The sequence below is a fragment of the Chelon labrosus genome (genome assembly GCF_963514085.1).
Source record: "Chelon labrosus genome assembly, chromosome: 4".
In the NCBI taxonomy this organism is placed as follows: Eukaryota; Metazoa; Chordata; class Actinopteri; order Mugiliformes; family Mugilidae; genus Chelon; species Chelon labrosus.
Genome location: NC_140340.1, coordinates 26,176,381 through 26,320,559, shown reverse-complemented (window position 1 = coordinate 26,320,559; position 144,179 = coordinate 26,176,381). Strand labels below are relative to the sequence as shown.

Below are 144,179 nucleotides of genomic sequence, written 5' to 3'. Positions count from 1 at the left end.
CATGAGTGCTGACAGTATATGTGTATCGAGATCCACTTTACCAAAAAGCTAAGTTTCCAGCATGTAAATATATATCCGTTTGCTTTCCCTCCCCTGTCGACTGTCCTTTCCCCATATCTCCGAGCGGCATGTGCTTAAAGGCTTTGTCAACAGATGTGGACAGGGTCACTAGGTGTGTAGACTTTGCGAGCAGGGTGCCCACTCGTCTGATTTTAATGGGCAGCATATGGAGGTGGTGAGTGATGAGTGGGACTCGGCCGGTGACAGGTGCTGAGTCGTCTGTTGCGCTGACCCCCGCCACACGCCGGACCAAACCAGAGGACACCTTCATTCAGCAGGTCTGACCCTAACAGACACGCAAAAAAACACACACGAGAACACACACAAATAGGTAGGGTTGCTATCGCATTCATTGGCTTCAAACCGACAGAAAAGCATTCTCACTCTCACGCCTGCGTTAATAGAAACACATGGAGAACATTCAGTACTTGCTGTATAGGTGGTATCTTTTTTTGTTATTGCGCTGAAAAGTTCTAGAAGCAGTGCATAAAGTTTGAGTGTGACCTCAGATGCAGACGGGGAACATCTAACACAGACCAACACATGCATTTACACCTTCCGGACAGATTTAGAGCTTTGAGAAAGAAGGTGACTGTAGAGGAAAGCAGAGAGCACATAATCTTCTATCCTGCCTGAGCACAGTTACATTAGAGCCAGTCTCATCAGGAGGACACCTGCAAAAAAAATTGCAGTCATTTGTTTGACACTATGTGAGCGCTGGAAGGACACCATACTTGACTGTTTTTAACTGATCCAGTATTGTATTTTAGTACATGCTAAACTACTCCGTTTCACAAGAACGCGGTGAAACTTGCAGCTTTCGTGACATCCCAGCTTTTTTTCACGGTTTATAAAACAGGTTTTGTTTTGGAGAGGTGTGTCTTCACGTCGAAGGAGCATTTTTCCACTTTTGAGTAAAACATAATCTTTTCAACAAAGTATGAAATCAAAGCACCATCTGTATTAAATGGCTGTTAAATAATCACAAGCAGAACGAGGCAAATTGTTCTAAAATTGTCGCTATGAAAGTTTTCATAGAGCTGTGAAAACAAGTCCATGTGTTGCAAGTCAATACCTCTATTCTGCGGGAGATGATTTTGCCTGGTAATTGGGTTTTTTGATGTGGTGACCTTGCAACTTCCTCCTTTCCCTCCTCTCCTTCTCCTCCTTCCCTGTGATTCAGAGATGGGAGATGCAGTTTGACGCAGGGCCCAGAAGATGTAGCTGGATTCTATGGCAACTGGCGCCTGCAATAAGGTCGCATAGGAGGTGTTTAATTAGTGGGCCACAGCCGTCCCTGCGGAGGAGCTTTTTATTACCTCAATATGTCATAGAGTGCATCATCCAGCAGCCACACGCGGACATGTGCACAGGCATGTGCACACACACAAAAACAGAAAAGTGGTGAGAGGATAGGAGGACGTGAAAACATAGAAATGTGAATGAAACAAACAGAACGAGAAAAGAGGAAGAGCGTGAAAAAGACATACACCAAGTGAAGGGTCAGCGAAAAAAAAACATCAGCCCCAAAAACTGGCAAGAGCGGGGAAAGGACAAACAGAAAGTAGGAGAGTGAGAAAGGCGGCCGCTGTGGTGAGGCTGCGTTGTCGCCCAGCAGAGAATTCATTCCTCTCATTACTAGCTTGCTGAGATTTTTTTTTAGGTGCTTAGCCAGCTTATTGCTGGGTCACTTTGGCCAGCAGAAACTGAGTGGCATCTGTTCAGTCCTGACTGTATGTGCGCCACCGAGCCAGTTGGATGTATCAGTTTACCGGGGGGCGTGGGGCGCCAGGGCCATTAACACATGCCAGCCCTGTGAATGGCTACGCTGCCACGACACGCGTGCCAGTACATCATTAACCGAGGCAGAGGATGAGTGTGAGGCAGGAGCGCACATGCAGAAGTGTTGTTTGCTTTGGAAATGGGTCTCTGATAGCTGTTTGCACATGAGTCGGATCTTTTTTTTTTTTATGTTGAAGAAACACAGCGGGCGGAGTGTAGATAGTCAAATTAAACTGAGACATGAAAGCGTGGAGCATTCATTAAGAGGCCACGGATAAATGCCTGGTCAGTTTGATGTGCTTTAACATCAACGTGCTCGTCCTTTTTGCTCTTTGCTCTCATGACACCTCACATAACTAGAAATATTAATGTGCACATCTGGGCCTCACCCGCCTCCTCCCCAACGTGTTTCAGTCGCAGTGAGCTTTAAGTGGATTCCTCAGCCTGCAATCAAACGAAGCCCTTAGAGGAGAGTCCTGCCAGGGGTCTTAGAGACAGATGAGTGTGGATATGGATGAGAGTGAACTCCTGCCTGCCAACTTGTGTGTCTTTGTCTTTTTCTCTACACTTAAGTTCATTAAAACTGTGCTCCGTTGTCCCGTTATTAACAGGAATGCACCCTTACCTCTCCCCCGGTGACCTTTTCCGCTGGCTGTAGCAGCGGGGTGTTAAACTGTGGGCTACTTTGTGTGTGGCCCACATTGGAGCTGGGTGATTGATTACATTTTTATAAGAGCAATGTAGAACCTGAGCCAGTAATTGGCACGGTGCTTTGTGTTTTTTCTTTCTTTTTTTTCTCCTTATTATTATTTCTACTCCTCAGCGTGCTTGATCTATGTTCCCTCTCACTCACATGGCGGATGATTTAAGAAAGCAATTTTGAAGCCACTGCTGGGGAGTCCGAGTGTGTAAAAAGCAGAGGCAGAGATAGAGGCGCGTTCGCCAGGAGAGGTCAGTGTTGCTCCATTGATGAAGGAGGACAGCTTCGCCCCGTCTCCGTCTCCGGCTTCTGTCAGTTTTCTCTCATTCTGTTCTCTCGGCCTCACTTTGTCTCATTCATCTCACTCGGTGCCTCGTGCTTTAGAACTGGCTACACATAATCAAAACCGCGGCATTCATAAAGTATCTTCTTTCCACAAACTCCCACAAGCCGAACACTGAACAGCAATCATTTGACTCCACTGGATCTAATGGCTCTGCCAACAAAGCAACCTTGTAGGGGAGAAATTAATAGAGTTGTGTGTGAGAGATACTAACAGGGTATTGACACAGATTAAGACACACACATGGGAGGGAAGAGATTAAAATTCCACCATCAAAGGATCCGTCCCATCCTCTATTGATTGGCGAGTGTGTTGTTGTCAACGTTTAGATTTGATTACCGTGGACACGCAGGGCTGAGGCTGAAACACAAGGCCGGTAATGGCCGCAATGCCGCTTCGTGCATATCAAATATAGCACGAATCCTGCCGGAGTAATTAATATCGCAACTGTGGTTATGAATTTCCTGGCATAAACGACCAATCGGATTTGCATGGCTTGCACGGTGGTAATTAAGATGAAGCATCAGGGAGAACGTTACATGAATGTTTCTGCTAATCCTCCCCTCTGTGTTCCTTTTTCCCTCCCAGGACTGCTACTTTAGTCACAGTTTTCTTAAATGTTTACGGGGAGAACGAGGTGTTGACATTTCGCCTTTTCATTGTCATGCAGCTCAGAGGAGACACATTGGGGGTAATTTCACAGCTGTAACGCAGGCCACGCCGAGTTATTTGCTGCAGTCGTACTTATTCTTCCTCAGAAAAAAAAAGGCCTTCAGCTGTAAGTTGCCACAAAATGCTTTTCACGTGTTGCAGTTGCGTTTGGTTGGCTTGGAGTGACGTGTGCCTTACTGATCTTCTTTTCTTTTAAACCACCTCGGTCCCATCATACACTGGATTGTGTTTCCCATGTGCTATTGGACAAAACCTCTGGGGCTTTCATGGCGGTTTCTCCAAAATCATCCCATCAAAAAGCTGTCAGAGCAGTTTGAGATCAGCAACCTGTCATCGGGCGCAGGCAGATACTGACCTTGTGGTGGGTAAGCCACACCATGCGCTGCTATTTTGGGCCCAACGTATGCAGATGTGATGATTATCGGGCCACATTAACGGACGCGATTAGGAGTGCCTCAGCTCATATGTAAAACATGTGCAAGGCAGAGCTTAGCCAGCTTTGAAATGTTATTTTTCATGGCAATGCAAGTGATGCAGGCAGAAATCCCAGGGTATAATATTGCAAAAACTTATGTGTATTCTTTTATAAATTGAACTGTAATTCTGACTTTAAAAGCAAGAGTTTAGTTCTGTGATGTTACACTAAGCTGTCTGCACAGCCACACACTTACGGGGGTAAGTGAAAAAGCTCATCTGTGTACAGTAAGTTTCTGTAATTTAGGTGAATAGACCCTTTAAAAGTGCTGAATTGATGTCTCTTTTTTGCTGCATGAAAAAAAATGGCCTCCTGGGTTGGACACCTCTGAAGAGATCAAGTGCCCCTGATGTCCTGAAACCATAATTGGCCCGCATCATCCCCTGCATAATCCTACTCTAAAGCCATATTTAAAAATCACACATAAAATATTATATCGTGGTGAGCGAGTGTGTGTGTCTGAGCGAGAGAGAGCGAGAGAGAGCGAGAGAGAGCGCGTGCGTGGATTTCCCATGGTGAGTTTGTGTACGTGCCCGGCGGTGGGACGATGCGTCTTTGTCCTTCCTCCGCTCCCCCTGCAGATGAGATGACTGATTCTGGAGTGTGGGGGCTCTTCCCTCACTCCATGTCATTTCCAGGCCAGCGGGCCCCCGGGGACCCTCCTCGACGTTCGCTACCCAGCAGCCCCCAGAGCCCTCCGGGCCTATGACACACATAACACATTGGCTCTGTCACCGCCACAGCTTATTTTAGAGCGGCCTCCTTGGCTGCCGGGAGAACTTTAACTTTATGTAAATCATATTAATAAATTTGCAGGAGTTAGGGGAGGAGGGCGAGGAGGAGGAGGATGGGAGGGGGGTCGCTCTGAGGATTTCAGCACACGTGCCAGCGCCAGAAGGTGAGCGGGACAGTGACAGTAAGTCAGCAGATGAAGGAGGAGGAAAGATGGCATAGAGCATGGTCCAGTGCGTAGGTGCAAGAAATAAAGAGTGAAAGAAGGTTAGAATGAAAATAATTTTAGGCAACCTGCAGGTGGGCAGTTTTATGGCTGATTATTTTGCAGGCGAGATTCAAAGCCAAGTCGATAGATGACGGATACAATATGTTGGCTGTAGTAGCTTAAACTGAAATGGTGCAAAATGACAAAATGTTGTATTAGAATATACACCTGATTCTTGCCAGTGAGCCGGGCTAATTCATGGATCACATCCAAATACCTGTAAGTGTGCGTTTGCATGTTCCTATTAATCCTTTGATGGGACAGCCTTCAGTTGGCTGTGGAAAGCCACCACGGCAACAGGGTTTCTATTTGTTCAATTGAGCCCCCGCTGCTGGCTTCTAATGGGCCTTTCCACTGAGCTCATTTTCTCTATTTCATCTAACACCTGCCTCCCTGTCACAGAGATGGAGAGAGCACGAGAGAGAGACAGAGACGTCTCCCGGTAGAGGGTGCCTCCTCATCTTCTCCCACTGAATAATGGACACGCGTAAACAAAGAAAAAGTACAGGTGGAATGCAAATCAATAAGACGTTTTCTAATCATTTAAATAATTATTTTTGTTGTTTTCCATGCTACTGCTGGGGACCGTGCATATGTCTTACAAGTCATATTTATCAGAGGGGAGAGACAAACACCACACACCATCGAAACGGCATCGAGACATGAGAAGCGAGAGAGGCGTGTTGATGTGACGGTGTTTGGCTGAAGTCAGGCTGAACACGGCTCAGGAGGGCACTCTGAGCCATTGATTGTTGCGAAGGAGATGCTAATGCAATCGATGCGACGCACTGATGAGCACGTTTGCAGGAAGTGAAGCCCATCATCTTCCTCTGTCACCTCGCCTGTCGTCCACATCGGGGGATCAGAGTCGGAAGATGGCGAGGGAAAATGTGGTGGAATGGATAGCTCTCAGCTTTTCCTCTGACAGACATTCAACTCTTATTTACTCACCATGACAAAAATGAACATGCGAACACAGGATGTTGTACGTGTATACAATACTACAGTATGACATAGTGTATATGAGCCAAGAAGGAAACTGGCTTATGGCTCGGTTTCAATGTCACATGTCTATTCATTTCTGCATAGACATGATTATTAGTGGGTCCTGTAACCGTTAATATTCTTCACGTTGTTGCACTTTTATTAAAGGATGGCATATTCTGCATTTTTCTCTCTTAAAAAGGTCCCCACAGCCGCAGCGTTCTCTCGATACATTTTTACTTCCCACTCCATCTGTTGTATTCAGACCAAAGCACATTTATTTTCTTTCCCTCCCAAATTGAAAACGTTTAAAAAAGATAAATAAATGCATAAAAATCCCACTACATGAAAACAGCGGGATGCTTTGATTTTCAGCCAGTTTATCACAGTGGTACATATGTATTCATTAGTCGCAAATGAACACATATTTCCTCTACTGAGTTTTTAAAGAGGTATGGAGGCAGGCAGGCGGTCTGTGATGATACTGTGATATGAATCAGAAGGACGAACCTTTTGAAACTTAAACAGGGACTGTGCCAGGGAAGCATTCTGGCTGCAATTACTATTATATTTAAGTTGAGCCGACTAAAAGAACAACCGCTTCTACCATGCATGTTGCATCCTGACAGCCAGGTAACAAACTCTTTGCAGCCTGGTGCCAGTATGCGGCCCTGTAGTGCTGGGGCCCTGAATTAGGTGTAACATTTGTCTAATTCTGTTTCAGGAAAACTAAAAACTTTTGTCTATTAGAAATGAATAAAATGTAGCTATCCATAAAAAAACAAAACAAAAAAAACAAACACATTAAAAAAATGAATGTATGAAGTGACAAATATGTGCATGTATGAGAGGAAGTCACTGCATGGTTTATTTCTACAAGACCAGGCAATGTATATAGAGTAAAAATAAAACCAGTTGTTTTTCATCTTTTCGAACCACCGATACGTGAAGAAATTTTTTCCCTATTATTTTTCTGTTTCAGGGCTAATCTGTCCCTTTCTCTTACAGTATGCTCTGTTACCGTACTAACTCAGCGTGCTGCTCCGTAGATACATGCACACACACACACAGATGCTCTCCAGTGTGTGGCTCTTAATTACAGGCAGCCTTTGGCGGGACAGGAGTGACGGCAGGCAGAGCGAGGAGGCGTTGGGGTGTGTGTGCGCACCCAGAGGGTCACTGCCACAGCGCTCTCACAGTTTACTGGCGACCACAGAAGAATACTGATCGCATTTTACACTCTGGAGGCTTACCACGGGGTGAGAGAGAGAGAGACAGAGAAAATGGAGCCGCCAATAAAATTAATTAGCCTCTGTCAGCTTTACAGTCCCGTTTAGGCCGCTGATATTCCAATGACAACTGTGTTTGGAAGTGTTTTTTACGTCGCTGTAAAAACTGAACATCGCTTTCAATGGGGAACTTATTTTTTTTTTAGGTTTCTTGGCTTCCAGGCATGAGCATCCGTTTAATTTGGATACACTCGTGTTGTGGTTTACCTTATTTTCCCTCACACCACAGAGGGAAGAAGTGTGTTTATTCCCTGGCAGTAGCAAGCAGTCTCTCAGCCCATGTGTTGATTACAGGCCCCAGCACACATACATATGTTCCCTGTCTGTCTGGCTCAACAAGATACAGGCTGGTTACATGCTTTACTAATCATTCCAACAACACATGCTCTCCAGGGACGCAAGCCAAACTCCGTAATTCAGCACACTCTTGTCAACATATAACGGTATCAACAGCCTTAGAAATATGATAGTAACAGGAGAGGAGGACAAACACTGCAGTCTGGCGCTTGCCATCTTCTCCTGCCTCGGCGAAGACACGAGGCGCGTGTGTTAGTCAGTCATTGTGAAGCGCTGCAACAGTTATTTTCACCGCTTCTTGGTCTGCGTATGTTTTCAGATTCATCTCTTGGAAGACGGGTCCGTTAAAGATATTCAGTTCATACCAAGACAAAGAAAAAGAAGCAATATTCTCACAACTGGAAATCTGAAATGTGTCATTGATTACCAAACGGCAAATCAGTGATCCAATTAATTCTCCCTCATTAATCTGATCAAGTGTTAAGTGCATAAAAGATCATATGAACTGTACTTTAAGCTTTTTATTTTCATTTTATAAAGCTATGTTGGAGTCCTGATACGTGGTACAGACGTTTTTTTGTTTTGTTTTTTGGTACTGACATTTTCTCTTTTCATGATTTTTGTAGTATTTTATGTTTACTATAATTTATTCCTTTTTGAAAAATGGTCTGACAATATGTATAAATTGTGTGAGCACAGCTAACCGTCTTGCTCTTCATCATTCCTGCTCAAGTGCACAAATCCTTTAGTGGTACTTTTCTCATTTTTTTTTAAACCTTGCACTATTTAGGCTTATCAGCACAACAGGGAGGGATTATGTGGTGAAGGATGAAGTCTCTCAGACCTAGGAATAGTTTTAGGCTATGAATAAAACTAATGATAGTCTAATATAATATAAGATAATCCCTCTGGGTTGAGAGCATCACTCGGCCTGATAGGAAATATAGCTGAATTGCTATTGTTGGACCGCAGGATCTTCACACTTATTGACTTCTCTTACTATTTGGAAATATATGTGATACGAGTGAGAATATGCAGAAACGGAGGCTCTTCACGAGTATAAAATTTGTTCTCTGTGTAAAGCTCTTTGTCTCTTTGGCATAAACCTGGAGGAGCACAGCATTCGATCATCTTCACCCTGTCAGCGCAAAGACAAAGAGCTGCCTTCGAGCAAGCAGAGCTGGTCATAGGTGAGACACTCACACACACAAATATGTACACACGGACACGGACCCATGCGCTGTGACACACACCCACTCCCACACGCACACACGGACGCCGCTAGAGGCCAGGCTGGCTGGAGGAGGAGCTGGCTGGAGTGCCCTTGGCTTGATCTTCAGGCCGCTGTTAATGGACACAGAGGCTACACGCCACGCTCACACACTTTCAGCATGCCCCGCCATTCACTAACCTTTGTCGTTCCTCTGACGCCCCCACCTAGGGGCTCCTGCTGTCGTGTCACACTGCTCTGGAATCAACCTGAGTCTCCTGCTGGGCAGCTGGGGAGTGTGGATTGGAGTTAGGGTTGTGAGTGGCGGAGGAAGAGAGGACACCACCATTGGACAAACAGCTGGTGGTTATCAATTGTGTGTATCATTCCACTGCTCCCCCTTTCATTTGTTTATTCAATCAGTCTGTCTCTTTCCAAGGGTGGAATAGAAACCTGCAGGACGGAGGGGAAAAAGCACACACACAGCCTTCTCCTCAAGTGACCCAGTGGCTTGTTTGTTTGTTCAGGCTGCATAATTCATAAAGCCTGCTGGGGGGAGGTCATGTGATCACATGCTACCCACTGGTGGCAGGTTGAATGACCAACACAGAGCAGTGGAGGGGTAATGGAGAGGGAGCCGTGGTACTGGTGGTGTTAGGTCCAGGTGTGAGAAAGGCCGCCTGCCACACCTCACACTCCTTGACATGTTTTCTTCTGCCTCATTCCCCCCCAAACCGCTGATGGGGATTCTCACTGTCTTGCCTGCGAAGTCTTCTGGGAAATGTGTGTTTTATTTTTTACACCGTTTTTCTGTCTCACTTCACCTGAGAGTGAGATGTTCTTCTTACTCTTAGTACGTGCAGCTTCTTTCAGTATTTACCGCTGCATGCAGTATGGACAAAACTGGGACATCCAACACTACGGCATCACAATAGTGCAGCTCAAACTTTGACGTGCCAGCAAACATCCACCCAACTTTGAACATTCAAAGACTGCACCACATTTGTTACCTCACGGACACACCAAGACGGCACTCATGTTGTCATCTGTCATTAATCTTAATTTGCTGCCGGCTTATTGGTGCTCTCTCTGCAGCTCAGTCACGTGAGGTATCCTCCAGTGTAGATAATTGTGGGTCAGTATAGCCAGAACAGATTGCTGGCTAACACACTGTAAAATGCCACCCGGAATAGTAGGACATCCTGGCAGTTCTGGCATACTGCATGAGACATGCTATGTATTGGGACTTACTAAACATTATAGTAGCGTGGGTTTCAAATGAGACACCTAGACCTCCGCAAGACATGTCAATGGTGTTGCCGACTATAAAGTTTTATTACACTTGTGTATAGGACATAATGTGCACTGGTTTGTCACACAGAGACATCTCTGAAGTCTTCTTTGGAAACAGTTTGGAAAGGGCAGACACGTTTGCAGATAATTGGATGAACCATCCATCACCATATGACGGTAGTAGAAATCCACAGTGTCCAAGAGTAGACAGAACAAGCTGCACATTGAGAAGTTTTGAAAGCAAGTCAGTGTAGCTAGCTATGTAATTAACATGTCTTGCCGTAAGGACAATTTGGACATAAAAGATTTTTTGGATCATTACCACACCTAAAACACACTCATAATTCCTGACAGGATGTTGACTGGTCTCCAACCCCGTGGATCAGGCACAAACGCATGACTCAAAGACTAAAGTCTAAAACCATTGTTTGTAAAGGTTTTGATTGATTGAAATCATGTTTTTATGTACAGGCTTGAAATGAATCATATGTCAAGGCTCCCATGCTTAGTTTTATTTTGTCTTTGTTATGTAAATACTTGGTACAGTGATCAATGTGCTGTGTTGGAAAAAGTGTCCATGGTTTTCCACACTCAACATGAGCAAGACAAAGTCAAAAAAACAACTTACTGGCTTAAGAACTGAGACCAACTGTGGACCCTGGAATGGCAAACCGGTGAAACTGTGAGCTATCAACATACATGTATTAATACAATGAATTAATGTATTAATCCAAAGACCCATAAAGTAATTATGCATAATGTTGATTACCTTATATTGGATTTATCGAAAATCTGGAAGAAAAAGTGCTCCTGCATTTATGTTGCTGGTTCTAACTGTGAGAACAATGACTACAAATCTGACAAATATAAAACAAATAAATAAAATAAATATAGGTAATAATAATGTGTTTGATATTATTAACAGCAGGTGTCAGAAGTGAGTACATATTTGTACTGCGGTGGGTACACTGTGAGAGACACTGAACGTTAATTGACAAGGCAACTTCTAGAAATGCTTCTTGAATGGTGTGTGTATTTAAATAACTTATTAAAAATGACAATCATCATGTCTGTTAATACCAGATTTCTCTGCATTTCATTCAGAGTGCAGCCAGAATCTCTGCAGTTGTGTTTCCATGCTGGGACCACAGCGCTGCCCAACTGTGCTGCAGAGATATGAGTTGAGGTCTTGGGAAGCGTCTCCTGAAGGGGATTTTTTTTTGTTTTGGGGAGCGGGGGATTACTGACTGCTCAATAAACCCCTGCTCCGAGTAAAGCAGTGGGCAGCTTGAGGAGAGGAGCAGAGTCCGGATTAATTGGTGAGAGCTCTCACTGGGTGTCCGCGCTGGTCTTTTTGGCTTTTCCAAGATTTTCTTCCCCCCTCACTTCTTGTCACTACCCCTCAGTATTTCCTTTTTGCTGTGTTTATTGTTTTTGCAATCTCACATGTCCTGTCATTTCTCTGCTTTTTCAGAGTCTGTCTGCTTCCTCAGCTTTGAGAGGTCTGTCTCTGCTGATCCTGACCTGTGTCAAAGTCTGTTGTGCTTCAGGGGGGATGCATGTGTAGTCCTGTGTTGCCATCTCTATCTTCATTTACAAATTTAGCAACTGGAAATATAATATAGTTCAAACTATAAAAGAAAGAAAAATGTGCTGGTTTGAATTTCTACTCCTGTATGCATAAGGTTCACCTATATCTGTCAGCGAATGGATATACGGTAAGCTGTGTGTGTGTGTGTGCGTATTGTACATATTCACCTCCTTCTTTCCTTGCAGCGGTAATTCCTGGCCGAAGAGGAGCCTGTCCAGAGCCGTGGGACTTGCCCTCTGCACCCTCCTCCTGTTCCTGCTTTGATTTCCAATATGTCCTCCCATCTCCACAGATGGATGCAGAGGAAACATTTTCTCGGCCGACGTGGCTAGCGAGGCCCCTGGGCCCCCGAAGCTGATAGGGAGCAGAAATTGGAGAGTAATGTAATAGAATATTTGATTGGGCTCTGATGGGCAGGACACTGGGAAGTCAGCCATAGTAATGTGTATGGGCTTGGCAGGTAAGGTGCATTTGTTTCGTCTTCCTCCCTCTCTACTCCTCCTGTTTCTCATCTTGGTCTTGCTGCAGGTCCTGATATAATATTTACTACTTGGGCATTGCAGGCCACAGGCCAGAGAAAACATGAGCACTGGGCTTCCTGCATGCTTGGTAAGAGTTTAAAGGGCAGTGTTTTTTTTTTTTTTCTTCTGGCATTTCAAAAACCACATACTCAGAAGCACAAGATGATCTGCTCTGATCTGAGCTGCAGTCATTAGCACTACATCCAAGGCTGAATATAACCACATCACTAACTCCCCCAGAGACCTCCATCCTGAAATGACCGAATTTATTCTGTTGCAGATACAAATACGTTTACTGACTGGTAAGAGCTGTTTCAATTGCATTAATAATTGCCCAAGTGTCCCACGCCTACCTGAACTCTACGCTCCACCTCTTTGACAATGTTTGGATTAGTTCGGAGTCAGGATCCTCCAGGACGGCCAGAGCCTCCACAGTGAGCTTCAGAAAGCTCTTTAGGGAACGTATTAGTGCTGTTGCAGAGGCACCACCCATCTTTATATACAATCCATGTCCACTAATCACACAGCTATTGCATCGGAGGCTGGTCCTGGATGCTACAGCGTTGCAGGGTCTGTCCTGCTGTTTGATGGATTTGAAGTAGATAGTGAAAACTCCACTCGATAGCGTTCCTAAGATATTGTTACATTTTTTGTAAAGATTTTATTTAACTGTAAAAGGGTTTTCTTTTAAGGGACAAAGTAAAACATATTGCTTAAAGTATAACTTCTACCTCTCTGACTGAGACAGGTGCCCAAAACCCCTTCAATCAGCAGCGGTAGATGTGGCTAATCATATCTCTCTGAAACAACCAGACGTTGTTAGCTCTCAGGTGGGTACCTGTTAATTGCCAGGTGCAACTTTGCCCACCTGGTAAGCTGCCATGGGACACAGAGAAGGCTGAAATGAGAGTGGAAGGGAATGAGGGATGTTTAAATGGAACAAACAGATGGGACTGGCACAGAGAAGCGTGGTCAAGCAAACCTGATGACTCATCTGAAAATCACAGTACGATGCTCCTAATTCCATTGTTAAGTCACTGTCTTGTCTTCACTCCTCGCTGAGTTTGGCTTTCGATTCTTCCCCCCTGTAAACATCCTTATTTTGTAGCTCTGCCATCCTGGGCTACTGTGGTGATTGTCATTATGCTGCCTCAGCAGTGCGGTGCCCTGAAGAGAGGAGCAATCACGCTGGTGGAGGATTTTAAATTTCACACCCGTGCTGTGGAGGGGAATGGGACATTGGGGGCTTTAGACAAGGTGCTAATTGAGGAGACAATACACCACCCATGTGTGTTCCACGGCAAGCATTCATGTAAATAGCTGATGCAGGGCCTTCGAACGAGGTTGTGAAGGGAGGCGTTGGCTCGGTACTTTCCTCGCCTGCAACGGTGCAGAGAGAATCTGAATAAGACCCCAGATATGCTTTAAAATTGGTCTTAATTGCGCTTGAATGTGGAAAACAGCCAGCTTACTGTGATTTCATGTCTGTGTGGGTGTAATACGCCACGGCCTTCCAAAGGCGCAATTATTTTTCATTGCACAGGCGTTTCAAGCTTCGATTTTCCACTGCTTTAAAGCACAGAGCAGCACGGGCAGTTTAAACAGTGAGACCTGCCAAGGGTTGGGCGTTGGATGGCGAAGGGCCCAGTTCCAACGTCCGCCTGACGATTGGGGCTGTCAGATACGCTGGTCAGGGGAAATCAGAGCAAAGCTGAAGACTACTCCTCCAGTCATCAATCACCTGCCTGTAGCCAGCGTGGGAGCCAATCCGCCCAGGCCTCGGGCCAGAGGATTCATCAGAGGGGACAATGCCTGACATCCAGAAAAATGAGCTCAACCCTCCACATGTCAGGGCAAATCAGAGCCCAATGTCACCGGCTTGCTCGGCGTGAGAGGTCTACATTTGAAAGGGATAAAAGAGAGACAGAAAATGTGCATCCATACAGTATCTTCTTCTCTCTCAGTTTACGTTTTGACAGCTGGCCCCACACGCTCCCATGCCATTCCTAAAGCAAGCAACTGAACATGTGCATATGTGTGTGCCTGTCTCTCACTCAGACCTCCACCACTCTCACCCACTCATCCAGGTTGAGGAGATGAAGGGGAAAGTCATCAGGCTGAAAATGATTAATGCTCCTTTTTGTCCATCTTGGCATCTGGAGCACATCTGCCCCTCAGGGACCAGGACAGATATGGTACCTGCTTCAGGGATTAAGCTGCCCTTTGCCCCCTCTCCTGAGAATGCAGGTAAAGGATCCATCTCTGTAGCCGGCACATTGCCTCCTCAAAACCACCCCCAGGGTAACGCAGTCTGGGCCCACCTTGGAGCTCAGCACATTAGGCTGAGATGATATTTATGATGTGGAAATGGTCTGCTATTTATTCAGCGTACAGAGGATGTGGAGATGATTCATCGTAGTCCCTGAGACCCCCCCCGCTATTTTTTTCACAAATCTTTTTCTATTCAGATCTTGTCTCCTCCTCTCTATCTTATTCATTGGCTCATCTGTCAGGATTTCCCTTCTCCATTTTTTGAAATGTCCCCTCTGCTCTTAAAATTCTCCAGATTTATTTTATTTGGACTGACTGAGCTGACTCACAGGTGGTCTCGTGACTAAAGAAAAAAAAAACACCCTGGCTGCCTTATTTTGAAAAAGTGAAAGTAAAAAATTCAATATTCAATTCAGTTGTATTTATAAAATGCCCCCCAAAAAAATCACAACCTGAAACCCCAAGCATTTAGATGACGGTGGCAAAGAAAAAGTCCCTTTTAACAACCCTGAGCACAGGCCATCTCACATGGGGGGACCCATCTGCTTGAGAACGGCTGGGTAGAGTGACAGAAAAAAATAAGGAGGTGGAGAGAAAGGAGGAGGGGAAAAGAAGAGAGAACCAAGCGGATACATTTATACATGCAAATGGATAAAGCATACATACAGCACATTTACATGACACATATAATAATAAATGCATTAATTGTAGAGCTTCTGACATCAGAGAATAATATCTGCAGCACTGCTCTTGTCGATAAATAACACATAGTTTCCCAAAGCTGGAAAAATTATGGTGGAGACTTCCAAATAAAGAAGACTCATGAGGTAGGTATCTGCACAAACAATCCACATTCTGAATTAGACTTTTTATTATTATTCTAAAATCATAAAAAAAATGTCCGGGGGCGTGTCCAGTGAAACAACTCAAAAATCATTATTTCCCACAGTAAAGGTTTAAAAGAAAATATAACACAGAGAGAAGAATCGTGCTCTGAATTTTGAGAAAAGTTTCCCGGTTGAGTTGCTGTGTTAATTATGGCATTACACTTAATGAATTCCAATTAACTGCTAGGCCTTAGTGAGTTTCAGTGAGTTCACAGCAGGTCAGCAGAACATGCAAAAGTGTGAAAAAAAAAAAAAAAAGTACTACAGGAAAGCAGAAGGTCAAGATATATATACATATATAAATAAATCTAAATGTCCTCAAGTAATTAATGAATATTTGTTATCGTTTCAGAGGAGATCTTTTGAAAGGTATTCAAAGCAAAGAAAAGTAGAGGAACTAAATTAAAATGACTGAAAAAAGTAACAACCAAAGCACCATATCACACGGGTTTTACCAGGAAATATATATAAAAAAAAATGATTAGTTAAAATCAAGTGTTACCATATTTTTTGTCCAGATGAAGAAAAATAAGCCTCTCCTTTGAGTTTGTTTTAAATATGTTATCGTTACTTCTTTGTTTCAGCAGGCAGGCTATTGAATTTTTGAAAATCATTGCACGATAAAGGCTCATGCTACATTATAAACCAATGAGATGTCAGTCAAGAAGAGAAATGAGCCCTGAGTTTTCTAGTTAATGTCTTTCCATGCTGCATGAAGTCACCATTCACTGATTTCAAGGAAGTCTCCTTATGGAGTTTATATCATCATAGGTCATATTTTGAACGCAGCCACCAGAGTATTCATGGCTATAGATAGGTTTGTTTTTAAATGATAAAAATACATAGAAACATAATGCAAAAGCCAAAGGCAGCAGGACACACGGGACACCAATAACACATCGATACTCCCAATACCACATCATGGGATCTGTGACCACTTTGGAGAGTAGTTTTTAGTCTGTCTGACACACACACACACACACACACACACACACACACACACACACACAACCCAGGAGGCTAAGAGAAAAGAGAAATGCCGAGGGGAGGAGTGTGCGCGAGTGTGACAGTGGATCAATAGTTGTGTTTGTGGCGGCACTCCCACAGGAGAGGAGCAGTATATGAAAAGCCACTGCTGATGGCTGAAGGTCCTCTCAGAACATTCCCTGTGTGTTTAGCCCAGAGCCAAGGTTAACCCCAGCCACAAAGACGCCACAAAACCCCATCCTGCCTCCCCGGGGCTACATACACTCACACAGGCGAGGGCCCACAGGAGCCTTTCTTCTTTTGCCGTGCGCGTGTGACAGAAAGCGTGTATGTGCGCGCCTCGTGGCAACAAAACGGTGGATCCCCAAATATGGTGACAGCCGCGGGTCTGGACGGAGGCTGCTGCTACACTGCGTGCCACCGTTAATGTGTTTTAGTACAACATCGATCTGTAATTAAATTAAAGATGACATTGTGCTTCATGATATTCGTGCAGAGAGCGATTACACAACATGACAGCTACATTAGCACGTTTCCGTACAGGGTTAATACTCCTGTTGTGAATAGAGTAATGAATTTCATTGAAGGCATACTGTAATTGCGAGCCAAAGCAGAGTTAACCTCAGTGATTTATCCAGACTTAATTTCCATCTTAACACCTCTTTATTGCTTTTACTAGCATTAAACGGCCCCTCAGAGAGAGAGGCAATAACCGTGGGGCCATAACACTGCTAAATCACACATTTAAAGTAGTACAATGTGTATGTGGAAGTTTCGTGGCACCCAGGGTGACTGGGAAACCACACAAATAAATGTTACATCGCTTTTTCTGGTCAAAGCATAATATGAGCAGGGGGGAAAAAAGTTCCTCTCCTAAGGCTCATTTTCCTCCCAAATTATATCTTTCTCACCAGATTTTCCACAGACAAAGGATTGGCATTGTTGTTGATTACAGAGATGGAAGGAAATAGGAAGCTTGTCATGCTCTCTGCAGTAATGATAGGATACTCTGTCAAGCGGCTCTCAAGGTGTCTACAATCCTTCTCCTCAGCCGTCCTCCTCCCCGTCGCAGGCCGTAACTAGCTGCGATGAGCCTCGACAGGCCGTCATCGCCACAGAGGACTGATGGAATACTAATTAGCGTGCCACCACTTGAATTATTCATGCATCTTAATTAGGGGAGAGATTTCCCATTAGGCTTTTAGATGTGACTGAAGAGTTTGGCTCCTATTTTGTGGGAGAGCTGGCGTGTATGTAAATAGATGAGCGCACGCACAAGCATGGGCCGCGGCGTTCCGTGGCATGCTTTACGTACGTGTGCAAAATGACGATGGCCAGCCACCCGAAACTTCAAATGAATGTAAAGGAAAAAAGCATTTAAGATGATAAAGAGTTTACAGCTATGTAGAGATTTATTTTAAAACTATGGCTTTTGTAAAGCTGGGCAAAAATCGCCACAACTTTTCCGCCTGTGAAGTGCATGAATAATAAATAACAGCTGCTTCTCTGCAAGGCTGCACAGAAAACACACACGTCCTGCTGCCCTGCTATAGGGTTCACCAATTAACTAATGTGCTACTGCTAAGGCTGCAGAGAGGGGCAACCAGTGCATGGTATTCCGGTCCGTCTCTGCGCTTTTCTTTTGTGCTGAGGCACCAAGCCGGCTCGAGCCAAAGCCACATCCATCTGCTGCAGTTTAGCAGGGAAATTAGGCACTCAATGTAGCATATTTGTTTAAGTAATTGGAAAGTAATTAATAACCTGAAAATATAATAATGTGCTCAGCAGCAGCTCTTCCTCTGCAAACCATTCAGGGGGAATGTAGTGGCTGCTGCCAAGTGTGTGTGTGTGTGTGTGTGTGTGTGTGTGTGTGTGTGTCTTGTCAGCATATTACAGTGCAGCTGCTTTATGCACATTGAGGAGTGAGATAAATAGGAATGACAGCAGAAGAAGGGAACGAGGGGAGAAATCAAACGTGGATTCATCGGTGAAGAGCTGACGAGGTGCTCTACGAGGCGTCACATGCCTGGGTGCTCATTGGCCGCCCGTTTTGGCTGCAGACACTGCGGCTCTGGCTCCCATAACCGCACAGCAAGGACGGCGGTGAAATCGGAGCCCAAGGATTAGGCCGACATCAAACCGGGCCTCTAATTACGCTGTTCGGTGATTGGTTTTTATAAATATTTGATGAAATGTCATCTGCTGCTCTGAGGCGGCGGTGGGAGGGCGAGAAAAAGGGCTCGGCTTTCACGCTTTCACACTTCCACACACACATTTTTCTCAAACGCAGAAGTTCACTAAATGCTGTATGGCTGATCATTTCTGTATTTTTTTTAGTCTTCATAATCAAAGTCTGACCTAGTCTAGTATCAGCGGATGGTTAACATCTAAAGCTGCAGGGTTACTTTACAAAAAGTGCACGGGGAATTAACCACAAGGTACACATGCACTGATCAGTCGCAACATTAAAACCACTGACAGGAGATGTCAATGACATTGACACAGATACACACACAGAAAAACAGTTTAGGAACAACTCGAAAAACATGAAGAACAGCACAAGGTGTTGACCTGGCCTCCAAATTCACTAGATCCCAAACTGATCAAGTATCTGTGGGATGATCCACAGAGGCCCCTCACTTCAACCCATAGGACCCAAAGGCCCCCACTAACAACATACTGTTACCAGACACCCTCAGAAGGCCCATTTCCATTCTCACAGTGGGAATCTCTAAACATCAGACATGCACGGTTCACTCCAATCAAATCACCAATCACCAAGTACGTAGATTTAGGCACTGCCGATGAGGCGACGGCTGGAGCCACCACACTTCCTGGAGAGCTTCAAAACCCTCTCCAGGAGTCCTACGGGTGACATCACAGAGGATTTGTAGATCTTTAAATACAGCAAGTGGCACATCCAAACACTATGTATGCCAGCGGATAGGTGTTGAAGAGTGCTGTGTTTGTGACTGTTCTAAGGCTTTTACTATTGTCGATGATCAGAGCAGCCATGTTGGATTTTGAGGTCAGAGAGGGAGAGGTTCAAGTCAGCTCACCAAGCACCCTAATAAGAACACATCTAATTATTCACGCTGCCGTCCCATCAGCCAGTCATTCGGCACCCATGCAGAGCATAATAATCACGCAGATATAACTTGAGAGGTTTAGATAAAATTCACATTAAAAAGAGGATGTAGGAAAAAAATGTGATCCCAGAGACTTTGACCGTAGCATGATTGTTGGTGCCAGACAGGCTATTTCTGAAACTGCAGCTCTCCTGGTATTTTCACTGTAACAGTCTCTGGAGTGGTGCGAAAAACAAACACACACACACACAAAAAAAAAACATCCAGTGTGAAGCATTTCTGAAAATGGAAACGCCTTGTTGATGAGACAGCCCGGAGGAGAATGGACTGACTGGAGCTGGCCAAAAAAAAAAAAAAAAAGATAACTCCAACAACTACTCTTTACACCTGTGGTGAGCAGAATAGCAGTGCAGACAGAACCGAATGCTGAGTTGGATGGGCTACGGCGGCAGAAGACCATGACAGGCCCAACTCACATCAGAGAAGTGGTGAAAGTGGTGTCATGAATCAGTTTCTGCTGAGGCTGCAGATGGTGGGCTCAGGAATTGAACAGCATGAATCCATGGACCCAACCTGCCTCGTGTAAACAGTCCAGGTTGCTGCTGGTGGTGTAATGGAGTGGGAGAATGTTTTCCAGTAAATCATGGTTCAAATTTCCCCTCTTATTAGAGTACTGTCGCTGACTACATTCACCCTTTTACAGTCAAAATCTTTTACTGGCTACTTCCAGCGTGATAACAGTCCCTGTCACAAGGCAAAAGTTGTTTCTCAAAACTGGTTTCTAGAACATGAATGACAATGAGCTTGGTGGACTTCAGTGTCCACTGCAGTTACCTGACACCTGAATCCAACAGAATATATTTGGGATGTATTTTAATGTGAGATTTACTGCATAAATGTGTATCTGAAAAAACTGAATCCATTAAAATTAATAACTTAGGTTTCTATAAAAGTAAACTGCTGGCCCAGTATTAACACGTTGTTCCTATTAAAGAGAGTAAATGTGAAAAGATGAACTCTGGAACAGACAAAAAATAAATAAATAAATAAATAAATGCTACAGCGTTAAAATCAGAAATCGTTTCTGCTGTCTTTCCTCTGGTTTAATGACATGTGAGAACTTATTTTTTTTCCCCATTGCATAAATCTACATAAACACCCTCTCCTTCAAATAGATGCTCTCCCTCTTCCTCCCTTTGTCTTCCACACACACACACACACACACACACCTCTACCCGAGTGGCCGCCTGAGCAGCTGCTGTGCGCGGCTCTTCGCTGACTGCGTTATTGAACTCGCCGCGGAGTTTGCCAGGTGCCCTTGAAAGTGTGCATCAAGGGCGATGGATCCAGGTGGAGGAAGACAGGAGGGATCTCCCAGCTCACTGCCGCCGCTTTGTAGCTCCACCAAGACGGCAAATTGACAGCTGTTTCACTGCTTAAGAGGGACATTTTGAAAATTCTGTTTTCCTGCTCTCGGCTGAAACCCAGTGAAATGACTCATGAAGAACAGTGGGTGATGCAGACATGTTGATCCATTGCTGCGTGGTTCGGATGTCTACTATAGTCACTGATGCCGGCTTGGTCTGTCAATGAGGATAGTTATGGTTTAGTCTGCATTTGTTACTCCTCTATAAAATCACAATCCACTCTCTCAGGATTAACATGGGATTGCAAATAGTAAATCTGCTGCCAACATCAACATGAATGAAGTTGTAAAATAAACCTCACCTTACTGCTGCTAGTCTATCACAGGATGTCATGGGTGAGAACGAGTGACCATCAAATGTTTCTGTCCAATCAAAGAGTTAAAAGTGTTTCTGCAATACGACTGAATAGCAAAACATCTGGAACGCACTGGTTTTTTTTTCTCTCTCCCTTAAATCATTTGCACCTTCTTCACTCTCTGTGTGTTTTTTTGCATGCCCAGTTTCTCCCTCTCTTCGGGCTCCTTGTGCCTTCATTCGCTCTCTGACAATATAAAAATAGCATGTTTTCAAAACCTAGCCGTGCACAGAGCATTAGACAAACTAACTCAACGCTGCTAATCACAGCAGCAGGGGGTTAACGGCCTGATGTTATGTGAATTATGGGGAGAAGAGCTAACTAAAAGCTGTGAAAGCCAAACAGTATGTGACAAAAAAAAAGAAAAGAAGCGCTCATAAATAACTACTTACTTTACAGTCTGTCCTTCCTTTGACAGGTTACTATTTTAGATTTAGATCTTACCATATGTGTTTCCATTCAGTTCTGATGCACGCTCTGCTCCATGAAAGCTTCTCCTGCAGTGTTTACAGTCTGCCTGCAGCCTCGGCATGAAGGGCGCGTGTTTTCTGAGCCCCGTGTAGCGGGAGTGGGCGGTGGATTGGCTGTCTGGTGTTGACACGGTGCGCGGAGGTGCAATGTTCCGGTGGAAAACAAAATTAACTATCTGAGATTTTAGCTGAAGAAACTGAGAAAGGCTGACCTGTTGTAAAGGTGTTACACAATGTGAGCAGCGTTTAGGAATGCCTCTACTGCAGCTGTGGTTAATCATATGCAATAGAGAAGTTTGTCTTCAGGGAGTTTGGTAGCCTCATCCTGACCTAAGTATGTCTGAAAACTATTATTAAAAATAAAGACAAATAAGACTAAACATGGTAAACACTGAGATTTGATGTGACACAAGAAACAAACAATGGTCACCTTCGAGGAAGTCCTGTGTTTGACCCATTCATCCACCACAACCTCCTCCTTCCATGGACTTGTACCTCACCTGACGTCCTTAAACCTTACTGATAGAAGAATACCTTTCCTGAGGGAAAACTTCTCATCATACTATTGTTTTCACTCATGCATGCAAACACGCTAGAGTAGACAACTTTACAGGTATTGCAACAGTAACTACCGCGAAAAAGTGACGACACAGTTGCTAAGAAATCACTGCTGCAAAAATGCACGATGTACAAACACAAACATGTGATAATCCTATGTGTTCAGCTTAAACTTATTTGGAAGCGAGGAGATAAAATGAGCATCTTTATTGTTGGACTGTTGTCGCTATCTTAAATCTAAAGGCCTACGTTGGTATTTTAACGATGAAGTGATTGCCTACAGCTAGCAGCTACAGTACATTCTAACATTTTAACTTTATCCTCACCAGGGTGCATACTCATACCTGTGATTCTCTTCAGCGTGAACTTCCTTCCAAAAACCTCCACCAGCATGCAGGATCCTCTGACCCGGTGTGAAATTCTAATCCCCCACATTGATCCAGGCAAGATCATCGATGGCAGCAGAGCAGATAAATATGTATACTTTGTTATAAAGCCATACCCCAGGGCTCCAGTGAAGGCTACCGACACAGAACAGGTAAGACAGTCTCACAGAGAGTGAGCAGTCTCATACCGAAGAAATATGTGTGCGTAGGGATAGACGAGTGTCTGTTTATACTGACCTTGGTGGCTTTTTGGCTTGATGCGCTTACACACACACACACACACACACACGTCTGAAGAGAGACGGACAGAGATATGACCCTCTGCAAACACAGTGAGTCTGCACATACAAAAAGAAAATATATTTCCATGTGTCTGTGCCACATGACCTTGTCGGCCTACCAGAGCTCATTACAGAGCTCAGCAAGCGGAATCGGCGGCAATGAAAAGCAGACATGACCCTCAGATTGTTGGAGCCAACATGAAAGCACTCAGCTATCAGGCAGAGAGAGAGGGGGAGGAGAGGACGAGGGTGGTACTGTAAGAACCAGCTAACGGAGCTGTCCGCAGACTCCAACGAGAACTGTACCGGTTTGCATAATTTAAGGTTAATGAGGAAACAACAGCAGATGAAATCTCCCCCCGTTTTATCCCGCCCGGCTTTGCTCTACCGGGGCGCTTTTCATTAAAAAGGCATCAGAAGCAGTGCTTTAATGATCTGTGAACTCATCAAAGTTTTACCTCATTTAATATTACATCACGTAGACGAGCGCGAGGGTGTATTTCCTTTTCAAAGAGGTGCTCGGTCTTATTTAGCGGCGGATCAGTGGGGCAAACGCGCAGTAATGTTTCCAGCCAATATTCTAATGTTTCATCCACTAGAGCTCACATGCTGTGAGATTACATACATACATTAACACAGATAAGTTTCCTCTAATGAGTTGATGGCAGGAGATAAATATAAGCGGGCCCTCTATGGAAGAGATGTTAAAGGTTAAAAGCAGAGCACAGAGTGGTCATTAATACAGCTGAAATACAACATATTACGTAAACTAACAATGCAAATGAGGCCAGCATAGAAAGAAACCATCATGTGCATTGCTGGTAATTTACCAAATAGCAACAACATGATGGTGTGTGTGTATGTGTACTAAAATACACACAACCTTGGCTGTTAATGAGCGTTTCGGAGGCAGAGGCAGCCTTTGGCCCTCTATCTCTCAGTTATCCTTACTGAGGTAATTGAAGAGAGGGACACATCGTTCTTCTCTCCCACAGCCACGCCCCCCCCCCCCAACCCCCATCCACCACCACCCCCACGTGCCTAATCACACCCCCATTTGCATGGAGAGCACCGGGAATCAGCCTCAATAACGCCGCACTGCCTTGAAAGATGAGTTTTTAATCTGGGAGCGGAGATGAGTTTCTGACCCGCACCTGTTTGTTTCCGTGGTTTCTTTTTCCTGTCGCACAAAAGTGACCCGCGGGTAAATTTGCAGAGGCAGGATAGCTGCTCGCCTCCCTAAGTACTGTCATTGTGCATTTATTAATATCCCCCATATCTGACATGGCGGAGAAAATGGTTCTCGGTGATAAAGGGCACTTGTCGTGGTGGGTGAGGCTGCCTAACAGGCAATCAGATGGGCTGACAGCGAGTGTCAGCCGGTGGGAGTGTGCGCCTGTTTTGTGTGCCGGCAATGAAGAGTGCTGCAGTCTTTGGGAGAGGGGCGGGTATTTATACTTCTCCCATTGCCCTCTATTGACCCGTGTAATGGAGAATTTTACAAGGGGAAGTGTTTGAAATATCCTTTGGATGTAGGTAATGTGTTCATCTAAAGTGGTCCCTGCTTTCATTCCTATCCTCTTACTCTCTCTTTCTCTCACTCTCATTGTTAGAGACAATTGCTATGTGCATATATATACCAAAGGCAATATCCTAACCATTTCCTTTTTCCTTCTTTTTTTGGCTAATTGGTTGATTGATGACTGGAAGTTAATGTGGCTTAACTGGCATCGAGTGCTGTAAATACACTCAGTTTTGTGGATGGTTGAGTTTAAAAGAAAGCCGAATGAAATCCTCGTCCACATGCAAAGCTATTTGCGCATTGACTACGCATCTCCACGTCCTCCCAATGGACCCACCGAGGCTAGATTTCTGGGGATGCGGGCGACGCCATCTTGCCAGTTTGAAGCCTGAGTATGCGCAGTACTATCCAAGAGTGGAGCCACATTATCGGACGTCTTCAGCTTGATGCTATTTCTGCATGGTCACATTTTGTAGATTATTATTATAATGCGAGCATGATGCTTACCAAGCCTTGAGATAGACTGGTGACCTGTAAACCCAGCCTCTTCCCCAGCGATAGCTGGGACAGCCCCCCCCAAAGACCCAGGAGAGCAGGGGTATCAAAGATATGGCCCACGGGCCAACGACTGCCCGCCAGATGGTCCATTCTGGCCCTGCGTGCAGACATAGAAGAAATTAACTGCTATTTCTAATTTATTCACTGTCTTGGTTAGAGTAGCAGACAGAACACAACACAACAGCAGACAGCAATGTGCTAAATTTGCACTTATGTTCCTTAAGAAATTTCATGTTGTTTTGTAAAAGGATAGTTGATCAAATTTAAACATTTTCATAATGTACTTGTACTTCTTTGCACTAAAACAATGGGACATTTTTGGAGTTGCTCTCCATCTGTTATGTTACTGGTTGAGATCAAATAGGGCTGGATGTGGCACCTGAACTAAAATGAGTTTGACAACCCTGCCCGAGAGGAAAAAATGAATGATGTTTACCAGATGATTTACCAGGTGATTTGTCACCCTTCAAACACTTATTGTAAACACTTATTACAGTTTTCTGTCCGGATAAACCCATGGACTTTCTGGATCATTCTGTAGCTCACGAGCAAGACTTGATCCCAAACCGCTCCAGTGAGTCCACGAACCAGCCAAGAGAAGAAGAACAGGGAGGTCGAGCTGTACGCTGAAAGCTCCCGCTAATGAATGCGTTCTACAGTGTAAACACGCCGAGGCTGTGTGCTCATCAAACCTCACTGCAGGTAAACAAAAGTAGGACAAAGTTTACAATTAGTCAAGGTATTCAGCTCCTGCAAATTGCCGCCTCATGATTTAGATACTGCAGGCCAAGATGTGCTAAGCTAACACCGGCTTGCCTTTTTTTTTGGGAAGAGCAATTCACTTGCAGCCCCGAATACAAACAGTCCTTGAAGCATATTTCGCTACACAAACAGCGCTTCTACCCACAGAGGACAAACACCAGACACACAAACACACACAAATATGCATACATTTGATGTTTTTGTAGATTCGGACACACATCTACAGTACGTCAGTAAAAACAAGCGCAAATACAACCCCTATGATTACCCAGAGCTTCAAAATGCATACCTTAGCGCGCATGCTAAACTTCATCCCCTGGTTTACTGTGTCTGTTTAGAGCTGGATGTGTGAGAGTACTTCAGCGAGGCAGCAGCCTTCATCTTGCCATTGCTGCTTTTCTTCTTATTGTTGCCAAAATCACAGGTGACAGGCCACTTTTCCCCATGGCCCGGCACAAACCCCCACCCCTCCTCTCGGCTCACGCTGCAGGCAGAGCCATTTGACGGCGATAGCACCCGACACGCACAGGTTTCATATATTCAGCCCGAGTATGAGACGACAGCGGCGGAGAAGGAGGCAGTGGAAAGCTACCGTTATCGCTATTAACTGTCAAAGTCACCTTCACCCCGAGGCACAGCCCACGCCACACACACACACACACACACGACAAACATATTGATATGCCAGAACCAAGCACGAAGATGAAGTTGAAGGATCAAGTCTTCTGGAGTGGGTGCATGCCATTTTGAAGAGCTGGGATCAGAACCAGTCGAGTGTTTACCAGCGTACACACACATTCTTTAGCCATCGGAGGAGAATAAACACAACTCACAGGCAACAAAAACCTCTCAGAATTTCTGCAAAGTGATGTCATCACTGTCGGCCCCCTCAGAATTGCATCCCACCTTTATTTTTACCCAGCAGACGGCCTCAAAGCGCGGCACTGTGGGACGGCGGAGCGCTTGAGCGTGTCACTCGAACACCTGCCGAGCACTCCACCAGGATAACTTGGGAGCCTAATTATCATGCAATTTGAAGCAGCATTCTGTTGCCTGTGCCACCGTTTTAATTAGGGGGCGTCGGCTTTCAGAGGTCACACCAAATGAGCTTTTAACTACTGTCGTTCCAGGAGTGGATTTCTTTTCCACCCCGAAAGGCCGCTCTCCTGATGCAGCCTTGCAGACGACAGGATCGCGGGCAGCTTGCCAGAAATTATGAAACTGGAGTTCATCAGGCAGATGGGTGCCAAGAAACAAATATATATACCTATATGTCGATGTTTTTTGTCATCTAAGAAAGGTTGCCTATTCTGAGGATAATGTGAAATTAATAATATTAGCATCTCCTGGAGTGGAGGATTCACAGAGAGGGACAAGAAAAAGCTGGACAAACTATTAAAGGAGGCCAGCTCTGTCCTGGGCTGTCTCCCGGACTCAGTGGAGCAGGTGGGTGAGAGGAGGATGTTGACCAAACCATCAAACATTAAGAACAACCCCTCTCACCCCCTGTACAAGACCTTAAGAAGCTCCTTTAGCCAGAGACTGCTGCACAAACAGTCATAAGAGGAGCTCTTCAGCAGACAGACTCTTCAACATCAGCATTTGTTAGAAGTTGGGAAGGGCACCGTGCACTTTAATTCACTTTACTTAAGTCTTTTAGAATTTTAACTGAGTCTTTAAGTCTGTACAGATCTCAGAGAGAAATGCAGTTTCATTCAGTCTGCATAGCGGTTGTATGGATGTCAAAATGACAATAAAGCTTGATTTGACTGATTTGAACTACTGGAGTTTCCTCCAGATATGTCATCCGGACAATACATCAGTCTATACCTCAGGTAACGTACTTATTTATCAATGTATCACTTCACTCTGAGTAATTTTGGTCTTTTCTCAAGAGCAATACACATGTGTCAGGTGTGTTTCCTACTCATCATGTTATGTCTGTCAAATATCGGTCTTTAAGAGCAAAATTTAGTATACTCACTAAACTGTATTTATTTAACTTTGTTGGTTTCTTATCAAACTGTGGTTAGTTACTCATTTAAGCTTGATGCAGCAACTGTAAATAGTTTTTTGTGTCCTTAATATGTAACAGCTATATTTCCCCTCAGGCATCAATAAAGTCTTTTCTTATCTCAAGTAGGAATGAAGGAAGGAAGGAAGGAAGAATGACGGTGACGATTTTAAAAATGTAGGAAGTGATGTGTGGATGAAAGAATGAAAGAAGGAGGGAAGGGAGAGAGAGACTAGATGATGTATGGCTGAGACTGAAGGAATACTGTCATGGCCGTTCTCTCTCCTATTCCTTGTGTTTCTGGTGTTTTCCTTCCATCATGACTCTTCTCTGTTGTTTTGTCTCTGTGAGTGTCTATCCCAGTCTACCTCCTGGTTCTTCCCCTATTCCATGACAATCTCTTGTTTTCGGCCCGTCTGCTCCCGCGATCAATAACGTTTGAGCATCTCTTTTAGTTTATAGTGCAAAGTCTGAACACACAAGTTCAGCTCAAGAAGATTCTGGGGATGTTGCCATCCTCCTTTCCAAACTCTTTTATAATCTAGCATTATTAGTCTAGCATCAGTATTAAGGGCTAATACTTATTATTTGCTCATTAGCATTAGCAATACTATGCTCGTCTATCTTTTGTTTTGCCTTTGGGAGTGTCTATCCAATCTGCTCCAATCCACTCATCAAGCTCTGCACTATATCTACCCCCATCTTTCATCCACTCGCCGCCAGTTTGTTGAGTCAAACCATGATGCAACTTCAGCTCGACCGTCAAGATTTGTCTTTCACCTTTCACGTTTCGTAATCTGTTTTTTCTCTAGGATCGTCATCAGTCTCCTCTACTGCCAGACCCTCAGCCCAGCCCAGCACCACTCTGCTTTCTCCCGTCCTGCTTCACACCTGCCTTCACCTTGCCTGTCTGTCACAACCAACCCTTGAACACTCATCCATCTTCTGTAACTGCTTGTCCTGTGAAGGGTCGTGGGTGGGGGTGGAGCCTACCCCAGCTGTCATTGGACGAGAGGCCAATTTAGAATCACCAATTAACCTAACGAGCATATCTTGGGACAGTGGGAGGAAGCCGGCCTACCTGGAGAGAACCCACGCAGACACTGGGAGAACCGCTGTACCGCCCAACCCTTGAACAACCTTACCCTTGTGAAAAATAAAGAATTAAGAAAGCAGAAGGATATGCAGAACAAATATGGACAATGGACAAACAACAGAAAAGGGCAAAAAAATAAAATAAAAAAGGAAACACTGAAGAAAATATAGAGGATAGAAGGAAGGGAGTAATCATACTAGATTATAAAATTGTTTGGAAAGGAGGATGGCAGGAAGTTGATAGAAGATAAAAAGACAAGGGGGGCAAATAAAGGTTTGATTAAGAGATGGAGAGGAAAAGATGATGGGAACACTCAGCACCGACTCCAGGGGAAACAGAATCTTCTTGAGCCAAACTTGTGTGTTCAAACTTTGCACTATAAACTAAAAGAGATGCTCAAACGTTATTGATCGCGGGAGCAGATGGGCAGAAAACAAGAGATTGTCATGGAAAAGGGGAAGAATCAGGAGGTGTGTTGCTTATTTTAACTTTTTAAGTCTGCCTCCCATTCGCTCAATTTCCCGAGACAGCCAAGGTAATTTAAATCGATTCTAAGTCCTTCAATTACAGACACACTGACAACAGTTTGGAGAGAAGGAAATGGATTTTTCTGCTCGTGTGCGAGCCAAGGCCAAATCTGAGGACCTCAACGTTAAGGAAGCGCACCAACTCGGCTCCTCGCGCACGTTTGACGATTTACTCTCCATCTCCCTGTGTTGCTTTTCCTCCGTAAAACCTGTCAAGGGCTATTTTTTATGATTTCAGAGAGACGGTAAGACGATAACAGCTGTAGAGAGGTGAGGCCGTAAATGAGAAAACAATGTTTCTGTATTTGTTTGATCCCGCGGAGAACGACGTGTTCGCGTTTTTTGAAACTTATTCATAAACAGGCGGTCACGCTGCTTACAGGGATGGATATATCAATATATTGATGCACAAATGCAGCGCAGAATATCCACACACGCGCACAGGCTCGTGGTCCTTATCTGTCCACTCCCTGCTCGACAGATGCACAGGTAGAAAATTGTGAATATTGAGCAACCTCTTGTCCCTGAAAGATGGAGTACAATAGCCAGAGGCAATTCATACCACTATTGCTTTTTTATGAACTAATATGTTCATAGTTGTTGCTTCCAAATTACCCAATAAATATCCAATACTTCCTTGGAGACAGCCTTGACCCTGTTGTCTGAAAGCATGCTTTTCACAAGCCCCCAACACGCTTAAACACTGAAAGCAGGCTCACAAAGTGGCAATTACCGTTCTGACATCAATTCAGAGCCACATAAAAAACCTGCCGTGTTTTGAGAAAGCAAAATGAACAATTACAGAGACAAAAAAAAAAAAGGGAGCCACCAGGAGTGAAAAATAAAACTCCCGCGGCATAATAATTCAGCTTAATTAAAGGAGCAGCCCATCCAGAGGGTCATTTAGAACAACACCCTCCCCCCCGGCCTGCTCTGTCACGTCCGGAGGTATTAGCCGAGTTAAAAGCAGCGGGGCTGCGTGATAGAAGTCTTCAGGCTGACCTCCAAAGCTTCTTCCCCCCTCATCTATATTTATATGAAGGAGCGGCACTAATTTTGCCCAGTAAATCAGTGTGCACATTTCGTTGTGACCTCCAGCTTGACACTGAATTAAACAATATCAGGGCCCGAGAAGCCCGCTTTAACAAGCCTTAAATTCCTCCGTCCAATCCATCAGTGGGGATATTTCTGACACACAGAGGGAAGAGCATGAAATAAGGCAATTATTGAACCCTTCAGCCCATTTTTACGGCTTGGCTGGCTGGCACAGCCCAGCTCTGAGCTGCAGACCTCTGGGTTTGTGTCTCGAGATGACTCTTAGCGATAGGGACGCTAAAGATTAATAAACTGCAAATACATTTAAGCAGTTAGCAAACAATTCCCCCTAATATCACCCTGTAAAAACACAACATGTCACTTCTACTGTAACTATACGGAAAACTAGGATGTGTGGCGACTGCTGCATGTACCACAGGGCCCTTCTGGAGTCCTTCTGACTTTGTCCAGTAAGAAAACAAGTTGCCAGCGTTGGAGAGACGAGCTCCAGTCTGAGACTCGACTTTCTCTGAGTGTTCCTCTCTGGTGCATACAGGAAGAAAAAAAAAAAGTGTGCGTGTGTGTGTCTTCCATGGAGGTGGCAGTCGATCCTGTGAGTCTGGGCGTCCTCTCAGATTGCCTGACAGATAATCCATCACACAGTCAGTGTGTCTGACAGGAAGAGGTCTCAGTCAACTCTGTCTCTCTGAACCACTCACACAGGGCCTATGAAGGACATTCGCTCCTTTCAAGTCTCTCCTGGGGAAACACACACTTGAGTTTCATAAGAAGACCGAAAGTTGGTGATTTGAGGAGTTTGTGTGCGCATCTGCAGAAGAACAACAGAAAAACATTTGAAACATATACTATAAATGATTTGCTGTGTAGCTTATTTTTGCAGATTGCTCATACACTCATACATGAATGAGTTCTTAGTGAAAACTAATATAACATATAATAATCACTTCATTAATTAAAAAGTTTCAAAGTTAGTTAACATTATGAATATGTTGTTGAAGAGTATTTAAATATTCCTACTTGGCTCATTAAATCAAACTAAAATTAAACTTGACATTTTCATTTTACAGCTCAACAGCTTTTTCATTTTATAATGCATGGCAGTATATAATAATCATTATCTCCTTTAAAGCTTGGAGTTGCCTTTTATTCCATCATACAACGATATCGATTCCCCTGGTAGAAAATTAACTGGCAGTTATTTTGAGAATCAGCTCTTTCATGTCATGTTTCAAGCACAACATGTAAAAACATCTGAATGTTCCAGCTTGTTAAGTGTGAGGACTGGCTGCGTTTTTGTGCTCGGCAAAATATTTAATACAGCGAAATTCAGATTAAAGCTGTAGAAAAACAAGACATTTAAAGAATGGAAGGATATCAGAAAACTGAACACTGACAAATCATGGAGTGAAGGATTTACTGAGAAAACACCACACCACGGTGTGCACTGGTGCCTCACATCAAGAAGGTTCCAGGTTCGAATCCAGGCTGAGTGGGCCTTTCTGTGTAGAGTTTACATGTTCTCCCTGTGTCTGCGTGGGTTCTCTCCGGGTACTCCGGTTTCCTCCCACTGTCCAAAGACATGCTCTTTAAAAGATTCCAAATTGTCTGTAGTGTGTCTGTCTATCTGTGTTAGCCCTCCGATGGACCCCGCCTCATGCCCGATGACAACTGGGACCCCCCGTGACCCTTCACAGGACAAGCGGTTACAGAAAATGAATAAGTTCTTTAGTTGTAGTTGTGAAGTTTGTGTCTGATTGAGATCTCGTCGTAATTTGATCACTTACCTGCAACAGTAAGTGATCAAATTAGTGGATGATTTTGTAATTGATTAGCCTTTTTTATTTGAAGCTTAAAGCTTTTGAAATGTGAGCATTTAGTTAAGTTTTTTTTATTAGTTTTTACTATATACACCATACAACACAGAAGAATAAACTGGCCTGCAAAAAGCACATAATCATTTGGCTGAAGCTGGACTGTGTTGTGGCTCCAAGGCACAGGATTGTTCAAACTGCTGAGTGTCTACTATCCCCGCAGACATCACATTCATCCTGCAAAGTTACATCCTCCACAAATACCACAGAGAGTGGCCAGAAGTGTTTCCGTGTCCTTCTCACTTTCCATGAGCTATGAGGTGAACAAATACAAGGACGTCATTTTAAAACTTTCGTCTTTAATCTCTGAAATCATACACACAGTTTTCACACTGTCTTCCAGATATACTGATAACATACATCCACGATTGCTTAAAAAAAAGGTAAGTACAATTCTTCTTCAATTTATTTATTTTTTGATTACTTTTCTCAGAACATCTGTATGAAACTATACAGATGATTATAGTGTATCGCAGCACTTTAAAGTAAGACATGATTCACAGAGTGGGTACATCATCTGCCTCTGTAGAGACAAACATAAGGCTTTCTCTAAGAGATATGATGTTAACAGCTCACTGTAAATCGGTTTTAGCTACACCAGCTGCCCCTGACTGGCTTCACAGCTTACCGACGTATTTCTGTCGTATCGTGCATTTAACGCACTTCACACCAAGGCTGGACGTGAAAATGGAAAACATCTCTCGGAGTTAATCTTCCATACGAACGCTGGGCAGAGAGAAAACTAGGGGTGGGTTTAGCCTTATAAAATGGAATGCACAGAGTGTTGGGTCTTCATCCGAGCTCTGGCAGAGGTCACGAGAGCTGATGCTTCATGTTGGCTTTCATGAAAATGTGAGCTATTTTTTCCCCAATTAGGATTAATGACAAAAATGATTTAAGAATTTAAAGGCAGCTAATTTGCACTGCACAGAAGAAATGGGAGAAAAGGATTCTGTATGATGTGGTGGTTACACACCAGCTCAGGGATTTTTTTTATATGGCAATGAAAGTAAAAAAAAAAATGTAGGATGGGGTTAAACAAAAAAAGTAAAGGCCTTTGAACTTCTGGATTTGAGGTCTGGATTTGTAATGAAAGGCTGTGACGTACAGCGTGGCACAGATGGGCGGTCAGACTGTGGTGAGGTCACAAAGTCTGCTATTTCTTGATGGCGGCCACGGCTTTCTTGGCGGCGTCATCCAGGTCGTCGGCTGCTGTGATGGGCAGGCCGCTCTCCGTCAGAATCCTCTTCGCCTCGTGGACGTTGGTCCCTGACAAGACACGGGAAAACACCGTCAAGACAGGAGACAACGAGAATTACAAAAAGGCCGTAACAAGGTTGAAACTGGTCTGCCATCTGCACCGATGTTACAAACCACACTGTGTGAAAGACACAGGGTTCCTCTGGAGGAATCAATCCACACAGACAGATGGATGAAGTTATGGGTCAGCGGTGGCACATTCAACTGTTGATCCGAGAGCGGCTTTGACTGGGAGCGACGGGCAAAAGGGCAATTTGTGTGTGCTCCCCTGGCTGTGGCGAGGTCAGGGGTAGCAGGTGCTGGGTGATGCGGTTGTACCCACGGTCCTGGTAGACCCACAAAGAAGAGAGAGAGAGAGAGAGAGAGAGAGAGAGAGAGAGAGAGAGAGAGAGAGAGAGAGAGAGAGAGAGAGAGAGAGACATCCTGCACAGCCCTGAGGCTCTACACGATGAACCGGCTGCCTCCCAGCGCTGCGCAGACCTCTGCCAAACACAAGCCTGACAAGCCTGACAAGCCTGTCACAACACAGGACAGGGGGCGCCGCAGTGGACGGAAGGACTCGCAGGGGTGGAGAGGACGAGTGTGGAGAGACGGAGCGAATGAGAAAGAGAGAGAGGGCAAGAGAGCAAAAGGTCATATGAAGCAGAATCGCCCCCACACTGCTAAAACAACTAAAGCCAGCTGCTTACGTGGCATTTACTGAAGTTGCACACAAAAAAAGAAACACAATCTGCCTGATCTGGTATCAGAAATCCTCTAATCTATCTGTTATGCTGACTCATTATTAATATTTTCCTTTCTAACTTCACTTTTTACAGTTTTTTACTCAGGTTTTTTCAGAATTTCTCCATCTGTGTGCTGCTACCCCAAGGATCAATAGCTTATCTTAACTTATTTCCAATAGCTGCAGTCTATACCACTGGCTCCTGATTTTATATTGTTAATATGCTAATATTTATACATGTACCATAACACTGCAACAGTTAGACTTGTGTGAAGGCTGATTATTTTTAAAAAAAAAATAAGCATTTCATGAGGGTAAGCCTAATCTTTAAAACTGAACCTATTTTGGACCTTGTGGTCGGACACAACAAGACATTTGTGAACTCTGATAAGTAGTGACGTTTATTTTCTAGACACTTTACAGATATCTGTATTTATCAATACGGGCCGAGCCGATTTAAAAAGGTGTGCCGTCATCACAGCTTCTCCGAACGTGTGGCGTTAAATGAGTGGAGGCGAGTGTGTGTGCGCGCTCAGACGCTTACATTCTGACCTTAGCTCTCCTGGCTGCCGTGTAATTAAGACTGCGCGATATGTGAATTCTCCGGAGGCCTGGCCACCCTGATCAATAGACCTTTCATGAGGAATTCTATTACCAGCGCCACTTAACGCCTAATATTTCATCTCTTTTGTCCAGCTGTACAATAAGTCATCTCTGCAGGCACACACTCCAAACAATCAATTGTGCAATGCAATTAATTAGAATAAGAGCAGGAAGAGACCTTGCTTTGGCACATAAACAGGGGATAGTGTGTCTGAAGTCATTCTCTCATTAAAGAGGAGAGGATAGTCAGTTTGTGTGCGTGTGTGTGGGTGTGTGTGTGTGTCGATTGGTGATGCTGTCAATCACAATGGGAAGAGTGGGGCAGTTCCTTTAAAATCAACAGGCTGATCCATACCGTTACACTGACAGGCTTATCTGTCAGATGATTAAAACAAATCTGAAACGACGCAAGATAAAACTGAAGCAGGCAGAGCGTCCATATGCGCCCGTGGCAAATACATAATGCAGCACGTATTCTGAAAAGACAAATAAGCCTATGGAATATTGGAATGAAATGAAGTAAACAACACATGCATTTTGGCTGCTTTATTTCCAAGCCATAAATATTCATCAGCAGCAACGGCGTGTGCGGCATTGCTTAGACGGTGCCTGCATCTGTGGTACCTGCGTTATCCATGTAATGTGTGAGGGTGGAATCACACGTCTGTGGGAGTGACAAAGGAGAGATGTGCATGTATGTGGGTGTTTTTGGACGTGTGTGTGTGTGTGTGTGTGTGTGTGTGTGTGTGTGTGTGTGTGTGTGTGTGTGTGTTAGAGAGAGCTGACTGCAGTTCTGTGAGCTGTAGGGAGCACTGATGGCTCACAGCAGCAGCAGGGACTGAACCCGGCTGCATATGGCATCACTAAGTGTGTGAGAAGTGTCTCTGTGGGTGGGTGTGTGTGTGTGTGTGTGCGTAAGTATGCTAAGTATATGAACGTGTGTGTTCACCTGCAGCCACTAGGTGCTGCCAGAGACCTACTCACAGTCTGGACAGGGACCTACAGTAGACACACACACACACACACGCACACACACACACACAGTCTATCTATCTATCTATCTATCTATCTATCTATCTATCTATCTATCTATCTATCCATCTATCCATCTATCTATCTATCTATCTATCTATCTATCTATCTATCCATCCATCCATCCATCCATCCATCCATCCATCCATCCATCCATTTGTCTGTATATCATAGCAGAATTATACACTGTTTCCAGAGTTTCAAGAGTTCATTTATCAGTTCCAGCGACTTGTTAATTACTGCTAAAAGTGAAATGTCTGTATTGTAAAACACTTGCTGCTCTGAACTTTGTTTTCGAACAAGGAGCTGCTGGAAATTCAACCCTGTCACGGACCAACAGACTAGCCGACAGCCCAGCTGAAAAACAGCAAAACGCCAAAAGGGCCGAGCGGCACCGCCTGATGTATCGCCACCTCACAACACACTTCTATCGGCTCTGCGCACCAATTAGCTAGTTTACTTGTGACTATTGTGAAAACGTCACTTTAATCTGCGAGTCAATTACAGGCCAGCATGTTTCAACAGGATAAAAAGGTTTGGGGCTGAGCCAAAAGACTTCTGTTGATGCTGCAGATCTTTAAATTGTGACTAATTCGGTCTTAACAAGCCGTGTTTAGTGAGGCTGACATCTGATGAGACGCGGGCTGCTGAAGTCTCAGACATATGGAGAACATTTATAGTTGTAATGCCTCCCTATGTCAAGGACATGAGAGAGAATGAGCTCTAGTACGAGGTAAAGACAAGGAGAAAAATAGATGTCCAGAAACATTTAACGTCCATCAGGATTCTCCTTCATCATCGTCACCAAAAACTGACACAAGACTAGTCAGAGGATATAACAGTAATTTTAAATAAGAACAGAGTATGCATTATGATGAATTCGCCGACAGATGAATTCACAGGCATAACATTATGACCACCTATTATATTTATAATATTATGCCTAATATTGTGTAGGTCTTCCTTGTGCCTCCAAAACAGTTGTGTCTCATCAGGGAATGGACATGGGTCTTCTGAGGGTGTCCTGTGGCAACACAATGTTGTTAGTGGGGGCCTTTGGGTCCTATGGGTTGAGGGGAGGGGCCTCTGTGGATCATTTGGAGGCCAGGTCAACACCTTGTGCCGTTTTTCACGTTTTTTGAGTTGTACCTAAAGAATTTTTGTGTGTGTGCCTGTGTCAGGCTGCATCCTGCTGGGGATGGGCTGTGGTGAGTCTTAAATCCTCAGTTACGTCACATAACTGGTGTAAAAACATCTTTCTGTCACTGAATGTCATCATGCCGGTTCTGCCTTGGACCGTTAATCCTCATAATAATCAGCACTAAACAGTGAGTTTTCCCTTCGTGGCCAAAAAAAACCAAAAAACTGATGAGCCCCGTGCCTGCATGTCAAACATCAAATGCCTCTCATTTGAACACGGAGCAGGGTACTCCTCAACGGTGCAGATGCTTCTTCCTTTGATGTGCTAGCCAGCCATTAATCAGAGCGTTCATGCTTCGTTCGTGGTCTAGACTGTTGTCTAAGAAAAAACACACCATGGCCGAGTATATCAGATCGGAAACGCATCTAAGACACCAACGGCTTCATCTGGTCAATTACGTGTTCATCCATGTTGACTCTCACAAACAGCCTTACTGTGTTAACAAACAGCATCCGTGTGTTCTGCATGTCTGGGGAACGTGTGCAGCATTTGTTCTCACCACCTGATCAATTCTCGTCAGACTCCTTGTGAAGACAGGGTAAATGTTTCACTTCAAAGACATCTGAAAGTCTGGCCTGCTCAAATATTAGTTCATATTTCTATGAACTGAATGTGTGTGCACATGTCCATCTGCTGAGGTTTATGTATGCAGCAGATGGCTTTAAGGGCTGAACAAGCCGTCTAAACCTTACTACAGGACATCTCTTTTTAATTAAATGGGAGGTAAAATTTAAGCAGAAAGCAGCCTCCACTCTTTGACAGACATTTGGGGAATGGCTCAGCAAATCAATAGGCTGGGGAACAGAGTTAAGCGATTGCAGTCACCTTTTTCCCAGCACCCTGAGGACTATTTAAGAGGATTTTTTATTTTTTTTCTCCACAGCGGCAGACAACATCCTCTCGGAGAAATACAATATGTCTATGTTCACACTGTAGCCAAAGAGGGCAGTATAGCACTTCCTCAGGTATGTGTTCCTATCCATACCTTGGATTTGTGTGCACCTGCATGTGTGTTCTACGCTTGCATGAATTTGCAGTGGTTGAACATAAGCACTGATGCTGAATCTAACGAGCAGTCTGTTTAAGTTGGAATCTCAATCAGCCCACATCAAATGCCTCATACACCCTTTACCAACTAATAAAATCCTATCAGCATCTAGACCACACAGCTCCTCTGCTCCACATGCGGGAATACATAACTCTCCACCAGTGCAATCAACCCTGGCCTTTTAAAAGAGCATTTCCAATTAAAAGTGTGCCTGTTAATCCATTCTGATCCTGTTGAAGAGCGCTGGGCCGTTCTCACTGCCCTGCAGTCAGCCTAGCAAGCTGAGCTGATTGATTCTGAACCAATCCTCTCCACAAGACTGCAGCCCAGGATGTAATGACCCACGACTAAAGCTTGAATTAGGCCGGGGCTAAGAAAAACCTGGTTGGACCCTCCACCAGTAGTGACCTTCTGGTCTGTTTGTTAGTCAGGCTGAATCAAATTGCTCAGTATAAGAATGTCTGGTGACTAAATAAGGATCTATTTTGATTGCCAGTCTTGTCACTTGTGTGTCAAGCTGTGTGCTCAATCAAACTAAACACTGCTTTTGGAGGTAATATCACATATGTGCAGGAACTGTATCTTCTTCTTTAGGTGAAAGGTCAGAAAAAGACAGTAAACACTAAACTTTTTACTCTATTTTGCTCTGAATAGTCCATGTCCACACTCTGCTACAGTTCCTCTATACACAGTTGGGTTCTAGAAAAAGCTTACGTGCCCTGACCTACAAACCATATTAGCAGAGTGTGTGCAGATGTACAGCACAGAGTGCTACGGGCTAACACACATACACACACCTGCTCTATGCTCTGGACACACCACTCAGCAGGATCTTGACAATTAAGCTAAACACCAACTGGCCCCATGCCTCTGTGAGTCACTGCAGCCATCCCACACACACACAACTGAACAGGTTTCATTAGCATATACAGGTGAAAGGTGAGCCAATCAGTGGTGTCTCTACTGTTACTCTGGCTGGCGCTAATGTCAGGTGCGGCAGAATGTGACATGTATGAGAAATGCAGTGCTGCTTTTACCGGGACTCTAGGCCACAATGAAGATGGAGGGCTGTTGACAGTACAGTAGTAACAACACAATGGCTCCAACATTTAAAACAAGCTGGGGGAAATTTTACCTTTAAAATTGTCAAAATATTCAGGAAATGATACAACAAGCTATTTTATCAGTCGTCTGTGGTATGCAGAACTTGAAGATATCTGGCTTTTGACGCTAAAGTTTTCTTAAAAAAAGGTAAAAATGCAAAAAAATAAATAAAATGAATAGCATTTAATGAATGAGGTGCTCTCATGTATGGAATGTCAAGGCAGACATCTATTAATCAACGTAAGCGACAAGTGACAGAGGTGTGAACTTGCATATTGCAGCTTTAAGCCCCGTGTCATTATCGAGCATCATGAAATCCTCATTAAGGTCAAGTGCTTCCATTATGGCCTAGATGCAGATCATCAGTGTGTGTATCTGAGGGCGCTGATGCACAGTGTGTATTGTGCGAGTGGCAGAGTCAGCTGGGACCGGCCTACTAAAAGGGTCAAAGAAGTGAAACACAAATTTCTTTGTGTGTGTGCATGAGGTGGTTTACCTTCAAGCCTGACCACGAGCGGCACCTTCAGCTCCAGCTCTCGACAGGCTTTGGTGATTCCGTTGGCAATGATGGCACAATTGACGATTCCCCCAAAGATGTTTACCAGTATGGCTTCCACCTGTAGCAGGGGAAATAAAAGGGAATGATTAAAAAAAAAAAACAAGCCAAAGAAATAACAAGGAGATTATGAAAAGTAAGAGGCTCTGATTAAACTGAGCCCGGAGATGTGTTTGGAAGTCATGCTGTGAAAAGATGCACATTTGTAAGGTTGATTCCAATTATTGGCAGATCCTTTGCACCATCCTCATACTGAGAAGTACACGAGCTGTAAAACACACTCAGAGCAAAAACAACTGTTGCCCCAGAACAGTAGAGCAGACTCATTGCCAGTGTTGTGGACAGTAGGTTATAAGCCCTGAGGCTAAGCACCAGAAGAAATACACCAGTGTCACAGTGGAGCAATATATTGTTTGAAGCTAAAAGGGCAAAAGCAGAAAAAAAGACAGCATAGTGAGGCAAAATAATAAAGCAATATTTCAATGGGAAGTAGTGGCATGACAAACAGCAGCAGGTGTACACCAGATTGGTTTTCAAACCTCAGTGGCTGAGCTGTTCGTCATGTTAAGTCTTTAAAACTGATAAGACATGTTGCATAATGTACCAAGCACACACAGTGGCCAGCAAAGGAAAAAGAGAATCCCCCGCTTCCTAGAGGCCTCTAAGTTGATTTGGACTGATCTACAAATAGTAGGCCGTCCTCTGCTGACGCATTTCCCAGAGTTTTGAACACACTGTCTCATCTGAGTCAAAATTTCTTTGGAGAAGACATGTTCAATTTTCTTACGAAATGAGCACGTATCTGATATCACTAAGAAGCAAGGCAGCTAGTGTGTGTGTGTGTGTGTGTGTGTGTGTGTGTTTGTGTGTGCGTGCGATTACACTAGCAATCGAGCACTTGGTAATTACCCTGGCTAGCTCAGTGGTAAAGTAGACTGAGAGCACACAGGATTAATCCTCCATGTTTGTTTATAATCACTGCTAATCTGTTAGCGCCGATTTGGATGAGCAGCTTGTGGGGGTGTGTGTTCGCGCGCTTGCCTGTTGTGGACGTGTACGTTTTCAGTGTGGGGTAATGATGTTTACAGGGAGAGAAGATCAAGGACTTGGATAGCTATCAGAGCGACAGCCACGGCATTGTCCTCTACATGCTATCCAAATGAGCATCTCCTTATCAACAGCACAAAGTGACACAAGACCCAGAGAGAGCTCCAAAGCAAACACAGACGGAGCTGGTACCACGGAGACTCCACAGAGACTCTGGTCCGCACAGAGAACTCTGTTTCATGCTGATCACGCAGGGATGTGACCAGAAATGCAGGAAAGAAGGCGGAGAAGCAGACAAACTGTAGCTTTCATTGAAAAATAAAAAAAAGACTCAGATGTTCCAAAGGATGACAGAGAACATCAAATGAATCACTGCCTCCAGATTACATAAGTAATAACACATAATGAGGTGTTCCAATTTGCCAAAATAATGGAAGAGGTCAGGGCAAAGAATGGCAGTCCATTTTTTTCTATAATACTGGAGTGCATTATTTCCCTTAAAAGATGGACACTTAGCAAAAAAACAAAAAAAAAATCTCTCTCTCTCTATATATATATATATATATATATATATATATACACACACACACACACACACACACACACACGGTATACATCTATAAACATCTATACACGGTATACAGGTATACATCTATACGCGGTATACATCTATATGCGGTATACGTGGTATACATCTATATGCGGTATACGTGGTATACATCTATACGCGGTATACATTTATACGCGGTATACATCTATACGCGGTATACAGGTATACGTGGTATACATCTATACACGGTATACATTTATACGCGGTATACGCGGTATACATCTATACGCGGTATACAGGTATACGTGGTATACATCTATACACGGTATACAGGTATACGCGGTATACATCTATATGCGGTATACGTGGTACACAGGTATACGCGGTATACATCTATACACGGTATACAGGTATACACGGTATAGCGGTATAGGCGGTATACGCGGTATACAGTGGTCCCTCGTTTATCGCGGGAGTTACGTTCTAAAAATAACCCACAATAGGCGAAATCCGCGAAGTAGTCAGCTTTATTTTTTACAATGATTATAAATGTTTTAAGGTTGCAAAACCCCTCACTTCACACTTTATACACTTTTCTCAATAACTTGCAAACATACCGCACTTCAGTCACACTGCCAGCGATCAAAGATACTGTATATGTAAATTTGGCAAGCTGAACGCATTCTGTACTGTACAAGAGACACCGTACGAGGAGATTGATTGACAATGGTCTACAGTCCCTTAGCCAATCAGGACGCAAAAGACGACACGCGGGCTCTCCCTTAGCCAATCAGGACGCAGAAAACAATGCGCTGTAAAAAAAAAAAAAAAAAAGCATGCAAAATTGCACTAAAAAAATCCGCGAAACTGCAAGGCCGCGAAAGGTGAACGCGTTATAGCGAGGGACTACTGTACATCTATACAGGTATACGCGGTATACACGGTATACAGGTATACACGATATACATCTATACACGTATGTATGTATATACACATATATATATATATATATATATGTGTATATACATACACACACACACACCAGGTGCTAGGTGTGATGATTTCAAATGATCTATTTTATAAGCTTTCACCGGAACCAGTTTAAACCAGGTTAGGCTCATTTCATTAGAGAGCTGCTATAGTGTGCGCCAGTAGTTACGTATGATATTTGTTCTGTGCTCAGAGTAATAACTGCCACTTGTCCAAAATGATGTTTAAAATGTCTGAACGTAACTCAATCACTGTATAAGCATTGTTAATATGAAAGTCGTTATTTAGGAAATTCTTTATATTATGGTAAAAAAAATAACATTGCGTTGCAGTGTATCTTGCAACTGTATATTTTATGTTAGCGTTTTAAAGGGACTCTTCATTTAGAAATTTAATTAATCTCTAAAACTTTGTTTGAAGTTGCGCATCACTTCTAACTCCAGACTCTATGTCGTAGCCTATGCTGTCACCTCTCCAGAAATGTCGCTATGCATCGCAGACAACAATGGCTGCGATTGGTCCAAAATGCAGTTCCTTGTTCACGTGTTTCAGCGGCTACACACCATCTGCTCAGATGTCTTCAGTGAATTGATGAACCACACTTATGAACTTCAACTCCCACATGAGTTGCTAAGTTGCGCTCACTATTGTGTGACCTACAGAATGAAAATAAATACAGCTGAGCTGACTACTCGCAGCCCGTCATTTTAGTTTAATTACAGAACAATGCCCACTCACCAGCGCACAGGTATAAACCAAGCTTTAGCAAATTCAAAGCGACAGATGCCACCATATCCTCTCTTATTCTTTCGCATGCGTCCAGCAAGACAAAAACCTGAGGGAATCCATGTTGTTCATCAATGTCTCTCGGACTGATGCTGCAGCATTGGCAGGAATCTGCTTTTCAGTTTCTGCATGACCTATGAATATCTTAAACGGGAGTTACCAGGTTCACAAACAGATATTTACAAGCCATTAGTTAAGGATGTCCCGCTACCAGTGTATCCCACCCAAAACTCTGCTTGGGTACTCACAAAACAGCTCTGAAGCATTTACACCCGATACCACTTGACAGCAACAAAAAGTGAAAAGAAGGTGGTACGCTGCAGCGGGTGCATGTTAACGTTTCCATGTCAAATTTATTTTGGTTCAGATAAGTGTTACAGATGGGGTGGCAGTCAGGTGTTAAACAGCTGGACATTTAAAAAAAAAATTCCATAGCCTGCTCCTGCCTGGTAGACATTCACAGGCAGCTCAAGCAGTAGCTCTGAGAATGTTTGTGGACTGGGTATCGGCGAGTATATATGCTCTATATTCTATATTCTGCCTTACGGCACGTGTGAGTGCGCGCAGGTGGGGTGCACAGCAGAGGCAACACTGCACACAAATTTGTATGAAGTAATTTTTCCTTTTAACGATACCTACAGATTACATATAACATACATTAACAATGGTACTTGATTTTGAACAGAAATCTCTATATTAATCTTTAGCATGACACCAGCAATCTGCAATAAATGAACGGCTTCACACTGCTGTGCGCACAGACTTTTAATCAAAGTTACACTTAACTGAAAACACTGGAGATAAAGAGTGATTGCAGTTGTACATTTGTGTTATGCAGGTATCTTCTGGCAATGGTAGCACATGTAAAGTGTAGTGAATAAACCACGGAATGGACTTAATATGACCGTGATGTTAGAGTGTTCCTCGTGTTTGACAATATACTCTATATAATAGACCAATTTATGTGCTGAGAGTTATTTGCATTAAGTGGAATGTGCAAAATAGGGGTTTGGGAGGAGGAAAACATCACATTATGTATTTTAGCTGTTTGGTGTCTCTCGTCTCTGTGACTTACAAACACTATCTGTATTGCCACTGGGGGGCAGCAGAGATTTAGACGCCTTTCACAGCTCACTGGAGAAGGCTCTATTCTCACCCTATCTGCAGCCCATTTTTCAACTCTGTCTCTATTGGGACAAACCATATTTCTTCCATTCATGCGTCTCCTATTGACACCGGTGTATATTAATGATACATGGGACATGATTTATGCTGCTTGACGCACAAGTAAATGCAGTTTACAGAAATATGGATGTGGTGAGGACTGAGTTGCCCTTTGCTGCAAGTTTGTTTTATTTATTTTTTTTCCCCGTTTTAGTTTACAAGAAAGTATACGCCCTATTGAACACTATTCTACCTGTGCTAAGAGACAACTGTAAAGGTTTTCTGCCTATTTCAAGCAGCGGTTACAGATCCAGAGCTTTAACAACAACGAACAACCACACTATCAGTTGTGGTTAAATACAGCGTTGCGTGCCCAGAGGGACACTGCCTTAAACTAAAACATTCAGGCACAATGTTCAAGAAGAAGAAAGGCAAACATGTGTGCATCTTAGTCGTTTTCTGTATCACAATCTCTCCTGAAAGTCCTGTATATGTATGCTGCGGTCAAGCACAATGTTCCTTTGCAGTAGACTGAACTCTAGATGTAAAATATTCCGCTTCATTTTAGCAGGGTAAGGATCCATATGGCGTTACAATGCCACAATAATGAACAGGGCAAAAGAATGGGAGCCAAATTCAGGGTCAATCCGCTTGGCTTGATGCCCTCTCCAATCAAAAGTCTAACACTTCTCCGCTCCGTTCAGGCGCTCAGCGTCTCAGACATTCAGCTTTAAGGTATGAAATAGCACTGCACACTTCAATCTGTCGAAAATCTTCAACATCGCACTCTGTAGCATTTTACCTCCTGTTACAGAAGTACAGTCTCCTTCCTTTAAGGCATTCATTTCAGGTGAGCTAAGTTGGCAGCGGGGTGGATTTCTTTCATCAGAGCTCAGCATAAAGGCATCAGGAATAATGTGCCAGCTCAGTCTTTTTAAGGGATCTTTGTGTGTTCTTTCAGACAGTGTTACAGCCTGAGCTAGTGCCTTCTACCTGGGAGCCGGTGAAATGATTCAAATTTTAGAAAATGGGATCATTGCTGCCGGCATGCCGATACCCTGCCAAGGCTCTTTTTTTGCGTCAAAGTCAGAAAAAGGGCCTTCACAGGAGAAACAGGCTTTTCTGCCTGCTATTATACGGCCCACTAACTGCATTTAGGACAAGAAAGAAATGTAACCCAGACAATTTGAAATGCCCACGTGGACCTTTATTGTACTCCTCATGTCTGTGTGCTTTCATGAAACGTGTAGTGGATACATTTTTCACAAAATACGCCTGTGTCATTATATTGGACACAGGCATGTCTTTTAATATAGCATATTATAAATAAATGGTCATCTGCAGTGACGGAAATATAAAGACAATACGGGAAAACAATAACACATTTATAGAAAGTCTTCATCCTCCCTTCCATAGACTGATGAGTAGCAAACAAACATCATGTACTTTTCTCCTCCAAATTTCAACCCACGGGAAATAAAGGCATTGTATTCCTTCTCATTCAGCGGGGCTCCTTGTTACGAGTTGTGCATGTGTTGCTGAATTATCACTCAAATACACATTTTCATGCCCGTACCCCTGTTAAGCGCTGCTAATCTCTCTGCAGGAAAGAAAAGGGAAAGAATCTTGCTTTCTTTGTTACCAGCAAGCAGATAGGCGTAGAAAAAGGCAGGGCTGGAGATGGGTGTGTGTCTCTCTGTGGCCTATTAAGGACTATTGTTCTGCCTTATCTACTGGAGACAGCCAGTACCGTCACCGCCTGCTCTGGCAGGCCTTGTTTATTTGTTTTCGATCTGCTGGGGGCCCAGAGCTCGGTCCTGGGGCCACAGGTTAACATGCATGTCTTCCAAATCAAGCCAAGCCTGCTGGCTCTAATCACACATCTTGGTGTTACTAGACACCAGTATGGAAGGAACGATTATTCTGTTTCTCTTCATGTTTACCTTATTACCTTAGATGGTCAATGGGTTATTAAGGATTTCTGAACATATCTTTAGTTCGGACTCACGTCGCATCCAAAAAAGAAAATGCTGAGTATAGCTACCCAGAATTTACCCAACTGAGGTGATCCAAAAGGGAGGTGAGAAACTGATGGATTACCAAATTCAAAACGGTTTTCCCTGCACGAAGGAACAATTGTATAAAATATCTCTCAGGTTTCAATATAAATGACAAAAATGAAAAATAAAACATTGTCTGCTGTCTACATAAACAATATAGCATCCAGACAAAGCCAAGACTTTCTCAGAATAATTTCATTCACTGAAATTGCTCCTACAATGGTACTATAATTGGAGCTGATGTCAGAAGCATGTTATGGTTGTATAGACAAAGAAAATGGTATTCCTTGTGTAGAAAGAAGATCTAATAACCAATGTAAGAAAAATTTCCATATGGCAGTCTTTCATGCAACCATTAATACCTTGAGCATCAATTCTGTCAAGCTGAGGATCTATTTTGCCTCTGTAGATATATTCTGAGAGAGGATACAGAACAAGAAAGGGGGAGTGACACAAAGAGAGACAGAGGGAAGAGAGGGTCTTGAAGTCAGAGAGTGAGGTGAAGTGAAACAGATGGAAGAAGAGAGATGGAGAAGAAAAGAGACGCAGAGAAGTGATGGGAAGTGGTGCAGGCCCTGGCTTCTATTGAAGGCTTGGATTGGCCCTGGCAAGGAGGGATAAGAGGGAAATAATTATCCGGCCTGCTGAAGCATGACAGCCCCTTCTTGGGACTGCAGAGAGACAGACAGAGCATTATGTCAAAGATTGGCCATGTCACTGGCAGAGACACCTTTTGACAGACAGTGGTGTCTGAAGTTTCACTGGACGGTAAAACCTCCCGCAACAGGCAGCTGGATACCTGTCTGATTGATCCACAGTGGACATGAGTTTTCATCTGGAGGACATAAAGACGGTATTACAAAACCCTAGTCTATCTGATCCCATTTTTGTGCCAGTGGAATTGAATGCCTTTGCTTTGAATTGATGTTTTTTGAAATATGTTAATCACAATTCTGAAGAAAGCCAGACAATTTGCTTTGGGCATATTATCCTAATTCTCTTTTCAGACAATATGTATCTTCATTGTAATCATCTCAGAGTCTTTTTGCATCTGCCTCTGAAAGTGTACTTTATGAGAACTCCAACCACCGGCAGGCCAAGAGTAGAAACCAATCAAAGCAAAGATGGCTCTGCTTTCAGCCATAAGAGGTCTGCAGGAAGGCGTGGGTGGTTGAGAAAAGAGGAGGGGAAATGAGAAAAGGTAAGGTCCGTTTGGCAGAACTCATGCTACCAGAAAATGGACCCTGGAGATGGCCTTTACTTTGCCATGTCCTGTGTGTGAGCAGTAGGACAAAGGACTGGGACCTTTCGCTTGTGGGTGTGTATATCCAACCCTTCTGACCTTAACCTCTGTCACAGTATTTTTCCAGTGCGTTTCAATCATTGTACACTGGGGTTCTGTGGAAGGCAAGTGAGGCTTATTTATATAGAGCAACTCATACACAATGAATCAATCTTCTTTACAGGCTTACTAAAACAAGAGATCATTGCATTCTCAGATACGTACAAGATGTCAAGCGGGTGGTGAGTTTTAAGCTCCCAAATTTCTGGCAACAAAGAAAACAACTATTTTTAGCATGATTGAACCAATTGGGATCAAGTCTGTTCCAGTCTGGGCCAGTTGGTGTTGACAGTGGAGAGAAATCATACAGCATGTGGCGTTTAATGATTGTAATCATTTGCCTTCTGATCCAGTCACTGCCAAGCATTCCCATTAAAATTAATTTAAACGCCTCTGACAGGTGTGAGTGGCACAAACAATACTAATTAAACAAAAACGGCCTAATATGGCAGACAAACAGAAAAATACTGCAATGTGTCGTGACTGAGAGGATTATTTTATAGTTCTTCCATTTTATTCCTCCCTTCATGTTTTGTTTTGGATTTTTTTTTTCTCTGAAAATGCCAGATAAATGAGAAAGGAAGCTGTGATACATCTCATTTTCAGTTTTTTGTCTTCCAACAGTTTCTATTCTCATGAGACCAGAGTTGGGGGGTGCCACCGTGTGATTCTCACTCTATTTACTGTGTAAGTCAATAAGTCAGTATATCTGATCATATTAACAAAAAAATAAATAAAAATCTGTGAATGACGGCTAGGAATATCTCTAATATCTTTAGACTTTTCCTGTTGTATGGAGGCCAATTTGAATGATATGAAAATGCCATGCTTTAGATACACCATAGGCAAGCATAGTCTTATGCCTCGTCTTGTGTTTAACTGATTGGCTCAATATCCATGCTATGCTATGAGTGCAGTACTTACATCTTACTCTCAGCGGTTTGGAGTTCCATGTTCTTATGGTATGTCCCACTTCAGTACAGACACAACAAATACAAACAAAGCCCCTGTTTGCACCTGGCATTAAAATGTGTACTGGGAATCGGAATCTAAGGCCATGTTCAGGTCTTGCATTAACATCCGACCACATGCTTCTCCAGTCAGCACGTGAAATCTGATCTCCGTTTTGTACTCTGTATGCAAATAAATGCTGACATCATATGGGGCAGAGTAGAATAATGTAATATTGTTATCGCCAATGGATCTTTGTATCAGAACCACAAACAGCTGTTCGCATATTTCTTTTTTATCTCTGCCAAGACGTAAGTTCCCTTTGTTCTGCACAAAGCACAGATTATATCTGAACGGTGAAAGCATCTATGGAGACCGTAATTTCACCACTGTTTGGAAGCAGTGACAGAAAAATCACAGCGGTAAAAAGACACCGGGAACTTTTAAGAAAATAGTAACATAATACGAACAAAAGAGTAATAATATATTCACGTAGCTCCTTATAGATCAACAAGATTGCACTAATAATTAACCATACACCAATGACAGGATCACACACAGCGTACTCATATTAAACCATTTAATTTGTTAATTCTTGTTTTGATTTGTTCATTGTTTAGTCAATAGCTACAAGGACACAACATTCATCTCATTACTAACAAACGTACATAGATTACGTGTGTCCCATACCACCTCCAAATGTGGTCGCCAAACGGATCACTCAAATGCATCATCAGTGCTTTCTGGGTGAGTTCACACCTTTACTTTAAGCTGCTCATTTTGGATTCCCCTGAATGAATGTCAATGGAAGGTCTGAGCAGAGCCTAAAAACATGCATAAAAACACCCAAGACGCACTGAGATCAGATAAAAACCACATTTGGAACGGGTCTGGGTTCTGTTTGACCTCCTTCTTTTAGCAGTGTGAACACAATGCGTACCTCATCGTCTCATTCACTTTGATCTTCAACACAACACTGAAAGCGTTGTCTGTTGATTATCAAACAGAGCTTTTAATAGCTGTTGTAGCTGTTAAGAAACTACACTAGTAAATACATCTAAACAAGAATAAATCAAATAAAATTATTGAATATAAATAGTACATATAAATATTAGCATGGGGTTCGATGAATAGCCATGTGTTCATGTTGACGTACATTATACACATTAACCATGCTGCGTTATGGAGATATCCATATATGGTTAAGGAAGCACAATATGACGCCATAAGGCTGTGTGAAGGGAAGGACTATAATCTCTCCATTTGTGTTCAGATCACACAAGACAGATTAATGTGAGGGTTTAATAGGGTTGAACTAGTTAGATGAAGAATTAAAGAGAGTTAGAGGTGATGCACTAACTCAGCATTTAAGCGAGTGTTGGCCATTAAATGAGGCCAGCAAACCTTACTCATTCTACAACAGCACAACCCCTTTGAAGCTAAGCGTGACGCTGACCTGCATCAGAAACCAAGGATTGTTCAGATGAGCTGTCCACTTGTCCTTATTCTAAGTCATGAGAAATCCAAGCACTCGCTGTGTGCTCATTCAGTGGTCAATATGCCTCGACAGAGTTTTTAAGCCACCCTTACCTCCCCAGATTTTTCATGTGCAGGACACTTGTGTGTTCGTTTGTAAACCACAAGCAACTAATCAGACATGACATGGTGAGGAGGAAAAAAGTTCACTGTGGAAGAAGTTCCAACGTACTGTGAAGACATCTAGTCATCATTTACATAGTACTATTCATTGACAAAAGATGAGCTTTCATCTTGGCACAGTGTGAATTTAAGACCAAGCTTTTGTCGCCTCAAGCCAAATGGAATATGTTAGTGAAGATTTCGTTGGTAAATCAGTAAATCTGAGCCATACCGCTGCCTTCCAGTCTCAGTTCCTGTGTTTTATTTTTATACTTCAGAAAAACACCAGTAGTTAGTATGTATAATACTGTAGTACTAATAATGTACATATTTCATAAATATAAATTTTTTCCGCCTTTACTGTCAGCGTGAAACTGTGCGAGTACTTGTGTTTTTGTAACGCACTTTCCTCAAAGGCTGGAAGGCGTCTCTGAAGGTCAGCTCTACAAAATACACTTTGCCAGACTGCACACTTCCCTTTGTCATGGAGATGGATGCAGGGTGTGCACAGTATTGGCTTGGAGGAACAGTAGGAACACACTTTTTTGAAGAGGGATATGAAGGGCCTGTTAAGGGCCTGTTACTTGGAAAGCGGTGGATAGTTCAAATGAACCAGGTGCTGAGCATGCTTTCAGTGTGCTACTCGCTGCTTGTGTTCACATTCTTTTATCTCACCAACAAATCCCTTTAAAGAACTTCTCACGGAGTCTCACTGATGGATTGCCAGAGTACTTTAAGCAACATCTTAAAGAAATAAACACTGCTGGGCAGAAAAATATGAAAACTGTTTGTTTCCTTCCTGTCCCATTAAAGGTGGCCTGTAAAACTGTAAAGCACTATACGAAACCTTAAACCAAAACTAATGGTGTAGGCTTGACTTCTGAACGCAGGGGGCACAGTAAACTTGGAAATCTGTAAAGAACACATTATGATCAAACTAATTATTGTGCTTTTCAAAATGATAAATAGAAAAACAATCTATTTAAAATGTTGTATTTTTAGTTGATGCTCTATTAGTGTAATTAAATTACATTAACACTAGTTTTACTGGAAGATGCTTTGCTTGCAAGAATACAGTCCTTTACTGGTATATTCCATCATTAATGGTATATTGCCTTTATAGGATGAAGTAACTATAAAACAAAATGTACATTACATTATCTCAATAATTTAATCTATATAAGTCGTTTATTTTAGTACAGATGAGTGTTTTTTTTTTTGTTTTTTTTTTAGTAATACAGACATAAAGCCTATTGCTGCACCCACATGGTCAGTGAAGTGAAGGCAATCCAGATTAATGTATAAATATTTTTAACGACTCCTGAGGGTTTCAAAGTGGCTTTTTAAGAGATATCTTATTTAGTTTTTAGTAACCATTTAGTAGTAAACAGAAACTGTAAAACTTAAGGGTTTAGAAACTGAAGGAAATGAGATTGCATCTTAGATAGCTGTTAAAAGAAGATTGGGTAGATAGATGTGTAGGGAAATTAAACCAGAGGCACAATGACTGATGAATTCCAAGGTCACTACAATTTAACCAATAGCTTATTAAAAAAAAAAATAATTGTATTTGAAATGTTTGATTAAAACTATATTCCATGATCTCGGTGTGCGATTTTGACATTTTATGGGACAGTTTTCTGAATTTTTAGCATAATGTAGAATTTCTTTTTTATCTTATTGAAGGTTACATGGAAGGAAGGAAGGAAGGAAGGAAACTGGACGCGAGAAGGAAAGAAAACAGATACAAAAAGGAAAGAGAACTGATACAAGGCAACCGAGAGATGCCATGCATGACGCAGAGGAGAGAGACCAACCTCTGTGGTGGACGGGAGGTTTGTCAGATGTCAGTGAGGGATGTAGAACTCGTCTCCCGCTGCTCACCTCAGGGTATCAGAATGCCCCTGAACCCACACACATTTACTGTACACTCTCCAACACACACACACACACACACACACACACACACACTGTAAACCTATCAGAGAGCACAGACACTAAGACGTACGGACAAACTATTTTGCTGTGAATTGGACTCAACAATTGGAGCCACTGCAGGGCAGGCATATTATTCATCCCTGGAGGGTGTCATGTCACCGCTGACAGGCAGACATAAATATTCCTCAACCCTTTCACCAAGGGTTAATGGCTGTCCATCAGGCAGCAATGACACACAGAGGATTGCGCATGTCTCGAGTAGACACACACAGCATAAGCACTTTAACTGGAATAGCAAGGTCACTTACGGAGATAGGGAAAAACATGGGAGGACAAATGGCCACACGAGGCATGCACGAATACTCAGCACACAGATTAATATACAACACCAACCACCCACACGAAATACATACAACTTTGAGTGCAGCCCACACAGATTTGTGTGGTTACTTTGTTGCCAAGACAAACTACAGACTTACCTAAGAAGTTGCTCAGTACTGTGCTCAGAGCAAGAATTATTGTATTAAACTGAAGAAATGCATAATAGTTGAGGAATGGCATGCATAATCACCTCAGAGACCGAGTACAACAAACCAGCAGCTGAATATAAAAGAGCCAACATTTCCCACTTTGTTCCTAATGCTGCACGGCCAATCAAAATTAATTTATTCTAATGTATGCACACAGAAGGTCAATTATCCAAATGATTCCAGTTCAGATCGCACCTGATCTTGGGAGCCAATGAGCCATCGAAAGGGCAGATGGGTGTGCTTTGCAAGGCAAATCATCGCCCCAACCCTCCTTTATTGTCACCTCCCCACCATTTACATGTCTAAATGCGTAGGCCATCCGCTCACCTTTACTGAAGTGCACTCCACTAATGGGTAAACAACTTAACATTTAACTGGTGCAGAAGGAGTCAGGCCACAGAACAGGATACTATACGTATACTGTAGGAAAACAGAACTGTAAACAGTTGCTACCTCAAGTGGGTCTGACCAAAGGACTTCCTGGTGATTCTATTTAACTTAGCACAAGGCTGATGTTTAAAAGTAATACCAACAAAGTCAAATAGAGAGAAATGATTACAAGAAAAACATTTATGAAAAGCTGCAGTTTTCAGGTCATAGCCTGATTTTCTAGTAATAATTTAGATTTAGATTCAACTTTAGTGTTATTACACGTTTAAGTAAGAGGCAACAAAATGTAGTTAGTGTCTAAGCAGTTAATAATATTGACCATTTTGTGACAATACAACGATCTACTGGGAAACTTTTGGACCTGCCACAGCCACAAACACGGTTTAGGAACAACTCACTAAACATGAAGAACAGCACAAGGTGTTGACCTGGCCTCCAAATTCACTAGATCCCAAACTGATCCAGTATCTGTGGGATGATCCACAGAGGCTCCTCCCCTCAATCCATAGGACCCAAAGGCCCCCACTAACAACATTCTGTTGCTGCCAGACACCACAGGACACCCTCAGAAGGACCATGTCCATTCTCTGATGAGTCACAACTGTTTTGGAGGCACATATGGATTTACATATGGACATAAATTAAATCAAAACAGACAGTGTTCCAGTGTATACAATGATATATACACAGGAAAATATTTAACTATGTGAAAGTGGGGGGCGCTAGTGAGCACCGCATGGATCAGACGCTTCCTTGAGAGGCTCCTGAACACCCTCGCTAAAATTATATTTAAAATTAACATTTGCATCACATTAGTTTAACCATGAGCAACTCCAGCAGATCTCATCATAGGGGGAAAACTATTAACCCAAAAGTACCCACCAAAAAGGACAACGAAGCTACTTTCACCGCTGAAGAAGGCGACGAAGCTAACATCCGCACTGAGCTAACAACAGGTGCTACCACCACGACCAACGCGGCCCCAAATCAACAACCCACGCTAGCCAGCATCCTGGCGGCTATCGGAGAGGTGAAGGACGACATGACCACCAGATTCAACACCCTTGACTCAAAGTTACACCTCCTCCAGACCTCCCTGGCTGACCATGCAACGCGTATCGCCGACCTAGAAGGGTCGGCTACCGATCATGAGGCTCGCATCTCAGCCTTGGAACAGCGCTGCCAGGAGCTGATGGATGCCAACAAAGCCACGAAACGTAAGCTGATTGACCTCGAGAGCCGCTCAAGACGCTCAAACATTAAAATCACCGGCTTACCCGAAAATGTGGAGAAAGGGAATCCGACGCAGTTTACGGCCGAGTTTCTGCCGCGGCTCCTCGGGTCCGACAGTTTCCCCAGCGGCCTCAGGGTGGATCGCGCGCACCGGATAGGCGCACAACTCTCATCGGTACGACCCCGCACCATGATCGCCAAAATCCACCACTTCTCTGAGAAGGAGAAAATCCTCAAACTTGCACGCCTGCAGTCTCCCCTGTCTTTCGACGGAGCCCGGATCAGCATATATCCTGACTTCCCTCTGGAGATATCGGAGCAACGCCGAGCTTACGATGGAGTAAAGAAGAAATTGCGAGAAGCGGGAATCAGACATGGTCTCCTCTTCCCGGCGCGCCTGATCTTCACCTTCGGCGCTGAACGGAAAATATTTCAAAACCCTCCTGACGCCGAAGCATTCATAGACAGGTTTGTTACACCTGCAACCACGGCTCCCTGATGAGCCTGACCTGCTGCGAGTCGCATCTCCTCGTTGACCCTTTGTTGATAGTATACGTCCGCTTGCTGTCCTATTTTTCCACACCTTTGTGTTGATCTCTGCTCGACTTTACCCGTATAAGCAAATGTCACTGTTATAGGAGGGTGGATCGGGTTAGTCAGCGAGGCCTCCGTTGGGGTAACGTTACGACATGTTTGCTTCACGGACCTACAAAGTTAGTCTATATAGACATTTCCTTGTAGTGTTAAGCTGCTTCCCAATGTTTATGAGGGTATTGATGTTCTGCTTCGTTTGGGGAAGTAGATGGGGGGAGGGTTTAATGTATATTTCTACTGGTTTTTTTTTGTTTGTTTGTTTGTTTTTTTTTTCTTCCCCCTTATTTCTTTCACCTGCTCTTGTACTCATTGCCAGCGTTTTTATCACTGCCAGCACACCACAGTATTTTGATTATGTTTTTTCATGGCTGCTAGTTGTTCCCTTATTTCGCCAACAGGCGGCAGGTTAACATTGTTAAGCTGGAATGTCAGAGGTTTGAGGACCAATTTAAAGAGAGGCAAGGTATTCTCCCATTTGAAGTCTCTACATGGTGATATTATCTTTCTGCAAGAAACGCATATAAAGCATATGGAGCAATGGAGGCTAAAATGCAATTGGATATCACAAATTTATCAGTCTACATTTTCTTCTAAGGCTAGAGGTGTGGCAATTTTATTTCGTCGGAACATCCCATTTCAGCATATTTCAACCATCTCCGACCCAAATGGTCGCTATCTAATTGTAACAGGCCACATTCTGTCACGTCATGTGACTTTTTTAAATATATATGCACCCAACTTTGATGATCCGGCTTTTTTCAGGAAAGTTTTCAACCTCATCCCAGACCTTTCCACTACCCACCTCATCGCTGGGGGAGATTTTAATGCGGTATTAGACTGTTTCACTGATAAGCTTTCCACTCGCTCAACTGTTGCTTCTAATTCCACCATCACTCTAAACAATCTAATTGGATCTATGAATCTTGTCGATATCTGGAGGTTACATCATCCTACCGACAGAGACTTTTCTTTCTTTTCTCATGTGCACAAATCGTACTCACGAATTGACTATTTTCTAACAGATGCCAAATTGACTACTGATATAATTTCTACCAAATACCACAATATCCTAATTTCCGATCACAGCCCAGTTGAACTCAGTATAGACTTTGGCAGTGCAAAACCTATATTCGATTGGCGTTTCAACCCATTATTACTCAACGACTCACACTTTCGCCAGCAAGCAGCCAACTGGATCACAGACTACCTGTCCCACAATGACACCCAAGATGTCTCTGACTCTACCCTTTGGGAAGCTTTTAAAGCTGTAATGCGTGGCCACATCATAGCCTATGAGACCAAAGTGAAAAAAGACAGACAAAAGGAACTGTTAGAAATCACAGCACGGCTGTCTACCCTTGAAAAAGACTACAGAGCGTCTCTCTCACCCTCTAAGCTGAATGAAATAATGCAACTTAAATTTAAATATAACACTATTCTTTCCAATCAGGTGAGCACAATGCTATTAAAAGTGAGACAAAAACACTTTGAACTGGCTGACAAGCCAGACAAACTTTTAGCCCGTCAGCTCAGGAACATCCGGGCTAGCAGAGCGATTCATAAAATTAGAACCAAATCAGGCGCCATCTCCACTGACCCTAAAGAAATTAATGAATGTTTTCGCAAATTCTACGAAGACCTTTATACATCAAAGACTACTGCAGATCCGACACTAATTTCTGAATTCCTCCAAGCCCTTCATCTTCCTAAATTGAACCCCTCTGACCAAGTGGAGTTAAATGCAAATATAACACCGGAGGAAGTGGCGGGAGCAATACGTTCTTTCCCCAACGGGAAGGCTGCTGGCCCGGACGGGTTCAACATTGAGTTTTACAAAGCATATCTGGACAAAATCACCCCTTTAATGCTAAGGATGTTCAACCACTCTATTACTACCGGTAGACTCCCCGACTCTCTATATTCAGCCAACATCTCTCTGTTATTGAAAAAAGACAAAGACAAGACTGACCCAGCCTCATATCGTCCCATTGCCCTCCTCGGATGTGACCTCAAGGTGTTTACCAAAATACTTGCCAATAGACTTAATAAATGCATAACAAGCATAATCCATCATGACCAAACTGGATTTATTCCAGGAAGATTCTCCTTTTTCAATGTCAGGCGTCTGATGAATGTAATGTATTCCAGATACGACAAAGATTCCAAAATTTCCATTCTAGCCCTTGATGCAAGGAAAGCTTTCGACCAAGTTGAATGGAAGTACATCCTAGCAGTAATAAAGGAATTTGAGATGGGCGACAACTTTGCTTCCTGGGTTGAAATGCTATACGCTTGTCCATCTGCTTCAGTCATCACCAACTATAACAAATCGCCCACTTTTCCTTTACAGCGCTCCTGTCGTCAGGGCTGCCCTCTGAGCCCGCTGCTTTTTGCTATTGCAATGGAGCCTTTCGCTATCGCTGTAAGAAATCATCCCTCCATTGCTCCATTGATTTTAGGTAAAGTTGATCATCGTATCTCGCTTTACGCAGATGACGTGGTCTTGTTTCTTTCCCGCCCCGAAGAATCCCTACCTCACGTATTAAATCTTATAAATAAATTTGGTGAACTATCTGGTTACACTATAAATTGGGATAAGAGTGAATTTATGCCTCTAAAAGGAGTACTGGACCCAAACTTTATTAATAATTTGCCCTTCCGCGTCGTCACAGACAAAATTAATTATCTAGGAGTGGCTGTCCCCAAAAATCCCAAACTGATTTTCAAACTGAACTTTTTGAGCATGATAGAAAAACTTAAATCTAACATTGAAAACTGGAGACTGTTACCATTGTCTATGATAGGACGTGTGAATGCGATAAAAATGATGGCACTCCCCAGGTTTCTTTACCTCTTCCAAAGTTTACCCATATTTATACCCATGTCATTTTTTAAACTGTTGGACTCCATCATTCTTGCCTTTGTATGGGGTTTCAAAACACACCGCATCGCCAAAAAACATCTGACCAAGCCTAAATCCGCAGGAGGCCTCAGTCTGCCTAATTTCCAACATTATTACTGGGCCGCGAACACTAGAGCGCTGATGTACTGGCAAGGTGCGTACCCATATACAGTCACAGATTCTACCCCTGCATGGCTTGCGATCGAACAGGATCTCCCCAAAACTTCGCTTCCTGCCCTTCTCCTCACACCAACCATCTCCCCTAAATCTGTCATAGGTAACAACTTCATGGTTTCCAGTTCTTTGAAAATTTGGCGGCAAATAAAGAAGAATTTTAACCTTCCAGACACCTCAGTGTACGCGCCAATCTGCTATAATCACAACTTCCCCCCTTCACTTACCGACAATACCTTTTTGCTCTGGAAAACTAAAGGTCTTGTCACCATTGCAGACCTGTATATTGACAACACTCTTGCCAGCTTCGCACAGCTACAGGAAAAGTACACACTTCCTCCTTCACATCTCTTCCGCTTTCTCCAGATTAGAAATTACATCCGTACTAACATACCAAACTTTGAATCTTTTCATACCCCCTCTGACCTTTACACCATTATGAAGCGGGCCCCCGGCTCTAGAAAATTAGTCTCTTGCTTTGTTAATTTTTTTGCAGCCCACAACTCTGCTTCTACGCAACATTTAAAGGAAGCCTGGGAGGTAGATCTTGGTGTTGTAATCAATGATGATGACTGGGAAAACTGCCTCACTGCTATCCATGGCTGCTCTATAAACTCTAGACACCAACTTATACAATTCAAAGTACTTCACAGACTCCATTACTCCTGTACCAAACTGCATTCTCTCTACCCCTCTGTCTCTCCGATCTGCTCAAAATGCAAATTGTCCGAAGGCACCCTAGGGCACCTTTTTTGGTCTTGCCCCAAACTACACTCATTTTGGACAGATATCTTTAAATGCCTAACTACAATACACAATTGTGACATCTCTCCAGACCCATGTACTGCAATACTGGGCGGGTCTCAACAACTCTCATTTCTAACCCATCACCAACAAAAGACAATACAATACTGCATGGTCATCGCAAAAAGGAACATTTTATCCCTCTGGAAAAGTGAGGACGTACCTTCTTTTAAGACCTGGCTGGCTGAAGTAACTAGCTTATTGCACCTGGAGAGGATACGACATAGTGTCTCCTTAACCTCATCATCCTTTGACCAAATGTGGTAACCTTTCCTGTTTTATCTGTCAACAATGTCCTAGAAACATTTATTTTGTGGCTGGCACTGTTTTCATTTTCACCTTGTATTTTTTAAGAGCAGGTGTGTTTTGTTTGTTTGTTTTGTCTATTATTACTACTGCTATTAATATTAATCTTACACTATTTGATTTTAGTTTTTCTTTTCTTTTTTTTTCTTAGGGTGGGTGGGCTGGGAGTTATTACTGTACTTTTACACTTATGTTTATGTCCCTGTTGTTTACTATTTGAAAATCTATAAATAAAGTAATTAAAAAAAAAAAAAAAAAACTATGTGAAAGTGCACTAATTACTCTTTGACGAGTTGACAGGAAGACTGTTTACAGAAGTTCTGTAGTCTTAGTTCTGGACCTCGCTTTGCTTCCCCTCACAATAAGAGGAACTGCAGCCTCCACACAGGTCTTACACAGTGCTATAGCAACACAATGCAAACGTTTTCTAAGAATACATGAGAAAATACAGTACCTTAGGGACTCATTAAAGCTGTGAGAGGCAGTCAATTAAGCAATGAGCAGATGATTATCATGTGTGTTCATCACATGCAATGGAACCCATTACATGTTACATGACTTATGGCGAGCAAATGCACTGAAGTAAAAGGTAGTAAATCACAAAGAAAGAGAAAGAGAGAAAGAGGGGGTAACAAAAGACCAGCCTAACACATAGAGCACTCGTTTCTACAAACCCACTGATTTGTAGTTCATTCTTGTCACTGGCCAAATTGTGGCAGTTATTGAATGGCAGTGTCTGTTTCTCCACGCCACTGCGCTTCGGCTAAATGAGTAATTTAGAATTTGATAGACAATTCGCTCCCCATTCCACTGTTCTCTCCTTTTCTTGCTTTCAACCCCCGGGGGTCCTGAGAGGTCTGAGTACCCTAAATTGCCAGAAACACCTAAACCCGGTCAAAACAGATGGGCACAATCAGGGTTTAGGTTTCAAAAAGCCAGACACGGATATGTACACTGATTGGACACGTAAGTGTCCCCGTCACATTCTTCCATGCTGAAGTGAGAGCTGTTACATGAAAATGTTCCATGTCCTCAAGACCTATTAAACAGAGAGGTGGTCTGCTCGCGTATGCAAATGTGAGGGATTTTTGGTTGTCTCACAGGGAGGGGGGTTAAGAACCGTCTCTATGGCTGACATTTTGCCCTGCAGACTTTTGACAGAGCTCAGGAGAACAGAGCAGCATATCAATTAGCCATTAAGAGTTTGCTCAGGTATTAGAGGGATCAGAGAAACCAATAAAAGCCTCAGGAGAAAAGGAAGAAGCTGCCTAGATTCCAGATCGATGGAGGTCTCGTCTAGAGGCTTGCTCCATGTCAGGAAGGCAATATAAGGGGGACAAATAATGTGACCTTTGAACTTCTCGAGCGAGCTGATGCTATTGTCATAATGACGACCTCTGACCTTCTGTAATTAAACCTTTTCCTGATTTGTTTCAGACATTTGAGGGTTGTTCTTAATCAGTCTGGTAACAAGGGTTTTCACATAACCTGGTGCACAGCAGGTTAATCCCAGAAAAATAAACAATCTATTCTGGCATTTTTGAGTCACTTATCCTTGCGAAAGGTTACACAGGAGAAAACAGTGTAATCAAGAGCACCAGCAAGCTCTTCACTGGCTGAAACTGTAGCTGTGAACGGTGAGTGTAATACTGACTGGTAACAGCAGCAATGATGTTTGGTAGCTGTATGCTATGAAAACATTACCAATACTGATGACAAAACACACGGTCTGATCTTGATTCATAAAATCCTTGGATCCTTTTTTTTTTTTTTTTAAATGCCATTTCCCACATCCTCTCGTAAGAAATCTAAAGATTGGTTTTGCAAGACGGTGCAAACAAGATTAGTTCAGCTGTGAGGGAAATCCAAAACCTGACAGAAGCCACAACTCTGAGAGCAAAGGTGTCTGTGAAGGTTCTTAGTCATTCAGGTCATGGTATATCCAACATGCAAGCTGAAACAATGGCAACTGGATTTGAAAAGTTTCTTGGAAATGTTTCACCCTTCATCCAAGTAGCTTCTGACCTGACCTGACACTCCCACCCCACAGCAATGACACTCCCCTCAACCCTGGTTCCTAAACCACAAAAATGGTTTAGCCAAAGCCCCCCACGAACAACATTCTGTTGCCAGACACCACAGGACACCCTCAGAAGGCCCATGTCCATTCTCTGATGAGTCACAACTGTTGTGGAGGCACAAGGGAGACCTACACAATATTAGGAAGGTGGTCATAATGTTAAGCCTGATCGTGTATTATGGATTACTCATTGCAGCAGTGATGATGACTGGCAAGCAAGTGTTGTAGTCCATTTTTAGCTGTGACTTTAGCTAGCATTACAAGCCCAACCATGTCCATCTCCTTATAGAACACACATACATGCAATGAAAGAGTCAAAATAAGGTTGGGGGGAGTCTTCAGTCCCACATCTCATTCGTTCTGCCACCCACTGTAGTAAAACTCCATTTAATTCATTTTTTAACACTCCATAAATCCTGCTGCTGGCACATTTAAAATCACCAGCGTGTTCTCTACTCCTGCTCTCAGTGAACCAGTGAGTGAGGTGCCACACTCGCCTCCCGTCCCCTCCTCTGCAGATAAAGTCTTTCAGTTTCTTAAGAATAAACAGGAACACTCCCACCTTACTACTCTATCAACCCACTGTCCCATATACCAGTCAACCACAGATGGCTAGCCGGTTTGTGCGTGTTTGTGTGTGCATGTGTGGCAGAAGCCGAATGGAAGTCTTCTTCGGCGAGATGAGCTCCAGTGATTACAGGCCGAGACAGTTTTCTAATTATTCTGTCAAACATCAATCCTGTGGGCTGATGCAGGCCGTCCTGTGGCCTGATGGACAGTGTAATCACTGCTAGAACTCCCCCATCCCCCAACTCCTTCACCCAGTTTACTGCTCTCTGCACCCATCCCCTCACACTCTCCTCACCCTCTGCACTCTCTGATTTTCCTCTCTTTATTGCTCTTTTCAGCACAACTCTCACTTACTCCTTCTTTCTGAGTGCTCTTTCACTCACCCCCCCCTTCCTCACACAGTCATCCCTGTGGTTTCTACCAGTTTTCACTACCTCATAGGGTTGTTAAATACCATACATCCAGTTGCAGGTGAGAAGAATCAGTTTTACAAAAGGTGGGATTACAGTATAACTTACAAGGTAGAACTGCCACCTAATCGTTGTATGCCTATGCCAACAGTTTTCATCCATATCTGTCCAGACTCATTTATTATGCAGAACAAGACTGGTCCATGTGTGAGGGAGATCAAAAACATGACAGCTACAACTCTGAGAGCACCGTCAGGACTAAAGCATGATGTGAGGACAAAAGCGAAACCATATGATGTGTCAACTACAGGTAAAATACTGTGGTAATGCCACAAATCTAAAAAGAAAACAATGAAACTGGCAAGCACACATTAGTTTGTCAAAAAGAAATCTTTTTCTTTACTAAGCAAAATTATTTCAAAACCGAAACGCCTCAAATTGAATTGATACTGGAGTGAATTGAATCGAAACCTGGTGAATTGAATGCAGGGAATCAGTAGCGTTGCCCAGCCCTAGAAAGTTCTGACTTATTTTAGCTTTTGAGGACATTAATGCAGCTTATAAACAGCTGTTGAGTCCCATGTGGCAACCTACAGGGCTGAAAAATGAAGCCAGTGCAAAGTGCTTTAAGAGCAGACTGGCTCCACTACCAAGTCAACCCCACTAGACCCCCCACATGATAAAACCCAACTTTACAGAAAAAACAGAGAGAACCAGGACACTCAACAGTACTCTTTAAGAATCCTACAGGTGATGCCACAGAGTCTATATTGATATACAGTCAATGTTGTTGGAAACACAGAGACTAAATGTCGTATCTAGTTTGATAACCTGTAATGTTGGAGATTTTTCTGCAGAATAACATAGTACACAGACAACAGACATCCTTGAAAGCCTCAGCAGAATGTCAAGAACTAGGTTTTCAATAAAATTTACCTTGCACTATTATATTTGCATGCAATCCCACCTTCTTGTCCCATTCTTGTTGAAGGAGGTAAAGAAAGAAATACTGAGATTTGTTCCTTTATCTCCACTCAGCTACACATTCTATAATTATGTGAAATGATTGCCCTGCAGTCAGACTACATGGATACATTAAAAAAAAAATAATAAATGCATGTCTGCACATCGTTCAGATTAACATAAAATACATGGTGTCACAAGAGAACCAGGGCTACAATATAACCAGATGTTTTCAACCTGAAGATGCTGTGCCTTCAACGGAAAGTCTACACTTACCCCTTAATTATATCAAACTGTATCAAAAGGGAACAGAGAACAGTAGATGTTACGGAATAGGTCTGAAGTGAACTTGAATTTCACATCTACCAGGATCCATTAATAATCTATTCAGGTGAGAGAACATTTTCACAGCAGGTGCACGAGTCCACATTCTGATCTTTGCAAATCTCAAGGCTTTGTTTAGCATTTCATCACACATAGCACTGAGACTATGTTATACAATGAGTGTAAACTAAGTCTAAGTGAAAGGTCTCAGAGGCTGTTGTCTTGGCAACCAAACCAAACCAAATGTTGTATCGCCCAATTGTACTAGAATCGGCAAAAGGCAGGAGGAGGATATTTTATAAAAATGTAGAAAAGTGGTGTTGTAGAGACTAAATCTAACCCAGTAGACATAAGACAGAAAGACCTACCTTTGTCTACTGCTGAAAAGACAATTGCATCATTTTCTACCTTGCAAATTTATTTCATTGAGTTGATAATTTGAGATTTTTTCAAATATGTAAATGAAATGGACAAATACATCTGCTGTAATCTCCTCTGACTTTACAGTACTTCTCAGTTTTCCCAGTGCAAATCTGTTGTCCATCTGTATCTTCCTCTGGCAGTAGCAGATAGCGACTGAGATAATAGTGTAGTGGAGCCGTGTTCTACATTGCCTCTGCTGCTTGGTGAACAAGGCCGACTGCTGCAGCAGCAGACATTCATGTCAGCTTGGACAGGGTACTAGGGATTAAACTGGATCATACAATCCGATAGCAAATTCTTCCCACTGGCAGTCCCTTATCGGGCATGCAAGGACAAAAAGATCTGGATGAGGAAAATATGACGTAGTCGTGTATGATGGCTAAACAGGGGTGACTCACATTTGGTAAAAGCTTGCATGTTTATGAATGTTTTAATGCGTTTGAAAAAGATAGTTAATGCAAGCTAACTCGTATTTATTTTCAAATTTTATTTTTCCTTGTGTTTTTGTAGATATGTTTCATGTTAATATCGAGTCTGTTTCTGTGGGTACCCCTTGAGTGTTCACACACAGATGCTGCCCAATCCATCCCCGACCCAGAGCACAGAAACAAAACTCAAGGGGCGATTCTTTCAGGAGATATGACGAGACGAACGTTTTATGTGAGCCTCATCGTCTTTCCATTACGCTCAATAATAAAGAAGTGTGTGGATCAGACAAGAGGCTCGTATCAAATCAGGCCTGGAAAAGCCAATTACAGTGACAATAATCTCTTGCTCTACTGCTGCCGGCATGTCTCACCACACAAAGCAACAAATACCTGAAACATGACAGGGGGTGGGTGGGGTGGGGTGGGGTGGGGAGGGGCACTGAGTAGAGATAGGGCATTTAAACAGAGAGCGTATTGAGAAATGGTTACTCATTGGACTACACCGTTGGTAAATACTTGCCATATTTTAAGAGAAAGAATTTAGAATTTTTACTACAAATGCCCTTGTAAGTGTCATACTGAGGGTGTGCTGGGGATGGACAGCAAAGATGAACTGGTAGAGAATAGCCGATGTCTCAACCCATGACTCTGTCCAATGCCCAGGGGGTTTCAACAAGAGAGAGGGTCGGAGGGCAGTTGGATTTGAGAGCTGAGTCTGACTAAAATCAGAAGGTTAATGTGAATTGTTAAGAGCCTAGGGCCACGTTAGAACAAACACATGTTGCATAAGACCACGTACAACAACATAATCTACAGACAAGATTCTGCAAACAACTGCACCCATACACAGATACCACTTTGTATCTGTGTATGCAGACTGAGCAGACTATGCTGACATAGCAGCTAAAGGTAAGTATATACAACAACAAAAAAAAATTACCTATTCTTAAATTTTCAATAATTTATATCCGAATGTATGTTTTTTGCTATTTGCACTTTTGGTTAGATGCTAAACTGCATTCTGTTGTGTATGTACCCCTACTATAAGCAATGACAACAAATTTGAATCTAACCTAATAAGTCTAATAGACATTATATATCCTTGTCCTACAGTTTCAGAAATCTTTATCTTCAAATTAAAGAAAAATGATTACAGATTTTTACAGTCCTATAAATGTGATTTCTTAGCATCTTTCCGAGTAGGTGCAGTAGGCACAACTTTGGTCTCCTCCGTCTGGCCGCGAGAGTAGCCACACAAAAACTACCGGTGTGTGCAAATGACTGTCCCTCAGTCTCTTTTCTACTCTCAGTTCTCTCCAAGGAGAAAATGCTACACCAATGTTAGTGGTTCCCATTTGTCCTTGCTGTCACGTTTTCGGCTATATACAGTAATTCTTCCTCTGTACGCAGAGTTTTATTTTTATCTGGAGCATCAGAAACGTTTCTTGGACGCTTCCTAGGTTCTATTTCATTATTCTTGATGGCCAGAGTCAGTGAATTCATAGAACCAAAGTTACATTTGTAGGTCATGTTTCTCCACCATACTCCCAGTTGCTGTGGACTACTCTGTCCTTCCCTTCAGTTGCTTTGCCCTCTAGCTCTGGCTGACGTAAAATGCATCACTACTAGCGTAAGGTACCTTCAACTGATGAACTCCATTGGCAAGGGCTTTAATGTAAAAGGCCTTTATTTACATATAAAAGTCTTGCACTATAGTTAATGTGACTTGTCCAGGTATGGTTACGATAAGGTTCTGCATATGCTGTGAGCAGGAAGGTAAATCCAGCGTCATTGAAAATAGTGCCAGTACATTGACCAATTTTATCCCACTCATACAAACATTTAGCTGCAGATTTTTGGAGTTCTCTTGTGCCAGCACAGTTGGACAAGTGTCTATCATTTTAAATTAATAACAACACTCCACTGACTTTTTCAATTTACCTGTCTCAGATAATTATGCTTTGACTGTGAAATCAGTCATAATGTGGCTCTTGAGGAGCTTTCCAAAAGCACTAAAAGATACTAGAACCAAGTGTTTTTGTTGGAGTTAGACTGACCCAGAGGAAGTCATGGTCAAGGTATTTTGACTTCAAATGCTTTCACTTTGCTCGAGGGAAGTTGGCAAAACAGACAACTGACGAGGAGGTTGACAGGGCGACCAGCTGTGGTCTGTCGTTCTTTCACTGCTCACCAGAGACTTTGACAGTGTTGGCAAGTTGTTAGTTTATAGACTTTTTTACTTTGCTAATTAATTCAAACATTCATCAGGTGTCATTGCAATTAAGTTTAAATAATTATGTTTCAATATACAACAAGCACCTTAATCACAATAATAGTGGACAGGAAAGGGTGCAGTGTTTGTGGTGTCAGTACACGGATCAGAGAGCATAAATGATCTCATCAGTTGGGTGTTTGAGTAGCTTCACATAACCCCACAGTGTGCACAGGCCAGCGTGGAATTAGGGAGTGTCTAATAGTCACCCTTCTACTACAATGTCCCTGAACACTGTACATGGGTATCTGTGATGGTCAGACTCCCTCGTGTCTTGGACAGATGGAGGTAGGACTGGAATGGTGGCAATGGTGAAGTGATGACAGCAGATGGTTTGGATGGAAGGAATCTCCATTTTTAATACTGACGGGGGGGGTTGGGGGCAGCAACAGCTTGTCACATTTAATATAAGGCATTATCGTGGGTGACTGATCCATGACTATGTTGAAACCATGTGTGAAAAGTAAACACAGCAGGGCTGCCACTCCCATTGGATGATATTTACAGCCAGAGAGAATTGTAGGCAAGTAAAACTGCCAAGACAACGGTTTCAGTTTATTTGAATTTACTCTCCGGGTGCTTCTTGGTTAGAAGTGGGATGTAAAATATATGAAGATAGATGCAATGACCAGAATACAGTTCTACCAATGACTGACAACTAAAAAAAAAAGTGAGAAGAGCAATGTGAGTCATAGTTACTGCTGTAATGATTCTTCTTCCCAGATATAGCCATGTAGTAGAAAATACATACAATAAATCAGATTATGTTGAGCAGTTCCTATGGGAAAGACATTAAAGCCGTTCAATCTTGACAATTCTTTTTTGTGAGTTATCCCACTTTATGCCGTGCAATTAAAACTGTTTACATGGATGTTGACAGTGGCTTCAAACACTGTCATAGTTGAACTCTAGTTTAAAACAACGCACCATATACAGAATCTTATAAAATGTGATAACCTTAAAGCCCTTACCACATTTTTGTGGAGCAAAGTTGGTCCGGGGCCGCTCTATTGGGAGCTGATTATGCAAATATCTGCTGTGCCAATAATAACAGCGGCGTAGTCATACACTTCATCTGAGCACTGTGGAGTGAAATTTGTTGACAACATACTGGTTGCTGTCTCTGTGTCGGTGGAAACATGCCCTATAATGAAATCCAAATGCGTGGATGTCTATGCCAGGTTAAATATGTGAGGCACTAGGAGAAAAAAATCTTCTGATATGAAATATGGTAATTTCAGAGTATGTTTTTACTAATATATTACTAACATATTGATTAACATGAAACCCAAAGTCATAATAACTGCTGCGATCATTCTATGTGCCAAAACTGTGCAACAGAAAATTCATGCTCTATATCAGAAAATGTCAAGCAGCATCTACAGAAGCGCATGAGAATAAATGAAGCCCTTCTTTGCTATGCCCTTCCTCTGAGTGCTTGACTTCACAAGGTTGCTCAATCACATCCAGCTCCCCTCCCTGTGGCATCCAGAGGCCCTATCTGATCGCTGGCTGGCTCCCCCTGGCCCCATGGTGTGAACCAGGTGCTGTGATGACAAAATGCTCCTGGCAGCAATAAGAGAACAGAGAGCGCAGAGCTCAATTAGCCCGAGCTCCAATCCCAGATCCTCTATTGATTTCCCACGGATGAGGAATGGCAGACAGGAGAGAGCTCAATCAGACATACCCATGGGACCTGTCTCTCTCTCTCTCTCTCTCTCACTCTATCCGTGTGTGCCCCAACGGGGGATGAATTGGTGCCAGGACAAGGTGCTGAGACGAGGTGAATACATTAGCAGTCCATGCTCTTTATGCATACATGACGGTTAAGTAATAGTGTTGTATGCTGATGGCACTGTGGAAAATGACATGAGTATTTAAAAGCATGCTGAGCTGTTCCAACCCAAATCAAATGGAGAAGAAGACAGACAAGGCATTAGCTCTCTGAGGGGCAAATCAATCCGACGAGTCATCAGCTCCATGGTATACCTGTGGACATTTCCTTCCCTTCCTTAAATTAACCTTCAGTAGTTTAATGAGAGAAATAATGTATAAGGACTGACAAGCCTTGTTTTGTCTTTCTGACTTAAACCTTTCCTCTAGAGAAAAGTATATATTTTTACCCAGATTCAAGACGTGTGCCTACATTTGCTTAGGGAACAGGGAAGGTATCTATACTTGTGAGTGGGAAAAAGTGGCACAGTGAGTGAGTCCCATTTTCACCTCATGTGTAAGTGCCCCGTCTCATTACACAACTACACAGATAAACCACTTTCCAACACATGTTTGATAGGGGCTGGCTCCACTCTTCCTTGCCTGCATGGACTGAGCTGTCTCTTTGCATTGCTAACAGAGACTCCAGTCTGCCATGCAATACACCGATAAACCTAAGAATAACACTGACACACTTTATCCATTGATCCTCAGATACAAGTCTTACACCTCTCTCTGTCCATGTGAATACTCCCTTTCTCCTCATCACCCAGATCTGCAGCATGACTCTCTCCCTACATTTCTTCAGCCAAGAGGTAAATGGCATTTAAACATTGGTTTAAGTGAATTCATTTTCATTCCTGATAACAACTCCAGGTGACCAAAGTCTGGCAGCATCTGAACCCTGGTCGAGAGGAGAGTCAGACCACATGCACAGGCCACTGATGTGGGTTTGAGTCACGCCACTGTGTCACTAGAGGTCTGTCACTCTGGCTGAGGTCCAGAAGGGCAGATTAAATTGCAAATATAAACTGCTTAAAATGCACACTGCTAACTCAGTGTCTCAATTTATCTTACACACATGCATGACCCCACAGTGGAATCATTCTCGTTTGCCTGCTTGTGCATCGTCTCAGTGAAACGCTCCGACGGCATTAATCCCGATAGCATGGCATGCTTATGAGGCATGCCACGATGGACTGACTCTGGTTTAGATTTTAAACACCACTGCAACCTGAATCAAAATGCTAAAATGCTGGTGCGATGCTAGCAAGTACGTCACGCGTTAAAAGAGGATGCCATCAATGTATAGAGAAAGTTGCAAAAAAGTAATTAATTAAGTTGCAACTGAATGATAAGATACACTTGATATATGTCAGGCTCGCGGGAAAAGTCACATTTGCTGTAAAATGAAACAGACTACATACCTTTCATAAACTAGATGCCGTCATGAGCCTCTACCAATCAACACTTCAACACAGCAGACAAGCATTTGTTGTGACTGCATCTATAAACACTTAGTTTTGCACTTCTTGTAGGTGTGATGACTACATTTGAAAAGGAGAAATGTGGTAAACACACATGTAAAGCATCCAAACCTAAAACAGTTCCTCCGGGTCAACTGATGTCATGTATGTAACTTTGCAGTGCAACAGACGTCAAAGCTAATCCCTAATCCCAAAATTGTACCTGGGGAGGAATTAGGCCAGAGCAGTTAATCTGATGAGTCCAGAGTGTATTTGATTTCTCATTAAAAGACTTCACCCACGCTGCATGCGTCTGTAGAGCCTCCCTTCACTAAGGCTGCATTATTGAGTCTTCAACTTTTGCCCTGTACTAGGGTTTAATCCCGGGAAACGGGATTCCCGGGAAATCTGATCAAGACTTTTTCCCGATTCCCGGGAAAGGTTATGACGGGAAACGGGAAATATATATTTATTTTTTGTTACACGTGCGCTTCTATTGTTGTCTTACTTTAACGTTGAATTCAGTGCAGCAGTAGGCTATAGCCTAGAAATCCACGCACCCTAGCGGCAGCAAATGTCATTTGCAGCAGTAGGCTACCAACCTCCTAATGATGTCTGCAGCCAGCTTTGTTAGGCCGTAAGGTGAACCCTGTTATCGTTTCATCCCGCTCCACAGTGTGGCATCTACACAATCTTTAGTTCATAAAACATAACGAGTCATGCTAAACTACCCAAAAAAATTTTGTCGCAAAAATTCCAGTCGATTGCCGATGTGTCTATGTTTTATGCAGAACTAGTTTCTTCAGAGCGTAATAAGATCTTGGTCGCGAGTGGTGGCACGGTTGGTCACGTGATCGTTCTACACCAATGCGGTAGCTGCTTTTTGGCAGATAGGCTGTCACGCACGCAGCTCACTTGATCACGCAGCAGAATTGATCATTGCAGACTTTGTTGATATGGACATAAACTGTGTTTCTTGCCCTAATAATGTTACAAATAATATAAAACATGCTGGGAACGCATATTTGAATGATATCGATACATTACTTGGGCGAAAACAACAACAACAAAAAAGAGCTATTTCCCGGGATTCCCGGGAAATGGGTCGTCTTTTCCCGGGATCTGATTCATCTAATTTTCGGGAAAAATATTAAACCCTACCCTGTACTATTGAAAGCTTAGAATGCACAGCCTTGAAGTCTATATACATACACATGTGAACACTATATGTTCACATACAGAAAAAATACGATGAGCTGAAAACTGACTTGACTGCATTTCATCGGACTAATGGCAAGTGCATTTCAAGGACCAACGCAGGGTCAGTGCACTCTGGGTTTAGCCGATAACTGAAGTTTCGCACACTGCTGCAGTGATTTTAAATGTGCTGGAGCAGAAGAAGTCCCATGGCACACAAAAACCCAACACCATATCTGTCACCATGGGACTGTAATGCACTGTAAGCAAATATGCAGGAAAAACCATTACATGAGGTGGAGCTATTCTCAAATAATGACAAACCCATAAAATGGCCATCGTAGCCCATAACTGAAAGAAAAAAAATAAAACATACATCAACCAGAGAGCCACTGCTCCCACACGCTGTCTGCTGTTCACAAGCAGTGTTCACTCTTCCTGTGGCTTGGCCTCACAATGGCAGCCTCAGTGTGTTGGTTGGACTAAGTATTTGTCCCTCCATGGCTGGCGCCTTATTTAGTACTTGTGTAATACTCAGCGCACCGGGAATGAACTCCATTACCGGAGTAGCGTGCTTTTTTCTCTCTCCCCTTTTCTCACCGCCCCGCATTGCATGTGTTTAGAACACAGGGGACTCGCATCTCCCACGGGCCTTCGGCTCCAGGCGGAGAGGTGATTTCTTTAAAATAACACAGCATGGGTCTCTCACATCACAGGCGACTCTTGTGATTAAAAGTTGTTGTTGTCCCTGGAGGGCGGCATGCGTGTATGATGTAGGCGTAAAAATACAAGCATGTATTTGCACCTGTTTGCATTACTTCACAGCTGAAGAAAGAAGGGGTGTGATTTCCCTCAAAGTCGCATGTTGTAACACCCCAAGGAGACAGCCCTGTAACACAGAGCTGCTTTCCTTCTTTCCTCTGAGCAGGATGTACTTTCCATGACTCTGAAACACCTGGCTTGGACTGGAGCCTCTGCCTTTCTGTGGCTCCATACATGTTGAAGCACATTAGACATGGGTTCAGACATCTCCATATGGGGATGAGAAAGGCAGTGGCTGGGATCCGTCAGGATTTAACTAGCAGGCATAAAGCTGTGGGGAGCTCCACACACAGACTTTAATGGGATTTAGCCAGATGAAAAGCTCTAGGAAGGAAAAGAGGGACACAAAGAAGGAGGGATACTGAAAGAAAGAACGAGAAGAAATAGAAGCAAAGGTAGAATATGATGTGATGACTGATAAGTCACAACAGATATGCCAGGTATGTACCACCAAATAAGTAGTGGTAAATAATACCAATAAAGAGTCCTTCACAGAAAACAGAGGACACTGTTGCAAGGGCTGCAATAGTGGTGTATTCCCTGTAGAGAGGGAGATGAGACTTAGAGCTGGCAGGGCTCAGGAGTGCCACTGGAACGAGGAGGAAAGTGGTTAAAGGGGGACCACAGGTGACTTAAAGCAGAGTCAGTGAGCTGGAAAGAAGTAAAATTGTATGTATTTTTCTTTCAGGGCAATGGGGGCTGGAGCAATGGGGGACACGCTTGTTAATCCCACACAAAATGCAAGAGGGGATACACGCACACAGGTGAGCCTCCGTGTTCATAACTGAGATCACACACCATGCCAGGGGGGGCTGAAAGATGTTTGATGATCGGCAGCGTGATTATGCAACAACATTAACGAACGCATACGAACACACATCCGTGTTTGCCTGGGAGGTGGGTCACCCAGCTGAACTAATGTGCCAATCTGTGCCTCTTCCACCTCAGACTTTGCATGCCCACTTTACCTGAAACAGCACAGCTGCACAACAAACTGCAACTAGACAGACACAAAACATCCTACAACGCAAAACTATATGGTATGTATGTATGAGCATGAGCACTGATCAAATGTGTTTTAATATGCTGGCTGTCATGATAATATTGTTACTCGTTTTATTTGCCACTTTTCTTTGGCCGTATACTCACCTGCTAATAGTAGGTGTTTTTGGCAAGGGACAGGGGTAAGTATGGGCACCCTGACTGGTCTGTGGCTATGCGACATACTGAAATGCACTTCTGTCAGAACCAGAATGAACCTTTTCAGGAATTTGACGGACAGTACTTTGTCTGTTGGACTGGCCCACACGGGGCAGTGTTTGTTCCCTACATGCAACAATGAGGCTTGGCAGCCCATGACCCTGTTGTCGCTTCACAGTTTTTCCTTGCTTGGACCACTTTTAATAGATACTGACCACCGCAGACCAGGAACACCGCATGACAGCTGCAGCTTTGGAGATGCCCAGTCCTAACCTAACCACCACAAGTTGGCCCTCGTCGAAGACGAACAAATCCTTCCACTTGCCCATTTTCCAACTTGGAGGACAAAATGTTATTATATCCCAGCCACTTACAGACGCCATGATAATGAGATTATCAGTTATTCATGTCACCTGTCAGTGGTCATTATGTTATGGCTGGTCAGAGTAAATTAGTTGTTTCCTCATCTCTTTATTCTTATCAAACACTTCAGATTGTATGCTACAGCCAATGAAATGTTAAATGTTAAAAGTTTCTCACACATACACACAAGTCAGCATGAATGTTCACACTTGCATTCATCCAGGCGCCTAAATATCAGCAGACTCCTGTATGCGGTTATTTGGTGGATATTTTTAAGTTTTCAGAGCATTTAAAATAGGTGTGAAGATGTTCCACAATGTGAAAAACCTGGTAAAATAATTTCACGGAACGTGTTATGCATTAATGAAAGTTTAAATGATAAAAAATGAAGCTTCATTTTTGCGTTTTTAAAGTAATAAATACACACACAACAAGAGTGTGTTTTAGAAATAATCAGACCCATAAAAATTACAGACAACAGCCGTGAGGCCCGAGAACAAAATGGATGTGGAGTTGGACAAAACATCCATCTGCCACGTTCTTTACAGCAGCGGCACAAAGCAATAACGAGGTTATTTGGCTGTTGGTATTTGCTGCCTGCTCCTGCTCCATGCCTACAGGTGATGTGAGGGAAACCTCAATAAATTCAGCCAGTCTGTCAACAAACTGTTCCATACGTGGATATGAAGAAAGTGGGGCTATTTATTTTAGCATGGAAAATAAATATGTCCGCGCTTGAAAAGCCGGGGGCCTAAATTCAAACAAAGTCGGACGCGGTAGTAGACCCAGCTGAGCTACATAACATCTCACTTATTTAACATACACACACACACACAGAGTGGGAATACATGCTGCTTTACGATTCTGATTATTTTCTCTGTCTTTCATTTAATTTGGGCTTTTTGTGTGTGGTTCCCACTCTGCATGCATTATCCCCCATTTCATGTTTCCTTTTCCCTTTTTCATCAGAAATTAATCACGTTTAAGGTAATGAATGCTGTAAGGGGACATACTGGAGAAGGGAGCAAACGGGAAAGAGGAGGCTTTGTCATCCCATGCTCCATCTCTGTTATTCAGTGCCAGCAATACACTCGCATCGCTTCCACTCCTCTCAGCACAATGAGCCCGAGACATCAAAGCAGAGACTGAGAGAGAGGGAGAGAGCGAGAAAGACGGAGGGAGGGGGACAAAAGCGTAAAAGCGACTGAGGGAGAAAGACAGAGAGAAAAGACGCACACCAGAAACGTCTTTTTTTTTGTAGAAATGTATGGCGTCATCACAGAGGGATATTTCCTACTGCTCTGCCTTCCTGTCTGCTGAATGGACCTCATTGTGGGATTTTACTCAAATGTTGTAGTGGTCTTGAATAAAAACATACCTGCCAACACTCCCGATTTATGCGGGAGTCTCCCGATTTTTAACACTTTCTCCTGCCCTGCTCCCGATTTGTAATTTCTCCCGCTATCTCCCGATTTTAAAATGAAATGAGTCGATGGTGTTTCATGTGTCCTGATACCTGACAACCTGGCAACCCAACCCAAACACTCTCACTCTGCGTGCCTTGTGTCCCATAGCCTACGTCACTGCCTACGTCAATTCCCGGGCTACACAAAATGAGCAAGATGGAGACAACAAACGAAAAATATGTTTCAAAGTTTCAATCTGCGTGGTGGGACACGTTCACCTTTGTCGTCGCGAGTCACGTAAGCGTCTCCCATGCGTCTTATAAACTGCGTCGGGGCGACTTCCGCGTGGAACGCGGAGGGAAAAACAATGTTGTGCTAAACGCAAACAAGCAGTGGAGGCACAGAAAGAACACCAAGCATCGGGTCATTCTTGCTGAGGGACGTGATGGTGATGCTGGTCGCGAAGAACAATATGCCTTTAGTTTTCTGTGATGACTTCAGTAAAAGTGTGTCTTTATTTTGACCCCATTATTAAGGGGGTAACTATATTAATTTAACGCTAACTATACTATATTAAGTGCTCTACAGACTGGAAATTGCCATTTTTAATTTTATTAATTCACAAACGAAATATGTTTGGTTTCCTTCAGTTACAATTAATAATGTACATTTATATTAGTACGTGTGTGGTTTAAAAACTGAAATTTTTGACAGCAAGGTTTTCTGTTATTATTGTATGTATAATTGTATATTGTATTTTATTGCGATTAAAATTACACATATTTGCCTCCAAGAAGGCTGTAGAGTCATTTCGGGACGTACGTTGTAGCACATTTCCGCTACCCCAGAAAATCTCCCTCATTTTCATAGCTCAATGTTGGCAGGTATGATAAAAAGCACATATTCATGTATGATGCAGAACATGAACGGCCTCCCCTACAGAAGCTTTCATCGTCACTGTATTCACTACCAGTAGAAATAAGCATGTATCTTCATAATACATGCTTTCAGCGCTATTAGCTGATATAATATTAATAAAAATAAAAAATTTTGAAATAAATTTGGAACAAAAACATCTTGAAGTGCAAGTAAATCAGTTTATCAGGGACTTTAATCTGGGAAAAGGGCAAAGGGTTGCAGATTTGAAGGCAATAAGCACAGATGCCCTGATATTTAAGGAGAGTAGAACTTATTGACACTTCAGGTCAGTCATCTCTGCCTCGTCGTACCTTGGTAACCAGAGTGCCATTTTTAATGTTCGTTTCTGCTCATGTTTTCGAGTTCTGGAATGGTAATTTGCGGCAAAAAAAAAAAAAGAGAAACTAAATGCAAATGAGCAGCTCTTTCTTATTGTGAGGTGATTAACATTCCCTCCGCAGATCAGAGCAGGTTTCTTAGCTCCCCTGGTTGAAATGCTAATGGCGCTTCCTACCCAGTTTAATGTCAATCCTATTCTACTTTTTTCACTGTTAGGGAGGAGTTGCCTGTCTCTATTTCCATACACAGCAGCAGGAGGGACATGCAGCAGGCTTACTCCCCCATCTGGATTTGGGGAATCAGCCCAAGATAAAAAAAAAAAAAAAAAAAAGAGAGAGAAGGAGAAACAGGAGGATAGGAGGAGGATAAATATATTTATTTATTTTTGGCAGGGGAGGGGTAATAATGAATGTGGACTTAAAAACTTGATTTTGTCTCAGCTGATACCCGACCCATTTTAAAAAGGCTGTTTTAATAGAGATAACGGACCCATACCAGGAGATAGTGACGAGTCTTTGTAGATTCTCTTCTCCCTTGTTGATTGCATTTCTTTTTCATCCACAATATTCATTTTTGTTCTACTCCACACTCGACTGGCTTGAATTTATGAGGCCAAATCGATCACACAGCGGATATTTGAGTCAGGCAATGCATCACCTGCTGGGGTGTTAAGGTTAGTAGGTTTTTAACATTCATCTACAGAAGCAGCACTGGTCGATCCACCGCTGTGCTGTAAATTGTTTCTATGAAAAGTTCTCAAAATTCCAATATGATATTAGTTTTAGATCTAACTGAGTCGTCTGGTAATGTAATACAGACAAAATACCTAGTTTAAGAGGACACTGTGCATTTATACATTATCTGTTCTTACAGGATCTCCACTGTCTCAAGATGTTAATAACAGGCAAAGCTAATTTTGAAAAATATCCAGGTATGTAGATATCTTCTAAAGAAAACAGCATGCAACACATTCTTGATGGTATTTACAGCTGAGTCAAAGCAGCATGTGTTCAGAAAGGTTTAAAAAAAAAAAAGACAGGCTGGGGACTGAAATTGTATTTAATTCGACTCTGCTTTTATGGTTGTGTGGAATACAGAGATGCTAACACAGAGGCAACCAGAGACATGCCCAGTGATGTAGGAGTGACAGCAGTGGGGGAATTAGGGATGTGATGACTGTCAGCACACAATCAGCTCAGCGGTATCGTTACAAGGCTCACATTGTTTAGTTTGGAGTTATTAGCTTTCCGAACATAGAGCAGAATCACTTGTAAAACACCCCAAGCTGCCACTCACGCAGAGGCTGCAACACTCGCTGAACCACTCTTTTGATTTAAAGTTTTCTATGTGCATACATTCCGGGTTGCGTATGTGCCCGTCTCCGCGCGTGTTAATATGCGCGTGTGGACGCACGTGATGGCAAGTCTTTAAAAGCCCAGTGTTATTGCGGAGCACAGAGCACCAATTTATCATGCCACGGCGACTGAAATGATGGCATATAATCACACAGCCTCCCGGAGCCTGTTTCCCTCAGTGGAACGTGGATATATGCCAAGGTCCCTGGTCTAATGAGCGCTGGTGTCTCAGTGACAAAGCACTAACCAGATAGACAGGGCTCTACGAACGTGCTATGACAAGATACATGACTGCAATATCAAAGACAATTCAACTGGCGGTGAAACAACTTTTTTTTAAGCTGGGATTTTGAAAAAAAAAAAAAAAAAAAAAGGATTAAAATTTGGCTCATGGGCTACTTTTTTGCTCAGGACAGTTTGCTCTTACCTTTGGGTCAGCGGTGAGCAGCTTAAAAGCCTCGTACACCTGCCTCTCTTTGACTCCGCCCCCCAGGTCCAGGAAGTTAGCTGGCTTTCCTCCGTGCAGGTCAATGATGTCACACGTGGCCATGGCTAAACCAGCTCCATTCACTGAAAAAAATCAAATCAATCTATGAGTTGAAATAAGATGCCTAGGATAATACAGCAGACAAATCTCTAGCCACCTGTAGTGAAAATGCATTGATTAAGTTATAATGAGGATAACTTTGTGGTTCAGTGCTACAGTTCAGAAATTGAAAAAAAAAAAAAAGGCTTTGAGAGGAAAATGTGGAGCCAGCAGACATGAGTTAATTAAAATAACATTACCGGCGCTGAAGGAAAGGCGGCATGTACTGTAAGAACATCCACAAAGGAATCAAGCATTGAATTATCCACCAAATAAGAGCAAATAGCCGCAAATGTGTCACGCTTAAAAAGTGAATCAGTTGGAAATCTTCTAATCATGGTCATTCAAGTCAAGCAGCACAGGGAAAATTTGATTACAGCTCAACTCGCGACTTCAGAGAAAGGAGTGTTAATAAAAGAGGTTCTGCAAGGCCTTTCGCGGACTGCGTCATCATATAGCCAACTGCTGGCCCGCAACCCCTGCTAGGTGGTGCGCGAGCCAAGTACATAAAAACGTCTTACCTCATTTGGTTTAGCCAAGCTGAACTTGTGTCCTGGCAAGCTCCCCGACCGAGGTCTCAATAAAAAGGAAATTCGCTTTAACAGCTGTCACTTTGGTGGCTAACAGAGCTCTCAAGGAAGCTGCACGGCCTTAAAAGCTGTTGTTACTTTAAGAGAGTCTGGGAGCTGGGGATGCAGAATGGGGTGCGTGCATGTGCGTGAAGGGAGGCAGTAGTGCTAACAGACATCTAATGTGTTTATGAGGCTACGAGGTAAGAAGCGAGAGCACCTGTTAGTGCTGCTGTACACTGTAAAAGCTTTGATTTATGACAAGAGAGGGGGCCTTTAATGAGAATGCTAACAATCTGGCTCACTTGAGACTTTCAGGGCGGATTATAGCTAATTAGAACGCATTGGTTACGGCAGCATTCCTTCTGGAGCCCTCTGAAAGCTGCTTGTATTGCGGACTGGAGGAGAGCCCAGGCTGCCTTTAGTCTGAATAAGTTTCAACTGTGTCCGAGCTTTTTACTTATGTGACTTAAGAGACACATAACAGCCTTATGCCAGGAGGGGTGTGCTTTATGGGGGAATTTATTTATTGGTTGGTGTGTGTGTGTGTGTGTGTGTGTGTGTGTGTGTGTGTGTGTGTGTGTGTGTGTGTGTGTGTGTGTGTGTGTGTGTGTGTGTGTGTGTGTGTGCAGGTTTATGAGTTCTGTTACAGGGCTTTGTATCCATACCAAAGCAGGCAATGTTTCCATCCAGTCCGATATATTTGAGGTCCCACTTGGCTGCCTGCATCTCTGTGGGGTCGCTCTCAGTCATGTCGTCCATGGCAAACACGGCTTTCTGGCGGAATTCGGCGTTGTCGTCAAAGTTGATCTTGGCATCAAAGCAAACCACTGGGGCAGAGACGGAGACGAACGGCAACAAAAACAGAGTTAAGAAAAAAGACGGCAACAGAAAAAGCACAACAGTGAGGAAGATAAAGACTTCAGACATATGAGAGCTAGCTAATTATCATTTCTAAAACCTAAAAGTTAATCAACTGCAGGGTGTCTAATGTATGTAGTTTTGACACTTCCTCCAAGGGAGGCAATCGTAGTTAATGGACATTTTCTTTATACTTCAAAAAGAACACATTCCAAAGACCCATGACACTACAATGAAAAGGAGCAAGCAAAAAATATAACAAATTAGTCAAAGAGCTTACATTTAAATTAGTTTTTAAATTTAAAGGAATAGTTCAACACTGAGGAGGAATGTTCTTTTTAATTTTTTTGTTGATTGAGAAGACTGGCACCATTGTCATGTTGATGATCACATAGTTGGTTGGCTTAGCTATCTAAGGTAACAGGCCAGCAACACCTTTATTTTAAACCTCACCAATAACTAGCACGTTATTATCTTGTTTCTCTAATGTATGGAAAAAAATGAGGCATAAAATTGACACAGTGACAATTAACATTTTACAGGGGGTTACGTCGTAAACTATCCTTTGGGTCAACGCACTGAGACGTGTCTTACAGTTGTCACAAGGTGGTCACGCAACCGGCGACTTTAGAAAACTCCCTGTGTCTCATTAATACTGGGCTCACACTACAAACGATTTAAAATCCTGCACGATTTTGAAAAGCGGTAGCATCACACACTTAAGGGGAGAATCCTCAGAAATATTTCTCTTAACGGCCCTGTTTCGACTTTGCATTAACATCCGTCCGGGGGAGTCCGATCACAAGTGCCCAGCTTAAATTAGGTGTAAATCAGGTGTGAACACTTTTGAGTCTCTGAACGTACAATGCCTTCTGGTCACATTAAAGGCCATCTATTTCACAGTGGTACTTTTGTGTAAGCAGAGTTTTAAATCATTCATTCAGAAAAAAAAAAAAAAACACACAAAACTGCTATTATGAATGAAGCACCGTAAGTGGTGTCTGTTCATTAGTAATGAGAGGGCTTTAAAATATTCTGTCCTTGTCGCGGTTAACTAACTAAACAACAATTAACAAAAGAACATATTTAATATGAGTACACTGTGTGTGGTTCTGTCATTAAATAAATTATCAGCATGTAGTTAATTGCTGATGTGATCACGTTGATGTACAAGGAGACCTGTGGAGTTAAGTGTATTTCCTCAATCAGTCTTTTTTGTTTTTTACCTTTAATACTGGAGATTATGGAGCATAAAGAAGCTTCCACAGCTTGAGTTTTAATCTGAATTTTGCACGTGTGCCCAAGTCATGATACACCTACAAAAAAACAGCACTGTTCTTCACTGTTCGGATCTGATGCACGTGGAGATGCATTTTATTGCCAGGTGTGAACACAGATACTTAAAGCTGGCCACTTACGATCAGACTGCCCAGATCGGATGTTAATGCGAGGTCTGAATGGGGCCAAACTTGCACGCACTGCATGATTTGAAACGGACTGTGCAGCATGCACTACAAGCTATTACAAGATATTACTCAGATTATCATGCCAGATCGGGAAGCACTGAACGCCCCACCTCACGTGGTCTCACAGGAGAGCTGATGTAAACAAAATGCAGACAGTGGTGTAACAACACTCTAAAACTTCTTAATACTTTAGGTCTAGAGAAATATAAAAAATAAAAGCAGAATGCTAAACAAGTGTGGTGAGAAAATGTTTGGGGAAACGCTGTCAACACAAGGTGTCTACTCTTCAGTGAGAACTGGAGGTGAGATTTTAACTGTCAGTTTCAATATCTGTCAACGGTGCTATGCTAGATAACGTTAGCTAGCTCTGTGTCCTTGTAGACGGGTTTCTCTTATTGGCTGTTGTGAAAGAACCGACTTGATCTTCCATACTTTAAATCCCAAACATCAATCGTGCCGCATCAGGGTGGCACCAATGATTCTGTTAGCAGAAGGGTTAACTCTCACACCGAGAGGTCTGAGGCTGGCCAGCAAGGTCTGGAGAATCGGTGCAGTATTAGCGCATTGTAAGAAACGTGACATGAAACTGCAACTTTATCTCTCGTATTCTATTTTCTGTTCTAAATATGAAGCATTCAGATATTAAAGTGATATCAGTGTTCTCATTCAACTTTCAAATAGATAAAAACTCAATCTAAAAAGTTTCCATTATACCTATTATGGTTTTAAAATAATCCATCATAAAGTCTTTAATCATTCTGCATGAACTTTTCTTTCTAACGAACGGCACTGTACAGATGAACAGACAGCCAGAAAACCCACATAAAGCACTGAGAAAAGCAAACAGGAAACATAAATAAAACACATACACAGACATACAGCATATGCAGCAGGCAGACTCTCCTGGGACTAGGGAGCAGGCATACCGTGTCCTCTGGTAAAGCAGCCCTCCCTCTGCACAATTGCTTTTGTTTTTGTTTTGACATATCTAATGTTGCAGTCTGTCTACAAAATGAATTCAGCTATTATCAAACGAGACCAAAAATAAATAAATAATGATAATAGTAAGATATGATATACAAAAAAAAAATATACAAATTTTCCACCCTTGAGAAATTTTCCTTTCAAATACACGTCTGTTGAATGCCTGCCGGAAAATAACTCCGCTCCCTTGCGACGTGTGAACAAATCGAACCGAGAATGAGCTGTTGCTAATGCGGAGCCTGTCTCCAACGCCTGCCTCTATAGCAGCCACAGCTTCTTCCTGCTGGTCCAAAAGGAAACCCATACCTCTGTGTATAAATCCGCAGTATGAAAGGAGTTGTTTTCTTCATTAATATTCAGACAGAATCGTGAAACAAACCTATCTTGACTATGTTTGACAAAGCATACACAACAAGGTATCTGTTTTTGAGGAGACTAAATAACATCAAAGGAGTGACGCATCTCGAGTGTGTTGTAACACGACTCAGTAGGAAACATCACAGTCGATCTGTGTCTGATGCCACACACAAGACAATCACTCTTATTTCTTTAGTAGAAAAACAAAGTTCAGCATAAGTTCAAGAAAAGCAGCAGCGTAAGCGCTGAAATGATGCTTCTGACTATGTATATTGTCTTTCTAATCTTAATGACGAGCCCTTGAAATGTTAGCCGGATAACCTCCAGTTGTGTGATGTTCTGGTTTTAAGTGGCAGCAGGGAGATGGAAATTCACCATTTTCTCTGTTTCTCTTTGTCAGTTAAAGTGTTTTCTTCACAGGGAACACTTGATGAAGAAAAAAAACACATACTAAGACTACAGACACTAAATTTAGGCAAGCTTTGAGCTAACAATTTGAACCTGATTACACAGCTTTGGTAAACAGAGATGTAATGACTATGTAAAGTATTGCTGGACACAAAAGAAGTGTACAGCCATGTGAAGACCAAATGCTATACACGTTGAGCTGCACTTCGTACATTTGCATTATTTCTTTAACAGACATTTTAGGACTATATAAAAGCATATAAAAGCTCCCAATATTTCTCTAAACAACTCATCTGGGATTCTTTCTGCTGACAGGCGACAAGAGAAGGGAAGGAGCATTCCTTGGGTTGTTGTATGGTACAACACAGAGACTGTCACTTGTTCAGAAAGGCCAACTGTTAATTTACAGCCCCAATTAACTAACATTAGTACCGCCATTTCACACAGCCTCAAGAGGATAACAGCAATGAGCCAAGGTCTGAATGCAAGCTTGTCTCACACTTTATACTTGAAGCACAAAGTGTTGACTGACAATGGAGACTTCATTTATTGCTTTACCACACATTTCACATTGATCATGAATCTAATCACTGAGAGTGGATTTCAACAGATTGAACATGTTAGAGACTAGGTCGCACTACTATATGCTAAGACAGTGAACTGAAGCTGATGATGTCTTCTTCTTCTTAAGGGTGGCACTTGGTGTAGTGCTTAGAACTGACAACCCACAGCTAGGAGGTTCCTCTTCCTCCCACCGTCCAAAGACGCTCGTTCGGTTAACTGGTGATTCTAAATTGGCCGTAGATGTGCATGTGAGTGTGAATGGTGTGCGGCCTGCCCAGTGTGTACCCCGGGCGTACCCCGCCTTTTGCCCATTGATAAGTGTGACCCCCCCGTGACCCCCTAGAGGACAAGCGGTTTCAGATAATGAATGCATGAATGAATTTATTCTTAATCTTTAAATTAGTTGTAATCTCATATTTAACAGGATTACAACTAGATGATTCCAGAAATCAGTTCCTTAGAACACACCAGACCAGAACACACCAAGCCATTAGTCGGCCATTTGTTATAGGGCTGTCACTGAGCATCTGTGGCCCTAGTTTCTCCGCTGTGTCCGGCACCGTTAGCACTATAGGGACACTCTGTCAGCAGCTGCTCATCGTGTTGAATCGCTTGGAAACGAGTCGGAGAATGAGATCTCTCCGACTGGTTGTTTATCTTAAAGAACAAGCACTCAAGAAAAGAAGCTGAAGTGACGAAGTTCAAAGAGTGCAAAGAAGCTCCTCTTGTTCTACATGTTCATCTCCGAACATTTAAATACGCTAATATTGTCACAACGACATCTAGAATGAATGAACTGTACACCAGCTGGTCAGCATCATTCAGGAGAGTTTAGCTCTGGACGACAGTTTTTGGATCTCCCTAGCCTCCTAGCTAACAGGTTTCTCCTTTTTAATGAGAATACAGACTACTGCCACCTGCTGGTAAAAACAGTTATTTCCTTTCTGGTAGACACAGCTGGCTGTAGCCTGGGTGGTGTCTTCAAGTCTAACATTTGTGCTCAGACACAGGCAAGGTGAGGTTACCTTAACAGTTATTGATTTTTGAATAGGGGCTTAGGAGCAAGTATTAGCAATTTTTGTGACTCTAAGATAATGAATAATTAGTCCGACTCCGAGTTCCATGAGCTAATATTTTATGGTTTTACTTCTGAAGACATCAACTACTGAATGTGTAAAAGTACATTCTAATTATATAATTATGTTAATATTTTTAGGGACTATTTAGCCTAGATACATACAGATGTATAGTTGCAGATATATAGTATGTAAAATTGAATTCAAGGCATTTTAAAGACCTGATGACGCCATGCATCGTAATTTTGACGTCAACGTCATTTATTTTTTTGATATCCCTCCCCTCGAGCCTTCCTGAGTAGTAATTCTTTGACAACTGCAGAATTAATGAGGGATGTGTCTGAAGGCGCTGCTGAGGTAATTTGTAGGTTGTCATTACTTGCTGATGACAGACTTTATGCCTTTGGTTAATCATCAACAACGAGCAAACACCAACATCAGCTTTGACTATGGAAAGCTCTGTTCCCTCAAGTCATTTGGATTTTGATCCAGACAAAGTCATGCTGACAAGAAGCTGATGTCAATGTGTTGCAATTACGGCTCACATTCTTAGCTGCATCCAGACACAAGGAGGAAAAAAAAGTGCCCGTATGACACACACAATGAATAATAGGTGGTTGTGTCTTTCGTGCTGAAGTGTTGAACCCCGTGTTTAAAATGTTGGAAGGATGCAGGGACAGTTAATAACAGGAGAACACACACACGGAGAGACACACATAAAACACACAGAAGAGAGGCCAGTCAACACACACACACGCAAACATTTTCTATGGCACAACGTACCTTGTCCTTCGGGAGTCTCTCCGAGAGGATTGACTTCAACTTGAGTGGCGTCGACTTTCAGGAACAGATCATAGAGCCTCTTAATCTGATCTGCTGCCTGTGAGATCCACAGAGGACAGTAATTACCCGATGGTTCGGCTCTGAGCAGTTGGCCCACCAAGGCCACACAGGCTACTTAAGACATGGAAAATCCCCTTTAGCATCCTACTGTCTGAGCTTGTTTGGACTAAGTGACTATGTCTATGTATGAAAGAAAAAATTTTCTATTTCAAAAGGATTTCACATGGTGTCAGTATCCACGCAGATGCATTTTCCCTGAAACGGCTTTTTGTTTCAAGGTATTGAGATGGACAAATGGTAGTATGGGCCAAAGATAAACCCCAAAGTGCCTCAAAATCCTTCACCCATTAAATCATCAAAATCCTCATTAACAAAAGGGATCTCAATTTACAGCTAAAATATTCTCAAAGCTAAAGTGCATAACTTTTGTCCCCTACTTCAGGCAGCGTGTTTAACAACACAAACATCGGTTTTGTGTGCGTATGATGTATGGATAAAGTACTTCAGTCTAGTCTCTTCTTTCAGAATTATTCAACGAATAAAAGCCAAACTGGTGTTTGTCCTTTCTTTCTGTAACCTTTCCTTTGAACGTCAAGTTTTTGTTTTTTTGAACAACTCAACTTTGGACATCTGGACAACTCAAAAACTTACCTTGGACACTTTCTAAGTGCTATTTCTTCCAGATCAGAGATCGTGCAAAAATAAATAAATAAATAAAACATTTTCAGCTTTAGCAAACACCCATTGCTCTTTAGTAGAAAACGCTTCTCTAACCAGTGTACCAGGGCAGAAATTTCAGCACAGAAAATGTATTTAAACCACTGGTAAATTTACTGTGGGAACTAGTTTGTCAAGGAATGTTCTATTTATACGTTTATATTTATTGTTGTTTATTCAAACAAATGTTAATTTATATGTGAAATCCTGTACTATAGTTTTAAGTAATGAAAGCAACCTGACATCCCACTGAAAGACTTCTCAACACTGTGTCCATGCACGCACTCCACAGATTTGACTTTTTTCTGTCAGGCACACAAAAACAGTAAAGGCATGCTCATTCTCAAACACATCTGATACAAAGCTCCTGTCATCACACACATTTAGGAAAGGCGTAATTATCTCTCAACAGTCTGGCAGCTGACTCACTGCAACCAAGCAAAAGCATAGAAACAATGCAGGCACTAATCATTTTCTATTTCTCTCATTGTCGGTTAAAAAATCAATGCCCTTGCATCTTGCAAAGGAAGTCACACACAATGGGATGAAACCGAAACTCGAATGTGTACAACTATGTGTCCAGCAGGTTGCAGAGATTTTTATTTTTTTTTTGCAACGTATTGCATGTGTTACGAGTTTTGAAAACGAACTTTCTCTGTAGTTTTTCCACCACTCGTTCGGTTGACAAGACAAAAATGTTTGTTTCACGGTCCTAAAAATCCTAGCCTGCCCACTGAAACTAGTTTTGTTGCTTACTGCATGATTCACTCACAAAATCAATGTGCTGCATGTTCTATCAAATAATGGTATCATTAGTGGAGTCAGGTCCCTCAGCCTGGCACAGCGCTGTGCGCCACTGCCAGACACCGACAATAGAGCACCTGGCAAGAGAGCGTAGTGTAACGACACTTCACAACTTGCCTCTGAAAAAATAATAATGGACAAAGTTTGGTGCGTTTGTGAATGGGCATGCATCATTCGTTTGTGGGAATCAAATCTTTCTGCCCTTTCTTGGCATTGCAATTTGAAAGCTTTCAGTGTGCCCATTACCTGTCTCTGCAGAGGTCCTTTGAAACCCAAATTAGCTGCCATGCGAAGTGCCTGGTCGTCTCGCACGCCTTCAAATATGTCTATGACTTCCTGTATGATTTGCGGTGAAAATACAGACATACAAATGGGGACAGGAAGTGAGTGGGAGAAAGAGACTCAAAAGCATGGCATAAAAGATGAGAGAAAAACAGATGTTCATATTAAACTGCATCATAATTAAGCAGTGGCAAACACAGAAAATAGATCATCTGACTTGTGTACTTCTGTCTTGCAAAGAGTATGAATTCAAGGTGCACTGTGGGGAAAAAGATAAACTATAAAACTGAGATAGGTATTAGGTGGTATGGACAATCCTGTCCAAAATATAGAGTGTATATAAAGCTGCTTGACACAACAGTTCGCAAAAAGTGAAGCAACCCCTGTGGTAGCTAATATACAATATATATCTAGTTACAGTAGTAGTAGGTCACGTTCCATTTGCATACACTCCCTAAAAATGGGACATGAGCCAAACTAAGACAAAATACCTGAAACCTAAAATAAATATTTCCGAAAATACATTTGTACGTCATACTGGGTACTTCTTTACACAATGGTAATACATTGGTTTCATGGGTGTATGCCATCATGACTAGCAGCTGTGATTGACAGCTGCCCTGAATACAGTTGTTGTTAAGAATGTCGAAGGACTGTTCCTTTCCCCAACCATGTGATTTACAATGAACGGTTTCTCTGAATCACCAGCGCTTTACTTTTGCACAGTGGTAGAAGTGAGGACATGTTATCCATCTTTTTATGCAGTCTCTGGCATAAACTAGGTCTGGAACATATTAATTGAACATTTGGTGGCCTTCCAATTGGTCTACTGACCACAAAACAAAGGTCAAGTTGCTATGTTACACAATAGAATGTGTCTATTCCCATAGAACAAAGCTGAAAACCTGTAATAATAAAGTCTAGAGGTAACAAGTGAGACAAGACACTGGAGAGAATTCCCCCCCCCCCCCCCCAGTTTTTAAAGAATCACAATAACAAATGCTAAGTCTACAGCCAGGTATTTAATGGTTTTCTACAGGAATGGGGTCCTGCATTGCCATTTTTTGTCTGACATAGCAACAGTAACATAGGCTGACAGGACACGTAAAAGGACAGATGGCCTCTGGTCAGTGGAACAATCGGAAGGCCAGCAAAGAGACAATATCAGTGGGACATATGAAAGGTGTACTGAGCTTTTATCTTTGCTTTAAACACCACAAACATGGTGTTTAAAACCTAATCTATGGAAATAATGAATGATAGGAATCTCAGCTGGATCTTTACAGCTGATAATATACCCCCACATTTGGAGACACGCAAAACATAGACATATAACAGCAGGAGACAGGAATCTGTTAACTGCACAGAGAACATGTTGCCAAGTGGCTGTAAACAAAATCTAATTAATAGCGAAAACAGAGAAGTGTTCTTTGTGGTGTGTATTTGTTCATGTTAAGCTCCAGTGTGTGGCTGATCAGCTTCTGCTTTGTGTGGGACAATAAATTTAACTGCAATTAGCAGAGGATACAATCAGAGCACAGTTTCCATCTGTAAACCTCCCTGGGCAACTGATTTCAAGCCAAATTAAAAAAAATAAATAAAATGTTGTCAATTATAAAGTAACGTCTTTAAGAAAAGATGGAGTCCTGCTATGCCAGGTGAGAGAAATCCGTTTCATTATAAGACATTTATTTATTTTTAGATGGGAGTTTAAACCAGACATCATATACCTTAAAGATGAGTTCTGGGGTGCTGGCGGCCACCTCCTCAATATCCATACCTCCCTGGGGACTTCCTACCATGACGGGACCATTACAGGATCGGTCCATTAGGATGGCAAAATATGTCTCCCTGCTGATGTCCAGGGCCTCGGCAACCATCACCTGGACACGACACAGTAGTAGGAAGAAGGGTTTGATGGAGGCAGGCAGTTACGATACGACTACACCTCACAGAGGAAGTACTACAAAATCTCATGATTTTCCTTGACTTCTGCCAGTAGATAGCAACCACTTTCCAATTTATTTTTGACTGCATCTCAAAATATTAACACAATATTTAAATCAAGACTAAACACAAAAGCATGAAAGCAGGGTAGACTGACAGAATCAACAAGGAACAGCTCTGAGGAAGTATCATGTGTTGCAAATAAAGCAAAGAGAGGCAAACAGACAGGGATTGGATGCTCAGTCAGACAGAGAGAAGAAAGAGGATGCAAGCAAAAAAAAAGCTCATTTGAAAAAGGGAAAACAAACTTGACAGGAAACTATCGGTTCTGTGGTGGTTAATGGGCTGCAGATTTTCTGGATGCGGTGTTTGTTTGGACATGCACAAACGTGATGTTCTGCTTCCACCCTATCGCCCGGTGAATGAGGATGGATGGCCTTCTCTATGCTCCGTGTTAACAGACAGTGCTTCTATCTTCGTGTCCAAATGTTGTTTTCCCCAGTCACTCACACTTTCTCTTAGGTTGCCTGTCTTTTGGCTTGTAGCCCGTTTCTTCTCTCAAACAAAACATATTCTATTCCCACAGCCTTGTTGTTTCTTTATCCCATCTAAACCATTTTTGTCTCAACCATCTTCTACACCACCTGTCTCATCCTTCCCTAACTTCACCCCCTCTATCAGTGCTGTGACAGCAAATCCATGTAGATGCAGAAGTGCTGCCCCTTTTCTGTGGTGTTCCTTGCTCCGTATGGGTTGAGGGTTGACGTGAGCTCCATTGGCAGTTTGACAGCTAAGCTCTGGCTGTCGTCTGAAACGCCCAGTAGTGGCTACACTGTTACTGTACTCAATCCTTCTGCTCAGTCAGTGGCTGCTGTAGCCAGGTCTGATTCCTGGTCAGACAATTAGATGTCAGACTAAAGGTCGTGTCTCACTCACATTTCTCAAAGTTCGGTCCGGTTTATTTTGTCATATGTTTGCCTTTCCCCTGTGCCTCTGAGACACGGAGTTAATTCTGAGCTTGTTTGAACGTCTTTTGCTGCAGGTGTTTTCTAGAAAAATGACAAGTGTGACACTCATTTTATTCCACCTAAACTCTGCAGTATGAACACGGGCGGGGGTTTGGTTGGAAAGCAGAGTAGCAGGGGTAAACAGAGATGAGGAGAGACAAAGAAGAAGAGAGCGGGCCCCACACACAAGCCACAGACTGAGAAGGCTTCATCACCTGGAAATGTCTGTTTTGAGGAGGTGCTGCATGCAGCGTGCGAGCAGAGAAAATAATATTCCTGCTTGTTAGTGGCACAGAGAAACAGTTGTTTACCAAATACTTTAAATTCACAGTGGATCCGGTTCAATTTATGCAATGAGCCACAACACCAACAAGCGCAAAAGTAAACAACAGTGGACAGCGACTATTTAAACCTAGCAAAAAAAAAACATGAAGCCAGGCTGCCTTCACAGACATTAATTTTACAGAACTGCATTACTGGTCTCAAAATGCCTTGAAATGAGGTCAGGGGAAAAACACAAACAAGAAAAAATATATTCCTTTAGTCTGTGCTCACCGTTTTTACTTTAACTCCATCTTTTGGTGTCTGCTTAGTAGTCAGGTTGAAACCCAGCATCTTATTGGCCAGCTCACCAACCACCGCAGGGCTGAAGAGGAGAGGTTAGAGGTCAAACAATATCATTTAAACAAGCCTTTATTACTGAAAATCATAGAAAAACATTCAGTTACAAAATAAAAAGGTAAAAAAGGGAGACAGATCTATAGATGAATACAGAAATATTTCTACACCTCTCTGTAGCCTTGTTCAGTTGAAGATGAATACGCCTTGGCCCTTTCTAGGCATTAATGTAACATATTCTGACAAAGCCCAGCTTTTGCAGACACTTTGGTACATCTACACATCGCTGTGAATAAACCTCTAGTTATCTATTTAAAAGCAGGCTGCATGCTGAGGCTGCTTCTGTAAGCCTGCTCTGGTTTTGTAAGTGAATATAAATGAAGCTAGGGGTTGTACTCAACCTTTGATAGATGAGAGGAAGGTGAACTGTGCACTCATGTCACTATCTGGGGACAATGAACTTTAGTGCATCTCACTTTGAAAAAGTTTCAGGCCATTCCGAACCCTGAAGTAGGGTGATGATGATACATGTCTGGGACAATTGTCATAAATCACCTTTTTGCCTTTAAGGCGGCAGTGAGTGTTGGGTACCCTTACTAAAAAAGACAGCCCTCTTTTTTGGTATATAGGAACTCCGTGGAAGGGAATGCAGTGCCTGAGCAAAAACAAGGACTTGTTCAAGTTGTCGTATAGCCTTTTGAAAAATGCAGAAGATTTCAGAGTGAGCCCTCATTGGAGGAATACATCCATCACACTTTGTAACGCTGAGCTAGAACAAAATAAACCTCAGCCGTGGCACAAAACCCAATCAACCTGAGAGAGGAAAACACAGCATGGGGCGCATAACACTTCAGCCGACCTTAAATTTCTGTTTTCAACATTTAATTGAGGGTAGTTCTTCGAAGATGAGACACAAGAAGAAAGCTAAAAAAAAAAAAGGTTTGTTTGCAGCACAAGTAATCCTGACGGTCTTTGCGCCTAGGGAGAATCCTTCAGGGAGCTCTTTAAGCCTCCGCATCATAAAAGCTGCTGTTGTTGGAGGAAATAACATGAATCTATCTCCTACAGTAACTGAGTGTGAAATGCACAGAGATGCATACTTACTCCTTCGTTAAGTGCACTCCACCTTTAAGGCCGCTGTCGAACACACCCTTGCCTCTGCCGCCGGCCAGAATCTGGGCTTTCAGCACGATCTCCTTGGCATCTGAAAGACAGAACGAGACAGAGAAGGTAAGAAAAAGGAAAAGAAAGTCAGAACATTAGACTGCTTACAGGGTCAGCACCTTGAATGAATGGCTCTCGAGTCTGCCACTTATTTGTCCATATGATTGGAGGAAGGAGGAAAACAAGAGTGAGTGTGATATGTCAGTAAACCAATTTTAAACTCAGCACTTAGAAGAGCATCCATCCACAATGACACTTCCTGTGATTACTAACTATCTTGTACCACAGGAACGGCTGAAAATATAAATTGAAATAGACATAAGAGATTTTCCGAAACAGGACTCCAGAGTCTAGATCCATGCTAGCAACTCTGTGATGCCGTACAAGTTGGGCTTGGGCTAAATTTTAATGTTATATGATGCTCAGACAGACCATACCAACATGCTCATTTTTAAGCATGTTTAATATTTACCATGCTCACCATTTAGATTAGGACAATTTAAAACTTTTTCAGGTCAGGAGATAACCATATCCATCGAAATCATTATGATCAAGACGTGAATATGTGTTCCAGGTTTCCTGCCAATCCATCAAACAGTTGAGCCATTTAAAGGAAGCTCATAGCCCTCCAAATTTAAGAATGTGCACTGCCAAGGAAATGACACTACAACAACGCTAAGGTAAGTAACTAATGTTAGCTAGGTAGTGTGGGTAGGTTGCTGCTGCAAAGCTAACATGTGAGAAGAGAACAAGACAATTTCCGACAGCCCACACAACAGCTGATGCCAGCAGCTGGTTGGGAAGTGTAGTTTCGCGTGAAGTGGTCCGAGACACTTTACAGAGCCAGGACTGTGTGCAAACACCGGCTGAGATTATTTTTCAGCCTAGAGTACACAGATAGCGAACCATGAGGAGGTACTCACTGAATTCGACAAAATGTTCATTGGATTAAAATGGCTTACTCCACATTTGACAGAAAACCCTAAACATGAATGTCAAGTGATCAAGACTAGGATACAGTTTCTGGAAACTTCCCGTCTATGCTGTACATGTTGATATTTTGCCAAATCTTCCCAAGGAGATTGTCACGGAGATTAATCATTTGTGCACTATGAACATGAGTAAATATTTCCAGGAAATATGTGATGCAGGACCACCAAAGCCCATCAGATTCCTCCAGTTTTACCAAGAATGTTTACACAAAATTGCATTGTAATCCATTCAATAGAGATGGTCCAATATGGACCAAGAGTTGTACAGACAAACATTTCCATCTCTAGAGTACTGCTACTAGCATATCATACCAATATGTAGTTTCACTGGTATGTTTCCTTACAACTGGTATTCGAGAACAGTTTCTGAGTAAGAAGGGAAATCAGCAAGCGCTCAACTGTTGTAGAGTTGTGTGTGAATGATGCGAGTGATTGTGAGCAGTTCTTTTCTTTTTTTTTTTGCTTTGCTACTGCACTGAGTGAGACAGTGTTGATGATGGAAATGGTATAGCAGTGAGCATAGCAGTGGCTCAATTCCCGGTCAGCACAAAGAGGTATACCGAATCTCTCGCGTGATAAATAAAGCATCTGTCTATCTAGAATCTGTATTTGAGATATAGATGATGGATATCCCACCAAGAGAATATGTACTGGTGGGATGTCTAAGTTTGAATGATTCTGATCCAAATCTTTCCCTGTCACAGTGCTTATTTCGAGGATAAAACAAATAAATATCAAAATGAGCTAGTCTGTTGAACACCTCTTTAAAAGAAACGGAAAAATCACGTCTCTAAATTGTTGGGAAACTTTCATGTTACCATGCCCCAATTATGTAACCAGCCTGCATAAACCTTTGCTGTCACTGCCACCTTGCAAGAACTCACCCATCAGGAGGAGGCCCCTCAGCTGTCCATTCGCTATCCTGCCCACAATCTCCCTCTACTCAAATGGAGCGAGGGCACTTGATGAAAGACGCTCTCTGGCTAGGTTATTATTATCTAGGTGGGGGAGTTCAATCATTGACAGGTGGCTGCCATCAGGGTGTGAAGTGGGTGGTTGAGAGAGTGGAAAAGGGATGATCTGTGAAGGCTAGAAAGACTCCTTGACCTTGGAGCTGGAGACAAGCTCCACCCTTCTTTTAAAAAAAATTCTATGGGCAGGGTGGAGATGAGCTGGTGAGCCGAGAGATTCTGAAAGTGCTGTCTGCTCTCACTGCTGCTGTAGTAAGAAAAAGACCCAGAGAAAATAGCCTCTGACAGGGTGGCAGGGATTAAACTAACACTGTATTAGTGAGGCCTGTTCTGTGTGGAGGGTTAAAGGCGGGGGGGGGGGGGGGGGGGAGAAAAGGAGAGCGAGAGAGAAAGAATAAGGGAATAAAGGTGTGCTCACATGCAAAGGGCTTTGAGGGGCGTTATAAATGAATAAATATGTTAATAAAAAAGCTGCTACAGCGCAAAATTAAAAAGGGTTCAAAGCAAGATGAGAAAGGGTGTCCTGCGGGCATGTGCAGCAGAGAGGGACAGCACAGAGGAAATGGCTTTTGCTTCAAAAGAAGGGGAAAAAAAGAAACAAGTGGAAGAACAAAGATGTGGCACAAGAAGGAGATTGCATTGTTGAAGTATGAAGAAAGGTAAGGGAATTGACACACTGGTAAAGGCCTTAAAAAAGCAAAGACATATTAAATATATTAAAAGGCATGTAATGTGTTAGTGAAGGTAATGGGGTGAGAACGAGGCAGGTGTTCATTCCTGCTGCACTAGTAATTGACAGCAAGCCTGTTTAATTCTTGGCACAACATGATATTAAAGCAATTTCAGCAATTCTGAAAGGAGCAGTGTGCCGATTATAAGGGGAAACTTTATAAGGGGAGAAACAAAACAAAAGGCAGAATTATTGTGATAAAGTATGGGGATCGTAGGGACTGTATGCTGAGAAAAGTATGGTTTCTTCAGAATTGAAGCAAAATCTCTGATTAACATTAAAACACTACTCTCGCTAGAAATACATGGAAAGGATAATGATGTCCTCAAAGATCACAGTGAACGTGGAGCACGGTAAAGAGCAGGGCGACCATTATCTGCTAGTGTGGCAGACGTGAGATGGCCTCCAACACTCAGACAAAGGTTGATCCATAATGAACGTGGGACAAAGCGAGGAGGAGTGGATGGTGAGAGAGAAGAAAAAAAAAAAATAGTAGTGTGGTATGTAAAATCAGAAACGAGTCGTGCTTGTGTGTGCGAGCCAGACACTGGGAAGAACAAGGGGAAAGAAGGGCGCGTGCCTGACGTTGATCAGCAAAGACACCAGCGAGCACTGTTTAAGAGTCAGAGCTCAAGGTGTTGGTACAGCGGAAAAAAACATTAAATCTGTAAACTGAGAGGTCACACTAATGAAGGGTGGCGCAGATGTGTCCCATCAGGAGGCAATGTATTGCACATCCTGTGCGAGATGCTTCCTTAAATGTATGTTTTCATTAGTGAGTGTGCAATACACGCAGCATAAATGTACCACATAAATGAATGATTTCTTGCTGCAGCCTCAATAATTAGAAATGTCTCCTTCAGAAAGTGGTTCGGTTATTAGTTGAATGAGAAGCCTTTTCTTTGGGGGGGTTATTGTTGCATAACCAATTCTCCACTTCCATTTGTATCATACATTGCCCACTGTGAAGATGTGGAGCAAGATTTTCATCTCCGTTTATTTTCCATTTCTTGGGGACACAGGGGAGGAGATTAACACTGCACAACATCTCCAATCACATCACATGCAATCTCAGTAATGCGGTCATCATCCTCAGGCCTTAGTCATTTCCCAGTAATGAGTGCAAATCAACTCCCAGTCTGTTTGCCAGTGACAGCGGCTGGCAAAGGGGATGTTACTTCTACAATCAGTGTCTCTCTCACTCCTTTCTTTCTGTGCACTTTTGAAAGGCCTATTCTCCTCTCACACCGCGTCCCTGTCCATGTAGCCCACAGTTAGCTTTGGTCTGATACTTAATTAAGCCTTGGAGGCTGTGCCATGAGGGGAATGCTGGCTGGTAAGGGACAGATGTAGGCTGTGTGCCAATCCAGAGAGAGGAAGATGAGGCTACCATCTGCAGGGAGAGAGAGAAAGATCAGGGTGGCCCTCCCTATCATGCGTGTGTGCTGTAATGAAAGTAATGTGGCAGCTAAATGGGGGAGACTAATCAACCTCTTGGGAGAGAAGAGAAAACAAACACCAGTGCAGACGACCAGAATCAAACGCCATAGACAGTCTGCACCTTCCTATTGATGAATGTCACTATAACCAGGCGAAATAATAAAAAAAATTGAATCTGCGCTAATCATGTCTACACACATCCGTGTGATGATGCAGAATGGTGTTGATTTTTGAACAGATGGATATGAGTGTTTAGAAAAAGAATAAGGTTGGAAATGTCACCCCAGAAGACTAATAAAACAAATCTAGTAGGAATAATTATACTTTCCCAGTATTTTGGGGGATTTAGGGATATTCTATTACTATAAGTAGACCAACAACAATCTGTGCTTCCATTTGCTTCCATCTAGTGGCACATGGCGCGTCTTTAAATAACTCCAGTTATATTGTCAACTGCAAATCGACACCCACAGCAAGCTGTTGGAGCGACTTTTGACTCACTTCGCCATAGGGCTTTAGGTGGTGTCACACCCATGGCTCCCTAATAGTGAGAAAATGGAATCCATAACCTACTGTAGCAAGAAGCACCATAGGCAACACAGGATATTAAAGACTTAAAAACACAACTACTAGCTGATAAGCTCTACTCACTGCATAAGCAGTCTATTTAATGTGCGCCAAAAGGTCACATTAGGCCAAAGCTTACTTCTGTACAATGTTCAGCGTAAAAGCCTCACCAACACATTGTGATTAGAACATAATTAGGCACTGGTGAGACCAGCACACAGAACAGGTCATGTTTAATGATAAGACCCCTTTGGATTATCTTGGACAAGTTTAGCTTTCCATAAACTTTTACCTTTTCAAATTCTACCAGACTGTGAAAAGGTCAGACAGAGAGAACGGCGTCCTATTCATGCAGCGATGTCAAGTGAACCAGAACGAAAGACGGGAAAATAAAGCCTTCCTGTTCTGCATCTAACTTGACATATAACAGCCTCGGAAATATTAAAGCTAAATCTGTTGAATGTTCATGCAGGTTTGAAAAGTCCACCATTATTGATAAATCCAGACCATACTCTGTAAAGCCCTCCGGTATGCGTGTCATACCAAATGTATGGGCATAACAAGAAACTAACAAACAGATTTGGACAGCAAAAAAGACAAAGACAACAACAATTTAACCTCTTTGTTTGCTACAAGTAAATACATCATTACCATCTCACTGTCTTGTCTGCTTAGGCCCACTGCCCCTGTGTCCGTCTAGGCATCTAATCACACCAACTCAGTGCTACTCAGTAGAGGAGATTATCAGTGTCCCAGACCGACAGTGGCACCTCTGTATGACATCTCCTCCAGTCACTGCTTGCATGACAGCTGAGTCCTCATTAGAGGACAAGTCCACCTGGCTTTCAGACATAGACAGTACCTCTAATGACAACCTGAGATGGCCCTGGTCTCCCCTCAGTGACAGAGCGGTGCAGTTCAAACCCCTGGCTGAAAGTTTTTCATTGCCATGCAACCAGAGGGGTGACGGTAATGATAATGGTGTTGTGGAACGATGGATGCTAAATGACCACCGGGATATATGCAGTGGCCATCATTTGTCTCGGAACAAACCCGCTGCGGACACATCAAGCCACATCAGGAGAAAGTTAACTGTAACTCGGGTTAGGGGCAGGAGATCTCCAGTTAATATCCATATAAAAATGTTTTAAATAAGTGACCAAGAGGCTACATAAAATAAGCTGCTCAGTTTTCATTACTGACGAAACAGTTCGCATCAGTTCAGCCTGAAAAATGGCAGAAAAAATAAATAAATAAATAAACTATTCTGAAAGCTTCCAACATCTGCTGTTGATGCATTAACGGGCAGGCGGACTACTTGCAATTCCGTTTCCACTGATGAGTAATGAAGTGTGCCTAATGGTTGGAGTTCACTTCAACAAAGCACAGTGGTGTTTGCACATTTCCACTAGTGCCATTTCCATCCCTAGCCCCAACTTAACTGTACCCTATATTTATGCTATGTACCCTGACAAACAATAGGCAATTCTACTGACACATTAGTGTCATCCTAATACGATGAGGGGATGTGCAGGAAATAATGCCACATCTCACCCACAACATGAATAGGTTAGTGTGCGTAATGAGGAGGTGGAAACGCTAAGCTGCTTACAGAAATCAGCTCTTTGAGAGACAGGCAGCTTTACCCTGCAAAGCCTATTTACAGCTGTTAAGACAATTTCAGAAGCATTGCTTTTTCTTACCAAAGGAAGGACCTAAGAGCCGGCTAATGTAAGGGATAACAACAGGTCCTTGGAGAGGCCAGTTCGCTGGGCAGGCATGCTTGTCCGTGTTTGAGCTCTTATATCCAAAAACATTAAGACAAGGCAACTGGACTTGTAGAGTTTCTTAATGATGTTTCACCACTCATCCAAGTAGCTTCTTCAGTTCTAAAGGACTCATGGGGAGTTGAGGTTTAAATAGGAACATCTGTGGCTGCAGCCCATCAGAAACTCGCTCGACTGTTATGTGCAAGTGTTTTCACAGTTATCATACAGCCTACGAGGGCTTCCTGCTTTGCCTGTGTGTCAGACTTCCGTTGTGTCCGTGTTAATAACCTTCTGTTTCACACCAGACCCTCACCTCCTCTCTCCTCATTGTGTGTGCTTTGTGCGTCATCTTGGCAGGTAGTGGAGACAGGAAAACTGCAGGCTGACATCTGTCTTCCTGTGTGACAGGCAAGCACTATGTAGGGACGAGAGCAGGAGCGCTGCAGGGAGTAGGGTGGTGAGGCAAAGATACCTGCAGCTCGCTGCAGCTAACACCATGCACTTCTTTATTCATCCTCTACAATGTGATCAAAGTGGCAATAGAGTGTCATCTTTATTTTACAGGTGGGTTTGGTATAAAGAGGGGCAATACAGACAAAGACAGGGGAAGCAATACTGTGGCTAAGAAGAGGAGAGCAACAACAGACTGATATAAACACAGAATGAGAAAAAGCAAAGGCATGAACAAATAGCTAGGTACCAGAGAAAACACGAGGGGGCTATAAAGAGTGGAACTTGTGTAAAAGAGAAGGTCAGGATGACCTGATAAAATGCATAAAAAAGAGCAATGTTGTTTTGACTAGAAATTACAAGGTAATAGCTTTGTAAATTAACTTAAACCAATTTAACAGGTTATTAACATAAAGACTGCTCCGAAATCTGGCAATGTAAACAGCAGCAACATGGCTAATGGTTGTAAGTTTGTCAAATTGTTTTTATTAGTTTGCACAACATAAACCAGTCTAACAACTATACATAAGGTTCTACAATTACGGTCCAATATCTCAAACAAACATGGAGCAGCAAAGTCAATTCAGGAAATATATATTATTCTACAATTAACTAACTATTGCAGTTTGCAAGTTTGCAGTCCACAATATGAGAGAATAAGGAAGTCATTCCAGTGTAATTGGAAGCCAAAGGCTCAAGACATGAACAAGTTAAGTTTGAATATCCTCTTTTGTGTTGAAGTGTTGAGACACAGTGTTGTCTAGTATCCTAACTGGATACTAAGCAGTTACACAGCAGTTATGCATCAACAATATCCAAAGAACTGCAACTGCTTAACTTTCATTCCCATGACCCATTTGAAATCCTCATTAAACAAATCTTCTCTTATCCCTGATGCCATCACGGCCAGGCAGCTATCGTGTTAACAATGGAAACAGTAGCGATGGCAATGGTAACCTCTTACTGATGGCAATGGAATGGCTGACGGCAAGAGCGACAAGATGGCAGGAATAAAAACACAATATCCAGTATGATCCGGACCGTAAATTCTTTTGAAGTTCAAGAACTCATTGTAAGATCAGTTGCCTCAAAGAGTGTCCCGTGTCCAGAGAACCAATGAGAAGAGGCCACGACATACGCTCCAGCTGGAGTACATATGCAAACTAACATACTTCTGAGAGGGTCGTCTTATTTCTCGCTACTTCAGACAAAGACACAAGTGAAAGGACCAAGACTACTTGGCACTAACTGCTACTGTCAGCGCTTCTCACCAGAGACTCTGCCTCATTTTCTGAAAGGGGAAGATGAAAGCGGTCTTAAAAGGCGCTTGAAATGTTGAAGTACACGACGCAGCTCCAGTGGGGGCAGTGGGAATGAGAAGGGAGGGGATGCACAATGAAGAGAGGTCTGGCCATGTTCCATGTTCTAACCATGTTTGACAGTAAGATGTATCTGCCTCTCCCTAGCGGGAAGAAAATGGGCCCCATAAGCACATAATGTAGATACTGCTGTGAGTTTATTTTTTTTCCCTCACCACACTATAAAAGAGACTGAACTTTCCAATCATTTGTCATTGGTGCGACGGGATAGGTATCATACATACAGCGCTGAGTATAACAGAATTCGATGACAAAGAACCTAGGTCTTATACAACACGGTTATCCAAATCAAGGTAGGAAAAATTGAAACTGAATTGAATACAGAGAGAAGGCACACAGAGGGAAAGATAGGGAGAAAATGTCACTGCATTGCTTCTTTCAAATTCACTGCTCAATGAAGCATGGAACAACCTTAATAAAACATGCAATTTAGGGCCAGTATTATCCGCCTAATGGCTCTATCATTGGGGAATTGTTGGGACACAATGGCATAAAAGCGCTGAAGAGAACTGAAGATTTAATGTGCCACAGGAGTGTACCAATACTCAGCTCCCAGGGACACGGCTTCAAAATCTTCACAGTCCGGCTACACTTTCAAAGAAATCAACAACCACATGAATAAAGCATAAGAAAAATAAATGAAATGCAACAAAACACAAGTTTGATTGGCAGTCCTATCCTTTCACACAAAACTAAGATGCAATTTAGTTAAAATTATTAAAGGCAGCGCATGGAGCTTAATCCTGATCTGTGTCACAGAGACGACAATGCTCAGTCAATGTGATTGTAACAGAAGACAGTGTCACAGTGATCTTTACTAGTTTGGTTGCCTTTTTACAATGTGGAAAACTGTATTTCCTTCATGCACAGTGTTTCCATCTGTGTGTGGAATCTAAAATATTTCCACACATAACAGCTTCTTAGAGTGGTTACCAACTTCAGATGCTACCCATGTCTGAATATGCATTGAGATTGCAGGTGACGTTTCCTTCTGAAGACTCTTCCCTGTAGACCTTGCTTGTGCAAGGAACACTGCTCAGTGCACCATCATCATGTGTCAGCTAAACCCTCCTACAGCTCCTTTGTAGTTATATGGGGATTTTGCTTTATACTATTCCGCCTGAAGATATGCAGTCTTATCTAAATGCTTTTCTTCGTCTTCCAAATCTTCTCTTCAGTTGCTTAGTCCCTAACTACCATTTCTTAATGACATTTTGGACAGTGAAAATTACCACTTGGAGCACTTTGCCAGCCTTCCACTACTTTATAGGGATCCATTGGCTTCATTTGAGATCCTCTTCTAAGCCAGTTGCTTAGAGGAAAAGTCAATGACTATTGAATGTAACAATAAGGTTTGAAGGGTCAGATGATTTATGACCTCTGCAATTGTCATCAACTAAAACGTCCTAATGAGAAGTCCCAACAATTTAGGCTTAATAAATTAATTGAATTTGTGAGACTTTAAAAGTACTAGGGTAACCGATCTTTTGCACATGCCACAATTACTGTATTATTTTTAAAGCCAGAGACTACTACAGAGAGCGGCTGAGAATATGCAGTGTGAATATTGAGTTTGGACAAATTACTACAGACTGAACCTTTTCCTCCCACGTTTGAAATGTAGGTCCACTTTCAAATGAAAGATGGAAGCCCCATCCTAAAACAGATTTGCGTTTATGTAACTATAATGACGGTCAACCTCCCAAAATTATCTAATATAAAAAAATCGCACATTAACAACAAACAAAAACCAATGAGACTAAATGAACTGAGGAAACCGCCACATAGGCTAGTCAGGATGGGTGAAAGGGGAAGACTCGGGTGAGACGCGTTGGAAAAGGAAGTCCTCAAAGCAGCTTGTAGTGATGCCCACGGCAGGGAAGTGCATTTTTGTGACAGATGGAACAACCTAGGCAGAGTGTTAGGTTGGCAGTGAAGCATATGGTATCTTCTAGATGATCTCATAGAGTAGCACCAGGCCCAGTCGGAGGTGTAAACGCTTCTCTGCACCCTGCCAGAGAGAGTGGAACCACCAGCAAAAATGTGCTGTCTTACGCTATACCTTATGTGAGTCAGTGCTTCAACACTGAACTGTTCTAAAGTTTCAACACCACTGGGAACGTAACTTCTTCTACACAGACGTCTTTGGGTTTGTACTTAAAAAGGGGGCAAAGGGGCAAACAAAAGCTCCTCTCCTCTACACAGTCACAGTGGAATTCACTTCATCATACAGCTAACGAAGGGTTGCTGCTTTACTTCAACATATTTACCCTTCTCTCAGATACAGTATGTGAATGATCTCTACATTCAGTTGTGCGCCAACATTTAGACAATGTTAATTGACTATTATGTTTTATTTCATGAACCAAAATACAAACAGATCAGAAATAAAAATGGTAATTTGCCATCTGCTAAACTCTGGCCACCCTTCTACTTGTCCAGTCTCAGATCTCATTAACCCTTAATTGAAACCCTATATAGGAATACTTACAAGGCACGTCAAGAATTGTAATTATGAGGTGCCCACAATTCCAGGGTCCGGTTGCACCAGCTGAACGTAAAAAAAGTTGTATGCAAGCCTGACTTAGTAATGTCCTCAGTTGTGATTAAAATTTATACCGGTTGCCATCTAAAACTATGACTACGCGCAGCTAAGTTGGACGTGGTATATGCGGGTCCAAGCTGACACATTCTACCGCAGTGACAGTTGGTTACCGTCTTTATCTTAACTTATACTTGCGCCAAAAATTAGATTAAACTGACTGCCCGGCCAAAGAAACAAAAATGACTGCACTGTATTATTGCACTGTGAATCCAGAAGATTTGTGAAGTCTCTCAGTACTCTTTCACGCCTGAAGGCCCACTGATGGTGAAGTCTGTAGACTTTCCACTTTACTCAGGTGCAACAGGTATTCATCCTTCGTAGGTCTTAAACACATTTTACGTCCAGCTGTTGCAACCAGCCCCATATCTGGTAAATTGTTCACTTTAGAAGGAGGGCTGTCAAAAGTTACTTCCAGCTTACAATATCCACTGTGCAAAATGTCATTAATAAATCGTAGTTAAGTTTGCATGAAGCTGTATCTTCGGTACCAGCCAAGAACCATTATTTACCTGTGTTAAGAAAATAAATGGAAGAAGGTATGCCATCCTCTCAAACCAAAGTGAATATGGAGTGATTTACAGCCTTGGGACTTCCTGGACCTCTTATCAGTTACAAATACTACAGTCGTCCTTCTAGCATTTGGCTATCTCAAACACTGGTAATCTGTTCTACATCTAATTCATGCAATGTACCTTAAATTCACACGTAATGCTAAGATTTCGCTGTGAAGACTGTCATTAACACAAGAGCACACATGACACGATACACTTTTGTTAAGTACCAAATGGAAAGATGTTTCCTCCTGCTTTACAATGAGATCTGTCTCAGTGTGCAGATCACAGGTCATAGTCATGGAGGGGGTCTGAGCTGCCACAGAGACCAGGCAACTTAATGAGGAGATTGAAAACAGTCACTCTAAGATAAATACAGTAACAGTGTCCTTGTCCTTGAGCTTCTTTTATTCACACATCAGTGGAGGCACAATCTGGGCCTCACTGAGCGCTATACATAGAATCGCCTATAAAATGTCTTGTGTTTTTGACTCAGGAACCGACGTTTACCTCAACCAACAATCTCTGAGTGCGTTCTAGCATGCCGACTAAAGACAGCGTAGCGTGGCAAATTGAAACTGATGGAGATGAGTTTGTGGAGGAGAGCAGATCTTATAGATGCCTACCCTTTCCCTCTCCATCCTGCAATGCAAAAATCCCAAGCATAACCGAATCTGCCAGTCGCCTGCATAAGAGACACACACACACACACACACACACACACCTGCCTCATCAAAGAGTTGGCTAATGTCAAGGTAGCTTGCTATTATTCAGTAAGCCGACATATCAAACTAACTATCCCTCTAATAAGCACACACGAGATTTGACAGCCATGCATAAAAGCTGTTTACACTGAATATTCATAGCACAGTGAAATAAATTAAAATGTTTCCTTCCTCTCTTAGTTGTCATTCTGGCAGTGAGGCTGTGCTACACACAATGAGGAAAAAAGCACAGCAGAGGTGGACTGAGGTGAACAAGGAGTAAGAAAAATTAGGTAACCTTAGAAATGGACTAAAACTGAAAAATACAGAAAAATGTGAGCGCAGCACAATTTGTAAAGTCGGGAAGATGACAATGGTAAGGAAGAACATTTTCCCCGTCTCATCTGATATGAAGTGTACATATACACAAGTATATGTTGCTCCCATTCGTCACACAGTCTCAGCATGCGGTTAAGATAAGAATCCAAGGGGACGCTTTCTTCCATCATCGCTTTGTCAATGAATGATTTCTGTGGGAGGCAGGCGGTACAGCAGAGAAGAAGGGCTCTCGTAGCAAGGAAATGGAAGGAAAATGTGGTTTTGATTTAGGATTCAGACTGAAAATCCATCAAGATTTGTTCAACAGATGCATCTGTCAAGCGGGTGGCAACACACAAAGTGGACTGCATAATCATATTCTCTTTGGCTGTAGCAGGGCAGAGGTGTGTGTGTGTGTGTGTGTGTGTGTGTATTTGTGTGCATGTGCATGGCAAATCTGCTTCGAAGGCAAACACGAAATCTATATTCATTACTGAAGCTGCTCTGATATCTCGAAACTGCTAGATAGCAACAAGGCCTTCGTAAAGATCTGTACACAAAAGTTTTGGGTGCAGTAATAGAAGAAAGAGCATGATTTAACGCTTTTCAGTTTGTTTGTTTTTCAATCCTCCTTATAATGCTATTTCATAAGTAAAGATATTCAGTCTCCTTCAATCTTTTGTATGGCTGCCCTTGAGCTTTTGAGACTACACCAATTCTCCATATACCAACACAAGTGGTTGAGAACAGAGCAAAGGTTGTGTGGTACTTCAAGTTCTACAATGACAAGAAGGTGCTTGTTAAACAAACAGACTGGGGTGACTGACAAGGGGAGTGCAGCTGGGACAAATGTGAAAATCCAAATTGGCTGTAGGAGCATGAAGATCAAGAAGAATCATGGACTGAAGGAAGGGACTTTTTGAACATATGTGGAAGTTGAACTCCAAAATGGTACTGGTACTGGTACTCTGTCCAGAAGAGTGCCATCCTTGAAACAACTAAGATATTTCACATAGCTCTCAAAGCCTCAGGCCTCTGGCAGAGAGCCTGATTTTGAGGGAGATACTGCCCCTGTGTATAAACACTGAAGGTGAAGTCTGAGTTCACCCCACTAACAAAGCATCCTTGAATGTATATATTTTGAATCAGGTGTGTTGTTTGGGTACTGCAAAAATGCGAGGCTTTTCTTTGAGGTCACATTTTAGGAAATACAGCTGAAACCTGATTCACGCAGGCCATAGCAGCATCACATTACACGTATCAATTATTCATTTCAGCCCTGTGATAGACTGGCGACCTGTCCAGGGTGTACCCCGCCTCTCGCCCGATGACAGCTGGGATAGGCTCCAGCAGACCCCGCGACCCTTAACAGGAATAAACAGGTACAGAAGATGAATGAATGAATGAATGAATTAATTAATTATTCATTTCACATTGCATATTTACAGCAAAACTAATAACCGTTATATCTTTATTGCCAAGGGGACAAAAGTACTGAACATCCAAATGTCTGATGTGGTGAGAGATGGTACATATTAAAACTACAGTTCAGATAACACGCACAACAAAAAAAAAAAAAATAGTTTGGGTTTGAGAGAAGTAGATGTGGGTCAATGCTTCTGGACAGACAGCTTTAGCTAGCGCGCCACTATCTCAGCGTCCCAGTGCAGCACACGTTACAAAATCTCCGGACATTCTGACGACTCCCTGCAGGATTCACCCAGTATGGTGCCACAGAAATCAAACCCTACTTTCCATGAGCTATTAGCTGGTTGTGAATCACCCATCTGCCACAATGTAAACTCACCCCCCAAGAGTTGTCACTCAAGTTAAAGGTGATCAGTGGTCTATGACGGACATTTTTTTTTTTAAAAAGTGTTTTGATAGAAAAGTGGAAAGATTTTAAGCTATTTGTCCTCAACGGTAACAGAACAAATCAATCTGTGTCCACTTTAGGAGACTTGGACCACTCTACTGCACAGGAGAGGAGTGTGAGTAATTTCTACATAGCATCTTTGCGATTGAACTGTCAACTTAACCACTTCATGGTTAAGCTGACTCTTCATGGTTAAGTGAGTGTAGCTGAGGGGAGAATACTCTTTGGTGTGCACAACTCTGTTTGAATGCTCCTGTAGGCAAGCCTACCCTATGAATGTCATTCATCTGTGTCTGTGCTTCCATGCTTGACTAGTTCATTCTGTTGTGTGTGCAGGGAACTCGGGGCTCACAGCAGGGTATTAACACCACATAGAGATCCATCCATCACTCTTGGCCTGCTCAGATAGACCAGCAATCTACACGGATCAGGCAAAACATTACGACCACATTCCTAGGTCTCCCTTGTGCCTCCAAAATAGTTGTGACTCATCAGAGAATGGACACAGACCTTCTGAGGGTGTACTGTGGTGTCTGGCAACAGAATGTGGTTAATGGGGGCCTTTGGGTCCTATGGGTTGAGGGGAGGGGCCTCTGTGGATCATCCCACAGACACTTGATCAGTTTGGGGTCTAGTGAACCTTGTGCTGTTTTTCATGTCTTTTGAGTTGTTCCTAAACCGTTTTATTGTGTGTGTCTGTGTCAGGCTGCTGCCATCAAGGAGTGTCATTGCTATGGGGTGGGGGTACCTGGTCTGGTCTAGGTGGGTGCTACATGTCTAAGTAACATCCATAGGTCCAAAAGCTTCCCAGCAGAACATTGAACTGTCATAAGAGGGTCAATGTCATTTACTTCACCTGCCAGTGGTTTTAATGTTGTGGCTGATCAGTATATATCTACAGAGCCCTACCATGCGTTCTTAATAGAAGCAAGCCCAGAGACAGAGCTTCATCCAGTACTGGCTCCATACCCTGTCTTCCTCTCACACCCTGCGGGTCATCGCTTGGCAAGTCTCAGTCTGTATATGAGCTCAACAGATCTGAACTAAAAGAGGTTATTAACCTCCCTCTTTGTTCCACTCTCTATCGCGTTTATGTATGACCTAACACGGCTTGTGAGAAACCCATTCACAGACCCAGTTTGTATCGGAGGAAATGAAGCATCCGTAGATGCTCACTTGCATGCTTGCACTTGCATTAGTGAGCCAGCCATAATCACAAGACATAAAAAGTGCGAGACACACACACGCGCACCCACCCATGCACGCACACACACGAACACTAGGACACCAACCAATGCTCAAGTTAAAGCAGCTCTGAAGTAAGCTGTAGGGTCCAAGGGGTTGATTTACTGAACTGATCGCAAATTACTGCAAAAAAATTGCGTTGGCACGTATTTTCAATTTAACTGGGAATATGCTAACATCCATGACATAAGTTGTCAAAGCCACAGTGCTGTTAATTGAATACGCTGCTGCTAATTAGGGTCTGATGCTGAGCTATTTAACAAACTGCACAAAACGAAGGAGTTCTTAGATACAGAGCTTAAAACACTGACTCAAGAAACCAATAAATTGAAGAATTAAATTCAGAATTGTGATCATGCAATCACCCCAAGTAGACTGTGCTTGACTGCAATAAAAACATTGTACACAATAGATTTCACAGTGACACAATCATGCAACTTTGTATGAGTGGCGGTGCCACGCAAACTCATAGCTATGCCATAGCTATTTGACTTGTTAGCACGGAAAAATGCACTTTAAATTCTGAATGATGGGCAAATCAAGAGTTGATTTTGTTTGATTAGCGATCTGTTCCCTTCTAAATCCTCCGTCCTGAGTTTTCTGTCTAAACATTTCATCCTCTACCAAGCAATATAGGTGTTGTCATGAAAATACATATCCTCTTCTCCCTATTTGGTTTATCTTTGTCTGCATCATAACCAGGGCCACTGAAAGCAGCGCCCCAGGCACTTGAGCCCGAAGACAGCGCTAAGAGTGGCACCTTGCTGGCTGACAAGCAGCCTCGATACACTATCAGAAAGCTACTGTTGGAGAGGACATTGAACACAATATAAGGCCAAGTGTGTAAATATACACTCTATGTGCTGGACATGTTCGCATTTGGAGTGAAGCTACAGCAGGGAAGGCAGAGGACAGAAGAGCAAGCTATGTGTGGGTGCATAAATGTGCTAAGCCATGTTTGCCGATGCGAGTACAATGTAATTGTGGAGATTTGTACCACAAGTATAAAATGAAAGCTTCAGTCATTCCCTGCATGGCTTTGTGTACACGTGTGGGGGTAATAATCAAAATTGTAACCAAGGATTAAAAAAAAAAATGAATAAAAAGAAACAAAAAAAAAAAAAAAAAAAACATGCAAAGCGTAAGAAACTCAATACGAGAGGTTGTGAAACAAATTAGCGCGGATGAGTGCCGTGATGAAAAACAGAGAAGGCATAGCCACTAAGCTCGAAATTCACAGGCTCCCACACATAAGCAAGCAGCATAGAGACGAAGATTAAACTTGATTAAACTTGATAAAACTTCAACCCTTATTAACCACAGCCATATGCACCTCATGTGGCAGGGCCGAAAAGCCATGAAGCACAAATAGGACTGTTAAGGTTTAACTGTGTACAGCAATACAATTACATGTGCCATAAAACTTACTCATTATCAACACTAAAGTAATAAAGAATTAGCTGATGTCTCGGTACATCTGTGGTTAAAACCGCACTGCAAATGCAATGCACTGAAGTGAAAGTACTAAATCTATACAATCTCAGAATAATTATGCGGTAAAATTGAAGTGCCCACATGCTTAAGGGATAAATTATGATATTCCAAATTAGTTTGAAATAAAAGTAATGCAACTGGGTCCAAACAATACGGTTTCAAGGTTCAAAGACAACAAACGCTCCCCGCCCCTACACAAAAAAATACACTTTTTCCTTCAATGAAAGTTGTCAGTATGATTTAACATCAGGATCCCCTTTCTCAGGGTACATTCACACCTGAAGCATTTTGTCCATTTGGATCAAACTGTAATGACTTGCATCTCTTGGTTTGTTCAGTTTGGTTTGTTTGACAGGTGTGAACACAGTAATCTCACATGGGACAGCACCAGACTACTGGACTGAGCATCTTCGGGGGGGGGGGGTCGTCTCAGCTTGGTCCCATACAAACTCCGGAGCAGTTAATTTGTGGAGGGAACATGATAAAACCACGACACGTACACCACAAGTGTGAGCTAAGTGGCTCCCACAGCCATAAACGCCTTTGTTCTGTCTTACGTGCAAACTGAAAGCAGCATAGTATTTTCAAGAAGCGTTTTGCTGGAATAGTTTTGCCTCGTACATTGACCAGATAATTATCATGGTTAAGAGTAAATGTCAGCTCTGCCGTTCCACACTAATTTGCATATAAATGTTTCTCTCACAGATATATGCACGATATTTACTTTATGCGAGTTCAAAACACAGAACCGTGTTCCAATATTTTGCTTCCACAGCAGATAATATCTAGATATTTGTAGTGAAGCATTTTAGTTTGATTTTTCTCCTAAATAAACCAAACCAATTGGAAAACAGGTGTAAAAACTTAAACTCATCCTCATTTGAATGATTCTGTATCAATGGATGAAATCCGTGGAATCGTTTTTTACAATATATGCCATTTCCTGCATCCTCTCATCAGAAATATCACTGCGCCTCATGAGACTGGTTTCCCATAGATATCAGATATGTTAAGATCAGTATTGAACAACTGACCCTTTGTTGGCCTTATGATTTGTAAAGTCCAACTTCCTATGTTGGGGTTACTGAGGTTACTACATTCTAATAAAAAGAAAAACACAGAAAACCTGTGGACTTAGCACTAAAACTTGAGACTGTGATTCTGTAAAAACATACAGTCAACAAGTGTGGGCACAGCAGAGGAAGCACACATAAAAACTGAATATTAGTGACTGCCAACATTAACACTGCTGCTATCATTAGCTCGTCTCTGTGTTGCTTCTAGACTCTTTTATTATACTTTTTTTTTTTTTTTTCTTAATGGGAACTTTGTGTATGTGCCTTCTACTCACTCAGTCTCTTTGCAGCCTCCAGGGCCTCAGAAGCCGTGTCAGCCACGTAGAAGCGCTGGACAGCGACGCCACCCTCCTGCATCAGCTTCTTGCTCTGGTACTCTTGTAGATTCAGGCATCTTCTGGGACTCAACCAGGTGCACTGGAGGGAGAAGTGAGGCAGGAGGACAAAGAGTGTGACTTGTAAGTGAGAGACAGTTAAAACCATTAGGTAACCATTTTGAAGGTTTCAATTGTGGCTAGTGATAACAATTTTTTTCCCTTCAGCTCAACATCTCACCAAGAATGTGCACTCTCTGCTGATGTATTTTACATTATACAACACCAAAACATGTCTAGCACCTGCCTTGGAGCGTACGGACTACATTATCTGCACCTCTTCTCCCTCATCCTCCCATCTTCCTCTCTTTTCCCCCCATAATGAGGCAGGCAGCCGCGGCCTAAGCTGCAGGACAGCTCAGGAGCCGTTTGCTCCGTTAGCAGACACCAGCCCTGTCAGCTCCAGCTGTTGTTGCTATTAAAAAGAAATTGGCTTTTTAATGTGACGGAGAGGCTGTGTTAGAGTTACAATCCCTCTGCACCAGCACACACTGCTGGCATAGGTGTGTTTGTATAAGCGCATGGGCATGTTTGTGTGCGTGCAAATGTGTTCAAAGGAGAAGTCTTCAGGGAGTCATTAAGAAAAGAAAGGCTATTAAAGTAAAGGGAAAACAAGGATTCTGAGGATTCTGAGGTAAATTATGGTTCAGCATGTAAATGATGTTTCAGTGTGCGTATTTTCTCACCCAGTGAAGATTAAACTAACATGATAACAACATCAGGATTGCAACATAATATGCTATACTAACCATGTCAAGTTAAACTGACCTAAGCTGCCATACACCTTTAAATCTGTCAGGGCTACACAAGACATAATTTATTCAAGGGCACCTGCTTTGAAATAATGGGCCCATATATACACAGATCAGGCAAACATTATGACTAATATTGTGTAGGTCTCCCTCCAAAAGTTGTGACTCATCAGAGAATGGACATGGGCCTTCTGAGGTTGTCCTGTGGTGTCTGGCAACAGAATGTTGTTAGTGGGGGCCTTTGGGTCCTATGAGTTGAGGGGAGGGACCTCTGTGGATCATCCCACAGATACTTGATCAGTTTGGGATCCAGTGGATTTGGAGGCCAGGTCAACGCCTTGTGCTGTTCTTCATGTTTTCTGAGTTGTTCCTAAACCGTTTTTGTGTGTGTGTGTGTCTGTGTCAGGCTGCATCCGGCTCCCCCCAGGCTCCCCCCAGGCTCCCCCCAGGCCCGCGTGCTATGACCCCTGCTCTTCATCCTATACACCGATGACTGCAGATCCACACAGCCCAACTGCCACCTGGTCAAGCACGCTGACGACACAGTTCTCCTGCCTCTGCTGTCGGGCCCCTCGTATCACCACGAACCAGCTCTTCAGGAGTTCACAGAGTGGTACGACAGCTCACACCTGGAACTGAACGTCAGTAAAACCAAGGAGATGGTGGTGACTTTTTCCAAAGAAGTAGAGGGACCTGACTACAGCAGCCACCACCATCATACATAGGAAGCAAGTGGAGCTGGTCGAGGAGTTCAGGTATCTGGGCACCATCTTTGACAACCTGCTGAAATCCTCCTCCAACACTGAAGAGACTCTTCGAATGTGCCAGTAACGTCTTTACCTCCTGAGGAAACTCAGCTCCTTTGGAGTCAGCAAAGACATTCTACAGACTTTTTATTTCGGTTTTATTAAGAGAATCATCACCTTCTCAATAACCTGCTGGTTCCACTCCATCAGCCTCCACAACAGAAACCGATTGCAGAGCACTGTTTCGGTCTGCTCTAAGATCATTGGCCTGCCCGTAAGAACTCTCACTCACATTCACGACCAACAGACACTGACCCTAGCAGGAAAATTCTCCAAAGACCCTTCACACGTCCTCCACTCAGCATTTCAGTGGCTCCCCTCTGGACCATGGCTCCGCTGCCCCGCCTGCAGAATTTAGAGGAGAAAGACCACCTTCGTCCCCAAAGCCATCCTCCTCCTCAACTCCTCACCACACTCGCGCTCTCTCTCTCTCTCTCTCTCTCTCTCTCTCTGACTCTTCTCCAGCTCACACACAACCATAGCACAGTCACACCGCCCCTTGCCCCCCACCCCCATACTCATATACCAGAGACTCTTGGTTGTTTTTATTTATTACCGATTCTACCTCAGCTATAACTTGTAAATATATAGTCCCTGTAACTACTGTTTACTGTTTACATTTGCACTTTAGTCACTTTACTCATACAGTCCGTTTACATTCTCCATGGACATTTTGGAAAGTTATAACATTTATGCCATGGTAACTTGTATATACGCTGTATTTTGTTCTATTTCTGTTTTTTTGCTCCTTAAAATGTCAGTACTTGCACGTCAAGCTGTTCACTTGTGCCTTAAATTGCCCCCCGGGGACAATTTTCTTTTCTTTTTTTCTTTTTTTTTTAGTTTTGTGAATATGAATCTGAATGAATCCTGTTGGGGATGGCTGCTGCCATCAAGTATTGTCATTAGTATGGGGTGGGGGTGTCTGGTCTGGGTGGGTGGGTGCTACATGTCTAAGTAAAATCCACATGAATGCCAGGTCCAAAGCTCCAAATATGATGTAAAGATGTTCTTGTATAGTTTGTTGCAGATACTACCATTATAGGGTACTACAGGAATATAGTTTGTAGTAGTTTTAATGTAGTGGTTGTTTGGTCCATATACAGTAGCTGAAGTGAAATCTACTGTAATTCTATCCAAGAACATACTTATGGTTATAACAGAGTAATCATGGTTTTTGTTGTTTTCTTTTAAACATTAAAATATTGCGCACCAATTGTGGTGTTTCCATCCAACAAATTGCACAGACAAAAGACCAAAGAGTGCCAAAGCTGCTAATCTATGTTAAAATATTCAGACACTGGCAGAATATGCTGAACTTATTTGCATGTGTGAATAAGAACCCAATAAACATATTATATGCATATGTACAAACGTATCATATAAACCGCAATGAATACATAATGAAGAATGAATTCCAGAGAACAAATACATATTTGAAGTCTTGACACAGTAGAAACTAAGTGTCATAAGCAAAGCTGTTGTGCAAGACTGTGAATGCACATTCAGTATATTTCTGGTTTTAGGCTCCAGCTTGATTCAGTGGTGCATGGGGCATGATAAGACCACTCTGTGTCATTTTATGGCATTAGCAACTACATCATTCACAAAGGGGATAGGAAAGGAACACAGGGCAGGGGCATTGGAACGGAGTATGTTGTGCTGGAGTGAGTGAAACGCAACCCCAACTAACCTTTAATGGTTATTAGTGATTAAAAAGTAATGAGCTTGACATGATCACTTAATTGGCAAGCGCCAAGCCAAAGCCTTTATTTCATCTAAAACCAAGTACAATCAAACGCATGGCCAGTAATCCACCACGCATGCCAGAACCAACCCTCTTTGTGCCCCAGCACACTGTATTAGCATGCTTTCTCCATTCCAACTCTCGTGAGAGCCTGTTGGGAGGGTTCATTAAAGTCAAAATGGGTTGTTTTTCTAGAAAAACACTGCACACTGATATATACTGGCCCCTTCTTTTGCATAACTGAATACAAAAACGAGGGGCATCTGCAGGTCACCTCTGCAATACGTTACTATTTGCGTGTTTGACTTATTGCAGCTTCTATGTGTATATGTGGACCTATGCAAGTCAATCTCGCAAAGCACGCTATAACAGTGAATACTGATGATGTGACTCTTTTGCAGCAGTGACAAGGGGTTCAAAGGTAGGGCAAGATATCGACTGCAGAATTGCAAAAGACCTGTACAGGTATACAACCTATAAAAGACACAATTTTGAAGAATGGAAAATGAACATAGACAATATGGATCTGTCTGTCTGCTGACCAAAACGTGTCTGCTGTGTATGGCTTTAAGGATTCACTCTTTTTCTGCCTGTCAGTCAATTCTACATGTCCACTTTAGCGGAACATATTCATAAAGCCTTAACAAGCCTAGTTGCCAAACAAGTTTTCTCTGTTTTGTGGACTCATTTGACTGCTGTCAGGTACCTGCAGGGCCTTCTCTCTTAAAACATGCACTTCCCCTGCCATCCAACTCTTTGCCTAAGGAGGATCAGCTCTGCTGCCTGGATGCATGTCTCCATCTGTCAGTCTCTTGGTCTATGTTATGCTTAAAATAAAAAGGCAAATGAGAGCCGGTCAAGGGACCTGGTTAAACATATTTTCAACAGAAAGTCCCATCACAAAGATCACCAAGACACATATAACCACTGTGGCTGGGGATTGTTACCGATTGCCTTCATTGACCTGATTGCGATTCACAATGTTTTGAGTCGATTCAATTCAATATCGATTCAGTTTAAGATCCTTGTGTTTTCAAATGCTTTTCCTTATTTAAGGAGATCTTCACAAAACTAATGTTATCGTTTTCTGAGAATTGTTGTATTCTCAAAATATCTTACCACTAGTTGGCACATCTTGTTTATGGCTTTGCTTTTTTCTAGCTCTTCTCTGTCATCATACACTAAATCCTAAATGCTGCCACACATCAGCTTTCAGGCCTGACAGTGCTCTCAGAGTTGTAGCTTCTGTCATGTTTTGGATCTCCCTCACATGTGGATTAGTGTCGTTGCGGGGTCTTGCAAGACAAGTCATGCAAAACCAGTCTTGCGAGACCACAGCTAGACTTCCAACAAGAGGATGCAAGACATGGCTTTCTTTTTTTTCCTTTTTATTAAATCGATGCAAGGATTTTATGAATCAATATTGGACCTCTCAAATAACAATTTGAATCCGATTTTTCATTTTATCTAAACCCAGTTCTTTTAACAAATCAGGTTCAATTTTGATCCAAGTGAACTGGTCTGGTCAAGCTTGCAAATATTATGTTAGCAAAGCCAGAGCACTCTACGCTCATTGTGATACACTGATGATGGCTAACTGAGCAATGCCACTCTGTAGAGGGAATCCCAACTCCACTGGTGCAAGTAAGTATGGAGCGTAAGCCTCTGCAGACTCCAAGACCACTAATTTTTGTAGGGCAAGAATAACAATGATTTTCAAGACAAATTAAAATGCCATTTTATCAATTATTGTTATTTGTTTGAAAAAAAATAGCACCTTCAAATGTTGATGAAGATTTGCCTTCAAATAATTGTAATGTGTATTCCAATATGCTATAATCATATAATGTTGCGTGACAAAGAAAAGTCCTTGGATCTGAGAAGCTACAAGGTGCAGATATTATTAAAATTATCACTCACTTATCCAAACAGTTGGTAACCAATTCATTTTCTATCATCTATTTGATCGAGCGACTACGAGGTGGAGCTCTAAATCATACATCCAACAGTTATTTTGACCTGTGATCTCAACACAAACTTGAAATGAAATTCTCAAAGTGAAATTAGATTTGGGAAATTACGAAATATGCACCACGGGGGGAACTTCTAACAGTACAGGAGTATTGCTAGTAAGGGTGGATTTTCCCATCACATGGTCAACAGGAACATTGCTTCAGTACACAGGGTCAAAAGGTGAGAACTTAAACTGGTGGATGACAAAAACAATCATAGGCAAAAAAAAATAAAAACAACAAGAAAAATTTTAATTTGTTAAAACTAGGACAAAAGAAGAGTCTTCCCAAACTAGCAAAACTAGAAACTTAAACCAATACATATCAACTGGTATAGTTCTCCAGTCACGCAAAGAAAGGGGGACTGGGATGAAAAAGCTATACAGGCTTTCCAAAATAGTAACTGCTGCTTACTGAAGAAGTCAGGAGGGGCTGGAGGTGGCCCTCCAGGCGCTGACAGTTACCTTGGGCAATATGACAGAGAATGGAAAGGAACCTAGGGCACTTTTTACGTTGTACCAGACCCACAGACAGCCTGTATTAGAGATGGCCTCTTACTAACTCTAATAATACTAAAACCTTGATATGTAGCCTGCATGGAACTCATCCAGAACTTTAACTTTACAACAGTAAGCGGATGTTGATACTTTAACATTACCCATAAGTGCACATTTGAATTATTAATTTAACTTTATTCAAATAGAACTCTTCTAAACAGTTACGCAGCGCTTTAGACCAAAAACAAAAAGGCAAATTAAAGAGATGATGTAAGGATACAGATAACAAGCACCTGGTCCATTATACATATACACTCAGGCCCTCTGATGACGAGTGCAGCCAGTGTAGCCTAGTTTAAGTTTTCTTCTGCTATAAACACACACTTTCATTTGTTTCTTGGTTTCATTGCCAATCTATCATCTCTAACAAGTTTAGTACAACCCAGTTTCTGAAAAAGGTTTGGATGCTGTGTAAAATGTAAATAAATAACCACAGAACAGAACTACATCTCACAACTAATTAGGTTAACTGTTAAAGTCTCCTTACCTTATCTTTACTTTGGAAAGGCTCTCCGAGGCATTATTCTCAGAAAGTCTTTTCAAAGTAATGTAGGTGAGAGTTCACCTCTTTTCAAAAGGCTGCATTGGCAAAGAGTTCAAAGTTCATTTGAGAATAACATTTTCCAATGCAGCACAGAGGATTTGGGGATTTCTTTACATATGGTACACATATTGATTAAAGATTCAGATGATCCAGAGAAACCTCTTCACAAAGGAGACAGGCTGGAAAATTATTTTGAATAGCCACAATCTTCAGGTTCCACAATGCAAGCGGAAAACTGTCCTGTGGTCAAATAAATCCAAACTTGGAACTAGTTTTGGAAATCATGGCTGTCAGGGCTTAAGGGGAGACAGACCTTCCGGTTTGTTCTCCATGCACCCATCATGGCAAGTGTAACAACTCTTGCTTATGTCAGGAAAACCAAAATACAGAGTAAGCACTAGCAAATGACTGACTAATATATAAAATACAAAGACCAGTGCTGTTCAGAATACATGATCCATCCCACCCTTCATCAGTATAGTATTCTTAACATCTATATTTACATTTTGTGACTAGCTAACTATCTAGAACAAACCATGTGTAACCACACAACATGTGAAGATACTTTGGGTGCAAAAGAATTACTAGTGAGTAACAAATTGCCTTTTTTTCTTGATTGTTTTAATGCTGCAATGATGACTCCATAAACACTGTTTTTAGTTAGCGCATTTGAGGCGTGTAATTGTTCTTTTTTGTTTGTCTCTGTACTATTTACAATGCATAAAATAGCACACCGACTTTCCTTTGATCAAGCAGGTTACGTTATGAGATGGAAAAACACATATGGATGAAAATTCTAAAGCAAGAGTGATATTCATATCACTCTTGTGGGGGTGCAACACAATTATTTTTTCAGTCTATTAGTCTATCAGTTATTGTTTTCAAGAAATAAATAAAAACAATAGCTTTTTCAATAAATCTACTGAGTATTTTCTTAGTCAATTAATCCTTCAGTTAATCACTAAATAAACAGAAATTCATCTATTTCCCCCATTCACTGTCCTTTACATGACAATGACATATTTTAACATGAATTCTTATCATTCTCATTTTAAACTTGGTCTTCATCCAGCCATCATCTGTTATTGCTTACCTACAACCAAACTGCCATGTCTTTGGAATGGGAGAGGAAGGCACGGGGTGAACAAGCAAACTCCGCACAGAGAGGCCCCTGCCAGCCATCAAGTTCAAACCCAGAGCCTTCATGCTGTGAGGCTACCCATTTCCCTACTGTGCCACCCACAGCTGTATTATTTATCTGCTAAAGGTTGCTTACACTCACATAGCGCAAAAGAAAATCTATGTCGTTTAATTTTAAAGGTCTGTATTTACAAAAACAAACTGCTTAAAACTTGCAAATGCACTGCAAAGCAGTGTTGCCATGCTAATGATTAGCATCGGCTCTAGGGAGTCTTTGTTGAGTTCAGAAAAGGATGCAATGACAACTCCCAGGCTTTGAATGCCGACCAAAAATAAGATAAATACTGCAAATGCTGATGCAGTTGTCTTGTTTTGTTTTTTTTGTGCGTGTGTTAGAAAGCTGGCATATGTTTTCTGTTAAGGTCCTCGAGCTTAGCAACTGTGCTATGGGGTGGGTGGTTTCATTTTTAGTTACTGGGTCCCAGTTTAAAGATTTCTCACACTTTTGATGATCGGGTTTGGGCTTTTCAGGTATTTTCAGCATTCCAGGCAGCAGGACTCATCACGATCGGGGGTGGACCTAGACTATAGAATATAATAGCAGAAGTATGTTCAAGTGTAATTTTTCCAAGCAAATTGACACAATCAGTGTCAATCAGTGTCATTGTTGACACCGACTACTTCTTAGAAATTTGCCCTGGAAAACTCAAGCAATGCTCAACACCACTAGAAGCAAAAATGAAGCTTTATCAACAAACGCATTCGGTCCTGTGTGTCCTCATTAACAGTACATCTTAACTCAAATAAAAACATGCCACACATTGCTTCAAGAATCAAAATAAATCTTTCTTAAAAGGGGCATTTTGGCAGGTTAGTGGTTAAGGCACCACCATACAAGGATCAGACAGCAACATTCTGACTGGGGAACCTTTAAAGGGGACCCATTATGCTCATTTAAAGCTGTTTTTCTTTCGGAATTCCACAAGAGAAGATTTGTGTTTCACTGTTATTTATCTCAGTTCATCCACTGACTGAAACAATCAGTTTAAACCCCTGTGTTCCTGTTTACTTAAGGACCCCCTTGACTAAAAGCCTACTGTGTTTGGATTGGCAGGGTTTGTGGTAGACTTTGTTTTCAGTCGGCAGTCAACAGTTAAAATAGAAACTAGATACCAAAGCAAACTGTATATATACCACATAAAGTCATGTCTTCTCTTCCCCCAATTGGAAATGGCGACTTCTCAAATTCAGCCTTAGATGTTTAGGCGTACATCTAAAGAATATGAGAGTGTACAACCAAGACCAAGACTGACTGCTGATGTGTGAGGTATAACTGGTCATTTAATGATGTATGTGGAATGTCTATATTAGTACTCAAGTAGACTGTGCGATTGTGTACATTTATCCAGAACACTGTAGCTTGACTTTGTAGGCGTGCTGTGCCTGGGGCAGAACACAGTTTGAAGAAAACCATGTCAACATCATGTCAGCTCAGTTTTTGAGCTCCATACATTATTTCTACATACATTTACCTGATTATTTGAAACCTAGCTCTAGTATAATATTCATCCAACATTGTAACCAATCCAACAGTTTACTGTGATGTGCTGTCAGACTGGTAAAGGCGAGTCTTCACATTATAAGATAAAACCACCAAATTGTTGAGAAATAGGAATAAAGAAAATCATTAAAATGGGAAACTTCTAGTATTATGAAATTCTTCTTCCCAGCAGCTGTATATTGTGTAATTCTGTACTAACAAAACTTTACAGATAAATATGCAAACTAAAGAACAGATGCAGCATATCATATACCAAGATCATTCTTCCAACAGAAAACGCTAATATGAAAACTCAAGCGATGCAGGCACCAGTGTCCCAACACCAGCACCAAACTGAGGCTAGAAATAAAAAGGAGACAACCTGTGGCTTTATCAGCAAACACATTTGGTGATATATGTTCTTATAAAAATAGATCTTAACCCACAAAACCATGCAACACCAGGTTTCTGTCATCAAAATAAATTTCCCTTAAGATATCCTTAAAGGGGAACAACTCCATTCAAAAATAAAGGTTCATTTTGGTGCATTAATGGTTAAGGCACATAGCAAAGTAAAAAGGTTTGCCTTTACCAGCCTTACAATATATCACAGTGATTTTCACATCACAGAAATGTTAAAAAAAAAAAAAAAAAAAAAAGAAGGAAGGGCTTTGGGAAATGATACAGTCATGGTCAGTCACTTCTCCTATGATGCTGTCTGATAGGAAAGTTATGATACAACCGTGGTCTTGACAGGAGAGCAATAATCTGAGTGCTATACGTCTGCCCCGGAAGAAACCAGCCAGGGGTGGATGGCAGTATGGCAGCAATGCAGGCAGGAAAGCAGGCAGCTGGCCTGCAGTCCCTTGAGACACTCTCTCTACAGTAATTATCATCAGCAGCACTCGAGAGACAACCCTACCCAGTCCGTCTACCTAAGTACTGCTCTACTTATTCCTAATGCACACACAAAGAATACCAGAATAGACATGCACGGGATGTGCTGAGCACACTGGTGAAGAGACACTGGCATAAACAGAGTTGTATGCCATGGGCCCAAGATGGGATAAAGAATTCACTGCAAACTCTACTACACACAAAAGCACTCAAGGTCCTTCTCATAAATGCATCCAAGTGAAACTGAAAGAAGAGGCAGCAGGAGAGATGGAGTGGTGACAATGATGAACAATAATACACTCTATTAACATACGGAAGGAAGGTTGAGGGAGTCAGACAAACATTTAAGGAACACATCTTGATATTGCGAATCAAAACCAGGTTCCAAAGTAAGTAAGGACACACAGGAGGTAGGCAGACACCATAACTAACCATGAAGTCTCCACTAATAGTCTGTCGTGATCTCTCTTACACTTCTGCAGATGCATTTTGCTATTGATGCAAAAGTGCCAAAAAGACCTTTACTACAAAATTCAAATCAGGTAGAGGTGACGCTGAAGTCACATTGTCAAAGCACTTATTCAGAGAAAGAACTGTGCTTTTAGCAGGCTAGCAGCAAGAGTCTTGACATTCTGCCAGTGATCACAAAATGTCATGGCAATACTCTGTAGCAGAGGTGGAGACTAACTTCTTTTTTTTCAAGCCAAAAATATAATGTACTACTTTCTGTTAGATCTTAAAAGTGCATTTGGTGAAGGGTTTGATGATGATTTCTACGTTTGGAAAAACTCAGACAGTGAAGTGCAGACCTGTGTGAGTTTCAACAGAAGTTCATCAAAATTGTTGGTGTCTAAGGTTGATACATAAAGCATGGTATAGCTGGTTATACATATATATATATATCATATATGATGCCACAAACTAAATAAAAATCACTTAATCAAAGACATGTGCTCCTATTAGCTTAAAACATAGTCTTCACGGAACAGAATTATGTAAGAAAAATAGCTAAAATAGACTGTTCAGGTAAAAATAATCATGCATTGCTTTCTGGAATTAGTTAAATCTAGTTACACAGGAAAAAAAGTTCATAGTCATCCATAAGATATACAAAATTATCTTCTGTTCATGCACAGATGACTATTAGAGGCGTAACTGTGTTTCTGTATGATTGTAACAATTTTAAACAAATGTTGAATACTGTGCATTACTTAATATATCTTCTGAATACCTTTATGAAGTCCAGATTTAGTGCAGGACTGTCACATTACAATGCATTTATTTTCACTAGCGTACCTAATGAACTGGCAACTGAGTGTCCCATCTAATCGTTAAGACTCATGCAAAGATTACTGATGAAGTTGCTGACATGCAGCTAAATCGTGTTCCTACACTAAACTGACCTGTGAAAGTTTACAAAAATAAAGAGGAGGATATAAGAAAAGTCTGAACCTTGAAATGTGCTGAATAAACTTCGATGCTATAAAGCTGCTCTCTTCATGGAGCAGTGAGAGCGGTTGTTCCCTGACACAAAGACGCAGATGGGACAGACAGTGCTATGGCAGCAGATGCATCAGATTGCCAAGTCCTTGTCGCAGCTGTGCTGATCCACGGGTGGAACTGAAGGACAAAATCTTAGTATATGCAGTGCTATTCCCAAATAACTTCTTTGGCTTGACCATATGGTGTTCGGCACGGCATCATGCAACATCAGGAATTCTCTTCATCCTAAGAGGCACAAGACTGTGCAGTCTCATGTTTAGTTGAGAGCAGGATGCACAATGTCAAACCACACTTGTGAGAAGTGTCATCACAGTGAGGGGATGTCTGATCGTGGCACTTTGCAAAGTCATTTCAAGACATGCCACTACTTTGTCGTTTGCCCTTCTGTTAAACCTAAGCAGTCAATATCCTAGGGCTAATTTAAACCAGTTGTCTTTATCACTATGAGAGATTGGAACAATGTCAAAAAGTCACCGTCTGACAGAGTAGTTGTGGCTCCCTTGGAAATTTATTAGAGCCATAAGCCTTAATTTACAGGGGAAGGTTACAAAGCAGGCAATCACCAGTGATCAGGCCCCATAAACAGCAGCCAGTCAATGCTGCGCTGCTCGTCAATCTGTCCCTCAAAAATTCAAAGAGGTGACAGCGCAGGTCAAAAAACGCATTTGTAACTTGGAAGTGGAGCTAGACAGGATCCAGCTAATAGTGAATATGTGATTCTGCCCCGGCAGTTGGTAACACAAAGAGAACATTATCTGTCAGCCCAGGCTATTTATCTAACAAGGGACTCCAGCACTGTGGCTTTAACGGCCCAGACCTTGCATCTTTTAGTAATGTCATAAAAGTCGTACATGGCAGTAGTAAATGATTATGAATACATCCAATCATCACACATAAAATGTCACATAAGGTAATATAATCATCATGTAATTAACAATGACTCATTTGGATATCAATGAAATTCTTACTTTGGCAATACAACAGGGTTAGAACGGAGAACTCAGTAACATTATTGTACAATTGAAATGATGAGTATTAATCCACTGACACATAACTAATTGGCTGTTTTTAATAGGTAAGTCAATAGAGCAAACTTCTTAAGAAAATGTGAGAAGGAATACCCAAATTCTCAATGGTGAATGTCCTTTGATGTCCGAGTGAGCGCAACATTTTGTCGGTTTTGACTTGACAAAAAAACAGAAACATTATACTCAGAAATCATCTAACATGTATGCAAACCAGTAAAAAAAAACAAAAAAAAAAACAATAAAAATATCAAACTTTGTGACAGTTGCATAGAATGTCTGTATTTTTCTATACATGGACAAGTAAAACTCAAACTTAGTATTTGGTGGAAATTGTTGCCTCTCTGTGAGCACTATGACAACCTAAGGTACTCAGTGCTCTGCTAGTGAAGCAGCAGACATGTTGAAAAGAGCGCTATGATAGATGATGCGGAAGCCGCGCGCAAAGTGGTATCTGCTGCATGAGCCAATCAATACCTTATAGGACACCTTAACAAGAGCCTCCATCCCTCACCACCTTTCAGATGTCAATAAAAAGTAACAAATTACCTTATGGGTATTTTTTTCTAACAGTTTATACATTATGACTATAGATAAAGCTTTTATGTGCATCATGAAGAGCTGCATTAAGGCAGTAAACTGCATCACCGAGAGTGTACCACCATTAAGAGGTCTTGATGGCTGGACACAGTGTGGCTCCTTTCAGAGAAAATGTCAATAGGTCAATTCCAGATTGATTCCTAGGAGAGTCTAGGCAAAACTAAAGAAAGGCTATGGGTATTTCAACGCTTGTGAGGATAAGCCATAATTTTAAGCAGGCATATTCATGAGGACACTGCAAATCTGTATTGATGCGGCCCACCTGACACTCCTTTAAGAACTGAAAAGAAGTTTACTGGAGCCCAATCAGGAGTGTTTCAAAAGGGCTTCAAGATTGTTTCAAGACTATGGATGTCATCCAAGTGATTTCCTTCAAAGGACTGCAGAGTACTACCAGACTGTCAAAATTTGGGATGACTTGCCTTATTGATTGTTTCCTCAACTGCCAGAAAAAGTAGACGTTTTAGGAAACTGAAAACATCATGAAGGTGCCCCCCCCCCCCCCAGTAGAAGCCTTATTGAGTGAGCATAACAGTGGCAATTTTCATAAACACTAGTACACTGGTGTGGTAAGACTCAATTCTTATCAGAATAGGAGTCTGGTAACATGCCATTTGGATTTCATTATGGAGCATAAACCGATAGAGAGGCGAGGAAAATAAGCTTTGCACGCAATACTACAACTAATCAGAGTAATTTTGGTGTAAACAAATTCAACTCCACAGGTCTCGGGTCATGTGTAAGACAATAACTCTTCGGGCGATCCCTGCCCACAGTTTCACTGGGCCAGCAGATCTTTGCCTGATCATAAGCTCCCAACCGAGGGGTTCCAGACCAACTTCCCACTACAAAAAATGTGTGGGCAGTGAAGCTGGTCTGGCTTCAAGGCTAATACACTAGTATGTAGTATATGGAGGCAAATCTAGGCCAAACATTTCATTAAGCTGAAAAACAGATTTGAAATTTAAAGATCAAATTTTCAAATTTTGATCTTGAACTTTTAAAATTACAACATTGTACTCAAACTAAAAGTAAGTGTAGTGAAGGTTTCTTTCAGTTTAGAGATCATTTTGATTCAGTTCTGGAATTTTTTTGAATAAATGACTAATTTTCATTTTTGACTGTTATTTATATTTTGATATTAAAGTTCAGTTGCAGATATTCTCACCTTTATACAGTTCTGAAACTTATTTTTGTTTTTCACTTTCTGACTGTACGTTTTTCAGTTTTACTCTTTTGGCCTTGATTTTGCATGGGGAGTGGCATATACAGTGAGAGGTACGTGGAATCATGAGTGACACCATGAAAACAACGGCTGAGGAACTTCCTCAATCACGTTGCCGTCATGAAAGAATTCCAGAACTGAATCAAAATCTACTTTAAACTGAAATAAACTTTCCCTATACTTACTTGAGTACGAGTATTTTTCAAGGTTCAAAATTTTGTCTTTCAATTTAAAATCTTTTTTTCCAAGTTAATGAAACTTTTGGCCCAGATTTGCCTCCATGCTAATAGAGCAGTTCAGTATTTTGTTCCAAAATGAAATGTCTCCACTACTGGTTAGACTGCCAAAAGGACGACTGAAACTTTGGCCCACTCTCCCCTCCCCAAAGCCGCCTCACCCAGACCCTCCACACACCTGCTCCCTGCTCTGTACAGATTTTAACCATACGGAGAAAACAGCATGGACAATTCACGTAGCATGAGAAGCCATTTGTGTTTTTCACTAATAAAAATTTACTTCACTGCCACTTTTTAAAATCCAGTGTTTGTGCTCTTGACTTTTAGACCATGGAGATTTAAAATTATTTAAAGAGAGTTGGTCAAAACCCGAAGGAAACAACTCCAGACGTAACGTTAACTAGCTAAAAGTCAACTGTCCACTATAAAAAAGATTTATTCGCTGATACGTTATTTAATCTTACATATTTTCATCATACTTATTACGACAATTTAAAGACAGACTGATACAAAACGCATGATCTTATTCTATGTGCCATATGCTGTATAAATAGTTTTTCATAGTTGGGATAGAATCATAATTACGCCTTGTGAAATATGTGAACAGTTTCTCCTGTCTACATCCAGTGAGTAAGACAAGGTTCTAACAGTTGTTATCATTTCGTTTGTTAGAAAATTACATGTCTTCTTCGTTGTTAAGTTGTTGTTTTTTTTTTTTTGGATAAATGAAGACTGATCAGTGCTATTTCAACTAAGCCTATGGATTGTCAGCTTTTTTGTGTAGAAATGATCATTAAATAAGACAGTAGTAATTAGAATAATTAATCTGAACATTTGCATATCATTTACCACATTTACATATCAGTTCTGCAGTACTTGGTTTTTAATTTGCATATTTCTTCCTGTCCTAATGAAGGGTCTAACTTTCACCTGTGCAAAGTCATGCATTTTGCTCTAAACCATAGCCAATGGACAGCTGGAGTTTCCAGAGGCACGGAATATCACATTTTATGAAGCAGTATCCCCAGATGTCTGGTGAGGTTAAAATCCTCATTACTTGTCATGGCCAGACCCCAACCCTTTGAAATGACACTGCCTAATTAGTGACGACAAATGACTGCAGAGTTAATTAACCAGAATGCTCCTTAAGGGGCATTATCAAATGTTTAAGAAATTAACAGATTGCCAGTTCACCAATTCTATGTAATTGATTTGTTCCCATTCAGGTTATGAACTCCTCTTTTTCCCCATCCATTTAGCTAACCATCCGCGAAGAATTTAAAGGGGAACTTTACAGTGTCCACTTCCATGAGCACAGGCTGAATCACAGAGAGCAGTCCTCAGAGGAACTGTCAGACTCATTTCCATACTGATTTCAGTAGAATGTTTTTCTGCTAATGAAGTGGCATTTTGCTACTTAACGGCAACTCATAAATACAGACTGTCACGCAATTGAACAAGCACTGTATAGTAAGCTGTAATAATAATAAAGCGAATGCACAGAAGCAGAATTTTGTCATAAACATGTCATAATAATCATGGGCAGATTTCCATTTAATGCCTGCCATGTATCGGGAGCATGCCTCATGAAACGTTAGCTGGCTAATTCGGAAAGCCTGGTCTCCTCTAGCTAATAAGAGTTGATGGCAGAAGTTCCTTTATCTATCCTCAACTCTGGCACCGTCTCCGTAGATTTGGATGAGAAGAAACAGCATGCAATACTAGTAAATCCTCACTGTAGGTTAACCAGCTGCAGTTAAAGAGTTAGGTGTATGAGAGTGTTCAGGTTGATTAGGCTATACTTCTGCTGTAACTGGCTTTAAAAGTCATGAATATTTCTTTGCAGAGCTCACAATTATATTGTGGATCACATTTAAAAAAAAAAAAATCATAAAACCATTCAGCTATTAAAAAAAAGAGACAAATTATAAAATTCTCTTTGTATGGCATAAAATATGTGCTCTTTGGTCTCATTACTACTACTACCACCCGCTTGTAGATTTCTATGCCCTTGCCTCTTAAAAGCTAAGGTCGTGCCCAGGCTATTTAAGCATAGAGAGAAGTGACATCTGCCCGTTACAGAGCTGGGGATAGAACAGTTGAGCAGAGATAGAGGCGGGAGCAGTAGAGCATGGCTCCGGATTTAGATCAGTGAGATTTGCATCATTGGCAGGTCTTTAGGCAGGGCAGGTCTAATCTCCTGCAGACAGGCTTAAGAAAGGAAAACCTGACTGTTGTGTCTCTACAGATAGGGATTTCAGTAATTAGCATAGTTAATAATTGGAGGGCGCGGAGAGTCATATTCAAAGGTGTGGGGTTTAAAGGGAAGATAACACACTCAAAAGAAGGAGGTAATACATGGGTGCACAACTATGTTAAAGTTCACACCCACAAATATGAACTTGAGAGCAACAATTCATTAACTGCTATCATACACCATTTGAGCTATAAAAATGAATCAGTAATGTTAAAATGGAAATCTTTGAGTTGGGCTGTGGAAACAGAAAATGTTAAGTTCTACAAGTCAGAGTTCGGAGCAAAATAAACTATTATCATATTTATAAAGAAGTCAGGCAATCGTTTTCTTTCCCCCATCAAGAATTGTGATCTAATTTTATGCTGCAGACAGGTACTGTGAACAGCAGGGCAAGGTGAAAGGTGTTGGTTAACTTGCTGAAAAGCTGGTGTGCAGTCCGTCACCTGCAGCTCTTCATCCAATGGCTCACTGTGGTTGCCACGTCTTGTTCCATTAATTCCTGCAATAGTTAAAATTTATCGCCTCTCCCATCTTGTTTGCCTTTTTGATGAACGTGGTAGGAAGTGTAAGACCACTAAACTTCCTTTTACTGCTTCTTGATAAAAGTCAACTGGTATTCTACCAGTTAAGTAGAATACTTGAGCTCCAGCAGTAGCAAAATGTTCATATCCAGATATCCGTTTGAAAAGATTACATTAGCAATCACTTAATTCAGAATTATTCCACACCCAGATTATAAAATAGAACTACAGAAATACTTTAATCTGTGGGCCATGGGTTCAGTCACCACCTCATTCAGTGATAGATCGTGACAGATGGTTAACATTTTTATATGAACATCTCTGAGATTGCAACTTTAATAAGAGCCCCAATTGTCTAGTTTATTAATAATAATAAAATTTAAATAAAATGTTTTCACAACTTTAACCCTCATCATTGCACCAGCGCCAAGGTTAAACAAACCAGAAGGTTAAATTTTGACTTCTAGCCAAACTATCTGGAGTTTTATAAGTACAACTACTGATGGGGTATGCTTTTTAACTTTGCCATTAGCTTTTTTACGGTGTCTTTAACAACAGTCTCGGTAGCCATTTTGCTCTGCAACATAATGTTTACACTCACACAGTAAGTCAAAACTGCCTTTATTACACGTAACCCATTTCAATCAGGCAGCAGGTTGGACCATCAAAATGTTCTCTCTCTGATAGTGTCAATCAGATCCCCATAACTTGCAAAAAGTTCACACATGATGGCAATTTTATAATGGCATTTTGAAATATAAATCAAACTTAGAATGTGTTTGAACGTCTCATTTCCAAGATGATGGATAAGCTGAACATCGCTTTTCATGAATTACGGCTGTCTGTAATCACCGACATTGTTTTCTCAACCAATTTTCGGCATCACTCCCACTTCTCCTTCATTATCTACACCGGAGCAACAGCAGAAGTTAAGGTGATGGGAGTGCGCTCACTCATTGCATTCTCCATTTCAGAGGCTGGCAACATTTCCTAATGACTGCAGCCCCTCTAAATTATTGAAAAAGCCTAAGCACCTCACCAGCTACAGAAATGGCTATTAACCTTGTTGAGCGATATTCAAATCCAGTTAGAGCTAACTTCGTCCTCCAGTATCCCTCGCGGGGAGGAAATGTAAATGTGTTCTTGCTGAGACAGATGGGGAAGCCTCCCGTCGTTTGAAGTTCCAGCAAAAGAAGTCGTTGCAAGCAGAGGACTCTCCACCCTCCTCTGTAAAATATTCAGGACCGAGTCTCATTGAGCCACCTTTCTTCCCAGCGCACACCTTCAAACCATGCTGGGCTTCGTCACCGTTGGGTTATTACTAGGCACGACCACCGTACAAAAAAAAAAGTAAAAACTTAGCAAACGTTTACAAATTCACCACTGTGCAGCGACATTGAAAAACAGCCTGAGGATTATCTCACTGCGCAGACAAGAACTGAGGAGATTTGATTTATATATGAACATGAGAGAGAGAGAGAGAAAATTATGAGCTTTATGAACATCCTGGAGCCTAACCATCTGAATATTGTGATGTCCTCTGCATTGTTGCTGACAAATCGTTGCAAATTTATTTCCGTAGCTTAGCTGCCATACTGTCAAAGACTATTTGTTTCTATTGCAGCGTTACCTGGCTGTCAATCAGTTCAGGATCTGATATGGCGCTACAGACCAGAGAGACTCCCTGATCATTACTCTTATCACCTGGCACGAAAAAGAGAGAGAGCGCAAAAGAGAAAGTGTGAGAGAATCAGAAGACAGGCCAGTATAAGAGTCCATATATGTGAGATTAGAAGTTTTGGAAGACTTTACAATTTATGGATACGCCACTGCTGCAACAAGTAAAACAAAACTCTTTTTACACTTAAGTATTAAAGGCGTCTTGTATGTAGATTATGTCTGAACACGATATACTGTAGGTTGGAAAAGCAAAGGTTGGAAATCCCACACATCTCAGTCAGCTGCGTTTTATTTGTTTTCATTCAATTCAGCTGTAATAAGTTAGTTAATTTCTGTAATTAAATGGAAAATTTGACAGAACTTGTACATAGTCCTAATTATTTCTATTTAGTTTTAATCTAATTTCTTAATTGCTACATCTACAAACCTATTTAATGGTATTTAACAGCCTCTCAGAAGCCTAAAGGGTCCACTTTTGCCAATGAGATATGATATGACAATCTCATTCTGACCAGGGGCTTTGAGGATACTGGATCAAATGGCATTCATTAAGTTAAATGAGAGAAAGTGTGTCTTTGATGTTTAATCAGTAATAATAAATAACTTGAAATGACACTGTGTATTCTTTAAGAACACATTTTTACAAACTAGGGCTGCAACAGCTTTTTTCAGTTGATTAATTTGTTGGTGAGTGTTGAGTGGTGGATTAATCCTTTGATTAACCACTAAATAATAAACAGAAGCTCCTCTAATAAACTTTAATCAAACTAAATTATGACATATATGAACATGATATTTTTGAATGAAAACCCTATTTCATACTGTATTTTCTGCCAAATAATACTCTTCAACAAAAGTTGTGATTTATTCAGTGTAATTAGGAAAGATGTGTTTTTACTATAGTGTTAAGTATGCCTTAACTTCAATGACTTCTACTCATTGTAATTGGAAATGCAACTGTATTTTCCTGTAGGTTACCATTCACCAATTAATATATATGTGAGAGGAAATAGAAAAACACCCGCAGGCACAGGTAGAACATGTAAAGTCCACATAAAACGACCCCAGCTGGCCAGTAGGATGAAACCCAGATCCTTCATGCTGTGATGCAAACCACGGCTAAAGGTTGCTGACACCAATTTAGAACAGGACAGGTCTAGATCCAGGTGTTAGAAAACATTTTCACACGGGACCTTTCACTTATTGGGTAAAAACTTATTTTAGAAGATGTATAGTATGTATAGTATGTACAGTAAATGCAACCTGAAGTGTGCATTTCCTGCTATTGTGCAAACAGTGTTGGTACAATCAACAACATACATAAACAATAAGGCAATCATTTGGGAATTATGGCAACCCAATCTTACAACGGCATGTCTACACGGCAGGCTTAGAGTGAACAGCACATTAGCACAGCAGCAGCAGCAGCTTCAGTGCTCTGCGTACATATGTCTACACAGGAGGCGTTCTGGCAAATCGCTGAGTTGTAAAGTCACCCACATTTTGGAAGTGCTCAGAGCCAAACACACAATCACTACAGTTAAGCTGGATACACGTATGGAAATAAGCTTGGAGCATAAAAATACGCTTTGGCTTGGGTTTACAATGCAAGTGAAATAAAAGCCATTACTTGGCCCGTGCAGGCACCTGGATTCATTCAAACGGCGGCTTATTTACTTCTGTGAGGCGCATGCGAGATGGACAAGAAAAAAAATAAAAATAAAAATAAAATAGGTCTGAAACTCTCCTGTGTTGAGACTGCATCAATCAGTTCAGAGCTTACATTAGCCAGAGACAAATATTCATTTCATATTTATATATTTATGGACTTTATGGGCTGTTTAAACAAAAAGCAGGACTTTCTGGGTTAGGTTCCATTATCATTATTTTCTAAAAGGTTTGAGACAACAGCATTAAGAGCAGTGATCGGAATAACAGCGTTAAAATAAACGGCATTACTAACAGAGGTGAAGTTGCCGTTTTCAGGGTGGAAGTATAGGCACTACTTTAACCTCACTGAGGTAAAAGGCAAGAACGTACATCTGAAGTGTACATTACGCTCAGGATAGTATTTAAACTTTTTTTTTTTTTTAGTAACGCAATAGTTACTTTCCCTGGTAACTAGTTACTTTTATAGTGGAGTAATTCAGTTACTAACTAAGTTACTTTTTTGGAGAAGTAACTAATAACTATAACTAATTAGTTTTTAAAAGTAACGTGCCTAACACTGATTAAGAGCCATAAGAAATCAGAAAGCTATGAGCTGCAGTCGATAAGAATTCGTGCCCCAGCTTTTTTATTAGGAATATACCAAGCACTTGGTATAACATGAATTTATTGTTTTACTCCTATATAAATTGAACACATTTTCATTTATTCATTCAGCGCAGTCCATTTTGCTCTATTCACAAGAGCCATTAAAAACACCCTAGTCCACTCAGTATGAAATCTGTTCTAAATGTCAAGATAAAAGCCTTGCATCAGTACCAAAAATCCATCAGGACAACACAGCAAAAGAAGACGTGAAAAGGCAACGTGAGATTGCAAAAGGTCAACTGCGCAGTTAACACAGTGGCAAACAGAGTGAACCTACTTGGCTGGAGTTATGTTTACAGTGTCAACAGGTCCCGGCTTTGTCCTTCCTGTATGGACATCCGTATAGCTGTTACAAACATTTGTACGGGCACACAAGAACACATCTCACACTGCGACCGAGCAGAAAAATATCAAACAGACAACACCGTTTGCAGCAGAACATGCTGATTTATTCATGTTGTTGCCCTGAAGCTTTGAAATTCATTATGAAAACACAACTCCGCTTCATTCTCTACAAGACTGCATTTGTTTGCCAGTCGGTACGAGGCAGGGAGATTCATTTCCGACTCATTTTTAAGTCTTCAGCGGCATTAGGTTAATGCCGTTTGCAATCATTAGGCCACATGCTTTGTTTGCTAAATGGATGACGATGCAACTGTAATCATTTGCCATTGTGTGCATACACAGACCTAATCGGATGAATTCTGTGAGCTCTTGTGTTGGCTCACAAACAGACCAAAGTGCAGGATTTAACCTTTTCATTGTGGTCTTGTCTTAAATTGAGTTGCAGTGAGAAACTTTGAGCTATGTCTTGGTGGCAGGTAGTGTTCAAGAACAGCATGTCTCCTTAAGTTGCTTTTTTTTTTTTTTACTTGCATGCATTGAACAATTTACATGTGCTCACACAGCTTTTATATATATATATATATATATATATATATATATTAAAGATTTAAAAAGAGCCTTTACTTGCATAAAAACGTGTCAATCTAAAACTAGCAGGTACACAGACATGTACAAATGTAGTATGATAACGCCGAGAGTGACAGATAAAATCTGTATTTAGCAACATTCACACAGAAAAGCATTTGTAAAGTGTTCCGGGGCGTTTTTTGTTTTCTTAAAAGTTCCTGTCGAATAACGATAATGACATGCACGATTACTGTTAATGCGGGGCTTGAAGGTTACAACGAGGAGAGTGGTTACACCACACCACCAGTGGACTGTCACACTGTTCAACTTTGATCTGTCAGACTCTCCACCGTTACCCTGCTAGCACGGTGGCTACGCTAACAGCTTGCTGAGCCGATGGCAACGGACGCACAACAACACAACCAGCCAGAGAGACGCATTCTTGGCAACACAAGCCGCAATGCTACCTTGAGTTTGTCGAGAAGTATGTGCTTCGATGTAGCTGTCCTCAGTCCTCTCGCTGCAGCCTGGGATGCCATGGATGCCGCCATGTTTGACACGCAAAAGCGACGAGAAATGACGTCGGAAGCATATGAGAGCTGAGGCGAGACATTCATAGGCCAAAAGGCAAATGTGGGCGGGGCTTAAAGAAGAGACGCGCACACGGTCCGGAGTTCAGTGGACGTGTATGCTGTTTGTACAGGTGTAAGAGGTGCATGCAGAGGTGGACTACAACTAGTGCCACATTCTACATTTAAAATACACCCTGTCATCAAAATTCATACTTCTTAAGTCCAGCCATGATTTCTAAACTACTTTTTAAAGCTATTATTTTCTAAGAAAAAATAAACCCACCTTGGTGAACAGAAGAAAACATATGATTCATTATATTCAGTGTCATTAATCTTAAATGATCCATTTTTCTACTACCTCATATTTTAGAGGAATACAATAGGCATTATTGAAAGAGGTAAAGAAGTATTGATTTTCCCTTGTTATCCCACCCACTCCTCTCCTGCAGTGCTACAGCCGCTACAGCTACCACTGTGTGCATCCTCAGTATTGTTTCTGGGAATCTTGTCTGAACAATTCACCTGGACTATTAGGGGAAAATATCCAACTGTGATTTTTTTTTTTTTAAGTCAATCTTTCAAAATCTGTACTAGCTTTCATGTGGTGGATCATTACTATATGAGATACCACCAAATATATCAGCTGTTCTGTATTCTGCTGCAAAGATGTGAATTTCTCACAAGGTGTATTGATGGCACAAGTCATAATAATCTCAATAAATAATCCAGATTGGGGACATAAATCATAATAATCTAAATAAATAATCCCTGGGTCAAATGCTCTGCGTAACATATATCATAAATCCATAGACTGTAAATTGCAGACTTATCTTCTTCTTCTTCTGTATCCGCTTGTCCTGTGAAGGGTCTCCAGGGGGGGCTGGAGCCTATCCCAGCTGTCATCTGGTGAGAGGAGGGGTACATCCTGGACAGGTCTCCAGTCTATCACAGGGCTAACACAGAGAGACAGACAACCATTCACACTCACATGCACACCTACGGCCAATTTAGAATCACCAGTTAACTAGCATGTCTTTGGACGGTGGGAGGAAACCAGAGTACCCAATTGCAGACTTAACGATTTGCTATTTGCATTGTTTCAAATAGCAATTTTGTTTGAAATTGATTAATTGTTTGGCTTTACTTTTAATCGCCCAAGTAGGAGGATTGTGATAGCCACAGTACTTAGTTTTTTAATATGCATACACATGTACTACATTTATACAGTAATATTTTAGTCATGGGAAGAGGTCTGTGTGCACCAATCACATAATTATACTTATTTATTCATATTTATGAAAATCTAGTGAGCACTTTAATTGGATAATTCATTCATTCATTCATCTTCTGTACCCGCTTATTCCTGTTAAGGGTCGCGGGGGTCTGCTGGAGCCTATCCCAGCTGTCATCGGGCGAGAGGCGGGGTACACCCTGGACAGGTCGCCAGTCTATTAATTGGATAATTGTAGATTATAATTCAAATATCAATCAGTCCTGTAAGAAAATGTCCTGTAAATCTTAGTAACGTAAAGCACGGCAAGGAAATGAGTAATATATAGCTGTGGGGGAAATATTGTATAGTATGTTTCTTTACTCTGCAACTGACCCTTTGGATTTTCTTTGCAGTCGTCTATGTCTGTACAAAAATCACAGTACATTTTCGGGGGCTGAATCAAATATTCAAATTGCACATTTAAATCATTCAATCAATTTACATGAAGTGAGCAGACGATAAAAAGGCCCGTCATGGATGTTGAGCGTCGGATGCGCTCTGGCTAAATCCAGCATGTGACCTTGCGAGCAGGACAAACAATCACTGTGCTCAGCTGAAAGGTATTGGTAGGGAGGCGAGTTAGAGAGCGTGGGATGTGTGAGCTGATCTTGTCTGAATAGCTAAATAGCCCACTCACATAGTCCTCCAGAGCCCTCATTACATGCCGCATCTTGAAAGGGCAGAGAGGGCAAACCGATCATAAAGAGCAGTGATTATGACAGAGGGAGAGAGAGAGAGGGATGAGACACTCACTTAGAAACCATCAGTGTCAGCAGGCTGGAGAGGACAGGACAGAGGGGAGGAGAGGGTGATGAACAGCTACAACCAAGAGATCTTTCCCTGAGCGCTGTTATGGTCACATAACTAAGTCTACATGATAAAACCTTGAGAAACTTTTAAAATGTGCAAATGTGAACCACTTTCATGTCAAGTGGGAGAGAATTTCCCTCATGTTTATTTAACGCTTTTGCTCTTAACCCCCTTTTTGTGGATGAGAGCTTTTGATAGTCAGTGATCCATATTCCACGCAGTAATATATTCTTTGGCATGCCGACCTTTTTAATGCAACCACGGTAGGACCACAAATGAAGTGAAAAGTGCTGCACTAGCATAATGCCTCGGCATGTCAACAAATCCTGCCGAATGTGTGAAGCGTCTGCCCTGTCCCTTTGTGTCAGTCAAGAGTAGCATGCTAAACCTAAGTCTAAGAAATCACAAAGAGACAAAGCAGAATAACTAAAAGATGATTCACTTGAGAATTCTCTGGCTTTTCTTTTCTTTTTTTTCTCCCTTTGTCTCTCCAGGGTCTTTTTTTTTCCTCTCATGGGAATTGATATTCAGACAGGTTTGTCAGAATATCAATGGCCCTAACTAATGCAATTCAACATTTCTCATTTGGGATGTTGTCACGTCTCTCAGAACAAAAACTGTGGTTTTGTGTGTAGTGATAGCAATCATGTCATTATTTTGCGAGAATAAAAAGCAACTATACTGCCTTTTCAGTTTTAAATTTTTAATAGACTCTTCACAAAGAGGCCACAAAGACGCTGCAGTAATATCTACTATATCTTTACATGACATCAAAACATTCATAATTGCTTCGATAGATGTGTGCTCTGAAGTAACATAGTGTGGAAACACAACATCGACATCAGGTCCAAAGTTAAATACATCACTGGAAAGACAAGGCATTCTGTTCCTGCTTTAAAAGTTTAATTAAAGCAAAAATACACACACTAAACACCAGGCTTAAATCTAAGGGCTAATGGAAGCAACACACATGGCTGATGATCGTCTGTTTTCTGGAGTGTCAGTGGTCCTAGTCTTTTCTGGCGTATCCTGACCTGCACCACTGGCACAAGTCTGAACACCTGAGATCAAAAAGTTCAAAGGGAAACCAAAAGGTTCTCGTCTTCGTTTTGCATCTTCATCTTATATAAAAGTTCAAATACACATTTCATTGATACACTTTCACAACAATATGATCATCGAGACTAAACAGAAACTGAGACAAACTGATCAGCATCATCCAGGAGAGGTCAGCTCTGTATGACGGTTTGTAACTCTTCCTAGCTTCCTAGACTCGCAGCTAATAGTAGCTCTTCTGATTTTCCTTTCATGCCAGTGTAAAGCTAATATACCAGTTGGCCTTTGGCAGTAATGTTTGTGCTGTGTTCAAGTACAAGTTTGTTGCCGGTAGTTATTTGATGTAAGTTTGGTGTGTCTACACTTTTAAAGATTATGGCCAAGAAGGTGTCAGCCACTGCCAGCCATAAACAAGATAAAATAAGATAATCCTTTACTTCATCCTGCAGTGGGGAAACGTGCAGTGTTGCAGCAGCATATTTAAGGACAGTGCACAAGGCAAGGAAAAGTAAACATTAAATAATACAAAAAGAGCAAATTAAATAGTAGTGCTTCGTTTGTGGTCTCCTGGGAGCAGGCTTGGTTGTACAGCCTCACAGCAGCAGGAAAGAAGGACATGTGGTAACGCTCCTTCACACAAGCAGGTGACTGCTGAAGTTGCTGCCGTGCTGTTATACTGCCATGGAGTGGGTGGGACTGATTTTCTATCAGCGATAACAGCTTTGCTTCACCCACCACCTCCACAGGCTCAAGAGGGCAGCCCAGAACCAGTCGGTCAGCCACTGAGATACTGCTGCTCCAGCAGACCACTCCATAGAAGATGGCTGATGCCACCACAGAGTCATAAAAGGACCTCTGGAGTGCTCCATGCACCACGAAGGACCTAAGTGATATATTTAAGATTCCCTTTATATGAGTAGATTACATAGAGATTTAGATTTTAAATGTTGCATGTCTTTGCTTGGGTGTTTTAGTGTGACTCTGTAATGATGTTTAATATGGCTTACTATGATACATAAAACTATAACAGATACAGTATATTCCAGTGGATGAGGTATTCATCAATATGATGTTAAAAAACACAGAAAATAAACAATTTCATTAACAGATTGCTCTAGAAAAGAACTATTAATGCAAATATTTAAAACAAATTTGCAAAAAAGAGTTCTCTCTGTTGCTGGTTTACCTCCTCTATTTCCTTACCTGCCCTTTGCAGGCTGAAATTGGATCAGCATCCACAATATTTAATGACTACCTAAACTGAGTTATGCGCAGTCAAACTCTTCTCCAGCGATCTATCTCAAGCCGCTGCCTTTAAAAGCAGCCCTCTTCTTACCCCTGACTTCAGCTAAGAGAGTTAGTGACTAATGTGCGCAGAAGGTTTCTTGTCTTACTATCAGAGAACACGAGAGCAAGCCTACTTTACAAACAAATCCCTCTTTTTTTCTCCTAAGAGCAGGACTAGCTCCTTTAGGTCGAGGGTTGTCTCTCTTGAGGCTTTTTTTTCCCCCCGCCACGCACCAGTGAAGAACAAAAAAAAGGTGTCTCCCTGGCTCTTCCCGGTGCGCACTCATTATTTTTTATGCTAACATCAGACAGACAGCAGTTCATTCACTACAGAGGACACTCATGAGTCAGGTCTGTGTTCAACAGCGTTTGTCTCTCTGGCTGTGTGATGTCTTACACAGGCTTATTATATTGCGCCAGGAACTGAACCAATAAGGTTTGTCCTCTGTTTCTATCACATTTTATTGATCTCCATTGGAGTTCACAGTATGTCACAGTCAGAGCACTGTATGTAATGCCCCAGTATCTTGCGTGCTGTATGAGGAGAGCATCAAATTATTTTCTTCACTTCGTAAATGCCCAACTTTGCATCAATGGCCCGTTCTGGAGTATGCTATCTGCTGGTGGACCTTGGGGAAATGACTACATCAGACTACACTGTTAGCCCAGTAGCAACCACGGTTATTATAGTTAACAAAAACGAACGAAATAACGAAAACTAAAACTGAAAAAACAATTTCGTTAACTGAAATAAATAAAAACTAAAATTAAAAGTGTGTAAAAGTGTATTGCGTGTTTAGAAAATTAACTAAAACGAACTGAAATTATAGATATAATTCCCTTCGTTTTCGTCTCTGTCAATTTAATTATAAGCCTCAACTGGTTGGATTCATATGAACGATTTATTCTGCTCTGGCAGTTTTACGCCAGCTGGCAGCAGCAGCACCTTACGACACCTCACGGTCCGTGACGTCACCTGGCAGCACCATGGCGGTTGCAGCAAAACCTGGGAGAAAGCGGCAAAGTCCTGTATGGGACTTTTTTGAATAGGACGACAAGAAAGATAAAAGCAAGTGTCTTGTAGTGGAAACAGACTGTGACAAAATATGTGGCTTGCTTCTCAAGGGGAGAAACTCCGCGAAGCTCAAAGTATTATTATACAATACTCACCCTGACCTTTTTGAATCCTGCACCTGACAAATAACCCAAAGTATGAAAAAACTAAAACTAATAAAAAACTAAGCATTTTTGGAAATATAAAAACTAGCAAACCCACGCTAAAAACTAATTAAAACTAACTGAATTGGAGGGAAAAAACGAAATAAAACTAAACTAAAATGAAAAATCCAAAACTATTACAACCTTGGTAGCAACAGCCACTCTTCAGAACTAAATATATGCAGTATGGAAAGGTACAAACCCAATAAAAACAGCTGTTAGAGGACTATGTCTATATTCATAGAATCTAGGGTTACTGTACATAACCAACAAAACCAACCATACAAGTTACTAAGACTGAAACTGAAAATAAAAAACAATATGTTGTCAGTCTGTTCTATTTGTATAACATATGTGATAACATTCTAACAATATTTCATGTTGGTGCTGGCTCTGTGGGTAATAATAATGTTTCATTTTTTTCTTGTCCTCTCTTTCCCTTCTTCTCCTTCCCTCATTCTCCCCAGAGGAACGTGAGCGATTGTGGAGGCAGAGCAACTAATTTGCGGTTTCCCTCAATAATCTATTGTCAGTTTCCACTCAGTGAGCGGCAAGCCAGTGGAACACCAGAGATGAAGAGCCACAGTTCCCAAAAGGCTGTGTGGTTAGCTCCAACTCCTCCCTCACACCTAAATAACGGCTAACAACTTGCAGCTAAAGGCTGACACCCTCCTTTCCAGAGTGAGGACCACACTGTCAATCTCTGTTCATCTGCCATTCCTCCCTCTCTTTTTAGTTCAGCCTCGGGTGTCTCTGTCTTTCTCTGTTTCCACTCTCTGCGTTACTCACACTTGCACTCTTTGCTTGCCCTTTGTTGTTTTCTCGATGCATCTTTGTTTCTACTTCCTCTGTTCCATGTGTGTTCATGTGTCTTCTTTTCTCTCACCTGCCTGTTAACCACACTTCCCAGATTTGAACTCAAAAGAGAATTCTGCATAGACCCCCCTGCCCGAACGTCAGCAGGACCATGACAGCGAGGCTTTGCCCATCTCATTAATGTGACTGGCTGGACAGCACAGCAGATCACCAGAGAAAGAAGGAAGAATCCTCGAGCATCCAAAAGCTTTCCTTCTCTGTCTGCCTGTCTTACACTCGTACGGAACCCGGACACTTTAATGACCCTCTCTCTGGCAGAATGCAGATAGGTCTTTTCATTTTATTCACCTTGCACTCACACTTCATCTCACAGCCTTTTAGAAAAGCAGAGATGGCCAAGCGCCAACTTGTTTGACCTCTGTGAATATATGTATATGATGCACTGAGGCCAAAAGTACTGGTAGTGCATGCAAGAGTAAGAGCACAACTATACACACAAGTTCTAAAAGTAAGTATTCAGCCTTGTAGCGGAACTGTGATCCTGCTGAAATCTCGAGTTTTAGACTCCGTGTTTACATATAGATTTATGTGGCTTGAGCTAGCCAGAGAGCAGTTTTGTTTTCTATCTGACAGAATACCAAATGAGTGAGAGAGATGGGGAATTAATGCACTTAACTGCTGAGTCAACAGGCACAGAATCTAGCAGCTTAGTTGCACAGACAGCAAGCAGACTGCCTAACAGGAAAATTAAAATAGGCAAGAAAGATGTTACAGAGAGCTGGGAGTGACAGAGAACGGACAAAAAGAGAAAGTGAAGGGGCGGAGAGGGGGTCATGGCCACCCTGTGCTCAGCACATCTTTTGATATGACAGACGGCAAACATAATTAGTCATCATTTTCTATGCTAACCCTTGGAGTTCCCAATGTCACAAAGATGCATATGTATAAGTCTGAGCCCATTTGCGCCCAAAGAGTTGGAAAAGATTATGACACAGTAAATATATTCTACTCCAGAAGAAGAGCGGGGCAGACTTCCCCTGTGTTGACTGCCATACCCCAGCATTACCCACCATAACTTTTACTTTTCTGCCGTAAAATCCATAACAGCCGAAGAACATAAGATTGCCAAAGCTTGGCTTGTGTCTGCTCTGAATGTCAGTGCTGGAGAGTAAATCAATACAGCAACAGGAGCTGCCACATCTTAGCTATCTCTCTCCCCCAGATGTCTGTCAGCTACACTCAGCTGGAGGCCCTCCATTAATGTGCTGTGGAATAACATAGTCAGTCCCATGCTTGGAGACAGATGCATCAAACAGCGCTTGTGAAGTATTGGGTCTATGTGTGTGTGATGTTCCTGTAGGTTTTGCAGCAGTTCCCTGGATGGAAATAACCGGCCTGGATCAAAGCAGGAGAGATATAATATTGTGATATCACATGAGAGAAGCCGTCTTGGAGGTGACTGATCTGTTAATCACGTATGCATGACAGTAAATGCATGTAACAACAAGGCGGGGGATCTTAGAACAGCAGCAATGCCATGCAGATCCTGTGCATTAAGGGCTTTGCTGCAGTGCAGCAGGAGGGGGCTATAGAGGCTTTTTCATATTTCCACAAAGGAAAAGCGAATGCTGACAAACTCTCAACTTCAACAATATGAAGAGAGGTGACATCTGAAATTCTGCCTTCAATGGATGGCCCTGTTTTATTTCAGGCTTCGCTATCACACGCGGCGTGGCTCACTGCACTGGGGAGCGTGGAATTCAAAACCCAAACAAAACCAAACAGACAAACATGCACGGACACCCCTGAACATGCACGTCCCCCAACACACACACCAAAACACACAAACGCAAACAGCCTTAGATGTGCATATGAGAGTCAGAGGAGCCGGACTCCTTCACAAGCCTGTGAGCACATGCTGCGCCACCTTCGTCACCTTCAAGGAGGACTGGGTCAAGCTTGAAAACTTTTAGCTGCTCGCCTTTTGCCTTTCATTCCCCTTATGAACCTCCTGCACACCGGCACCATCCCCGCCTGTGACCTCAACAGAGCAGCAGGAGGCCTCTCATCCATTTCCCTCTGAAGGTGATATCTTCACATGGACAAGAAGATGTGCAGGCAGACAGACGGGGCTGTGTTGGCCAGCCTCTAAAATCATGAAACATAAAGTAAACATGATAGTCGCACATGAAGCTTCAGGCATGTTTTGACAGACAGAGTGTCCTTTTTGAGCGTCTTCATGACCATCATGCTCCCCATCCCAGGACAGGCATGAAAAATGCATGCAGATGGAAGGGTGGGAAATGTCAATAGAGAAATCAAAGCAATCAGGTTGGTGCTGAAGGGGATATTGGTGTGATAAATCATGTTCTTCCTGACGAAGGTCACAGAGGTGGGAAGAGGAGGAGGAGGAGGAGGGGGAGGAGGAGGAGGAGGCTGGGACGGGAAGGTGGGAAGAGGGGCACACATGGCAAGGTGCCGTGTGCTCCAGCATACGCCTCAGGGAATGGCTTGAAGAGACACTTTATTCAAGGGTGCGATTCGGAGTGTGACTCTTGATGCAAAGTCATTTGTGGCACAGTGACCTTCGAAGGGGCCCGTTCTCTCTGTGTGTTGTTTCTTTGATTTAAGCCTTGTGTTACTGCCTCTCTCTCTCTCTCTCTCTCTCTCTCTCTCTCTCTCTCTCTCTCTCTCTCACGGGAAATGATGACAGATACACCCATGGGCTTGAGATTAGCTCAAAAGGAGATTATTGCCTACATCAGAAAAGCTGCTATACGCTGCAAGATCATTGATGGATAATGGTTCCTAAAATGGTTTTCTGGGCAAAATGATATTCAAATGCATTTTTCAGAAGAGAAAATGTTTTCTGTTGCTGCCGTTTCAGCACGCCGACACATGATGATCAAACTTTTTGGTTTTCATCACATAATATTGTTGGAAATAGCAGTTGGTTGTTTACCATATACTTCCATTCCCAGATGCCAAGTGAAGTATTTTTTAAATAATGGAACGACCGCAAGCGGATGCAAATGCCATCTCAATAGCTAACACCTACAGTTCACACAGCCCTTCCACCTTAACGGCTGATGAATAACTAAAGCACAGTAACACTCTCCTTGTGGATGAGGGAAAGCGAAGGAGGGAGTTATCTGAGGCTCCATTAACCTTGTTTGTGTAGAGGCACCTCCACTAGCCTAAGCCCACATCGCAAGGGGAACCTCAGGGGACCCTCCACTAATTAACCTTGTGGAGACACCCTCAGTAGAGGGAGGCTGGGACCAGAATAATAAGGAGGCCTTTGCCAGGCCATTAGCAGGAAGATTAACACATCCAACTTTCAAGTAGCTTTTTGACACAAAACCAATATTTGTCTGAACTGGCTTGGGCCGTGGTGTGACACAGCTGAATTATAAGTGACACGTGCGTTTCTGCCTCCCACGAAGCTCACCCATCACACAGAGCTTTTTCTGTTCAGCCCTCATAGGCTTACATGAACATCTGTAAATAACACACGCATTATAATATATGCAACATCTGATGCATACTCATCGCATCACTCACTGGAAAACCTTGATAAATTACAGTTCAGTCTGAGATACAGAAACGCTGGGGAAGAAATACACATGCAATACACACCTACAGGCAGTTTTGACTCATTAATTCACTTGACCTGCATGTCTGGACTGTGTGATCACAAGTAAACACCCCGCAGCACAGAGCTGGTTCTTTAATTTCATTGTGGTATTATACTTTTCTTGAGTAGAGTCAACTGGGAAAAGTAAATCTTTCTTATTTATATCTTTCCATTTTCTTTTCTTTCCTTTTTTTTGTTTGTTGATTAACAGTCTGTCAAATCCACATGGTCCACAATTCAAGTCCAATCCATGTGTTGTAGCAGAGAGGGCTCCAGAATCTGACCTTTAAAAAAACAGAGTGGTAAAAGCCAACACTGAACGCTCCATTGAAAACTGAACAAAGAGGGGCGTACCTTTGAAATCAGTTACTATTTTTCACAGATCAGTAGATACCGCAGGTGTCCAGGAGCCATCCTTATATAAGTAAGCTAAAACGTTAATTTAGCTATTAAATAAGTCATCCCTCCGCTCCTATATCATCGGAGAGCCATCACCAGTGGACATAATATCTTTGAGGTAATATTGTGTATCCTTTTTATGACTCAGAATCATAAAATGTTTTTTTCTTTGGTGCATGGAAATGAACAAAATAGAAGAGTTTTCCATTGTGCTCATCTCGGTCATGTAGGGGAAAAGGGATAAAATGTGTTCCTCGAAGATTTGAAAACTGTCAGCATATACATGCGTGTCTACAAGCAGGGGAACGTAAGGATCCTTGACTGGTTTTATCTCCAATTGCTTGACATGCTGGGATTTCTGCCAGTAGTTGTCTTATGAAAATGTTTACAAAGATGAATGTGAATCTGTTTCCCCACCTCTTTATCGGGACAAGCCATCACATAGATGGCTTTGTGTATGATCTGACTCAGCCTTTATCATTTCCTTTATTTCCCCCTTCCTTCTGTGTGTTTTACTCGAACGTTATCTGCAAAACA

At 42.1% G+C, this 144,179-nt stretch overlaps 1 protein-coding gene across 1 annotated transcript; it reads right to left on the bottom strand.

The window, feature by feature from the left end:
- Positions 1-32,379: 32,379 nt before the first annotated feature.
- Positions 32,380-133,132, bottom strand: suclg2 (succinate-CoA ligase GDP-forming subunit beta). Its single transcript, XM_084542158.1, has 11 exons — positions 133,042-133,132; positions 110,206-110,347; positions 91,704-91,803; positions 90,537-90,627; positions 88,758-88,910; positions 86,992-87,081; positions 85,165-85,261; positions 79,334-79,495; positions 77,938-78,080; positions 39,803-39,923; positions 32,380-33,603 (listed from the first exon to the last, which is right to left on the bottom strand). Exons 1-11 carry the CDS (start codon positions 133,123-133,125, stop codon positions 33,491-33,493), a joined length of 1,296 nt encoding a protein of 431 aa, XP_084398284.1. The 5' UTR covers positions 133,126-133,132; the 3' UTR covers positions 32,380-33,490.
- Positions 133,133-144,179: the final 11,047 nt, after the last annotated feature.

Excerpts from the sequence above, each read along its gene's own strand:
- suclg2 (XM_084542158.1), bottom strand. The coding sequence starts at position 133,125 with ATGGCGGCATCCATGGCATCCCAGGCTGCAGCGAGAGGACTGAGGACA. Across the intron at positions 39,924-77,937 it reads TGCTCACCGCTGACCCAAAG|GTGGAAGCCATACTGGTAAA; the intron begins GTAAGAGCAAAC and ends CCCCTGCTACAG. Across the intron at positions 33,604-39,802 it reads GCTCGTGGTCAGGCTTGAAG|GGACCAACGTCCACGAGGCG; the intron begins GTAAACCACCTC and ends GTGTCTTGTCAG.